This window comes from Zosterops lateralis, assembly GCF_965231275.1.
Source record: "Zosterops lateralis genome assembly, chromosome: 13".
NCBI classification, from domain to species: domain Eukaryota; kingdom Metazoa; phylum Chordata; class Aves; order Passeriformes; family Zosteropidae; genus Zosterops; species Zosterops lateralis.
The window spans coordinates 3,305,730-3,445,406 of NC_139773.1; the positions used below are offsets into that span (position 1 = coordinate 3,305,730).

The 139,677-nt window shown below is 53.3% G+C and overlaps 3 protein-coding genes and 1 long non-coding RNA gene across 4 annotated transcripts; 3 read left to right on the plus strand and 1 right to left on the minus strand.

Annotated features, from left to right (window-relative positions):
* The first annotated feature begins 200 nt into the window (after nt 1-200).
* On the plus strand, nt 201-64,248 carry ZNF609 (zinc finger protein 609). The gene is made up of 10 exons (XM_083871023.1): nt 201-254; nt 13,843-14,708; nt 49,546-49,771; nt 57,106-57,193; nt 57,557-59,912; nt 60,353-60,719; nt 60,881-61,056; nt 61,554-61,770; nt 61,891-61,969; nt 62,082-64,248. Exons 2-9 carry the CDS (start codon nt 13,962-13,964, stop codon nt 61,962-61,964), a joined length of 4,251 nt encoding a protein of 1,416 aa, XP_083727149.1. The 5' UTR covers nt 201-254; nt 13,843-13,961; the 3' UTR covers nt 61,965-61,969; nt 62,082-64,248.
* Nucleotides 64,249-65,701: 1,453 nt separating this feature from the next.
* On the minus strand, nt 65,702-78,230 carry OAZ2 (ornithine decarboxylase antizyme 2). Its single transcript, XM_083870569.1, is given in 6 exon segments — nt 65,702-66,458; nt 68,221-68,306; nt 70,103-70,278; nt 74,878-74,958; nt 74,960-75,032; nt 78,125-78,230. Coding segments are annotated over 6 exon segments (570 nt in total). The 5' UTR covers nt 78,145-78,230; the 3' UTR covers nt 65,702-66,324.
* A 25,991-nt stretch (nt 78,231-104,221) lies between these two features.
* RBPMS2 (RNA binding protein, mRNA processing factor 2) lies at nt 104,222-129,415 on the plus strand. Its single transcript, XM_083870923.1, has 8 exons — nt 104,222-104,771; nt 116,298-116,375; nt 117,017-117,055; nt 117,534-117,596; nt 118,367-118,517; nt 119,146-119,294; nt 127,846-127,915; nt 128,165-129,415. The coding sequence occupies exons 1-7, from the start codon at nt 104,712-104,714 to the stop codon at nt 127,906-127,908; spliced, it is 603 nt and encodes a 200-aa protein (XP_083727049.1). The 5' UTR covers nt 104,222-104,711; the 3' UTR covers nt 127,909-127,915; nt 128,165-129,415.
* LOC310914640 lies at nt 121,495-122,264 on the plus strand. The gene is made up of 2 exons (XR_014591067.1): nt 121,495-121,583; nt 121,983-122,264. It is a non-coding gene; the product is annotated as an uncharacterized lncRNA (long non-coding RNA).
* Nucleotides 129,416-139,677: the final 10,262 nt, after the last annotated feature.

The following is a 139,677-nucleotide window of genomic DNA, read 5'->3' on the forward strand; positions in this document are numbered from 1 at the left end:
CGGCCCCCGATCCTTCAGGCGGGGTCTCCGCTCCGCGTTTTGTCGCCGTCCGGGGACGCCGCTCCACGTTCCGCCCTCCGCGTTTTGCGCCGCGTCCGCCCCGCCCCGCCCGGCGGACCCGGCGCGGCCTGCGCGGCGCGGCCTCAGCGCGTGGCGGCCCCGGCCGGCCCGGCCCGGCCCCGGCCCCGGCCCGCAGCGCCGGCCCCGGCGCGACCCACATGGAGCGCACCTAGGGCGGATACCCCAGCGACCGGGTGAGTGCGCGCCCGGCCGGCCCCGCGCCCCGCCGCCGCGCCGCGGGCGGGGGGGGGTGGGGGGGGGCGGCGGTTGGGGCTCCCCTCGGGCCTGGGGCACCCCCCCACACCCGCCCCTTCCGCACGGCCCGGGCCCGGGCCGCCGCCGTGGGCCGTGACCGCCGGGACGGGGATATGCGCCCTCCCCCTTTCTTCCCTGTGACCCCCGGGAACGCGGCCGTGCCTCCCCCCGTGACCCTCGCGGCCGGGGCTCTGGGTACCCCTCCCCCGGGACCACCGGGAACGGCAGTTTCAATGCCCCCTCCCCCCCGTGACCCCCGGGATGGGGCTGTGCCCCCCCCCCCGTACCCCTGGGGAGTCTGTGTGCCCCCCCCAGCTCCACTCCTGCGACCACCGGGGACGAGGATACGTGCCTCCCCCTCCCTCATGTCTGGCCGTGGGGATGGAGCTCCGGGAGCCTCCCCCGGGGCCGCTGGGGACGGGGCTCTGTGTGCCCCTGCCCCCCCTCCCGTTAGCGCGGGGCCGGTGGCGGGTCCCTCCCGCGGCCGTTGGGAAGAGCCCCGCGGGTGTCGCGGCCGTTGGGGGTCGGGTCCCCCGGGCCGCGCTCACGGTGCCGGGGTCCCCACGCTGCGGGGAGGGGTGTCCCCTGCCTGGGGTCACCGCCGTGCCAGGTTTGTGGGCAGGATCGGGCTTGCGGGGAGTGCTGCAGGCGGGGACGGGGTTCCCGAGAGGATCGCGGTGTTCCTGGGCGGGGGCGGGGGTCACCCCTCCTGACCCCCCGTCTCAGTGCAGGGGAGGGTTTGGGGGGCGCAGGAGCAGAGGGGCAGCGCCAGCGGAGGGTCTCTGGAGCCCAGCTCTTTTGTAGTGCCGGTAGGGGGTTCTCGGCACAAATCCCGGAAGATAAAATGTTCCCCAATGCATTTAGCGAGTCCCTGTGAGTTTGGGGCGGGTCAGACCCCGAGAGCGGAGCCCCTCCGGGCATCACCCCCGGGGCCGGGCCATGTACTGGTGGCCGGGTACCGCAGGACGAGCCGCCTTCCTTCGAGTCTTTTGAGCCCCCGTTGGGCAGCGGGGCCGATCTGGAGGTGACCCCGCCGGTGACAACGTGGCCGGGTGTCCCGCGAGGGCTGGGGCGGCCGGCGGGGCGAGCGCTCCTGCCGTGCGCTCTCCCGCCCGTTGTGTACACGGGGAAGGTCACAGGTTCAGGTCTGGTCTGCGAGACTTGGCTCCCCTCCATCTCCCAGCAGCCTTCCTTTTGCCTTTCCTTTCCCCCCCCTTTCTGGGAAGGCCCTTTCCCTTGGAGGAGGCGTTAGACACTCATTTTCTAAAGTGTGCACCGAGGAGCCCCATGGGCTCTTCTCCCCTCCTCCGGAATATCCAAAGATGCCGGTGTGTTGGGGCTGTCTTTTGGGCTCCATCATGTGCAGGCAGTTCCTCGCCTGGACATCCTCAGGAAAACCTGTTTCCACGCTTTGTGCGATGACTCCAGCATCAGATTATGCCGCACATTTCTGGCTCTTTGTTGGCAGTATGCGACCGCACATGCACGGCACTCAGAGAATCCAGGCAGCTGATTTTATCGATTAGCTCTTGACCAAAAATAATTTATATTTTATTATTTTGAAGCCGTTTCAGTCACAAAACACAAATCCTTGCCCTTTTACTCCCTTGTTCATCCAGTAAGGTTTTCTCCTCTCCTTTGAGGAGGAGAAGGGAGATGTGCGCAGCACCAGGAACGTGGTGTCTGTGTGGAAAAGGACAAGGATTTAATGTTTCACCTGGACTAGCCTGTCATGCAGGGCAAGGGCTGCCTCTGGTTAGAGCCACTGGAGGAAATTAATTATCAAGCAAGTTGGAATGGGGGAGAGGATTTTTTTCTTTTCTCCAAGACTTGGTCTGTGTGTTTGGTGAGTCACCATTAGGCTGCTAGTTAGCCTCAGGGGCCAGTGTGTGTGTGCATGGATGTGTCTCTTAACCTACTTGTTATCTCTTTGCGTGCTGAAAGTGGTGTGATTTTTTGGGGGGGATCCATCTGTCTGTCTGGAGCCCTGTGCTGGGTGGTAAAAATAATCCCTCCCTTGCCTCAGTTGCAAAGTCCCTTCACACTTCCTTATACCTGGCTTGTCTTATGTCGGTGGTGATGGCCTCGCTACTTCTGCCTCAAAAGCTTTTTCCCTGTAAATTGAGCTGAAAAGGTGCATTTCTGGGAGAAAGGGCTTGCAGAGGTGGTTGAGGTGCTCTCACATGGTCTTGGATCTACCCAATAGCTTGTGCGTGTGTGCCTTTATTTTGAATTAACAAGAAGGAGAGACCAGAGTTCACTCTGTCTCTCTCGGAGAACAGGGCTGCCGTGAATCAAAAATTGCCTCCAGCTTATATTTACAGTGTATTCTTAATTGTGATTGCATACATTAAAGAAAACCAGGAGCTGCCTGGTCTTTCCAGCACTTCCATGTGGGCATCATTCCCCAGACAAAGTCGATGTCTGTGTGTTGTGTCTAGGCCACGACAGGTGGGAGACCCACATCTGGGATCTCACTTCTGGGCTCAGCTGATGGTGGTTGAGGACCAAAGTCATGTGTTGTGCCTGATTTAATGGGCATTTCCAGCATGTAGGAATCTTTCTCTGCATGCTTGTGGTGGGGAGAGGCAGAGTCTTGAGCTGGACCTTGGCTGGGCTGGGAGTGGGGATGCACCTCTGCCCTGTCCCACTCGGCCCCGCACAGCACAGCTCCGACTGGGATTAGGGCCTGTGGGCGCTGATGCAATACTAGTCCCAGATGTAATGCAATAAGCCTCTTTGTCCCCTTTATCCAGAGCATTATGTAAATAAGATGGTATTTATGGTCCCAGGTATGTTGTTCCAGGGCTGTGTGACATCCTGTGTATGCTGCAATGCCCTTTGAGTGTTGGCTCCATTGCCAGCGCTCCTGGCCAGAGGCAGGGACGTGCTGGGGGCAGGTAGTGAGTGTGCAGACGCTTCTGGGAGTGTGTTACATGCAGTCCCCCTCTGGAGAGGAGGTGAGGCTGTAGGTGACCTTGCTAGGGGCTGGTGACAGTTTAACCATGCTCAGTTGTGGTGAAGGCAGCGAGTGGATCAGTGCTGGGGTCTGTGGGTGGTTGCCCACTGAGGTGATGGAGAAGTCCATGGTTATCATAGCAGGCTTCCTGCAGGATATGGACTACTGGTTCCCCAGCCTTGGGAGTGGGAGAGTCGTGTGTCTGTTCCCAAACCTGTTTCATTGCAATTGATGGTGGTTTGTGGAGGTATTTTTTGGGAAGCACCAAAATCTCTGAAGCACGTGGAGATGACCTGGGCTGTTTGCAGTTCTTCCATCACACTTCTTCTGATGCTTCATGGGCTCTCTAGGCATGGGGAGAGCTTGTCATTTTCTCTTGGGTCTTGACTGCTTACTTGGGAAAATCCTAATTTGGGTGCTTGTGGCAGTGGGTAGAGGGATGAGGATGCCATTGCATGGAGGTGCTTGACTCCATCAGGGTTTGGGGCTGGGGTAGAGGTGTGTTGAGGAGCCCATGTGGATGTGAAGGACCTTTTTGAAGATCAGGGGTAGGTAGGTGAGCTGGCTTAGAGCATGCAGCTGTCCTGGGAGCTCATTGGTGGCCACATGTGGCTCCTGAACCAGAGCTTTGGCCACCCTGGCAGCAGCTGGTCTGCTCTATGTCCCCATGCTGGGTTGACTTGGATGAGGAAGGGTGTTGCTTTGTGTCGGGAAAGGGCAGGAAAAGAGATCCCACTGGGATATGGCTTATTTTGCCATGCAGATGCACTTTCCTGCTACTGAGGGTCAGTGCCTTGGGGTATGACATTGTGTCAGAGGAAGGAGTGAGGCTGAGCTTGAACAATCTTACAGTAAGAAAATAGGGCATGGCTGCCTGACCAGGAAACTTGCTCTGGGACTCCAGTTGCTCTTGCGATTGGTTTTTTTTTTCTTTAAAGGAAACCAATTCCCATCTGCATTTGGGTGAAAAATCAGTTTTTGTGACAAGCCCAAGAGATTGTTTTGTTTTCGCTGCAGCTGAGTGTCCTTCACATGCACAAAACCCACTGACGTAGCTGCTGAGCGTCAGCTCAGATGTGGTGTGAGGGGTATGAACGGATGCAAGTGCAGTTCTTTTGTGGATGAATGAGGATAATTTCAGGACAACTTTGATGTTTTGCATTGAAACATTAAATGCCCAACTTCCACAAATCATTGCCATGTTCATGGTTAAGAAAAGGAAAGATGATGTTGTTGCTTTATGCTCCTCTTTCCTCAAGCACAGAAAGGTTTTGTGGCATTGGATTTTTCCTCTAAGCTGTTCTTGGGCCCCTCATTCTTCCAATGGCTGGAATGATGAGATCTCTACAGTGCTTCATCATGTGTGATGGAGCTATGCTGATTTAATGATAAGAAAATTGATTTTAATGAATTTGCTGAGCTCATTTGTGGTTCAGATTAGCAGAGCATTGTTGGTTCAAGTGGGTCCAAAGATTTGACTTGGAGTTGTCCTGGTGCTTCTCCAAGGGGATGAAGGGTGGATCAGGAGGAGTGTGCTGTGCAGCTTTAAAGGAGTGAAAAGGAGGTGTGTAATGACTTCACTGACAGTAACCACAATAAATCCAATAGCAGAGGAAGAGTCTTGCTCATCTCTGGGGGAATTACTTGTCCTTTCCCAGAGGTTTAGTAGCCTTGTTGAAATTTCTTCTTGTCCTGGGCATTTCTTGTTTATCTTTGAGGGGTTTTCACATCTAATCTGCACCTTTCCTCTGCATCCGTTGCCACAAGGAATTCCAAGTGCACTAGGACTCTACAAATAAACCCAGCCCACTTTGATGCATGGTTTTCATTGGGTTTTATTGTATTCCTGTGTGCTGGCTAATTCACAAAATTCAGCAATTTGCAATGGGTCATTAGCACGAATTAGCAACTTTCTGATGGATATCAGAGCTCCGCAAATGTGCCGTATTAATCTGGGAGATATACCTATTTATTATCCCTCCCAGGTCAAAAAAAAAGGGATTTCTCGGCATGGTACTTGCTCTGCTTACATTTGTCCCTGTCTGCATCTGCCTTCCCTCCTCCTTTACTTCACAGTCTGGTTGTTTTTTTCCCAAAGTGTTCCCAGGCTGATGATGTGACAGGAAGAGGGATTACAGCCGCACGCACTGGCCTTGCTACAAAGGGAGCCTCAGCTTTGGGAGCCAAGGTGCCCTAATTGGTTATCGAATGAAGGGAATTAAAGGCATTAATAGGTGAAGTGGCAGCTCCTTTGGTTTTGGAGCAGTGGAGAGATGTTCATCGTCTTCTGAAGGCTGGGAAGCAGCCAAGGCTGGCTGCATGCTCTGCTCCTAAAAGGAAAGATAAAGGAAATAAAGCCCAGAAGCTGTCCGTTCCCTGGGAACAAGCAAACCAGTGGCTGTCTGTCTTCTCTAACCAGCCCTGCCGTGCCCCTCTCCTGTCAAGTCAGAACTGTGGGTGGGAGACACTGCTCAGTTGGGATCACTCCAGTGCTCTTCCTTTGGGTGAAGAAGATGGGAAAGAGATACTGACTTTGGTGCAGAGTGGCGGTGCAGCCAATGGTTTGTTGTTCCTGCTGTACCTCTGTGGAGGACAATCCTTGTTGGACACCTGCATCTCTGTGACCATGAGAACCCAGTTTGGGGTGAGGGGACAGCAGGGAGACCAGGAGCAAGGCGAGGAGCCATGCTGCCTCTGGAACCCTGTGAGGAAAGGGAGAAAATGGACGGTTCAGTAGTGCCCACCCTGCTCCCACCAACACCCTGAGCTCGGGTTGCTGCCAACTCCTGGGTGCCTTCCTGCATCCCTGCTGACAGCATTGGGTGAGCAGGGGGAAAGGGCAAGCTCCCTTTCCTGGCGCTTACTCCAGTGGTTATTTATGCCCATTGATTGTCTTTGGTCTTTGCCAGGTCTTCTGTCTTCCCATCTCCGTGACTGATGCTTCGAGGATCTTTCCTGGTCACATCCGTCTTGCTGCTTCCTCTCACTGCTGGCCATCTTCCAGCCTGCATGGAGTGCTGAAGTTTGGGAACCTCTTGGGTTATTTTTATGTGCCCTCTACCCCCTTCTAGGCTGTGCAAAAGAACAGGCTGCCAGTTCAGACACCTTTAGGCCTCTCATAAATCTGTTCACTTCTGTGTTGGGGTTAGCAAGGATGTAACTGCACTGGTTTTAAATCCACCCAGCTCTTCCACTTTCCCAGTTGAAACCAGCTCTGTTCAAGGGACAGTCATTCCCCAGGTTTATCACTATGGAAAGCATTGCAGTGCCAAGCAGATTGGCTCAGATGTCTCGTTTTGAGTGTTTGATGTTATTTTTGGCACCAGCCAGCAGCGACACGGCTGGCTGGGCTCAACAAGAATGGCCTTTGTGGTGGTAGAGGAACACCGGGGCCGTGTCTGGTGCTGCTGAAATGCACTGGCTTGTCTGGGGTAGACTCATCCAGAGGGCTTCTGTGTTAATCCTGGCTGGTTATTGCTCATGGTGTTGCTTTGCTTTTGCTGCTCAGTAGCTGCCAATGGTCTGCGTGTCAGCCTTCAACAGCCAAACCCTGTGGCGCCGCTGCTCTACTCCTCTGGCACTGCCAGTGCCTGCCGGGCACTGCTGGGTACCAACGATGCCATCACACCCACGGGGTGGCACATGAGGATCATGGGGCAAGCAGAGGATGCAAATTTTGGGTGAAGGTGGAGCTGTGTTTCTGGTTCTTGCTAAACCATTGCATGCAGGTCTGGGTATGGAAGTTACACACGGATGTCTTCCAGCATGCAGACACACCAGTGAGGGGTAAATCCTTGTTGGGCAGCCTTGATTCAGGGTAGATCTGAGAGCTGAGCTTGGAGGAAGGAAGCTGCTCTGTCATTTTACCTACCAAATACTTTTTCTCCCACGCATGTGGGTTTTTCAATTCCTCTTTCCCTGTACAGCAGAAAGTTTAGACACTGGGTACCAGTTTGCGCTTGTGGATTTGGGTAGGATTTGAGATCTCTTAGATCTTGGTAATATTCAGCTGCCTGAGGTTTTAGAGTCTGCAAGGTGATGCTTGCTGGAAGATGTCTATCTTGGCATTTTTGGGTGAGCAGGCTGTGATCCAGTGCCTGAGCCTTGCTACTCCCTGCTCATCTCCATGGCAAAGGCTTGGGAACGGGATGTGGCTCACACAGGACCCTGCTGTCAGAGCTGTAACAAAGTGCTGGCATGACTCTTGCCAGCTCATGCTGTGCTTGATGCTCCTCCAGTCCATGCCATCGTGTTATCCTAGCACCATGGCCTTTCCTGCAAACCCTGTTCCTGCCTGGCAGGAAGTCACTCAGCTCTTTGCAGGGGTGTGTGCAGGAACATTGCTGGACCTAAGGGCACCTGCAAGGAGCCATATGGAGAAGTCAAGGGGCAACAGGTAAAAAATGAACTGGGAGAGGTTTCATCTCAAGATAAGAAAAATTTTTTACAGCCATTCCCTGAAACATCCCCCTCCCGGACACTGTAAGAGTCTATGCTGGGGAAGGTTTTCAAGATGTGACAGGGTGGTAGGTAATCTCACCTGCTCTCCCTTTTTTTCAAAAGGTTGGAGCAGGTGACCTTTCAAGGTCCCTTCCACCCTGCTCTGCTCTACTGTTGTGTGACCTGAGTTGTGTAGACATGTACCTTCAGGCTTGTGGGTAACAATGGTACTTCCCACCAGAGAAGTGACACCAGCAGTGCATTTCAGCAGAGTGGGCAGGTGTTCCAGGAAGGTGCTGTTTGCCAGCCATCCTTCACAGGAATAGAAGGGAGGGTTTGGTGCCTTCGTGTGGGTCTGTAGATATCAATGTGCCTCTTGCTGGGCCTGAGGACCATGTGCTGAGGACCATGTGATGGTTCTCTTGCTGATAGGTTTCTTGAAATGTGAAGCTCTCAGAGTTCCTTGTGAGTTGGTGGAAGAAATGTGAGCTGTATTTTATACAGAAGTACATACAGAAATGGTACCTTGAAAAAATACACAACTTGAGAGACATCAAAATCAAATAATTGTAAATCTGCAGAACTGTTGTGTCTCAAGGCACAAATAGACAAAACATTTGGGCTTTGGTGATGACACTTGCAAAACTGATGGGTGGATTAAAGAGGTACTTGTTCCAATTTTCCCCATTTCATGATACAAAGGAAAGCCTGAAGCTCTTGGTCTCCTCTTTGTGTTCCCCCTTTCTGTGTGTCTTGTGTATCAGGGCTGTGTGTAGCCTGTTGGGAATTGAGGGAAGCGAGGGGTTCTCAAGAGGGTGTCTTTGCTACTCAGACAGGTTCAAGAACCCTTGTTTTTTCAGCCCTAGATTGAGTTGATCCTCATGGTATTGAGGTTACAGAAGTGTCAATAAGAAGCAAATGCTGGGGTTTAGCTATTTTGGTATTTTCTTCAAACACACTGGCAGTGTGTGTCTGTCTTTTGTATTGATGGCTTTGCTGGATGTTGTCATGTGCTGCAGTTATGTGGAGTTTTGCTAGAAAAGTCGTGTTTTAAGGTCATGAGTGGATGGGAGTGGGTGTGAGGCTGAATTTTGATCCCAGGAGGATCTTTTGCCTGATGATGAGTGTGAAGTTGAGGCCTGAGTGTGTATTTGGGAGCAGATGGATGTTGTGGCTGATAAGTCTCTGGGGCTTTGCTTCAGGTAGGGTGATTTTCTGGCCACCCTGCACCAAAGTGGTCTCTGCTCACCTCTCCACTTTCCTCCATCTCTAGCCTCTCCCAGTGACCTTGTATGTCCTGATTTTCTTATGCCTGGACTGAAGTATTTCAAGCTTTTCTCAAGAATGCCAGCAAATGACTCATCGCTCAAGTGCTGCCATGTCTCAGGTTCATCTCCAGTGTCAAGGCTCAGCCTTCAGAAACTTGGGAGTCCTGGCCTAAGTTTGTTGGTGTCTCTCTCAGCGCTCTGGCTGCAGTGCATGCTGGAAGATGTAGTCTTGATGGGGTGCACCTCCATATTAAAAAAAGAAAGGTGGCTCCATTTTATTCAAATTGGGTTCAGCCTTTTCCCTCCTGGCAGCTTGCTGACGCTGTCCCGCTCAGCCCTGAGAGCCACTGAAGTTCTCTGGGCGCCTTGTGTGAGCGCAGAGGCGGGAGCACAGCTCCTCCATTCAAAATCTTGCTTAATTCCACATTGAACAGCCTGTTTTGAAGCTCTGCGCCTTGGCGTGTTTTGCAACAGCTCGGACTCCCGCGGGGCGCAGGCGGTGGAGGGATCCTGCCCCCGTTGGGTGGCAGTTCTGGAGGGTGTCATGGCAAATCTCCTTTGTCTGCTACAGCTTGACTGATGTCTGGGGGAGAGTGAACCCTCCTCCCCTGCGTGATTTCTTGAGCTGAAAGCAGCAAGTGAGTGAGGAAGCTCCTTTGTGCAGATTTCTCCGTCTCCTCTTGTTCGTGCCAGCTGGCTCGCGTTCAACATTTCTCTTTTTTTCTCTCTCTCTTTTTTTTTTCCTCTTCTCTCTCCCCCAGCTCTAGAGAGAGGGGGCGGGGAGAAAGGGAACATCTTAAAAAGAAATCTGCAGAAAAGACATGGGAGTTACTTAACAAAAATCTAACCCAAACAAGCCCAGCTGGGGGATTACAGGCACGGTGGTAGGAGCTGAGTGGGGAGTGAGCGCAGCAGCGTGGGGAAGGCAGTGTGTCCCCCCCTCCACCGCCCCGAGTTTCTTTAGTCGTAAAAGGAAACAAAAAGGGATCTCATGCAGAGGCAGTGGATGGGGAGAGCAGCCGGCTGGCTGCCAGTGGCTGGAGGAAGGGCCTCAGGACTGCAGCCCCTCAGTGCTGCTGCCTCAGCTGGGGGCTTGTGAAGAGCCCTTTGGGGGTTTTGGCAAGCTGGAGAGGCAGCATCCCTTCCGTGCCACTGCCTTTGGCTCTTTCGGGAGGGAGCAGAGGGTTCTGCTCTCCAGGGTTGCTGCTGGCCAGAGCAACCATCTCACCAAACCTTCTGCTCCCTGCCTCGTGCCTGCTGGAGGAAATGCTGCATCCTGCAGATTTTCTCCCCCCTTCCCTGTCTTCTTTGCTGCTCCTTCTTGTGGGCATTCCTGAAAGTTAATCAGGGTGAAAATTGCAGTCAGTCATGTCTGGAAGCCACCAGAGGCTAATCCTGGAGCGCTGCAGGCTGGAGCACATGGCTATGAGACAGTCTCCCTATGTGTGGGCTGGCTGCTGCCAGGAGAAGCGCTTTCTCCTACATCTTGCTGCCCTTGGGCGGTCAGTCCTTCCCAGCTTTGGTCTCCTGGCCTCCGGTAACCAGCAGAGAAAGCTGGAGTGGTGCGGGTTCGGCGGGTTCTGAGCATCCTGCACTGGTTTTAGCACATAGAGGCAGGGACTGGCTCAGTTTCCTTGCTGCCTTTTGGAAGTGGAGCTGTTCTGGTGGAAGAGCTGTCTCTAGGTGTGTGTGCAGCCCTGAAAGTGAACTTTCAGGTTTGTCTCTGAATATGGCTTGGCTCTGTCCCAGCCCGTAGATGTGGATTATAGAGGTCTCAGCACCTAATGGAGCTGAATTATTCATGTCTGGTGCTGTGTGTGTGCAGCATTCCCAAGCAGAAAGCTGTCTCCTTGTAGGATCTGCGCTCCAGGACTGCTCTTAAAACGCTTTGTTGGCAGGTCTCCAGGCCAACAAGTGAGCACATGCTTTTCATGTTGTGCGGGGATCAATCCTGCGATGGCAGGAGGTAAGGGGAAGGACACGTTTACAGCTGAATCAATCTCCTCGCTCTGTTTTCTGAGATGCTGTGATTTGTGGCAGCCTTACTCCCCCGGCAAGAGAGTGGGAAGGATCTGGATACCACCCGGTGCTTCTCCAGCTTGGGCAAAGGAGGCAGGGGAAAGGCACCTCTTTCTCTGGGCTATGGGGTGTGGTGCCCAGGAGCTCCTATGCACCCAAAATAACGATGGTGTGTTAGTTTGGGATGTCTGCATGTCTGGCTTGAGAGAGGGACTCCAAATGCTCCTCTGGCGGGGGGGGCAGAGGCTGAGCCTGCAATAGTGGAGTAGAGAAATGGGGAACTGGGATGGGAGTTTGGGGAGGGAAAAAGCTGTTGAAAATGCTTTAGAGCCACATGCAATGGAGCATATTCAAGAGTTCCCCCCAGATCACATTCCAGGATCCCAGCCTTCAGCTCTGCTCTGGAAGGGCTGATCCCTGCCCCAGTCCCTCTTCCTGTGGTGGCATGTCTTGAGTTCTCTGCCTCACTCCCGTCACAACGTGCCTTTCCCCTGCTCTTGCCAATCCAGCATGTTCCTGTCCGTCCTGTTTGTGGTTCCCTTCTGTCTGCATTAGCAGAGCCTGGGCTCCCTCGGCACCTCCTCTGTAGGGTGAGGGTTTTTGCTCCTCTTGTTTTCTAACCCTTTGATTGTTCCTGGCTCTCTAATTGCCAGGGACCCAGCGGACTTCTGGGCTCCTTCTTCCTTTTGTTGTGGTAGGAATTGGCAAAAGCTGCTGCTGTTTGCAGAGTTTCAGATCCAAGTCCCGCTCATCTGGTCTCCTTACTCCACATGTATAAATAATACTTATGGAGATGTGTGTGCGTGTGTATGTGCACGTTTGGAGCAGCAAGGTGAATTCTGTGGTGGGAGTGGAGAGCTGCCCGAGCTGGCATCATGCAGGTGTTGCATGGAACAGGTGATGCTACACATGTTGCAGTACAATCCTGCAGATTGTCGTTTTCCTGTCACAGCAAGGTCAGATCCTTGTCTGCTTTCCCCTCTGACCTGAGCTTGCCGTGGCTCTTTGCCTGCTCCAGCTTTGGGTCAGCAACTCTTGGATTTGGAGACTGAACTTCATCCTCTGCTGTCAGCTCCTGTGGGTTGCTCCTGCGCATCAGTGGTCATCAGTGGTCCACCAGTTCACTGGGTTTGTTCCTGTATTCAATGCCGCAGCTTAGGGCTGGGAAGACACTGGTATCAGCCAAAAATCTGGTTCATCCAGCTCATTGCTGGCTTTGCCCACCCACACAAAGGAATTGCCGTGGATCCGTGACACGGAGAGTGCCATGCAGGGGTGAGGTGGTCACTGCCAATCGCTGGCCCCATCAGTGATTTGGAGAGAGGCTCTGCAGAGGCAGGTTGAGGGGGTTAGACACACCAGCTTGGAAGTGGGGAGCAGGTGCTGGGGCAGGAGTAGGAAGAGGAGGAGGAGGCAGCCATAGAAACACGCAGGTCAGCTTTGGGAAGCCGTTAGCGACTCCGGTGCACAAAGTGATCTCCTGATTCGGCACTTTCCCTGCTGCTGAAATGAGAGGTCAGTGCTTTTCATTTCCAGCTTGCACGCAAGCCCCCCAGCTCGTGGGGTTAAAAATCTCTGTAATGACCTGTCAGAGAGCGGATTATTAGCTGTACAGAGCCGAGGATGCTGTGGGGAGCAGATGGAAAATGGTCTGGCTGCGGCAGCCTGGCTGATGAAAGAATCCCTGGCATTTTTACAGTGTTTGCGTCTCTGGAAATGCACCGTGAAGCTGCTTTCCAGGCTCCTGCCTGCTGGGGTTTGAAGAAATTTGTGTGTGTGTGGTGCAGGGCTTTTTTTTTTTTGTTTGTTTGTGTTTTTACTTCTCATTTCTCTTTAAGTCACCTGTTTTTGAAGTGTCACTTGTAAATAGTACCAGGAGCAGGCAGGCCTGCAGCTTGTTGGGGAAGGGGAGGACAGTGCTGCTGGAGAGAAGCCTTATTCAAATGGGTGGTCAAGGATTTCTTAAGGATTCTGGAGAGCAGGTGGCCTTGCTGGGCGGTGCTGGGAAGAAGCTGTTACATGTGTTAATTATGTCTCGTCAGGGTAATTGCCATGACTCGGGTGCTGTGTCAGGTTGCGCGTGGGTGTCTTTTTTGTTTCCCTCCCGGGGGAGAGGCTGGGAAGCAGGGAGGAGATATTTTGGGCTCACCGGGGTCAGCTGTGGTGTGGGCAGGTAGGGCTGAGCCCCCTCTTCCCAGTTAAGACTATGTACTTCTACAATTGCATCTCCGTTTCCCGTTGGAAGTTTATCCTGGCCAGGGGGGATGGTGGTAAACCAAATCTGGGTACTGTGTTGCTCTGCCCAGAGGTGTGGGATGGGAGCCCGTATGCTTCCCACTGCGATTTGGCCTTTGGTGACTCCTCTGATATGTCCTAAGTGTCACGGGCACTCTGAAGCCGGGGATTTATTTCCCACCAAGGCACTTGACTTCCCTGGTGAGCAGCTCTTGTCCCTTGCAGCGAGGCTGGCGTGGAGAGGAGCCCTCCCTCTGGGTGGCATTGGCAGGAGAGGAATCAATCCTCCCTCCCAGGGGCAGCGCTCGATAATTCAGAGGGAAATGGTGAGCGGGGAAATGTGTGAGTAATGTCTTGTTGGAGCCGAGAGCCGTGACCTGCCAGGGCTGGTATTGATCGAGGACTGGTGCCAGATGGCCGCTGCTGCGGGGGCGGCTGTGGAGCAGCCCCAGCCCAGGGGGTGGCAGGAGGATGCTGCGAGGGGGATTTGGGAGGTTGGGGGTTTTGCACTGCCCAGATCTCTCCTGCCCGCAGGTGTGACTGTCAGTGATCTGTCTGCCTGTGGCTCTTCGTGTGTAACCTTGTTCTCTTTGCTCTCCCTTCCAGCAGCGATGCCGTCACCTGGGCAGACCCTGACCACTGAGAGCCCCCCAAGGACGTAGGTGGACCCCCAGGGCGTAGAGGCAGGGAAGAGCCTTGAACTGTGAGGGGCCGTTAACTCTAAGATGTCCTTGAGCAGCGGAGCTTCCGGAGGGAAAGGAATTGATGCGAACCCGGTTGAGACGTATGACAGTGGGGATGAGTGGGACATTGGTGTAGGGAATCTCATCATTGACCTGGACGCTGATTTGGAGAAGGATCAGCAGAAATTGGAAATGTCGGGCTCCAAGGAGGTGGGGCTCCCGGCACCCAACGCAGTGGCGACGCTACCGGATAACATCAAGTTTGTGAGCCCAGTGCCAGGCCCGCAAGGCAAGGAGGGCAAATCAAAGTCGAAAAGGAGCAAGACTGGCAAGGACAGTGGGAAGCCGACCCCAGGGTCCTCCCTGTTCACTCCCAGTGAGGGAGCTGGTGGCAAGAAGGAGGTTCAAGGACGCTCTGGGGATGGTGCAAACTCAGGGGGTTTGGTGCCCACCGTCACCCCGAAGAGCTCGGAGAAGTCAGCCAAGGCGTCTCGCAGTGTGGCTGGCTCCAAGAAGGAGAAGGAGGGCGGCTCATCCAAAAGCAAGAAGGAAAGGAGTGAGAGCGCGGGGGCTGCGGCAGAGAAGGAGCCCAGTGTGCTGCAGCCCCTGGCCCTGGCAGTGAGGGTGGGACAGTATGATGGGGGCCAGGGGACAGAGCCTGCTGCTGCTGAGCAGCTTGGGAGTATAGCTATTGACACGGGATCTGCGCTCAATCCCTTGGGAGTAAAGTCGGAGCTGGAAGATGGAGAAAGTGAGTGCCGGCAACTGAAAAAGGTGAAGTCAGAGAAGGTAAGAGAGCTGTTGGGGCATGAGTGCCATTGCTGCTGCTCACATGGCATTGCTGTGACATGGCATTGTGGGTGACAAGGGAGTGGGACTCTGTGTCTTGTACTGCTGGGGCCAGCACTGACATGTGGTTGGTGCCTCCTGGTTTTGGTGTGAGGGTAATCTGACCATGTGATGTGCTGGTGTCTGGACATGGCAATGGAATGACACTGGTCAAGCCTGGCTTCTGGGAACCATGTGTGAGCAAATCACTTGCAGACACTGTGCTCTGGGTACCATCCTGCTGTACCCTCTGAGATTTTGCTGGTTTTCTGCTGGTTTTCTCCAGCACTTTGGCTATGCTGAATGGGTCCAGGCGTCTCTGGCCTCTATCACTCTGAAGTCAAAGAGATGTCCTGATGCTTTTTCTGCTGCATCTCCCAAGGGGACACAAAGAGTCCGTGCTGTGCTTTGTGTCCTGCTGGCTTCACCTTGTGTGTCAAGGCTCCCTGCAGCTCCTGAAGGAATTTATTTCTCTCCAGTTGCATCATGTGCGGAGAAGGATCCCTTAACGTGTTAATGGATGTGGGATCTGCATGGGCATGTGGCTGAGCACAGGGAGCAGGGCTGACAGGAGTCCCTGCCTTGTTCCCAGGTCTGCTGGTGGCACACAGGCTCTGTCCCACTTGTGGTGGTGATCCAGGACTGGTCAGTGGCTGTGGGTGATGTTTGACCTGTCACTCCTCTGCTAACACGTGGCAGTGATGCTGAGCTGGCCAAGCTGCTCTTCCAGGTCACCAGGGGCATGAAAAGCCCTGCCAATGGCAGATTGCCAGCGGGGTGGGCAGCCGTCTGTCTGTCTGGGTGGTACTGGCCTCTGGGTGGCTGTGGTGCCGTGTCTGGATGTGGCCATTTTACCGGACTCTTCACTGGTTTCTGAGCAATCACAGTGTCTAATGTGATTTCTGGTTCAGATGTGGAAGACTTTGAGCATGTGGAGGTCTATGCTTTCCTCCAAGCCATCTGCACACATCTGCTGGTGTGTGCCCATGAAGCCATGTGTGTGTCATGCACAGGGTGAGCATCACAGGTGTGTGTGTTTGGGTCAGCTTGGCCCTATTGCCATCAACATGTGCCAGGGTGTCAGGAGAGTGGCTGGGGAGTATGAGAAGCAACGAGCACCATGTTTGCAGCCAGAGATTCCCTAAGATTTCTGCTTTGGCGTGGGGATCACAATGTGGGCACTGGGATGGGTGGGGAGGGCACAGTGCACTGGGAGAGGTGCTGAGACCAGAGATTTGTTGGGGAGCATATACAGAGAAAAGGGTGTTGGAGATGGTCAGCCACGGGATGGCTCTGGGACAAGGGCTGCTAAACAGGTCAGTGCTTCCTCCACTTAAGAGGAAGATTCCTGGGGCAGGTGACTGAAGCCTGTAAAATTCAGGAGAAATGTGGAGACATCTTGTTCCTTTGTCTGTTCTGGCAGTGGCACCAAAGTGAATGAAACCAGGAAGAGCAGCAGATGCTCTTTTGCATGATGGACTGGAATGCTGCTGCTAAAAGCTGTGGGTGCTGGAAGTCCACACCTTTGAGGCACCTGGGTGGATTTGTGGGGGAGAAATTCAGCAGGGGGTATACAGGGCAGCGTGTTTTGGCTTGGGAAAAGCATGAGGAGGACAGAAGCTTGGGAATTAGTTTTGGGAAATACCTCAACATGCTTGGCTGTTGTGTTCCCTTGTAGCCATCTGTGCTGGCTGCTGTGACAGCCAGCACTGGAGGTGGCTGGACCTTGGGTTGTACCCTGCATGATTTTGCTGTGTTTTTCCTATAAAAGATTTATTTCTTTCATTGATACAGCTGCAAAAACTCTCTGTAGTTGGCGATACCAACGTGACGTGTGGTGTTGGTGGACAAGAAGCTCCACACACCCCAGTTGTGTGTGCTGGAAACCTCTTTGTGTCCTGGGCTTGTGTGGGAAGCAGGGGAGATGGGGGGGATTTTGCCTCTTTGCCCCGCTCAGGTGAGACTGCACCTGCAGAGCTGCTTCCAGCCATGGGGTCCCAACTCAGAAGGACATGGAACTGATGGAGAATCCAGAGGCGGCCATGGAGATGCTCCAAGGGCTGGAACCCCTCTAGTCTGGAGCCAGGCTGGGAGAGCTCAGAGCCCCTCCCAGTGCCTAAAGGGCCTCCAGGAGAGCTGGAGAGGAACTTTGGACAAAGAGTGCCAGGACATGGGGGAATGGCTTCTCACTTGCAGAAGACAGGGTTAGATGGGATATTGGGAAGAAACACTTTCCTGTGAGGGTGGTGAGGCCCTGGCACAGGTTTCTCTGAGAAGCTGTGGCTGCCCCATCCCTAGAAGTGTTCCAGGCCAGGTTGGACAGGGCTTGAAGCAACCTGGTCTAGTGGCAGGTGTCGCTACCCGTGGCAGGAGGTGGAATAAGATGGGCATTAAGGTCACTTCTAACCCAAAAGATTCTACCTTCTCTGTGCTGACACTCGGTGAGGATGGTTCTGCCATTTTACTTGTCCAGATTCAAGCATTACCCCCTCGGTGAAAGCTTAGACTGGAGGGCTGATCCCTGTTTTGAGAAGGGATTTGATGTCTGGATCTGCAGGAACATGTGTCACTTAGGAGGAAGCTTTGTCTGTGTTTCATCAGCCTCCTGGGGGCAGCTGGATGGCTTCCTTTGGGTCGGGAAAGCCGTGGGTGAGGAGAAGAAAGGTGTCTGCATGGTAAGGGGTGGGAAAGCAGTTATATGTCTTGAAGAGACTGAGGCTGGGTGGATGCCTGGGGCAGGGTGGAGGAGCAATGGGATGCAATGCGGGATGTGGCATTGGGCTTGTCCTGTCTCCCGAAAGCTGCAGTGATACCCTAAAAACTGCGTGTGGAGTCCAAAGGACAAGACAAGAGCAGAGGTATGTGCTGGTATGTGCTGGGGAGGGAGGGCAGCTCCTCCAGGCAGTGCATCAAGAGCATTAAGGTGGCAGGTTCATTCTGGCCTGGGGACAAACCGTGCTTGGGAAGCGAGAAACTTGCTCAGACTGAAACAGGAACAGCAAGAGTCTGACTCAGCCCAACCTTTGGTCTCTGTCAGCTTGTCCTTTGCTTAACCCTGTACTGCACCCGCTTCCGTTTCAGGCTGGGGAGCTGGTCTCCATCTGTGGATGAAGAAAGGGAGACTGTCTGTCCCTCCACCGCTGAAGCCTGGGGTGGGTGAGCTCCCCGGCAGTTGGACAAAAGAGGTGTGTGCTGAGCCGGTAGCCACCAGCCAGGAGGCTCTGTTGTATCTCCATGGCTGGAATAACGAGCACTTGAGCAGGAAGTATTTTTACTTGATGAGGTGCTTCAGTGCCACAGCCAGCTCTTGGCCCAACCAGCTCACCCCACTTGTCTCTACTTCTGCTTTTGTGTTCTTCCAGTATCTTGCTGTAGGATTTGGCAGCCCTCGAGTCCTTGTTGGGTGTACGAAGGAGCTTTACTTTGGGTTTTGCCAAACACTTTTCCTTGTCAGCTGGTGCTCCATGTCTCTGTCCATAGGCAAGTTCACCCTTGCTCCCATGTCTGACACAGCAGTGATGGAGCCTGGGCCTTGGGCTCCATGGGATGTTTTACCAGGAGTCATACTGAGGTGAAGCCTCCGGAGCTGAATATCCCAAATATGCTTTTTCTTGTTGTGGATCTTGACTGTGTTCTGGCTTGTTACGTGCTCTCCTCAAACCTGGTGCTATCAGTGTGTTGGGGCACAGATGGTTACTTCTCCAGGGACAGGGCTGATCTTGATGAAATCCACTGGTGATAACCCTGCTGAAACTTTCCAGGGTCTCTGGGATGGGCTGAGCACCTCGAGAAGGTTTGCCTTTGGCTGTGGTCAGTGCCTGAGTAGGTCCTTGGAGCCCCAGAAAATATTTGGAGGGGCAGCAGTGGGCGCTTAAAATACTTGCAGCAGGGGGAGAAAAGAGCTTGTGCTGGTGGACCCATGAGCGTGGTGACCAGTGGCTGGGTCAGTCCCTGTGTCACTGGGGATGGCTGGAGCTGAGTTGGGCTTTAGTTTGCCTTTTTTTTCTTTGCAGGGACACTGGTGCTGGGAGGGAATGGCAGCTCTCAGTGAGCAGCCGAGCTCAGCAAAATGGCCGTGCACGGAGGAGCAGCGCTGATTTTGCCCCACCAGGCACCGCTGTGTGGCCGAGCTGCCCTTGGGGCTGGTGGCTGAGTCGGCCCCTTCCTCACCAGCCCTGCACCCACCACATGGCCACCCCGGGCCCCTGCACCCGCTCCCGGCACTCTGGGGCGTGCTGGCCCAGCCGGGGGATGTTAAGCATTAAACAAAAGAGCCTCCCAGCTCTTGGCTGCCGCTCCGGCTTTGTTTTGATTGAGAGGTTGTTCAGCAGGAGGAGGGAGGAGTTTTTTTTTTTTTTTTTCCCTTCTCTTCTGACGAGCGTCCAGATGTGATGCTGCTGCAGACAAGGGAAAGGCAAACAGAAGCCGCTGGAGACTCGGCTCTTCTGAAAAGCCTCTCGGGGTCACGTGTGCTGCGGTTTTGGGCAGCAGGAGGGTGGATTCATCTGTGTCCCTCTGCGGGAGAGGAGGTGGAAACCACCGGTGCATTTTTTTCTCCTGAATTTCTCCCTAGACTCAGTGTGGTGCTGCCCTGTGTGTGCTCAGAGCAGACATCCCTGCTGTGGGTGACCTGACAGAGAGGTGCTGTTGTAAGATGGGGGGTCACTGCAGTGTGTTCACACCAAAACTGGTGTGAAAATGCCCTTGCGGTTCTGTGGGAGGACAGTGTGGCAGCAGAGGGAGTGCTTGGAGTCAGGTGGCAGTGGAGACAGTGGGGTGACACCACACCAGTGGCAGCTGCCAAAAAAGAAACACACCCAAAAAATATATCTGTGCACTGTGTCCCTGCTGTTGCTGGCTTATCCAGCAGTTTGCAGGGTGGCTTTGGTGTCATCTTTGTGGATCTTCTTGCCCTAATCCAGGGATGAGACCTGCATGGTGCCTCCAGTGCTGGTCCTGCAGCCTCAGTGGGATGTGGGATGGACCCCCAAGTGCCAGGTGTCCTGCACCATTAATCCTTTGCCTGGAGTGTCATGGTTGCCTTTTTTTAGCCATTTTTCCATTGTTGGGGTAAGGGATGAAGTTTGGTTCTGCCTGCAGCAGCAAAGATTGGGGTGAGGGATTCCTGTGTGACTCCAGCTTGAAGAGGTGAGACCTCCCAGTCCCTCTGGTGGGTCCAAGCCCAACAGGAGATGGCCACAGACACTCTTAGGAACTATTTCTTGATGTGGGGAAGAACCAGGATGAGATGTTGGGGGTGGTCCCAGCCTCGTGCTTTGAAGGTGTGCTTGGGATTTTGACTGATGTGGGGTTCCTTGTCTTGGGACCAGAGTTTGGGTGGAGAGACTCCCAGTGGAGCTGTTTTGGTGAAAACAGTTGTTGCTTTACAGCCCCTCCACAGGTGGCTTTGGAGCTAGTTTTCACCCTGTGCTTCGTTTTCCACAGGGATTTTTTTGGGCACTGGGAAGCCCAGTGCTTGGGTAGGGGCGTATTCATGCCCAAAACCCTGGGGAGAAGTTGTTTCCCAGCCTTTGGTCTGCAGGGCTTGTTTCTCTCCGGGGAATGGCAGCCAGTGTGACATGGGCAGCTCAGGGAGGTGGCAGGGGCGTGCAGGCAGCTACCAGCTCTGGCCTGATCCTCTCGCCGTGGTTCTTTTTCTCCAGCCATGCTGGAATCGGCTGCCTCCAGAGCTGCTGACAGAGCTGTGTTGGGAGTCCTTGGGAATGACACCACTCGTTTCCTTATTGTTCCCAGCTCTGCCGCCCAGAGCCTTCTGCTCTAGGAACAAGGCAAGAAGAGGGCACGCAGCCAACATGTGTCAAGAGCTACAAAGGAGGAAATTGGCCTCGTTCACTTCAAACCATGGGGTTAGTGCTGGAGTTTTGGCTCCTGCTGAGAGGTTATTTATATGTGGGCTTTCTTTTATAACCACTGGATGTAGCAGGCTGGGAGTTCCAGCTGATCCCACCTCTGAAGGCTTTACAAAGGGAAAATCGCATCTCTCCCTGGTTGCTTTCCCAGATGGCAGTGTTAGGAAGGACTAAAAGGCTGAGTTAGCTTTGATGCCCCACCCATCAGCATTGCTGTATCCCAGTGAATTGGCCCTCATGCCGAAACATGGGCTAATCTCCACCAGAATGGACAGCAGGACATGTGGCTCCCCGTCAAGGACATGGTGGTAGGAAATGGAGCAGCGCTGGGAAAGAAGAGAAAAAAACCTCGTTCCTGAAGCGTGAGAGCGGAATGACACCGTGGTAATGAGGGGGCTGATAGAGGGGGGACAGAGGAGGAGCAGCCCCTTCTTGGCTTCCTTAGTGCCAGAGACCTGCAAATCTGCTCCCCCAGTGCTTTGATGAGAGATTTTGATGGGAAGGCCGGCGGGTGATTGATCCTGCTGACTCATGGACCTGATTCCTCCCTTGAGAGCAAGGGCAACTGCTGGAGATGGGTCAGATTTTGAGGCTAACGGGCTCTGGTAGACTCTGTAGTGTTTTTTTGCTTTGCTTCCAGGCTGGCGGTAGCTGCTCATTAGCCTAATGACCCCAGTTACCCAGCACCATTTATCTGCCGAGGGAGATTTCTTTAAAGGAAGATTTGCGCCTCTGGAGCGCCGTGCAGCCCCGAAGGCTTCAAAACCCAGTGAGCTGCTCCAGCAGCCCTGCCGGGGAGCTGATGCAGGGGGAGTGTGCCAGGAATAACCCGCTAATGAGCAAAGCTGCTTCTCCACCCGGCAGCCAGGGAGGCCACGGGAAAGGGCAGCAGAGCACAGGCTGCCTGCATTTCCCCTCCTATGCTTTTAAAGGCTGCTTGGTTGGGGATTCACTGCATTTCCCCTGTTTTCTGCAGGCACGACATCTTCTGTGCCACTGCTTTCACAGTGCTGCATTGCTCTGCTGCTACTCTTGAGGATGCTTTGGGCTGGAGCTGTAAAATCCATCTTCCCCATGAATCCTTGTGTGCAGGCATCCCTGGAGATGTGTTGGGCAAGAGGGCACTTAAATCCCCAGAGCTGAAGGGTGGGCAGGAGAAAAGGCAGTGGTGATTGCTGTGGACTTTCTGGGGTGGTTTTGTGACATTCCTACCTCTGGTGATCAGTGCCTGGAGCTTGAGTGCTCATTGGGTGCAAGAGGAGCCACCCCAGGGCTTGGAGCTGTTGAGCAGCAGCTGGGAGAGCAGCCCAGGGCTGGGAAGCAACTGCCAGGCTCCGGAATGATTTAAAGCCACCAGCAGCCTGACGATATGTTGTATTTGGTGACAACATCTGCTCAAGATATTCCTGTCCCTGTTACTCATTCCTGCCCACGGACCAGATCAGGGAACTGATCTGATGTAAATAAATGTGCTCAGGGTTTTCTGGGGTGAGCTCAGGTTGTGGGCTGGCATGGATGGGTGAGTTGGGATGGATGGTGCATGGGCAAGTGGTGATGGTGCTGGGGCTGGAAAGGAGGTGATGGTGGCACCTGGGGCTGGAGATGAGGACTTTGCTGGGGCCATGCTGTGGTGTAAAGGTTTTAGGGGCTCACTGGCCTCTCACAGGGCTCACAGCAGCTTTAGCAAGCTCTGCTCAACCCAGGAAAGCACATGGTGCATGTGCTTCCTATCCCTCCTCCTCCTGTGCCCCCAGCCTTGCCAGCTGAATGGTGCCAGTTCCATCCCAGTGTTCTGTGGGCAGGGTAAATCCCTTTGCAGAAAGATGCTACTATGGAGCTTTTGTATGGTTTGGTGATGGTACTCACATCTGCTGACTTTTCCCATTCTTGACACTGAAGTGGCTTTAAAACTTGGTATCTAGATTTACTTTAAAACGCTGTCTGGCCCTCATTCACTTAGGATGCCTTGGAATGTGTTGTGATGAATAGCATGGAGAACATGCCTGCTCTGCAGGCCTGAGCTGAAATTCTGGTTGGGATGTGGAGGTCACCATGTTTTGGCGAGGTGATGGGATGTGATAAAGCTCAAAAGTGGATTTTGTCTGGTATTGAGGCAGTAAGAGAGCCCCCTGGGCTCCCCTCTGTTAATGCAAGTGCTGGAGCCTGTGTGTCTCTCTCTTTCCCCTGTCTTTTGGATGGATTGGCTGCTCCTGTTAGGCTTGACCATGGGGTTTGCTGGAGAAAGCACCATTGCAGCTACAAATCCTGTGGTTGTGGCACTGTGTTTTTGTTTTTTTTTCCCAAGCCAGAAAGTAATTTTATTCCAGGAAGCTTGCTCACTCCCCCAATTAGCTGTGGAAATGCAGTGTTTTGATATTTTCCCCAGGTACTATGCAAACAAACACTGTTCCCAGACTCCCTCTGCTCTCTCCCCCACCCCTCTCTCCACTCGGGATGTAGGTACACTGCCTCCCACACTAGGAATGGCCCTCTCATCTGGTTAACAGATGGCTGTGGCATGTTCTGGAGTCAACTGCATGCCATGTGGCTGGTGGTCACCATCAGGATCTGCCCTCAGAAAAAGGCCCCTGGAGCTGGGTCTTGGTCCTGTGTTCAAGCTGGACTGGAGTAGGGAGAGTTGCACCCACCCAGTGGGTTGTGTGGTAATGGTGGCAAGTGGAGTATTGGGGTCTGTTGTCTGAAAGGGAAGGCCATCCCAAAAATCACTGGTACCACTGCAGCTGGGGGGCTCCGTCATTGTTGCAGTGCAGAGCAGAGGGTGTGGTGTCCGTGTGGTCCCACACCAGACATGGTGCACACCGAGAGCCATGGCTGCTGTGACTACACCAGCTCCAAGCATTGCCAGCTGGTGCTGCCCTGCCAGCTTGGGATCCTGATCTGCCTTCCCCAGTGGGACCCCAAGCCCCAGGTTTGCACTTCTGTGTCTCTCAAAACCACCATGGTGTAAAGAATGGTTTCCCCTTTGCAAAGAGAGGGGAACAAAGAAAGGGTTCACTGAGAGTGGTGAGGCATTGGAACAGGCTGCCTGAGGAAGTGGTGGAATCACCATCCCTGGAAATGTTTGAAAAATGTGTGGATGTGGCACTTGGGGTTTGGTGGTGAGCATGGTGGCCCTGGGTGAATGACTGGACTAGAGGTCCAGCCACTTGAGGTCTTCTTCAGTGTTTATGAATCTGTGAAAGCTGGAGCCAAGTTCCAGAAATCAAGTGGCTGAGAGAGGCTTGGAAAAACAGGAGAGCACTGGGTCTGGGCTCTATGTGGCCAGAGGCCAGGGGAAATTGCTTTTCCAAGGCTGAAAGGGGAGGATGGCTGGGCACCAGGCAGCTTTTTGTGGTGACAAAGTCATCAGGCAGAGCTGTCCCCTGCTGGCAAAGCCTCTCCTGCCTGGGCGGGACCAGTGAATCTGCAGGGTGCCTTGTAACAGAGCAAGGTTTCAGGGTTTCCAGGGCTGTTTACTGTTCTGTGGCTTGGAGGGGAGGAAGGTGACTGTGTCTATGTATTATGGACCTGGTTTGCTGACAGGAAAGTTTCTTTCTTTGCTCAGCATTAACATTTCAAGGTGCAGGAACTCTTTGGGCATTAGTGTTTTATGGTTGCTCAGGCTGGCTATTAATGCTCTGCTTTGTGGGTAGAGTGAGGGAGCTGGAGGGGCTGAATGGTGAATGGCCCTTTGAAGGAAACCAGCCTTTTGGTCAAACTCCTATGGCCATGAGCAGAGCTGCCTGGACCTTGGGGGAAGAGTCAAAGCCCCTTGGTAAAGAGCAGGTGGTTTAGCTCTTGGGCTGGGTCTGGATCTTGCATGCAAAAAGCCAAGGTTGCATGTGAAACCACGCCCAGATGTGACCAAATATGTCATGGCTTTGCCAGATCACTGCCTGACATGTGGAAGAGCCATGTCTCAGGAAAAGGCCCTGCTTTACAGGGGCTCACAGCCTGTGCAACCCCCTGGTGCTTCCTCCAGACCAAGAAAAGAGGAGCTGTTGGTGTTCCCTGTGATAGATCCCTCAATGGTAGCTTGGACCAGCGTGTGTCCTGTCCACGTGGTCTCTCAGTAGGGTCAGTGTCTTCCTGTTCCCCCAGGGACCATTAGGAGGTTCATGGCATTAAGAAGTGGAAGTGTTGGGATTTTCAGGCTGCGTACTCATCAGTAATGCCTTGGCTCTGGCAGGAGCAGCTCCCTGTGTGGGGCCCTGCAAAGGAGGAAGACACAGCAGAGAGGGCAGCAACACGTCTGCTTCTGGTTTTGTTTGTATGAACAGAGGGTGTTTTGGGATTCCCTTGCACCACCCCTGTACACAGTGTGCTTGAGCCCCAGGATCAAGTGCACCTTCCTTCCTACAGGGAAGGGGCTCTCCTCAGCTGCTCTTGGCTGGGAGGACAGAGCCATCTTTGTGGTGACCCAATGGCCTCCAGCCTTTGGCCACAGGAACAAGAGCAACTAGACTTGCAGGTGCCTGTTGTTTCTGGACAAGAAACCAGTGGTTTCATCCTCCAGGCCACCAAAGCAGACAGATTTTTCTGGGCAAAGAGGGGATCCAGTTTGGTGCAGATCTCAAGCTGGTAGCACAAGGAGCCTGTGATGAGAGGTTGCCATGTCTTCTGAAGCCACCATCATGAACCAGAACATGTCAAGTAGGGGTGAGAGACTGGAGTAAATTGGATGTTTTTGAGCATGGAGATGTTACAGTGTGGTGCTTTACTCCCTACCCACTGTTCCACTGTTGTGTGTTACCCAAAAGCCTTTGGGAACATTTTTTCCTGGTTGACCTGTTTCAAACGTGACACTGAAGCAGCACCCAGTGAGGTGCCTCAGCAGCCCCTGAGGCAGTTGGCTGAGCAATCCCAGCCTCCTGCCAGTGAGTGAGGCCATTAAAACCCAGTCTCCTATGGGAGCTGATGGTCTGATATGGGAGATGGAAGGAGCATTCCATGCTTTCAGTTTCCTATTGATCCTAATGAGCCGATGTGGGGAGACTCGGATGGCTTGGCTGTGTTGGGGGCTGTCAGCTCCAGCACTCAGAGCTGCTCTCAGGTCCGCTTTGCTTCTCAGTTCTAGGAAATGGAATAAAGAGAAAAGCACTTAGGAGGATTTTAATCAGAACTTGGCAGAGGAACTTAAGGAAACCCAAGAAATGTTCTGACAACCACGCTTCACACTGAGATTGCCAATGAATGGGAAGGGCAAAGACAGGGCCTTGGCTCGAGTGGGTTGGGTTTCTTCTGGCTCGTTTAATGGGATGCCATTAGCATTCCTGCCCTCCCTGGCTGGGAGGGGAGGGGGAAAATAAGCTTTCTTCAATATGCTGGAGACTTGTCAGCTGGAAATGAGGCTGAGTCCTCTGGGAGTAGATGATGAAAGTCATCCCAGACCTGCTGGAGATGGCCAGCATGGTTCAGGAGGAGGAAATGGTGTAATTTTTACTAATAGTGGCCTTGGAGTTCGAGAGAAACTTGTGGTATGGTTGGATTTCTTCAAGAGGTTGATCTTGGCAGGCTGGAGAGGTGGGTCTGTGTGAACCTCATGGAGTTCAGCAAGGCCAAGTACAAGGTCCTGCCCCTGGGCTGGGGCCATCCCTAGCACAAACACAGGCTGGGTGGAGAATAGATTGAGCACAGCCCTGGGGGGGAGGGCCTTGGGGATACTGATGGGTGATAAATTTAATGCCACCTGGCCATATCTGCTTGTAGCCCAGAAAGTCAACCTGGGCTGCATCCAGAGGAGTGGATCTGGCAAGTGGAGGGAGGGGGCTTTGCTCTGCTTAGGTGATACCCCACCTGCAAAGCTCCCTCCAGTCTGGAGGTCCAACATCAGAAGCTGCTGGAATGAGTACAGAAGATGCCATGGAGATGCTCTGATAGCTCCAGCCTGCTCTGGAGCCAGGCTGGGAGGACTGGGGGTGTTCACCTGGAGAAGAGAAGGCTCCAGGGAGACCTTAGATCCTCTTCAAGTGCCTAAAGGGGCTCCAAAAGAGCTGGAGAGGGACTTTGGACAAGGGCCTGGAGTGCGAGGACATGGGGGAATGGCTTCCCACTGCCAGAGGGCAGGGTTAGATGGGATATTGGGAAGAAATTGTTTCCTGTGAGGGTGAGGAGGCCCTGGCACAGGTTTCCTAGAGAAGATGTGGCTGCATTGTCCCTGGAAGTGTTCCAGGCCAGGTTGGATGGGGATTGGAGCAACCTGGGCTAGTGGAAGGTGTCTCTGCCCACGGCAGGGAATTGGAAAGAGACGAGTTTGAAGATCCTTTCCAACTCAAACTGGGCTGTGATTCAGTGATGCTGAGCTGTTGCTGGTGAGTGCTGTTGGGAGTGAGAAATGCTGCTATGAGGTTCAAAGCCCTTGTGAATGATGTCTGGTTTCGAACTAAGATGTGTGAGGAGTGGACAAACCTGTTGCTGTAATGGGAAATTTCATCAGCTCTCCAGATCCTCACTTAGAGTTGATGGTGAGTTTCCTGTAATATCTTCTTAGCCCAAGTTTCTTGGCTTGGCTGTAACTCCTTTTGTAAATTGTTATTTTTGAATATTTGATTAAAAATCCATGGAGTGGTATGAGTAACTTGACCATTTAGGGGCAGGAAATTAGCAAGAGCAGTTCTTGCATGTGTGTCCTGCAGCTGGGTAACCCAAACCAGCTTTTGTTTTCTGATTCCTGGGGAGGGGAGCATGTAGTTCTGGTTTATGAGTGTGGGTCTGGTATTGCTGAGCAGAAACCCCCCCAAATTGTGTTTATTTGTAGAGGTCTCTTCAAGACTGCGTTGTACCACAGCTTTTTGTTTTATTGATATTCCAGCATCTGGACTGTTTTCCTAAACGTGCTTTCATCCAAGGAGAGATTAAGGGAGTGAGAACTGTTCTGATAAAGCTGCCAAAAATAATCTTTGCTTGAGACTAAGTACCGCTCTTGGGACTTTGTCTTGTAAAACAATTTGTGGGTGAGCACGAAGAACCATCCTAGGGAGCCCTGAATGCTCCAGATTGTTGTTCCTGCTGGGGGGTTGCAGGACTATAAATTTTCCACAAGTGTTTGAATTTGTCACATGCTGCCTAAGGAGATCTAATAGCAGTCAGGGAAGTTTCGGGAGTTTGTGGCTGAGGTGACTGAATCTCTGAGAGGAGAGATCTGCATGCAGTGTGGTCAGATTGATGGGAACACTGCTGATGCACACATCCATCTTCTCACACCCCATAATGGATGGGTTGTCATCTCCTGTGACCAGCTGAGGTAATGAGGGTGATAGCTGCTGTAGCTTTCGGTGTTGAGGATGTGATGGTGGCAGTGTGATACAGATGATCTGTGAGGTTTTGTTTGGAGATCCATCTGAAAGTAGGTTGGTGCCGCATTGGAGTAGTTTGGCTCTCAGCACCTGGGAGGTGCCGAGCTCAGCAGAGCACAGCAGCCTTAACACTGCCCTCTTTGTCATTCTCCTTCTGGCAGTGTTTTTGCTGAAAATCACATGTCTCTATGCTGTGACTTTGTTTGACAACTCATGCAGTGACAGGGAGCTGAACTTCTTCCTTGATGAGATATGTAGGTATACACGGCATGTGTTCTCCAAACTTGCGTGGCCCTGAAGCAAAATATGGTTTGGATGCCATCTGCTTCCTAAGGGGCAGAGTCAGAGCTGCTGGAGGAAGCTTAGCGTGCTTCTGTGGGCTGAATGTTGCCCCATGCCTCTCCCAAAGGACCTGGGATTGGCTGCTCTGGTTCAGTTCGGTTAGTTCACACTTAACAAGGCACTGTTAAAAGCACACTCATAGGAGGACTTTTTTGAGGCACTTGGCTAATGGCTTCTGTATCCCACCTGGGAATCACACCATGGCCTGTGAGCAGATGATTGAAGTCACGACCCACTGAATATCCTGAGTTGGAAGTAAACCACAAGGAACATGAAGCCCAGCTCCTGGTAGGCTTGACTCCATAAACAGTTACGATATTAACTTGGAGGAGAGAGTGGTGGTGGGACACAGTGTTCCTACTCAGGGATTTCTCTTGGATCTAGAAAAAGGAACTCTGTAAAGCACCATCAGAAAGCATAATGAAAAACCACCTTGGTGTCTGTGCCTGCATCCCAGGATGCCTGAAGGCATCTGTGCTGGCTGGGAGCCCTTCTGGCTCCTGCCTGGGGTCATGGTGGTGCAGGGTGGGGGGCCTGGCTCTGGAGAGTCACTGAAGGGCTCCAGCTGGCTTGTGACCCAGTCAGGCTGAAAGTAGCCGCTCTTCCAGCTGGGCCAAGAATTTGTAGGGGTTTAATCACCCTGTCTGGGCATTGGGCTGGCACGCTCTTCCAGTGTCAGATTTACTGCTCTTGGCCCCTGAATGCCCAGTGCAGCTTGCTTTTATGGAACCCTGCTTGCTTTTATGGGACCAAAACTAACATCTCAGCATAGTTGGACTTTTTTAGTATTATTTGAATGTCCGACACTACAGGTCTTCAGTTTGTTTCTTATGGTGAGGTGATTGTACTCTGTGTGCTTTTGAGTGTGGCCAGTTTGGTGAGAGTTTTGGTCTTTTCTCTTACTCAGATCTTCTCTGCACAGGGTAAAGGAATCTTTTATCTGGGTATAATTTTTGTGGCCAAGGCTCCATGTTCCTTCCTGAGCCATGTGTAGCCTGGTGGTGTTTTAGTAGGAAGAAACTTCTGGCTGAAGCAGCTGCCTGGCCTTCACCTTGCAGAGGAGATGGTTTAGGGGGAGTGGGGATGGAGAGAAGTACTGCCTTGGGCTTGAGGCTTGATCCAAAGTTTCATCCCTGAATCACTGCAGGATATGGGATGTTGGCATATGGATGTGAGTTACCTGGAGAAGTGGGTAGATATCCCTGTACTTGGCAGGGGTTTGGGACTAGATGAGTTTTAAGGTCCCCTCCAACCCCAACTTTTTTGTGGTTCTGTAAGCTAAGTTTGGCTCTGGCAGGTGACCATTTCAGATCAGTGACGTCCTTCTCTGTAGATTTTTGCCCCAACATTGCCTGTCTTCATGTTGCTGACAGCTTCAGTGTCTCTGCCGTTCTCTTCCATTGTCCTGGTGCGAGAAGCAAGAAAGCTGGAGTCAGGTTTGGTTCCATCTTAGTGTTTCATAGATTCACAGGCTAGTTTGGGCTGGAAGGGTCTTTTAAACTCACCTCATTCCACCCTGTGCCACGGGCTGAGACACCTTCCACTAGACCAGATTGCTCCAAGCCCTGTCCAGCCTGACCTCAAAAGGGGCAGACACTTCTTTGGGCACTCTTCACCTGGGCAAAAGGTGTTTTCCTCCACCTGTGTCTTTTGAGAGTCTGTCTCTCCTGGATGGCAGGCTGGGATGTGAGGTCCTGCTGTCCAGAAGACGACAGCCATGGTCTTCTGCTTAATGCCTCCTGCCTGGAGAAGGGAGCAGAATATGTGGTGATGGGAGACAGAACTGGGGGATTGTTCTGCTGTGGGACCTCTTGTCTTGCCATTGTCCTGAACCACTTTCAGCCCAGCCAGGTTTCAGGACCAAGCTCTCTGGACACGGCTGGTATTTGGTGATGATCTCTTGGAAGATGGGAGATCTCAGGGGGGGGGAGCTTCCTCACAGGTTTGTGTTCAGCCTAAACGTGGGTACAGGAACCTTTCTGCCTCCTTGTGTTGGAACACCCAGGAGGTGTCCTGCCTGCTCCTGACCACCCCTTCCCACATTGATGCTCAAGGGTTTGTGCAACCATGTGGGGAATTGGGTCAGGGATGTGATCCAATTAAAAGCTGTGCTGGGAGACATTGAAAGCAGGTTTTAACCAGGCAGTTTCCTGACAGTCCACAAATGCCTGTGTTAGGAAAAGAGGGCTTTGGACCATAGCAGGAATAAACAGCCATGGGTAGATTGTGGTGGGTTGGTTTCTTCTGGTAGTGGTGCTGTTCCATGAAGGCTTGGTGTGTTGTTAGGCAACTGTAGGGACAACAAACCTGACTCCCACTTGGATTCTGGCTGGTGAGTCTTTGTTTTCTTCTCAGGGAGCCCAGTCTCACTCCCTTGTGTCTGTTTCATGGCTTCCATTGCTCATGGAGAGCCTCTCCTCAGGTGTTTCTCAGGCTCCTTCTCTTCAGGGGTGCAGCCAAGGGCTGTGGTCACAGGGGAAGGCTGGAATTGCACTGCACCCATGCCCATCCTCACTGCCTGGGGCGAGGGGGGGTTGCCTTCAGTAATCCTGACTAATCCTTTAATCTGTATCAACACTGATAGGTATTAAAGCAGCAGATAAGGTTCAGACCATGGCTTGGAGCTCAGCGATATCCCCACCCTCTTCCAGCTAAATCTGGGCTGATTGTGCTTTCTCTTAAGGGGACCCTGCTTGTTTGCAGAGCAGCTGCACTGGGTTGAGAGGGTGGATTAGCTGTTCCCAGCTGGAACATGCCTTTGTTACTGGGCTCCAGCTTGCCAGACAAGTCCATTGATCTGTCTGTGTGTGTTCCTGGTAACCAGCATCCCTTGCTTTCTGGAGCAAACCTCTCCAGGTTTGTGTTCCTTTGCCAGTCGGCAGCAGATCTGTAGCCTCCTGCTTTTTATCTGTGTAATTCACCTGGATATAAACCTGATTCAGTTGTAGACACTTCATGGAGTTCTTAAGCAACAACACAAAGCTTTCCTGCAGCAACCAGTGCTTCAGATCTGCGGTTCCTTGCTGCCTGCTGCTCCCAGCAGGATTTCCCTCCTCCCGCACCTCCAGAGCAGGATTCCCACCACCATGTCCTTCCTCTCCAGGCCTTCTGCACTTTCTTTTTTTTGGGTGTCTTTCCTCATGGCTGAGGTTTGCAGGGTCCTCACTTCTTGGCACCTCCAGTGATCCAGTACTGTGAAGTCAGGACTCCAGAGCTCGCTGTCTTGTGTTCGGTGGGCACCAAACCAAGGTTGGTAATGCCGGGAAGAGCTGCTCCTGGTTGAGTTCACTGTGCAAAACAAACTGTCCCTGTTGTTTTTGCTGTTGTAGGCTCATCCGCCCTTTCCCTGTCCTCTTCCAGCTTCTCCCCATGCTCATGGGTTTGCTCTGAGTTTGCCACCAGTTCCCTCATCAGCAAAGCCATGGTTAATCCTTCCCATAAATCCTTTAAGCTGTCAGCAAACAACCCCCTTCTTAAAATTGTAGCACGCAAGCTCGGCTGGGATGGAGGCTGCTCACAGTCCCAAGGTTTCATTTTTGTTCCCAGATTATCACCTTCAGTCCTTCTTGGTCCCAGTTTTGGATGGCACTGCAGGCTTCTTGCCGTAGCTGTGGAGCAGTGGATGGCTCATGCACGTGTGTGGCCTTCCGTGATATATCTGAGGTGTAAAAAACATTCAGGTCCTGGGTTGCCTAATGAGGGATTCCAGGTGTGTCAGTTGGTTTGAAGTCACAGGTGGGAATATGTTCCTTAGATTCCATGTGGATGAAGTCTCACCTCTCTGAGGAACTACCTGTCCTGTGGGACAGAGAGTGTTGGCCCTGTTTCTTGTCTACATGAGCTTGACACGCAGCTGATGGGGCCAAAATGTGCTAAAAAACAAGACTGAAGCTTTTTTTGTGGTCATGCTCACCTGTCTTCACCCAAACTCTCACATCTTTGCTGTTTTTCTCTCAGACATGACTGTTTGGCTCTTTCAGTTTTTTTTATTCCTGTGAAAACACAAGGCTGGGTCACTGTTTTGGGCTGCGTTTTCATTGGTGGTTAGCTTAGGAGGTTCAAGTGTTGTACATATTCTTTTGGAGGATCTCTGAATATCCCTTCCTTTGAAAGTTGACATCCTCCAAGGCATTTGGCAGAATTCTAGAAAGCAAAAAATTGGTTTCTCAAAGTCTCAACACACATCTTGAGTTCCTCTCCTGTGAAATTTGGTTTCTCCCTTAAAATTCCTGATGAAATACAGTTCAGAATTTATGGGATTCTCATTACAGGACTGTCATACAAGAACCACAAGCCTTTTTCCACTGTTGATCCCAGAGGGAGGAAAGGCTCTGAGACTCCTTGAGGAATATTGAATGGCATCTTGCTGCTGAGTGGCTGCATCTGGGGATTACTCAGTAAAACAGAAGGAAGGGGAAAAAAAGGTTAATGCAGTGTTGGCAGCCGCCAGCTCCAGAAGCTCGTGTCCTTCAGGCTGCCGTGATTCAGCTCGGTGACTTGAGTGCAGGTGGTTCTTAGCTTATCCCTCAGGTCTGCCAGAGGAAAAGGGATTTGGAGGAAATACCATATTAAATCTAAATTTCTGAAAAATTGATTTCTTTAAATTGATTTTTTTTTTCATAAAAAGTGCCTTTGTCAGTAGGGGCTAATTGTAAAAAGGCACGTGGCTTGTGCACGCGGCCCTGTGAGCACCCTCTTTGCACAGGCTTTTTTCCTGCTTCCTTAGCTCTGCACCAGTGTCAGGATTCATGGAGCAACCAGCTCTATCCTGATGGCTGTAACACTGCAAAAACCCCAGGGCTGAGTCTGGGGTGAGTCGAGGTGGGAGAACACCCACGGGCAGATTCCAGGCAGCTGCAGAGCTGCTCCCATGAGCCCTGCTCCTGCTGCCAGCTGCCATTGTGCTTTCCAGGAGCTCCTGTGAGGGTCAGCCTGCAGGCATTACATGCTTTCTTGCAGGCTGCTGTGCTTGATCACCTACCACCGGCAAGCACGGGCTTGAGCAAAAGCCGGTCACCTGGATCTACAGGGTTTGTTTTTTTTTGGTTTTTTTTTTGGTTTTTTTTTTTTTTTTTTGCAAACAAGCTGGGTGATCTGCACTTGGTTGTTGGCACTGCATCCTGCAGCATATGACAGATAATCGGCCTGGCTGCTGGCCCATGGAGGAGGTGAGGCTCCTGTCGATGTGTGACCTGGGAAGGCACGTCAGCTCCATAAATCACTGCCTGTGCTGTCCGTGCCTTGCGCCTCTCTTCAGCTTCTTGGCAGATCCAATATCTGCAGTGGAGCTCTGGATGGCTCCTCGCTGCTGGGTGAGCTTCGATCAGCGTCTGTGTGGGGCAAGGAGGCAGGGCAGGCTTCTGTCCAGTCCCCTTGCCCCCTTTAATGTCATTCCTCAGACAGACAAAATGACTCGGATAAACTGCTGTCTTGCTGTGTTCCTTCTGCTGGTTTCATTATGGACACCAGGACTCCTGCCCAATCCTACTGATAATGGCCTGAGTCTTTAAAAGCCAAGGATTGGTGGTAAAGGGTGGGTTTTCTGGGTTTTGAGTGCTGGTGCTCAGTCATGGGGTGTATCAGGTTGCTACTTCATAGGCATTAAACTTACCCAGGTCTCCACTGCTCTGCTGTGCTCATTCCCAAACTGTCCTGGGAGCAGCTACATGCTGGAAACGGGGTCTGTGCTGCTGACCCTTTTTCTAGAAGCAGTGAAATCACCCTTTAAGGGTGCCAAATGGCCCATTCCTGGAGGTATCCTCAGAGGGAAGTCACTGCTGCCAGCACCCTGCTCCAGCCAGCAGCTTTCTGCAATGGAGTGCCTCATACCTCTCCTCTGTGCACACCTGAATTCACCAGTCCAGCTCCTTGGATTTTTGGTGTTTACTCATGAACAGCAGGCGGACTTGGAATCTGGCCAAGGGCTTTGTTGGAGCCATGCTTGGGATTCCTGGTACTGAGTTTTGGGGTGCTTGAGAATGTAGGTAGCAGGAGGAATGAATCCCTTAATCTTGATACAGGTTTGTTAATAATCCAAAAGCTATTTTCCATTGTGGGTGAAGTGCCCAGGGTGTGCTCGGAGGGAACACATTGAGTTCCTGAGCCTTTTGAGTGCTGGCAGGCCTGGCACTCACTAAACAGAGAAAAAAATTGCCATAGTGCATTATTCCTACAGCAGGAGGAGAGGTGAGCAGAGCTGAGAGGGGAGGCTGCCTTTGCCTGCCTTTACCATCCCAGAGCAGGCTGGAACAAAGAGCAGGGTTGGGTGAGACTGCTGCAAACCATTGGTGGACTACTCCCATAGCTGCTTTCCTTATTTGTCTGCTTTCCTTTCAGAGCTGAGTTTTCCAGCTGAGGATCAGGCTGGAAATCTCCTTGATTTCCCCTTTCTGGAATGATTTTATCCTGCTTTTGGTGCTCCTGTGTTCAGGCTTTTTCTTAAGCTCTGCTTCCCTTGGCTAAAGATTCAGCAAAGGTGGTCACGGATCCTGGCACTTAGTTTACTGCTTTTTGACAACAAAGCTTTTCTGGCATCTCAGCACCTCACCTTTTCCAGGTTGTGTTTGAGGAGCTACAGTCTCTAGGATCAAGCCATGGAGGCCTTGCAGGATGACATTTCCCAGGAACAGGTGTCTCTCTCCTGCTGTGGTCATTGGGATGGGCACAGGTAGTGATGGGGCTCTGCTTTGGATGGTAGTGACAGTGCTGTTTGCCGACCAGAGCTCCAGGATGGTAGTGGGAGGCTCTATCATCCAGTCCCCATTTGCTGTTGGCATGGGCACTTGCCTGGCTTCTGACTCTTGGGAAACATGTGGAAAGGTTTGTGGGTGTGGAGGCATTGGAGATCTCTGGGGCTGAGATAACTGGTTAAGGGACTTCAGGGTTTAAAACACGAAACAAGGCATGGTAGTGATCCGGATACAGGAGTGGGATGCAGCTGGTGAGGCCACTGCAGTTGCAGAATAGTGCCCTTCTGCTTAGGGAAGGAGTAAATGGTTCCCTTTGCTTGCTTGCTGCACCCCTTTTTCTATCCTAGTGCTCTGTTCCTGCTCCTCTTCCTCTCTGCCATTAATTGCTTAGGGGTTGCTGATGCAATTAAAACCAGTTGGGTCTGCAGCTGTGGCACTTGCCTCCGTCCTCCAAGGTATTCCTTGCCTGCCTGCAAGAGCTGCTGGCTCAGGAAAGGGCAGGTTTCCATGTTGGCTGGCTCATGCCCATAGCAGTGGTCCCCAGAGAAGGGAAGTGGCTAAGCCAGGGCTGACTCCCAGCACTCCCAAGGATCGAACAGGCTGGAGCAGGGACTGTCTGGCTTCCTGCAGCTGATGTGTAGCGGTGAGAGCTGCCAGGCTGAGGTGGCAATGACTGATGGGCAGGACATCTTGCTGGGCTGGGGGTCATTTGTGCAGCAGCTATAGCCAGCTGAGCGATGAATTACGGTCTGTGGGCTTTCAAGGGAAGAGAATGACAGTCATGGACCATGGGAGATGCCCAGCTAAAGGAACAAGACTCGGCTCAGCAATGTCTGAGGATGGCAGCTGTGGAGACTGCCAGCACAGAGGGCAGAGAGGGCACTTGCTCCACTCTGGGTGGGAAGGGAAGTTGCTGATGTGATGGAGAAAGGCTTTCTCCCTCTGCCAGGCTGCCTCCCACGTCTCTCCCTGCCTGCATAGCACTGCCCAAGGCAGTGTCCTCAGCATGACTTCAGCGGCGTGCCAGCTCTGTCTCTTCACTTGCTCTTCTGGGATGTCAGTACTTCTCCACCAGCACTGACCCTTGGCTTTGCGTCCCCTTGGCTTTTCCCATGCTTATTTGTTACTTACTTGCCTAGCTATTGTTACCATATCCAGGAATGTTCTTCAGGTCCCCTTCTTTGTCCTGTCCCATGGCGTCCCTCCTTGTGAAGGGAGTGATTTCCAGGCTTTTTATTCAACTCTTTAATCCTGTTGAGCCCCTCCCAGCCCCAGGTCCTTTCCTAGTGCCCATGCAGCTTTTCTCAGGCTTTCATCCCTGCAGCCATCAACTTCCTTCTCTGAGATACTGCCCTTCAAATGCCAGTGTTTGGTTTTTAGTCTCATGGCCAAGAAGCATCTCTGGGATCTGCCATATCAGCTGTGCCCCTCTTTAACAGCAGCCTCTTGGAGGCCCTTGAGAAGCTCTTTGGTTGTCCCCACATGAGCTATGTGATGTTGCCATGGTCTCTGCTGTAGAGACCTGGGTGGTGTTCAGACAGGCACCTGCTCTGGCTTGGTAAAATCCAGCATCAGGTCAGATGTTGGCAGAGATCCCAAATTATGCGAAAGGTGAGCAAGGAGGAGTTCTGCTGCCAACACCACTTTGAGTATCCATCCATCCATCCATCCATCCATCCATCCATCCATCCATCCATCCAATCTTGCCTTCATACACACTTTCCTGCCTGCTCCCAGGTGTTGTAGAGCTGCACAAAACCCTGGTTCTCCCTGGCCAGTGCCTGTTTTCTTAGCCCCACCCTGCAGACCAGTAGCTCATTAGCATGTCCTGGCCATCCCAGAGCTGCTGGTTGGCACAATGGGAAACTTCTCCCTCTGTCCAAACAACATCTTGTGTGATTATTACCAATAAAAAGCTGTTGCTCATTTTTGTCATGTATCAGCAGGTGTAGAGGATGTGTGTGGACATGCTACTTCTGTGTTTTCACTAGAGATGGTGTGATTAAAGGTCAGATGGGTTTATTAGAGACAGAAATGCATTTGGCTGCTTCAGCATTTTGATAGAGGTATCAAAAGCTGTTGCACAGCCATTGTGGGGCTCCTGGAACTTCCACAGTCGGCTCTGGAAGACTGTCCCACTGGTAATGAGGAATTGTCTCTTACAGGGTTCCATTAGATCATGACACTTTCTCTAGTGGCATTCCTGGGAGGGACTCTGGTATTCTGCTTGTCTGCTTGCCTTGACTTTGTATTTTGGTCGTTCTTTTTTTCTTTTAACTCTCCAAGATCCTGGACTACAAAAAAGAGATATATCACTAAATAAGAATTAAATGCCAAGAAACATTGTGGGACCATCTTCCCAAACAACCTGGAAATGCAGAGCTGTGGGGTGGTGGCTTCCCCTGTGCTAAGGACATCCTTTTTATGGAAGTGACCCCAAACCCTCAGCATTTCATGGTCAAAATGACTTTTTTATTGTCCCTTGAAGCCAACTGTTGGGCATGGAAAGCTCTGGAGAGGAGATGTGGAGCTCCCTGATCCCTTCCCGCCTCTCACCAGGGCAGGAGGGGAGGTGGAGGAGATGGAAACACACAGCCAGCAGGTTGTTGAACCCAGTGCTGGCTCCTTGTTGATTTTTCCTGCCTCGGAAGAGCTCTTTGCAGCCAGGACCCTCCACCTGCAGGCATGGGGGTGTTTAACAACCACTGCAGGCAAAATCCCTTGCTGAGCTCATGGCTGCTTTCCCAGGCCAGATGGGATGCCTGGGATGCAGCATTGGTGCTCCTCATTCCTGCCCTCTATTTTAGCCCCCCTTGCTGGGCATAAAGACCTTCCAGGCTCTCATTTATGACTCGGTTTTGTCTTTCCAAACAGGACTTGTGTTATCCTCCATGGACTGCCTGTTTGAGCTGAGAGCACCGTGCTCCCTCTGGCCCTCAGGGGAAAGGTTGAATTTTAATGATGTGTGGCCAGGTTCAGGTCTGCCGTGGCCAGGAAACCACAATACTCGAGCATGGCACCTTGGGGCAAAACCTCCCTTATTTATTATTCCTCTTATTTACTCTTCCTTGTGCCATTAGGATTTCTCTGCCATAGCTGGCTGGTAATTTAAAGAAGCAAATTTTTGCAGGGCAAGAAATGAAATTTATGAAGATCTGGGCTTGCTTATGGTGGGTCTAACCCCAGCAGTATCTTTGCCTTATTTTAGGGATGCCAGCTAAAAATCCAGTGTTGGTTGAATATAAGCTTGGCCCTGCTACTCCCTGATCTGTCTGCCCACCAGCCACAGGCATCTCATTTTTACATTGTGCTGTGTAAGGTGCTGCTGGGTGGAAGGAGGCGTAGCGACTGCTGGCATCGGATGGTGGATTTTCAGTGGTGACTGTTTTCTCTCTTGTTTTGTGGCAAAGGGGAACAATTTCTCATTAGCTGGAATTCAGTGACCCATGGGTATCCCTGCATGTAGCCTGAGAAACGTGAGGTTAGAGGCTAAAAACCTTCCTGGAGCTTAATTGGACTAGCAGAAAGCTTCAGCCGTGGGTGGTGTCAGCATCCATCCCCGTTTGCTGGAGGCTGATTTGGATTTCAGATGCAAGCTCTTCCCCTTGGTATGGTCTGGAGGAGCTGATGAAGCAGCTACTTGAAGCTATTTTTCTATTTTTACATGGAGTACTCTCAAGGAGCAGCACGGCTGCGGGTGGCAGAGTCCTGTGATGCGAATCACGAAGCTCCCTCTGCTCCCTGAGATGTGCTGAAAGCCCCACAGTGGCTCCACTGCTCCTTGGCTGTAGGTGGCCTGCAGGTGATGAGTTACAGTCTGGCTTGGCTCTGGCTCAGCTCCTCTTCTCAGCTTCCCTGCAGGGAGTGATCCATCCTCCCCAGCCTTGCTGTTCGACTGCTGGTGGCTGCTGGTTGTTGAGCACAAAACCTGCCAGGTGAGACCTTCAGGCGTCAGAGTCCAGCTGTGTCCAGCAGCCAGGAATTGGCTCCCACAGGAGCATTGGCTCTGCCTCCTCCTGGCAAATGTCCCTGCCCGCAGTGGGGGCTCGGATCTAGATGAGCTTTAAGATCTTTTCCAACCCAAACCAGTCTGTGATTTTGTGATCAGAGCAGAGGCACCAAGAGGCATTTGAGTGAAAGACAGGAAAACTGCTTTTGATCCCCGATGCTGGAATTAAAGTCTGGAGTGAGAGTAGGAGATGGGAGCCTGTGGATTCATGTGGAAAGCTCGTTCCTGCTCCTCTTGCAGCTCATCTAGAGATTTCATGGCAATATGAACACATGGTGTGCTGCTTTGGGGTCAGTGCCTGGGCACTGCTCTCCTCAGGGATAGTGAGGCAGCATCTTGATTTCAGTAATTAATAAAACCTTGGGAATTGGCTTGAAAAACTTCTGTGGAATTTGCTGTGTCCCGCAGGCACTGATTCCTGTATGTTCATGATGGGAGCAAATGGACATGGGTACAAACTGTTGCTTGTAGGGTTGAGTTGAACCCAGCATTTCTGCCATTTTAAAATATAGCACGATTGAAAGAATTTGCTGGAAAACTGGGGTTTGGGGAGTGGGGGGTGGTGCAGTCATGGGACACAGCACATTTTTCATTCCCTTGTTATTAGCATGAGGTTTCCATCTTGTGTGCTGAGAGACAGAGGCACATTCCAGACACCCGTCCCCTCTCTTTGGCCACTGGTATGAGAGACATGTGGTGACACCATCTTCCTCACCCACATCCTCATGTATCATGTGATTGGGCTCATTTCTTGCTCTCACTTCTCTTGTAACCTCCCCATCAGGCCATGGAACAGAGCTGGCTTTGTGTCTGGAAAGCACCAGGATCTCTCCTGGCAACTGGAGCAAAACCTACAAAGAAGAGGAGATGAGAGCCAAGTGGGCGGCTTCCTAAACGTGCAGTCTGCGGGGGCTGGGACGTGCACATCATACCGAAGCAGGTTTTTAATATTAAATAGATGGAAGGAAGATGTCTCCTTTTGCCTGAGGGATAAATAGATCTGAAACTCATCCTAGACTTTGCTGCTTGTTGCATCTGAAATATGTGTGTCTCGCCCTGGAATCGAGCCTATCCAGGAGCTGCCAATACCTGGCTACAACCCATGTGTAAAAATGCTCTGGTGTTCATGGTGTATGTGGGATGTGAGGGAAAGTCTCTGGGAGAAGCATCCAATGAATGGATTTGCCTCTTTTTCCCCCAGTGCATTGCTGTGTGCACCCCGTGGTCTGGACATGATGCTTCTTACGGTGCCACCAAAGCAAGTGTCACAGCTGTGGTCCTCTGGTGCCCTCCCAGTGCTAGACCTCCTCCAGGAGCTGTGTGGGTGCCTCAGGAGGTGCACCTTGCTTTGCAGGGACTGAGTGTTGTCTCCTTCCCTCCCATCCCTTCCCCAAACAAATTTTACAGGCATGAACCCTGAGCACCTGGCTTGGCTTCTCGTCCACGATCCACAGGACCTTCAGGACCAAATACTGTTTGTAGCCATGGGGAGACAGCTTATTGTGCAGGAGAACTGCTCAGAAAACTCTCCATCTTGCCACTGCCATTTGTTGGGAGATGGATGGGATAAGAGGATTATCTGCTTGGTCATGAACCTCCTGATCCAGCTATGGAGGTGGACCATAGAGCTGAAGCTGCTCTCTTATCACAGACAGATGCTTGTTATCATGGTTGCAGTGTGGAAGAACATCAAGAATAGATAGCTCTGCCAAAATTTAAGTAAAACCCTGCCAAAACCTGGTAAATCCGATCTGAACTTGGGCAGTGCCAAAGCTGACTTTGGATGATTGGCTCTCTAAAAGGAGAAGGACTGCTGCTGTGTCTTGGGAAAAACTTGAATGTGACTTGTTGGTGATTCAGAGCCTGGCATGGGGTGGATCTGGGGTGTCAGCAGCACAGTGCTGTGGGGAGTCATGTATGGTGTATGATATTAATGGAGGCTTTTAGGAAAGAAGGAGGGAAGGATGAAGGATTTTCTCACTTGGAAAATACTGGTGTACTTAGGAACAATTTCCCTGCCAGAAAGCTGTGGCCAATGTCTGTCTTAAACATTCCTCTCATTGATTCATCCAATTTCCTCCTTGCTCCTCTGCATCATCCTCTGCGTAATTCCTCTCTCTCCTTTGATGTTTTCATCCCCCATGTGTTTGTAGATTATGGCTGTGTCCCCACATAGCTGTCACTGAACCAAGCTATCCATATTTAGCTCTTCTAATCTTCTCTTCCAAACCAATCCCCTCAGCCTTGTTATTTTTGTGCCTCTTCTCTGAACTTCCTTCAATGTGTCTCTTGTGTCCTTTTCTGTCATGAATGGACTAGTGAAAGGTATCCTTGCCCGTGGCAGGGGGATGGAATGAGATAAGCTTTAAGGTTCCTTCCAAGCCAGACCGTTCTGGAATATTAAGGTAGCATATTGGAGATGATCCCCTCTAGGTCACTGAAGGGATCACTGTGGGGTGGTGCTTCACCGTTTTATGTATTTCTGTAACTCCATAGTCCTTCAGTTTTCTTGCACAGTGACTGAATGTGAGTAACACTTGTTTTTGGCCCTCCTTGAGGCCTTGGGTGCACAACCCAGTGCCATAGCTTTGGCTGTTGTGGAAGGTCCAGCTGTCCCCACACCACATTCACAGCTTTGTTGATTGAAACACCCCCAAACAAAGCCCATCTTTTACTCCATACTCCGTCTCTTCTTTCTCAGCTCTGCTCTGAAAACACCAGGGCCTTTTACCACATCCCCTCTTGTGCTTTATGAGTGTAAAAGTTGGTTTCTTAGTGGTGTAATTAAAACGCCTCCATGCACATGGTTCCGTTATCTGCCATGGGTCCATAGTGACAGAGTGGTTGTGGTGGTGTTGTCCATTCTCACCTGGAAGTGGGCACTGGATATTGGGATAGATGTGAACAAAGCTGGTCCATGGACTGTGCACCGAGCAAGCAGAGGAACCCATGAGATGAGGCAGGTCTGAGCCCAGCTCATTTTTACTTCAAGGCCTGGATCCATCTTTTCCCTTCTACATTTACAAGAATCCAATTTTGTACTGAAATGATTTGTAAATCCTGAGCTGTGTCCCCTCTGATTGGCTCCTATGTACTGCAGCTTTTCGAAGGTATGGACTTTGTGCTTGAATAAGCATTAATTAAAAGTGATGGAATTATTAATGCTCTGAGTTTGCATGTAGGGATGTGGGGGTGTGTGCAGGTGTGGCCATGCCCTGGCATGAATTGCTGGAGGCCTAGGAACCACAGTGTCCATGTTTTAGGGGTTTAGATTTGTGAGACTGAGGTAGAGGAAAAAATGGGTGAAAAAACTGAAGGAAAGGTTGAGGCAGGCAGATGTAGCCATGCTATTCCCTAATAGAGAGCCAGGCTGCTCTGCCAGCTTCTTGTGCTCAGCCCTGACCTACCAAGTGTCAGCTTTGGCTTGCAGTCCTTGGTTTATGATCCTGGCCAAGGTTTGTTGGTAACTTTTGTGTTCTTACTGCCTCCAGGAGCCTGCTTTTTCAGCCTCTTTCAGACTCATCTCTTGATCTGTTCAAATGGAAGTGCCAGGCAACATGTTCTTCATCACTTGAGCCACTTGGGTGGTGGGGCCTGTGCTTGGTGTTCAGGATGCTGGCCAGGCCCTGTAGGCAGGTTAAAGCCACTTGGCATGAAACTCCTGCTTTTTCATGTGATTTCTCTTGGCTGCTTTGCAGATTCAGGTTTTAGGGATGTCTCTAGTTTGGTTGTTTCAACCTCTGTTTTATTGGCGTGTCATTTGGCCAGGTTTGTGGAGCTGGTGGTTATCAGATAACCTTTAACAGTGACTGGAGCTGCCAGTGCTTTGTGAAAGGTCTCATAGATTTGTATCCTCCTTCTGGGAGATTGATGCACTGAGGCACTTGTGAAACCTTTTATGTTCTCCTTTGCCTGCTTAAATGTGCTGGTCAGCAAGTGCTGTTATTGGCAGCTGTTGAGCACTGCTCGGATCCTTGGGTACAGCTGTCTGGTTATTGTGGTGGAAAGAAAATAAGCAAAAGCAAGACTTTGTCTCACAGTGGTTCTTCCATGTAGAAACCTGACTTGCCGGGGATGTGGCTGATGTCAGCAGTGCAGGGGATGCTGGAGGATGGGGATGCAAGAAGCAGCAATATGAGATGGCTGGCTGTGTTCACAGAAGGGTGGGTGCAGGTTGTGGAGTGTAATGGGAGACCTGGGCTCCCAGTGGGAAGTCACTTGCTGTCATCAGAGCTCTCGTGCTCAGGGAGCACTGCCAGAGCTGAGCACTGGTGACCATGGCAGCAGCAGTGCTGAAGACGGGGCTGGAGGCTGGGTTGGTCATTGGGAAGGATGCTTGTAGCCCCTGTGGTCAGGCTCTATGTTTCTGATCGTCTCTGCTCTCCCATGATCTAGATGCATCTCCAGTGCTTTTCCACATGGGATCTTTCCCTTTTTCTCCACTAACTGAGCTGCTTCATATTTTAATTCAATATATGAGGAGACCTGTGGCCCATCTGTGAGATATCAGTGGTTGATGATGGCTGAACAGAGACCCAGTGACGTGTGGTGGGACCGATGCACAGAGGTCCCAGTTTGGATTTCTTTCCCATGTCTCTCACTTATGTCACCTGTCCCCTTTCATCACTGCTCTTCACTACCTCTCTCCTGCTGGAGACACCTTTTTTTCCCTTCCAGGAGCAGATCTGATAGTCTTGTAAGTGGTTGGAGCAGGTGACTTGGTGCCAGCACGTCTGCCTTGGATACTATTCCTGGCTTTATTGAAGACACAGTAATATGCAAGACTATGCCTCTGTGGTGTCTGCCTCCTCTTGATCTCAAAACGCTGCAAGCACTGAGATAAGACCGGCTGTGTTCAAGCAATGATTTTATTCCCCTCTCCTCTGCAGAGAGAAAGCAGCTCGTCGTAAGTCATGCTGGGCTGTATTTGCATTTCTCCAGCAGCGTGGCTGAGGTTGATTGCATCCGGCTGTCTGCATCAGCTGGGTATTTGGATGAGTCCCCCATCACTGGCATGGTGGGGGTTGTACCTGCAGCATCACTGGGTGGGATGTCTCACCCCAATATTCCCATTAATTGTGACCAGGTCTGGTTTTGGTGGTGCTGGTGGTGGGGCTATGAGCTTTATGCAGATATCCTCTTCCAGGCTTTGGTTCTTGTGGCTCACTCACCTGCCGCCAGAACAGACTTCCTCAGCCATGCCTGCCCCAAAGTGCCCAGATAAAAAGGAGTCTGAGCTGAGAATATGCTGCCAGCCCCGGCGCTGTGCTGCACTGTGCTATCCTTTTGGCCACCATCTGCTCTGGCCATTTTGCAGGGACTTGCTGGCCAGGGAAGGTGTTTGCATGGATGGAGGCAAACCCCCTCCTGGATCTCAGAACTGGAGCACAGGTGTTTGGCATGGCCAGGAAAGGACATGGAGGCACCTTTTGTATGTAGAGCATTCCCATTATGCCTTGGCATCAACAGCCCCACAGTTAGGAGAGTCCATGAATCCCAAGTCTGACGAGTGGGAGCAGATGATGAGGAGCACCAGGAAGAAGCTGTGAAGGAGAGTGGTGGGGAATTGGCCTCTCTTGGCTTATTTTTAGGGGATGTTAAGAGCCCTGGGGCTGGGAAACTGGGACCTCTGCTCCTTAAAACTCCTTACTTCCCATCTGAATTGCCTGGCTCTTTGGTGGTGCTGGTCAGGAGGTTCCACCTTGCTTGTCTTCTCTGGGGGGCAAACTCAGGGAGTGCAATGCTGAGCCTACTCCATTCTGCACACATGGAAGCATTAATCCTTCCTTGTGGCATTTACTGCTTCTTGTAAGTGGGGGGCTGTCACAAATGTCAGTGCTTTTTTCCTGGAGCAGCTGCCCTGTAGGTTCAGATTTGCCAGCTAAGGAACCCAGTCTATTCCCCAAGTGTTCCCGTGGTCTGTAGAAATAACTGGCTTTGTTTATTTGAACTTGTGTTTATCCAGGGAAGGGAGACTTTTGTCTAGAACAGAATCCTTTTTTCACATCTTGATGTCAGCAACCTCAACTTCCTGCTACAGCAAGAGGGAAGAGCAGTGGGCAAGAGCATTGGGATCAGTGCCCCGACCACACTCCTGGCTCCTTTTTTGGACCTGATGCTTGTGCCACCATTATTTCCCTGCATGTGGGTGTTTGTTGGAAGCTCTTGTTGGCTGCTTTCTTGCTGGAGAAATCCAGCCAGCAAACAGTCAGTGTTGAGTGGCACCTGGACTGTTTGGGAAGGGGATCTTCTGGAGCCTGTTGCACATGGCCTGGGGTTAAGTACCTCCAGTGTGTTGGGATGATGTTGCTGGGGAATGTCACTGGGAGCTCTGCTTGCAGTTGGGTTTAAGATTGAATCATAGACATGGTGGGCATCAGAGCCAACAAAGGGATTCTGTCTTCAGGTTCTGCATACCCAGCTTTGGGGTCAGACTGGAGAAGACCCTTTGAAATTCCTACCAAGGTCAGTGGAGGGGAAGGGGCACTATGTTGCTGTGGTTTTGGGGTTTAGAGATGCCTACCAAAGATGCTTGTTACCTGGATAGATATGCTCCCTGGGTATCTCTCCCCAAGGAGGGGGAAGCTAACGTTCCCAGCTCCTACTCTGAAAAAGCAAAGCTGTGGGGCGTGTAGTGACAGACCAGGGCAGGAATGAGAACACCAACGCTCCCAGAGGTTGAGCTGAACTGGTCAGTGACATGGGACGTGTTGACTGCAAGCCTCAAGCAATGTTCCTGTGATGGAGCACCTTTGGTCCATGTTCTGTCCCCTGACACACACAGTCATGAGTTTGTGACAAGTAACAAGGCCCCCTCTTGACTTTTCTTGTCTCTGTGTCTGCAGGAGTGGAAGGACCTTGTAGGTGAGAAAAATGGTCCCTGTGCTGCATAGCCTCTTCATGTGGGGAAACACTGGAGCCTAGACCCATCTCAGGTGCTTTACTGGTCTCACCCTGAGTCCTGACTGACAGATGGGGTGTGGGTCTGGGGGTGCCCTACACTCTGCTCTTGGAGATGCACCACAGATATCTCTGCTGGTTGCTCTTCTCAGGGGTTTTGGCATTGCTTTTGGCTTTTATTGCTCCAAAATGCTTTTTTCTTGCCTGACTTTGATTACTGGGGATGAACGAAAATTTTCATAAATAGGAGTGGGTGGTCTTCATGGTCCAGAAAGTGGCATTAAAATCAGTGGGATGTTTTTATTTCTGGTTTGCCTTCTTCTCACCCTCTCATTAATAATTGCTGCTGTGATGTCCCCTTGAGGGCAGCTGATGCTAAGGAACCAGTGCTGCTAAGATGGCAGGAACCGCTCTGCGTGCATCTCCCCATGCCAGCACCCACTGCCGTGCTTCCCTTCACGTGGGAGGGTGCCTGTCCCACCTTCCCGGAGGGCTTTAACCGGGGGTAGGTTTTAATTATCCGCCAGAGCCCGGCATCCCACGGCGCCATTGGCATCACCCTGGCCTCTCAGTGGATTTGCTTTTCCCCCATTGAGCAGAGCCTGTGTTGGCCGCTGCCGCCCAGGCTTGGCTCCGTTCCACTTCTGTCCTCGGCGGTGGTGAAAGCACGTTCCTTGTGATGGGAAAGCCTCCGCCAGAAACACAAAGGGCTTTCATTAGGGGAGGCAGCGGCGGGCGGACACGGACGGCCAGCGCTGGCATGCGGAAGCTTCACCCCGTCTAACTCCCACAGGGGTGGCTGCAGACACACCAGGTTCCTCCAGCAGTGAGAGTGTAGCCAGTATTTAATCTTAGAGCCTGCCCAGCATGGAAAGAGAAATAAATTTTATTTCTTCAAGGGGGATTTAGGGCTCAGAAGTGGTATGGGGGGGTGGTCAGAAGGTACAAAGCTCGTTTTTGGGGCCAGGGATCTCGGCTAGCACAGCCCTGGAGGTTATGTGAAACCTACTGCTGTGGGGTGTGAGTGCTGCCCCCCAGGCCAGCATCACCCCGGGTTCCCTCTCTCCCTCCAAGGGGAAGAGTGGCCAAAGGAGCTGCCCTATGGTACGTAAGGACTCTCCCAGCCATCCTGCATCTCCTGACCTTGCTCAGAAAGCAGAGGGGTGAAAAGATTGTGGCAACAGGAGATAAGACGTGCATAGAGGGGGAGCTGAATTTCATGGATTGATCCCTATGTCTTTTCCTCCAGCATGGCTTTCAGCTTTTTTTGGTTGTGTCCCAGTGGGGAACCTCTGCTCCTGCCCTCACCCTTGAAGAACCATTGTGAACCTTTTTATTTTGCTGTGGAGCTTCAGGCAAGGGAGCAGGAGAGCCGCCTTGTCTCCCCACGGCTGCTGAAAGAGGCTGTTTGTTACAGAGCAGGGTGAGATATGAAATCCCATCAAGCCGCCTTGCTTATTAGAGATCTCAGTGAGCTGCTTATTATGCACCATGGCATAATGCAGATTACGAATGTGACCGGGCGATAATTAGCAGAGCTGGAACTGTAATTAAACGCTCCTGTGCTGCGCTGTGGTTTCTGTTGCAGAGTGGAGGGAAGCTGAACGGTCTCAGCAGGTCCCCAACGCACACACACAGCCACTGCTCCCCGGGCAATGGGGGCGAGTGATCCCTGCCACTCCCTGGGCTGTTCCTGCTGCCCACCCAAGCCCGGCAGCCCTGCCTGGTTCCTCCCTGGCTCTTCCTTTGCTGGAGACTGACTTGTGGTTTGCAGAATGTGGCATTGAGGAGCCCCTTCAAAGGAGCCTCACATTTCCTTGGAGCATCTTGCCCTGGATCTGCTGAAGAGGTTGCTGTGTTTGGGGGGTGATTTTCCTGTGGGAGTCTTCTGGAAGCTGCTCTCGCAGCCTTCTGGGATGAGTTTATGCCAAAACCACCCTTTTTGAATCCCATGGAGTGCAGTTGGTCCACTGGCTGTAGGGCAGCCTTTGAGATGGGTGGTCTGGAGGTGGGCTCCTGGGGGAGAGCTGATTCTGTGGGTGGGAGATTGGAGATGGTTGTGGATAACCAGCTGTGCTGCTGGGGAGGAGACTCTAGGGTCCAACCACTGCTTTTCAAGACCTCCAGGCCATCTTTAGTGCCAAGTGGGCTGCATGTTTTTCTGATGAACTATGTAGAGAGAGGATGGATGTAGGACAAGGAGAGGGCTGCAGACAGAAAGAGCTTTGTGTTCTGCTGGAAGAGAAAATCCACTTGCCCTATCAGAGCCAGGATTGATATCCTCTTTTCTGCTCCTGTGCCTAGAGATTTGTGTCACCAGGGATGTGGAGAGAATCTGTGGGTCAGAAGTTGGTGGGGAGTGGGATGCTCCAGGCACTTGCTGTGGTTTGTGGGCACCCTATTGGGTGGAGCAGGCTAGGTTGGATGTGCAAGGTTCTGCCAGAGTTGTTTCCCTTGCTTAAAGGATGGAGATGTGTGAGCAAGAGAGGGAGCAGGCAAATTTGGCATCTGGTCAAGACCAGGATGGGAGTCAGCAGCAAGGCTGGAAGGGATCATGGGCTGGTGCCTGTGCCCACACTTGGTAATCACAAACAAGGGCTCTCCAGGTCTGTTGTTTTCCCTCACCAGTTTCAGGGGGTCTGGGAGTAGAACTGGGTGCTCTAGAGGAATCTTCTCCTGCTTGAAACTGGAACCCAGGTCAGTACTTGCAGCTGATGTGATGAGTTTCCTCAGTCTGCTTCTCTTCTGAGGTAACCCAGTGTCATTAGATCACAAATGGTGAAGAGAGGAGGTCTAAGCTGAAGAGGAGCTGCTTGCTCCAGAGCTGCTACAGGTCCTTGCAAGCCAAGGTGTGGGGGTGGCTGGCTGTGTCTGGCTTGGCTGATGAACCCCAGAGGATGGGAAGGTCTCCACCCTGCCCTTGCCTTGGCCAGCCACAGAATCAAACCATCAGCCATCCTCCTCCTGACACTGCTGTAATCTGCTTGCGTGGCACAGCGGCCAAGGACCTTGGCTTCTCAGCAGCAGGGTGGCTTGGCTGGGCTTCCACTTGGCATATTGGCTTGTTGGCTTTCCAAGCCCGGCTCTGGCTGTGGAATCTGGTTTCTATGTGCAAAGAGAACACAATGGCTGGATCAGGCTCTGAAGCAGATACTTGCATAGGGAAGAGGGATATGATCCAAGTGCTTGTGTCTGCAGGTGGTCACAGGGTAGTTCTGGAAGGAGAAGGATGTTGGTTTTCATGGGTGCTGGAGGGTATCTGCTACTCGTTTGTCCTGTCCTGCTGGTTGAGCAGAAGCTCTTCTAGTGAGCCCTTGGGTCCGAAGTCATTGACTGCATTAACATCTGAGCCATAGCCAAGAGGCATCCTCACCGGGGATGATTACAGAAGCCATCGGGGAAAAAACTTGCCACAAGCTCTTTCAAGCAGGAGCACAGATATCTCCTGCACAAGGACTTTGGGTGTGATCTCTGTGACTACAGAGCTCCCCAGGGCAATGTGGGTATGGGCACACCAGGGCAGGAGAGCCCTGCAAGATCCTTGTCCTCTCATGGGGCTTGGGACGTGGACTGAAGGTGGCTGTCCTGAGCTTGAGGTTCTCCAGGAATGTCAATGTCTGTTGATACTTGCCCTCCCTTCTGTGTTCCCGACAGTATTCCCGATGGTGACCACATATCTCTTTTTCCCCACAGATGGAATCTCCAGTCTCTACACCCGCAGTGTTGCCCTTGCACCTCCTTGTCCCCGTTGTCAACAATGACATCTCGTCGCCGTGTGAGCAGATCATGGTACGCACGCGCTCGGTGGGGGTGAACACCTGCGACGTGGCCCTGGCCACCGAGCCTGAGTGCCTGGGCCCCTGCGAGCCCGGGACCAGCGTCAACCTGGAGGGCATCGTCTGGCAGGAGACGGAGGACGGTGAGTGTCACAGACCTTCTTGCTCTCTGACAGCGTCATGGGGGTGTTACGATGGTCCCTTCCTTCCCATGTCCCTGCTGTGTCATTCTTTGGTGTGTCCTGGGCTTTCCTGCCACCAGCTGGGTGGTCAGGACAGAGGAGCTGTGTGAGAGCAGTCCGTAATCCGTCCAGCAAAGGGAGTAATGGGCCAATACTTGCATCAGCCCCGTGTGTTGCGTTATCCCTTTGCCCAGACAGCAGGCAAAAATCTAAGCTGCCATTTCTCTGCCCTTCGACAAGAGCTGACTTGTTCCAGAGGTGCCAGGGGAAAGGCTGTGCCAGCCGGCACGGGAATTCGACAGAGTTGACTTCATTTTTGCTTGGCAACCCACAGGTCTGTCACAAAAACTCTCAAACCCTGGGAGGCGGCAGAAATCTCCTGCTGGATTAAAAAACCCCAACGGAGCTCTCAAAATCGACTCAGTGGGAGATCAGCCTCTCAGCTCTCTTGCCAAGCCAATCCAATCTTTTTTTTTCCGCTGGAGCTCATCTCATCCGTGCAGAGCTTGGTTTGCTTTCCCAGGTCCTTTGATGGGTTTTCGTTGCTCTTGGGGCTCTGCCAAGGAACGCAGGGATGAATAGGTGGCTCAGTGGCCCATGGGAAGTGCTGGAACTTGGCCTTCCCCGTAGCCTCAGTGGGATGCTGGAGGTTTCTGCCTTGGGAGGCACGGATTGAGCTCCTTATGTTTGTGTTTGGAAGCAGAAACTGTCCAGAAGCACAAAGGTGAGAGAGAGCAGTGGTGGTGGAGGCTGGTTTATGGGTCATCTCAGTGTGCCTCTCTTGGATATTAGCTCCCACTCTTCCATTGCTGTTCTGTGCAGAGAATGAAGCTGTTGGCCTTTATCCCAGCCACTCCTCACTGAAACTCTTTATTATCTGCGATGGAAGCTGAGCTGAAATCTCCATTCCCATAAGCTGCTTCCAGTGAGATTCTCTTCTTGTCCCATGCTTTGGGAAGGTGGGAGTGGGCCTAGTTTGCCTTTTCTCTCTTCCTGCTGGGAAGCTGGTTTTGAAACCATGGTTAGTGCAGGACCAAGTGCTGCAGTGGCTGCCAATGTGAGCACTGAAGTTGTTTCCCTTGGAAAAAGCATATTGAGAAATAGCACCTGAGCTGTTTGGGAAGAGAGCAGTGGATGGGACTATGCCAGGGAAAACTGGGATGTTTAACTTGAGATGGGGACCTCCACACTCCTCTGCTTTACCGTCCATTCCGTACAGAAAAAAAAATTCACCCTGATTGAGGCAGCTAGGAGCTGTGTGTTTTTTCTGCTGCTCCAAGGCAGAAGGGTGTCACATGTAAAGTCTGTGAGAAGAGACACAAAGAAGGAGACTTCAGGAGCCCTGCTCTGTGCATCTCAGGGTCAGGGGATCTGCAGGGTGGATCTGCTCTAAAGAAATTCTGTGGAAGATCTGCACTGATATACCACCTCCCCATCACTGGTGTCTCCCAGAGCCTGGTCACTTTGTAGGATACAACACCTTCTGATGGGGAAACTGAGGCACAACTGGGCTGGGTTTTGGGACACACAGCAGCACAGAGGAGCATTGGCACCTTCCACTTGTGGGACTCCCCCATCTCCTCAACCCCATCAGCCTGCTGTCCTGGTGTAACTTCTCTCAACCCAAAAACCCTGGAGCTGCAGAGTTCCCTGAAAATCCCAGAGCTGCTGGAGAGCCCCATGGGCAGTGACAGAGCTGATGAGAGCTTGGGCCTTGTATGGTGTCTTTGGGTGGAAATCAGGAGAGGGTCATGGTGGCAGTGCCAGGATGGATGAACTGAGCATCCCTGAGGCAGGGAGCACAAAAACATCCCTCCCTGCCAATTCCTGGTTGAGAGGCCTTGCTATGGGAGCGGTTGCTGTTCTTTTCTCTTGCGCCTGACCCCACCGTGGAGCTCCTTGCCTGTCTGCCTGTCTGTCCTCATTACCCCTCGCTTCCGCAGCCACCAATTTGGAGCATGCCTTGGAGGTGTCCTGTGATTTCCCACAGCCCGGATATTTTTAGTCTGTGGTAATTGAGTGAACTCACACAAAGATCCTTCTCTGCCTGCTGCCGATGGTTGCCACTGTCGGGTGCAAGGATTTCACATCCAGCCCTGCATAAAGGAGAGCCCTGATGGCCTTTGGTCTCCTTGGGTCTGCTGGTGCCTTGGCTCCGGTCACACAGCGTCTTGTCCTTGAGTGAAAAGGCAGGGGGGAGCCATCCCTGGTTTTTGCCTGGAATCTCTCTCCTGCCTTCCCATCTCTGTCAAAGATGGAGTTAAGGGCGGTGCTGGATCTGGCTGTTGGAAGCTGGAGTTTGTGAAATGTCGCCTTGCCCAAAGGATTTAGAGGAGAAAGCTACACCACGGGCATGTCTGCAAAGCCAGATGAGGTGCTTCCAGCATCTGGAGACTCTCCTCAGTACCTCCAGAGGGATCCATCTCTCCCCTTGCTCCTTGGGATGTAGCAGCCTTGTTGGACTGCCTAGAAGGATCCCAGAGCAGTGGAGCAATTCTTGGCTTGCATCAAGTTTAGAATCACAGAACTGAGGAATGGTTTGGTTTAAAACGGACCTTAAAGCCCAGTTGGAAAGGACTCTAAGGTCTCCCTGAAGCCAGCCTTCTCCTCTTCATGTGGGGCTGCAAAACCATGGAGAAAAGCTTCTAAAACCAAAGCCTGGCAATGCTTGGAGAAGGCTAAGTTGGACAAGGAAGGACAAGTCCATCTGAGACAGGAGCATGAAGCTTCAATGAACCTGATGATGTCCTTCCTGCCCTGAACCAACTTTGTCCTTATCTACCACTAGAAAATCTGCCATGAGTCCATGAGCCCTGCTGAAGGCATCCCAGAGGGCTCCCACCACCAACCGTCTGGCTCTGGGCTTTTGGTCCACCTTCTCCTCCACCATTCCGGGTTGGTGTTGGCCCAAGGTCAGGTCTAGCTGGTAGTGAGAACTGTTGTTCATGCTGTCCTGCAGCCATGCTGGTGACACTGTTCCTTTGCTGAGCCTGGCTGCACAGGGGTGTGTTTTATCAGGACACTTTCAGTGAGGAGCAGCTGTCTTGGGAGCTCCCCTAGTGCTGCTATGTGTAATTCTTCTGATACTCAAAAACTATTAACTGGTCTGATCACACCAGGAAGCATTGCTCTCTTTGCTGCCTCAGGAGCTGCCGGGTCTCCTCCATCCCCCTTAGTGAAGCTGGTGTCACCTGGCTTGGACCATGTCACCTTTTCACCTCCCTGTGGTGCCACACCAGTGCTGATCGCAGCAAAAAAAACCCACAAAACCCCTGAGCTATGAGGATCATGGTGTGGCAGCACCTGGAAAATGTCAGCACACTGTACATCCTTTCCTCCAGCTCCTTGCTGGGACCTTAGTGGCAGGTTACCCTTGGCTCAGATTTCTGTACTCCAGACATTTTGATTGTCCTTTTGCAGATTTCGCATGAGGGTATGATGGAGCACAGGCGTGCCCAGAGTTGGCACATGCCAGTGTGGACATGTCCTTGCTTGGAGCAGGAGGGAAATGCAATAGATGGGGATAGAATGGAGAAGATGGAAGGGTGAGAGCCAAGACTTCTCAAATATGTATGACTCAAATGGGTATGACTTAGATGCTTCCTCTGCCAGTTCCCATGGGAACCATGAATGCATCTCATCAGGTCTCATGGACTTAGACACCTTGAACTTCTCTTACAGGTGTCTCTTCCTTCTCCCAGACCCTGTCTTTGCCTCCTCCATCTCAGGTGGTGTGGCTGGAGCACTTGCTGGTGAAGATCAAGGCAGACAAGTCATTGAGCCCATCAGCTGTGGGCTACCCTGACTGCAGGTTTCCTTTGTGTGTTTGAGTTTCTCCAAGAACTCCTTGTTGATTCATCAGGCCTTCTGGCATTTCCCCCTGACCTCTCTTTGTTGGGATGCATTGCTCCTGAATTCAGGGATGATCCTTGGATGTCAACCAGCTTCCTTGGGTCCCACTTCCCTCCAGCTCTCTATCCCATGGCACTCTGTCAAATGGGCCTCTGAAGAGGCCAAAGTCTTCTCTCCCGAAGTCCAGAGCAGTGATCTTTCTGTGTGCTGTAGTCCCTGGAAAGCAGTTGGATGGCCAGGGACAGTCATGCACCATCTGAGCATCCATCCTTGCATGGTATGATGGGATGATCCTGTCTCCCTCTGGCCCTGCCAGGGAAACAGTGTTCATGTTGCCTGCCGAGGTTTGATAGAGGGGACTTCTCTGTGAGAAGACATCAGAAACTTCCCCCATGTTGGACAAGGTCAGCTAAGGCTGAGCCTATCAGCAATGAGGGCAGTGCTTCTAGGATAATGTATTTAGGAAGGGGAGAAAAAGCAGCCCCCATTCCCCCTCCCTCATCTGTTTGGGGGCAGAGATGTAGAAATCAGGAGTAAAGTTGAGCCTAAGGAAGAAGCCAGTAGAAAGTGTTTTAAGGTTTGGTTTTATTTCTCATTATCTTATTCTGATTTGATCTGCAATAAATTAAATTAGTTTCCCCAGGGTGAGTCTCTTTTGCCTGTGATGGTAACTGGTGAGTGATCTCTCCTCACTGGGTGAGGTGACAATTGTGCTGGACAGCCCCGTGGTGTCCCCTGTCTCCTGGCAGGAGCATGATGGCCATGAACAGCTTTGGGTTCCCAAAGCCTGGGCACTACAGGTCAGGTGGGATCTCTGCACATGGGCAGGGCTTATGGAGAAGCTGGAACATCCTGAAAGTGGTGCAGCTGGAGGGGAAATGACGAAGATCATTTCGAAGATGATGCAGCTAGGGAAGAAAGTCATGGAAGAAGGGGCATCCCAAAGCCAGGGCATCCTGGAAGTGATGCAGGTGGAGGAGGAATTCATGGAGATGTTCTTGGTTGGGCTTGGGGGATTTATCTTGGAAAAGGAAATGTGCCCCAATACAATGGCTCCTGGTGCCCACAGCAGCCTTGTCCTCCATTTCTCATACTCTGCCTTCCTGAATGGCAACTTTGCACCATCATCAGCTCTTACATTTTTCCAGGATGCAACTCTGATGTGAGCACTTGGTGAGCAGGATGCTGAGTGGTTTGCACCCAGATTTGGGTGGTATCAGTTCCTTAAGAGCTTCAAAGATGTCACCTTCCAATGAAATCAGGTGGGCTGGGAGTTACCCAAGTGGGATTCCTTCTGTTCAAGAGCATCTGCCTTCTTGAAGAGGCAAAAGCATTGCTTCCTCACTGCTGCCCTTGTCATGCCTGTGCCTGCTCATCATCCTGCCGTGGGAGGGGGACACAGTGGGTGAAAAAAGCTGCTTAGGATCTATCCTGGGGTTTAAATTGTCCTGGGTTATTGTTGGAGGATTAGGAGGGGATTTGGTATGATTGGTTGCAGTGGGTTAAATATAGGCTGGTGTGTGTTGGAAGTCTGGTGTTCCAACAGAGAAGGAGAGACGGTGCCTGGCTCGTTTTGCCCCTTCCTCTTTCATTTCTCTCTTGTGGCTGTGGTGGTTGGGAGGAAAAATGCCAGCACCTCCTTTCTAATATCACACACTGGCCCTGGGATGCACATGAGACTCCAGTGGTTTGCCATGCAATTAACTTCCAGCAGCTCACGTGGTCTTCTCTGCCTTCAGGGGGATTGAACTGGTGGGGAGAGCAGAGGGACTGGGAAGGATGAGGCCTTGGGTTAGTGCTGCTTGTTCCTCAGTGGCTCCCAGGTCCTTGGGCAGTTCCTGGGAGGATCCCACAGCAGCTCCCCAGAGGTGTCTTGGGAATGGTGGGGGTGGGTTGGGGTGCGGGATGCAGCCAGGAACTTCTTTGGGTTTTAAGGAAAGGGGGACAAGCTCCTGCCTGCCAAAACCTGCTGCATTAGGAAGAACAGAAAACCACATTTCATGCGCCCTCTTTTGGAACCATCATCCCACTGTTCCCATTGATCTTTCCATGCGTGGGGCTGTGGGTTCCCAGCAGTTGGTTTCTCCCTCCGGTTGTCTCCATCATCACATCCTGGCCATGCCTTTGTTAAGGCAGGTCCCCAGCACCTTCCTCTGAAGGCAGAACCCAATGTCTCTTGCTCACTGGGATGAGCCGCTTGTGGCTCTTTGGCCATGTGCTGGGACCATGTCTTCTCATGATCCGCTTGCAACATTTTCCAGGAGGAAAAAGAGAAAGAGAAGGTCTGCATTTCATTTCTCTTTCTGAAGGAGCCCCACGTGTCAGGCCTTGGCTCCATGTATTATCCATGCCGAAGCCTGCAGCTGGCTGCTGGCATAGCACAGCGGGGGATGTGGGCTGAGATTTATAAACATGCTTCAGGCACAGCTGCTCCGGGCTCCCTCAGCTCCATCCATCTCCCGGGGCCGTATATCTTGCTGCGCTCATCAACCCTTGGAAACGCGTTCCCGAGTTTTACCTTGCTTGGATAAATGTGCCTGGCACAACAGACTCTGCTCCAGTTGTGTGGAAATCAGAGTGATCTGTGGCAAGGAGGAGACCCCGCAATTTTGAGGGATGCTATGGAAGACCTTTCTGCCTCCCACCAGAGGTGCTGAGGGGCCTTGGCATGGGTATGAGCCAGGCAGTTCTTCTTCTGAATTAGTGTGGAAAAGCTGAACCTCCAAGGTTTTCTGAATGCCCAGTGACTTTGCTCCATGATGTGGCCCCTTGGATGGTTCTCCAGATGGAAATACAGGGGCAGAGAGATGCCCCTGGAGGTGCTGAAGCAAAGTGGCCCGGAGCAATGGAGGGTTATTCTGCCAGATTGGGTTTTCCTGCCAGGGACAGTCCCCTGAGCAGGAATGCTGGGCTCAGCTTGCCATCTAGTGGCAGTAGCAGCCTTTTCCAGAGGGTCATGAAGTTCATGGCTGTGCTAGGTCAGCACTCTGCTGGAGGGTCTGCAGCTCCACTTTGGACTCCACAGCCTTTTTATGGGCTTTCTGCATTTCCCCCAGGGCTTCGCAGCTCTTTCTCCCTGGAGATCACATTCCCTACCATACCTGAGCACACAAGGAGCCAATGTGGATCTTCAGGTCCCTCTTGAAATCCCACAACCCTTTGAGGGGTCACTGGATTTTAACATCTCATGAAAGTAGGGAACAGGAAATGCAGATAGGTGAGACATGCCAAGAGAAGGGAAGAGCTTGGACTCTCTGACTCCCATCTTGCTGCTCCTCCAGCCCTGAGCCCAATGTCTCACCTCTTCTGAGAGCCCATGACCCCTTGTCCACCCTCCTTCAACCCTAGAGCTTAGCTCTTCCTCCTGCCTCTCTCAAGGGACAGGTTCCTGGCACTGTGGGATCATACCTGGCCCCATCTGACCCTTTCCCCTTGCCTTGCAGGGATGCTGGTGGTCAACGTCACCTGGAGGAACAAGACGTATGTGGGGACGCTGCTGGACTGCACGCAGCACGACTGGGCACCTCCCCGGTAAGTGGGTGGGGGGCTTGGGTGGGCTCCTAGCGCTGAGGGCAAATCTGGCCCTGTATGGCCCCCACAGCACCCAGAACACTCTGCCCTGTGCCCATGGGGCTTCCACAGGGGTTGGCATCTCCTCCTTGCCCAACCCAACTGCTCCCATGACTCTTTGCCCCTGTGGTCACACGTCCCTTGTCCTGGGACTGGAGATGGTTTAGCACATCCCAGAGGACCTCTCTGGTTCCTCTTTATTGGACAGTGGGGGGAGAAGTCTGGGATTGGTAGTGAGGCGAGTAAGGGGATCCCCACTGTGCCTTGGGGACAGCACAGCCCAGCACAGCCATCTCTGTTAAAACCTCTGTGTCCTCCCTGCAGGTTCTGTGACTCTCCCACCAGTGACCTGGAGATGCGCAATGGCCGGGGCAGGGGCAAGCGCATGCGCCCCAACAGCAACACGCCGGTCAACGAGACAGCCGCAGCCTCGGACAGCAAAGGGACCAGCAACAGCAGCAAGACCCGGGCGGGAGCCAACAGCAAGGGCCGCCGAGGCAGCCAGAACTCCTCAGACCACCGCACCCCACCTGGGGGCACCACCGAGGATGTGAAGGCCAGTCCCTCCTCCGTCACCAAGCGGAAGAGCAAACCCCTCTCTGACATGGATCTGAACTCCAGCTCGGAGGACTCCAAGGGCAGCAAGCGCATCCGCACAAACTCGATGGGCTCGGCCACGGTGCCACCTGCCGCAGTGAAGGTGGAGCCAGCTATCCTGGAGCGTAACTGCCCTTCTCCCATCCTCATCGACTGTCCCCACCCCAACTGTAACAAGAAGTACAAGCATATCAATGGGCTGAAGTACCACCAGGCCCACGCACACACGGATGACGACAGCAAGCTAGAGGCGGATGTGGACAGTGAGTATGGCGAGGAGCCATCCCTGCACGCTGATGTTGGGAGCTGCAATGGGGCTGCCGGGACACAGAAGGGCTCCCTCTCACCTGCTCGCTCAGCCACCCCCAAGGTGCGTTTGATGGAGCCCCACAGCCCCTCCCCATCCAGCAAGTTCAGCACCAAGGTCCCCTGCAAGAAGAAGGTGGGTGGGGAAGGGGACACAGACCTGGGTGCTCTGTCCAATGATGGCTCTGAAGATGGTCCTTCGGTGGCCGATGAGACAAGTAACGATGACTTTGACTCTCTGGAGAAACGATGCATTGATAAGGACAAGTCAAAGAAGGCTTCTGGTGCTAAACAGGAGAAGATTCCTTCCAAAAGCTTGAAGTCTGCCAGACCCATTGCACCAGCCATCCCCCCGCAGCCAATTTACACCTTCCAGACTGCCACGCTCACCACAGCCAGCCCCGGCTCCTCCGCTGGCCTCGCCACAACTGTGGTCCAGACCATGCCCAACAGCCCCCAGCTCAAACCTATCCAGCCCAAGCCAACGGTGATGGGAGAGCCCTTCGCTGTCAACCCTGCCCTCACTCCTTCCAAGGAGAAGAAGAAGAAAGACAAGAAGAAGAAAGACCCCAAAGAGGTGGAAAACCCTTTGACTCCTGGCAAAGCCTGCAGAGCAGAGGAAGGTAAGAGCCCTTTCCGGGGGGAATCCAGCGAGCTGGGGATGAAAGGCGAGGGGCTGCTGAACGGTTCATCTGACTCCCACCAGAGCCGGCTCGCCAGCATCAAGGCTGAGGCAGATAAAATCTACAGCTTCACTGACAATGCACCCAGTCCCTCCATCGGTGGGGCCAGCAGGCTGGAGAACACCAACCCAGCCCAGCCCCTGACCCCGCTGCATGTTGTCACCCAGAATGGGGCAGAGGCCAGCTCAGTGAAGACCAACAGCCCGGCCTACTCAGACATCTCTGACGCTGGGGAGGATGGAGAGGGAAAATTGGAGAGTGTGAAGGCAAAGGATCCAGAGCAGCTGGTCAAGGAAGGCGCCAAAAAAGCTCTTTTCCCACCACAACCGCAGAGCAAAGAGTCTCCGTTCTACCAAGGCTTTGAAACCTACTATTCCCCTGGCTATCCCCAGGCTAGCCCAGGACCCCTGAACCCCGGCGGGCAGTCTGCAGCCGACACACAGACCTTGAAGCTGAAGAAGGATGAGAAGCAGGAGAATCCGGAGGTGAAGGTGAAGAGTGAAGGCTGTGACGAGAAGAAGGCAGAGCTCGGCAGTGGCTCCAGCCAGCAGCCCTCAGTCATCCAGCAGCGCCCCAACATGTATATGCAGTCCCTTTACTACAACCAGTATGCCTACGTGCCACCCTACGGCTACAGCGAGCAGGGCTACCACGCTCATCTGCTGAGCACCAACCCTGCCTATCGCCAGCAGTACGAGGAACAGCAGAAGCAGAGGCAGAGCCTGGAGCAGCAGCAGCAGCGAGGGCTGGAGAAGAAGGCGGAGCTGGGCTTGAAAGAGAGGGAGGCGGCACTCAAAGAGGAATGGAAGCAGAAGCCACCCATGCCCCCAACGCTGACCAAAGCCCCGAGCCTCACGGACCTCGTCAAGTCAGGGCTGAGCAAGCCCAAGGAGCAGGGAGGTCCTGATATGGCCAAATCTGTCATCATCCCCAAGCTGGAGGACTCATCCAAGCTGTCCAGCAGCCAGGTTGCCGAGGGCCTCAAGGTGAAGCTGAGTGAGGCTGGTCACCTAGGGAAGGAGACGGCTGAGACGAAGGCTGGCTCTGAGTGTGGCCGGCAAGCAGAGGTGGACCCTGTTCTCTGGTACAGACAGGTAATGCTATGCCCTGTCTGCCAACCCAGCCTTGGGTTTGCTCCTGGAGGAAGCCGCTCACTGGGCTTTGCTGGGGCCATCACCTCAGAGAGCACATGTTGTCCTCTGCTTGTGGTGAGACTCCATGAGATTCCCTTGGGGCCAGAAAAAAGGTGGGGCTGTGAGGCCGTGGATGAGTTAGGGAGAGCCCGGGGAAGGGGAGTGGGGTTTGTTGGTCTCCTCCAAATCCAAATGCAGCCTGGATTTGGGACAGGTGGGGCTGTGGGGAGGCAGCTGCTCTGATGGTTGGCTGTTTTTGTGGGAAGCAAAGGCCATGGATGGGCCATGGAGAGCCCAGGGAAGGGGAGTGGAGTTTTCCAGTCTCCTTCAAACGCAGCTTGGTTTTGGAACAGGTGGGACCAGGGGGAGGCAGCTGTTTTGATGGCTGGCTGTTCTTGCAGGAAGCTGAATCCCGGATGTGGCCCTATGTGTACCCGGCAAAGTACTCGGACATCAAGACAGAGGATGAGCGGTGGAAAGAGGAGAGGGACCGAAAGTTGAAGGAAGAAAGAAATCGAAGCAAAGAAGCGTCATCCAAGGAGGATGGGAAGGAGAGCACCAGCTCCGAGTGCAAGCTGACCCCCACCGAGGAGGCTCGCATGGTGGGGAAGGACCCCAGGCCCAGTGTCCACGTCCCCGTGTCCTCCCCCCTCACGCAGCATCAGTCCTACATCCCGTACATGCACGGCTACTCCTACAGCCAGTCGTATGACCCCAACCACCCCAGCTACCGTGCCATGCCCACCGTCATGATGCAGAACTACCCAGGTAGGGAGCCAGGGGCTTCAAGGGGTGTCTGTTCTCAGCTGTGTCCCTGCTCTCAGGGTGGGAGATGGCTGTGGGACATCTTCTCGCACACATACAGAGCCACATGCTCCCACTGTGCTGCCCAAATGCTCCTGGTGCCCTGACTGCTCTTCTCCCCCCAGGATCATACCTACCCTCCAGCTATTCATTCTCTCCGTATGGGAGCAAGGCGTCCAGCAGTGATGACAGTGACAAGTCCCGAGCCAGCCCCAGTGTGAGCTGTAAATCCAGCTCGGAGTCCAAGGCCCTGGACATCCTGCAGCAGCATGCCAGCCACTACAAGAGCAAATCACCCACGGTGAGGGTCAGCAGGGCACTGGTGTTGCCTAGCTCTGTGGGATAGTCCTTGGATCCTATAATGAGGTGGGAACAGCTCTGCTTGCCATATGGTTTTGTTATTTCTGCTGCTGTGGGAGACCTGCAGCCATGGATTCCAACATTAGAAATCCTTTGGGATGGACCAGTCAAACCTGTGCCCCAGTGCTGGGGCTTCTCCAGGCCCTGCAGCAGCCAGGTGACGCTTGTCCTCAACCCTGGAGCTGGCACATGGGATGTGGGGGCTGTCTCCATCCCATGGCTCCTCCTGGGCTGAGCTGGGAGAGAGAGCTTGGACCCAGTGAGGAAAGAATTGTCCTCAAACAGGCCCTATGTCCTCCACATGGCTTTTGGCCATCCCACCCCACTTACCATCAGCATCATGGGAACCTTTTGGGCAAAGGCAGAGAGAACATCCTGGTATGTATCCCAGGGTTGCTGATCATGTCCCTCAGCATGTGTCTGCTTTCTCCTCTCCAGATAAGTGAGAAGACATCTCAGGAGCGGGATCGCAGTGGCTGTGGGGTGGTGGGGGGCGGCGGGAGCTGCAGCAGCGTTGGGGGAGCAGGGGCAGGGGAGAGGAGCGGTGACCGGCCCCGCACGTCGCCCTCGCAGCGCCTGCTCTCCACGCATCACCACCACCACCACCTCGGGTACTCTCTGCTGCCAGCACAGTACAACCTGCCCTATGCAACAGGTGAGACAGGGGCTGGGCTGGGGGGGAGCTGCACCTGCCCTTGGGCCACAGGACCTCACACTGTCCCTGAGGTGACTGGTCCTGTCTACTAGTTCCTGACACTTCTTCTTCCCCCCCCAGGTCTCTCCTCTACAGCCATCGTTGCCAGCCAGCAAGGCTCTGCTCCCTCCCTATACCCACCTCCCCGGAGGTGAGAACGGTAAGGCTCTTCTCTGCTCCTGCCTGGGCGCTCACGGGATGCCCTCGAGGGTTTAGGGTTTGCCCATGGCCTTGGGGCTCACGGGAGCTGATTTGCCCTTGGGTCGTGGCAGGATATGACGCACCGGGATGCCTGGGCTGTACAAGACGTGTGACTGGCTCACATGGAGAAGCGCTGGAGACTCCTTTAGACATCAGTTGAATGGTGTTAATTGTACTGCTTGACGTTCCTGCCGTGATCTGAGGCAGACTCTGTCTTCTCCCCTTGTCGGACACACACTGACTCCTCACCCCACCCCTTTGGTGAGTGGGTGAGCTGGTACCTGCGGATGTATTTATTCTACTGAGCACCAGCACTCGGGGTGGAGGCGACTCACCTGCCTGGTGCATATGAAGAGGAAACAGAAGCACTGAGGTTTCTCGATGAATTTGGGACCCTGCCGTGTCTCTGTGAGGTGCTGCTTCACGACAGGACTGGGGGCAGGTGGGGACTTGGAACACGAGGCCGAGCCTGCTGTGTGGCCACAGTCTCAGGAAAGGAAGGAAGGACTGGCTCACAGAGCCTTGGCAGGTGTCTGGGGGCTGGTGTGAGCCAGGCAGGTGGGTGGCAGCCTGGCTGGAGGCAGCTGTGGGGCTCTCCCAGTCCCTCATCTGGTCCTGCACTCCGCAGCACCCACAACTCTGTGCCTGTGGGCAGGAGCTGCCAGCATGTGGCCAGTGACCAGAGTGGGGCTGGGGAAGCTCTTGGCCCCAGCAAAGCAGCCCCTGCCCTTGGGGGCTGATGCTCTATGGGGCTGGGGGCAGCAGGATACAGAGCTGGGGGCTCTGTCACCCCACAGGCTGCCAGGGCCCCCAGGCCATGCAGGTCCAGACCTGCCTGAAGCTCCTGCCTGTGGCTTTTGCTTTGGTTTCTGAGCTGCAACTCTGCAAATCCCAGCCTTTCCTCTGCCCCACTACCATGGCAAGTGCTCCCCAAACCCTGGGGCAGCACATCCTGCTGTGGGGGGCTGTTGCTCCCCTTTTCATCCACCTTTTGCTTTTAGGGCGGCTTCCCCAGGCCGCAGGCAGGGCGCAGCAAGAAACAAGCACACTTAGGTTCTGCCAGAGGCACGTGGGGCCACGCTGGTCCCCGCTCCAGCCTCATGCCAGGGCTGGGGGCACCAGGTCCTGGAGGAAGATGGTCCCCACTCCTGGCTGCTCCCCAGCTCTGAGGACAGGGGCTTTCTGGTCCTCTGCCCCCAGCCCCAGAGTGGCTGTCCCCAGGCCGACACTCTACCTCGGCCCCGCAGCGGCCGGGCCGCCCCTGCTCTCCCCCCTCTCCCTGCTGGGGGACACGGGGGCCATCGGTCTCAGTTGTGTGTGTCCGTGTTGCACCCGGCCCCGAGGGCTGCTGTAAGGGGATGCTCTGCCTGCTGGGCTCTGTACATACTGTAAAAAGCAATTGTTTGAAAGCTGTTGTTTTGGGTTTTGTTTTCTTTCCCTGTTTCTTCCCCTTCCCGCTGTACCCAGTTGGAAAGGAGGCACTGGCTGCTCTCAGCAGCACAGTGGCCCCAGCCTGCTCTTGTTGTTTGACTCATTTTTCTTCCACTCTTTGTTGTGTTTGGAAGGAGTCGGGGCCACGTGGTGCAGCACACTCCACAAGGACAGGGTGGGTTGATGGACCCCCCCCACACCCATCACAGAGCCACATGAAGTCACGGGAGTGGGGACTGGCGGGGTCAGGGTGCTTTGGAGAGCCCCACATCCCACCCGTGGAGGAGTGAGTGTCCCGCTGGCTGCTCCTACCTCCAGCCCCGGCCGGCCCGGCACAGCTGGGCTCCCAGCACGGCCGGGGCCCACAGCGGCTCCAGCGGCGCAGAGGAAGTGCCTGGGGGTGTCGGGGGTGCCACAGGCTTCGCTGGCAGTCACAGGGGGTCGGGGGGCTGCTCCCCACCTTCCCAGTTGGGTCCCAGTTGAGTCTCCCTTTAGGTGTTAAATGAAACAACAGTTTATGCAGAATAGGTTTGAGGTTTGACGTTTCCCGGGTTCTCTGGGCCAGCTGTTGCCCACGGGGCCACCCCCAGCCCCGGTGTCAGACCGTTGGTGTTTATAGCTCGTTTCCATTGGCGTTGCTGTGTTGGGTTTCATTTCAGTCTTCCTGACTCTGCCCTTCTGTAAAGTGTACATTATTACCGAGTTCCTTGTTTTTTTATATATATATATATATAAATATATATATATACAAACTGTACTCTTCTTGCCTTTGTACATTTAGGCAAGGAGGGAGAATAAATCTTTTTAAGAGACAATCACAAACCTGTGAGGGTGGCTTTTTCTTCCTGTTCCCCCAGGTCTGGTCCTTTATCCCCAAAAACTGTGGCCAGTTATTTTTGGGGGTGGGAGAGGAGGTTTCCCCATCTTGGGCATCTGAGAAGGCTCCTGGTGCTCAGTGACTCAAGGCTTCTGCCCTGTGCCCCTGATTTGTCTCTGCCCCAGCAGTCATGGCTCTGGTACCCATCAGCTGAACTCAGATCTGGTAATTGGAGGCAGAACCCCCCAGGCTTGAACCCCTGGGCACCAAGGCTCTGCCCTACACCATGGCCCCAGGGTAGAGGAGGTACTGGATGCATAGGGTGATCACAAGGCAAGGCTTGGCTCTTCCAGATTTTTCAGAGGGTATTTTGGACGGCAGTTGGTGATCTGAGAAATCCACATTTGCCCTCCTTTACCTGAGGGGAGGGCAGGAGAGGATTTGAAATTGTCAGAGGAGCACGTGCAGTGGCAGAGCCTCATATCTCCAGCACAATAAAGAGCTCAGATCAGCCTCACTCCACCTCCTGCAACCAGAATCCTACACCTTACCTGTCAATTTTACCAGTAAGAAGGAGCAAAGTGGTTCCCATCCCATCAGCTGGGATGTGCCAGCCTGGGGCACCATGGGGGTGGCAGCTGGCTGCTGGCACATGCAGGGACACCCAAGGCCAGAGTCGGGCAGCTCTGGGAAGGGATAGAACTGCACCTTCTCAAGCCAGAAGCAGCACTCAGCAGTTTTAGCCAGGGAACACCCATTCCCCAGGGCTTCTCTTGCAGGGGACAGCCCATTTGATTTTAAACTGATAGAGTCTAATGCTCTGCAGGGGGGAGTGGAGCTCCTTTCCCTCATGGCTTCATGGAGGTGAAGGAGGGCAAAGGAGACCCAAATTTACAATGATTTATTCACACGGCTTATATCCCAGCCCCACCTCTCCCAAACCAAACACTCACCATGGTGGATATGGAATGACTTGGGTCCAGCTTCCAACAGAATCATCCATCGAAGGGCAAGAGTACAACAGGAACAATCCCACAATGAGCCAGGCCAGGAAGAGCTGAGGGCATGGCCCTGGGGCACATCCCCCTTCCCTGGGGCCTGTCAGACAGAGCCAGCCAGGATACAGTGCCATGGGACAGGGCTGGGCTGAGCCATGACCTACTGCCAGCACCATGGCCCCTTCCTGGAAAAGCCCCTGGATAGGGAGAGCATCCCACCACCTGCCCCCACACAACCCTTTGTTTGGATACAGCCTTTGGTGGCATCTCAAGCCTTGAGCTTATCCCTGTGGGATGGTGAGCAGGAGCAGAGGTGCAGGCTTGGGGTTGCTCCGGACCCATCCTGGGGCAGAGGGGAAAGGCAGGAGCTTTTCTTGGCTCCTGCCAAGAAAATCACGGTGCAGGTCAGGACATTGCTCCTCCCAAATAAGCAGCCCCAGGTGTGTGAAGTTCATCTGAATGCCCCTTTTATTGAATGCCATGATAGTGTAGTGGGAACATGGAACAGGGTTAAGACTGCGTAAAACAAAAGCTGGAAGAGCAAGAAGTTTCAAAAAAAGGGGGAAAAAAAAAAGGTTAGACCAGTTAAACCAGCATTGAAGTGGAGATGCATGGGGGATTTAATGTAGTGTTAAAGGATAAACTTGAGCGTCTCCTGCACGTGCCCCACACCAAGCCAGGCTGTTTTTAAGGTCTTGAGTGGGAAATGAATGGGTCGTGTCCCAGCTGAGCCCACACTGGGCGGGCAGGAGGCTCCAATGGGGGTTCAGAGGAGTCCCGAAGGTGGTACCGACCCCGGGGCTCCCACACCACGCAGCTGCATGGGAAGAGCTCCTATGCCAGTTCATAAACATCTTCCTTTTCCTAGTGATGATTACATGTGTGATAGATAGTTCTCTAGGCAACATGTTTCAATGAGAGTCAACTCTGGGGATACACAGCCCAATCTAACAATGAGAAATGCGCCTGCAGTCCAACAGAAGCTCTGCTTCCCTCTCCTCAGGAAAGGAGGTGGTCCTCTCTCCCCTCCACAGCACGTTAGGGTCCCACTGGAGTTCCCCTGTGCAGCTATTCTTCATCGGAGGAAGAGCTCTGATCCAGGGGATACACCATGAACATCACGTCCGGCCGTGACGGGACCGCAGGATGGCCAGGCCGCACGATCTCAAAGCCCAGGAAGCTGAATGTCTTCAGGAGTGGAGCTACCAAAGAGAAGGAGATCTGTTACCAGCAGGAATAATCCCCTTTACCTCTGTCTTGAGCCATAAATATTAAAGTGCATGGGACACCCTCTGTGAGTGAATCCAGAGCTTCCTAAGCAGAGAGAAGCACAGCCCTCTCCAGCAGGGGTTCTTGTCTCCTGTGCTCATTGCAGCTGCTCCTAAGTGTGAAGGGATTTTAGCTGTGCAGCTGAGCAGCTTTGTCCTGTTTCTCCTGCAATGTTTCTTCTATCCCGTGAGAAACAGCAGTGGTTGGTTGTGTGCCTGCAGCAGCTGCACATCCCTGCTTTCCCAGGATCCCAGAGGTTTTGTCCTGCCCCAGCACTCCCAGAGCACCAAGAGAGGACAGACAGCAGGAAAGAGGAATCTGCCTCGGGACAAGGCAGACATTTGCTGTCTCCACAAGGAGGTGCTGGAACTCAGTGGAAACTCCAGACAGCTCTGCACAGGTCGGGGTGGGACCCGGGAAATGCACTTTGAGTTACATGTGGGAATTCAGAGTGAGGCCAGCCCAGAGAGATGTGGTTCTGTGGCACCGTGCCCGTGTCACTGAAGCCATGGCTGCCCTGTGACACTCCCATGGCTGACCCTGCTGCAGCATCCCATCCCTATGGCACCCTCGGGCCATCAGCTCCAGGACACTGAGTGACCACGCAGAGGAGCTGCTGAAGATATTTTCTGGCAGCACTGAATTTCAGCTGCACAGACAAGGACCCAGAACCTGGACCACTCCTGAACTCCTATAAAGAACCCCTGGTATTGGCTGTGCCCTGTCCCCAGCCTCTGTGGGGGCCACCTATGCAACCAGTGCCAGTGGTGACATAACAGCCAGGACTTGATTTGGAAGTTATTCCTGGCATGGTAATGAGGGATGATGACATCCTCCTGGGCTCAGCTCAGCTTTACTAAGGCCCTCCGTTTCGGAGAAGTCGGGACAGCTCATGAAGCTGCAGAGTAAAATTAGAACTGGGGTTGGAATTACTCGCTAGGATACAGCCTGACTGGGGGGGATTTACAGTGACACGTTCCCAGCCTGGTACATCCCCCAGCCCCGGGCTGTAATCCCTCACCCAGCATGTCTATCTTTAGATCCTAATGCAGCCCCCAAAGCCATAAGCATCTCCAGCCAGGGCCAGGATTACCTGTAAGCCTGGAAAGGACAGATCTTTAAAAAGGAAATCTTTAAAAAGCTGATGAATTTCAGGGCAACAGACTCTAAGTGCTTGTTTTCCATCTAGTAACTCCTCCCTGGTTTCACCTTCTATGTCACAGCAGCCTGGTGCCAAAAAGAGACTTCACTGCTCACCAAAAGGGGAATATTAACTGACACTGGATGAGAAAATCACCCCAAATCATTCAGGAGCAGCTTTTTGCACCAGAGTATTTAATGGCAGGGCAGCAAAGCAGATGGATGGAATCCCAGATTGGTTTGAGCTGGAAAGGACCTTAAAGCCCATTGAATTTCACCCCACTGCCATGGGCTGGGACAATTTCCTCTAGACTAGGTTGCTCCAAGCCCTATCCAGCAGGTCTGCTGGAGAAACCACAACACTCCCTCACCCTTACCCTCCAAAAAGGGTTTATTTCCTCCACACAGAACTATTCCCATAAGAATTATGCACATAACAATCCCTGCACTACGAGGGTCCCGTGAGTCTTGCCCTGGGATGACCAAGTTCCTTTACAGCCTCAGCAGCACCGTGTGGGATGTCAGGAGCAAACCCAAGCGCAGGCCAGCCCTCACCTCGATCTTCTCTGCTTTTTCTGAAGCAGATGAAGACATAGTTGACTTTCATTTTTTCTTCAGCAAACTCCAGCAGTGCTGACAACCTGCCAAGGAGGGGGAAGACAAAAGGACATCAGCTCTGGGAAGTCCTGTCCTGAGGAAGCCTCTGAGCATTATCAAACTATCAACTGTTTGGATGTTTTCGGACACAAAGATTGTTTACAGCTCCCTTCCAGCTTACAATGGGTGCTGAAACAATGGGCTTCCTGCCCTGCAGATTCAAGAGCTGTGCTTGCTCCGAGCCCCGATAAGTTCCTGTCCCCACAGCCACAAACACCTCCCCACCCGCAGCGCTTTGGGACCGAAGCCTTCGTAGGCAGGAAGCGGAATATCGCAGCTGCTCCCAGGCCAGGCTGCATTCCCTGGCAATGCACATGGGGGATCTGGAGTTCTGTGCTTTTTGGGAAGGAAAACTGCCCAGAACCGAGCTCATGGCGGGCAGAAAAGGAGAACAAACCATCCCCAGAGAACGTGTGCACAGGCAAAGCCATTTCCTGAGCGCATCGGCTGGATGGCACAGCTGGTGCCCCCTGAATCCTCGCTTCCTGCCTTTCCAGCTGGATTCTTTCTGCCACCTCTTGATGGAAGCAGTGCTGCAGGAACCCCTCTGCCAGCCTCCAGGGTGGCACATGGATCAACTGCTGTCACTTGCAACCGCTGGCGCTGCCAGAGCAGTGACAAACAGGCCTTCACTCCACATCTCAGTAACCAGCTGTCAGTGCAGCGCAGGAGATTAAATTTGCAAGGGTTCTGTTAATATGTTAATGAACTACTTTAATTATGGCCTCTGGCCTCTCCTCAGATGTTTCACCCAGCTAAAAATAACCTGACAAAATTGCACTTTAAGTCACAATGACACTGGCAAATAAATCCCCTCCCAGAAGGACCCATTCCAGGGAGAGCCCAGAGATTTATGGGCCAACTGGAGAAACTACACAAACATTTATCTGGACCCAGAGTCAAATGAGACAAGTGTGAGACAGCAACAACACTGCCACTTCCTGAAGGTGCCCAGCAATGTGTTTTTCCTTAATTAGCTCGTGTCACTGAGGGATGAAGCCTGCTTGGAGATTTAGGAGCTGATTGCTCCACAGAGGAATCCAGCAAAGCCACATCTACACTGCAGTGGAGACCTCTGGCACAGCACTTGGCAGGAAGGAGCTGCTCTGGAAGCTGCGTTTACACAAACTTCCCATAGCAGAGCTGTCTGGACAAAACATGACCGGATTCTGCCAAGAGAAAAATCAGAGCTCCTGGCAGAGCCCGGCGCCAGCGCGGCAGCGCTCCAAGAGCAGATCCACCTACTGACGAGGAGAACATCAATAGGATGGAGGGGTTTTTATTTCCCTGAAAGAGAGGAAAATCTGCCAAGATGGGCTTGCCAAGTGGCCAGTGGAAAAATAAAATGAAAAAAATAATAAAATATCAGAGAAAGTCTTGTTGGCTTTGCATACCAAAGTGTACAAAGATTCGCTCTGCTCATTTATTGCTTGTTTTTCATTAGTGTTGGGACTCGAAAAATGGTAACTCATCTGGAATATCACTGGGGGGAAAATATTCCTGTAGCGGACTCTGCAGACAAGGGAATAGAATGTGCACAAACCACAAACAGAGCTGCCATTGCACAGCATGGAATCCCAGGATGGTTTGGGATTAAACTTAAAACTCATCTCATTCCAACTCTTGCCATGGGCACTTTGCACTAGACTACGTTGCTCCAAGCCCCATTCAACCTGGCCTGGAACACTTCCAGGGATGGGGCGTCCATCCACAATCACCCATGTAAGCAAAGTCCTGCCCCCCAGGAGCCATGGCTGCACTTCTGGGATCCAGAACTTACCCTTCTTTGCTTCCATCAGCTAATAATCCATCAGGGATTTCCACAAAGAGGCTCTGGTTTGAGAGCACTGCATCCCAGGAGGAGGTCTTCACCTCTGTGACCTTGTACTGGAAGTGGACAATGTGAGGCTTCCCTTCATGCACTGGGACATCTTGGCTAACAGTGATCTTCTCATCCTGGAAAAATGAAAAATGCTAAGTCCTGAACAGCCAGGGGACAACTGGAGAGAGCAAATGCAAAGAAATGGTCTTAGGGTTTTACTGAGAAGAGGATTATGCTTTTCCCTTCCCCTTTTGCTGGCTCTGGAACACATCACACAGTTCTCAGCCCTCAGTGATTTCTAGCCATGCTTTCCAGTTAAGGGAATGCAGTTTTACACATTGACATATATTAAATTTCTGAGTAGAAGACTCCACTCCCTCACTGCAGGCTCCAGCCACATCTGGTGGTGCTTCATGAGCTGCCTTTCCAAGAACTGGACCCAACACCCAACACAAAACTTCTGCTGCCACAGCCCAACCAGTTTCGGTGCCTCCCCAATCCGCAGTACAGCCTTTCTGTTCCAGGAGTGACCACAAATTGCTTTCCCATATTTTATAACCCATGGTTTGCCTCCTGGTGTAAGGGAGGAAAACACAAGAGTGCAGGGAAATTCCAGAGCACATCTGAAGCTTGTGGGGAGGTCTCCTCCAGAGACCACAAACACACACGTCCCTCCCCAGTCCTGCCCCATGAGGATGCCAAGCATGCAAACTACTTGGGATCAGCTCAGCAGTTCCTAGAAAACAATTCAGTGGTTAAAGCTCCATTCCTTCAGACAATTCCTGCAGGCACTTGGCTTGCCCAGTAATGATTTCCATGTTTCAGTGCAAAGAGCCCCAGCAAAAGCAGCAGAGCCCTGAGTTAACGCTGCAGTGAAGCTGAACTGTCCTCTGTGCTTGGTGACAGCTCGTGTGTCCCTGTCCCTCACATTCACAGGCACCTGCACAGCTTTGAAGTAAAGCAGATACCCAAAGTCATGAGAGCACCTGGAGAGCCATGTGTCCCTCCCTCCTCAGCAGGTGGGTGGGCAGTGGTTCACTCCACTGGATCATTGGGTGAGCAGCTGTCCAGCCTCCAAATACTTTATTTTAACAGGGCAATTAATTCAGCAGCTCCTTACAAGCCCTTACAGGCTCCTCAAGCCACTGTCCCAGTGCTTTAACTCCTATTAGCTCCTGTCTTAAAACAGATGTCCCTTGGTTTAACTACTGTATGACAGAGAAGCCTCTGAGGACATTCACATTCCTCACAAAGTAACACCATGTGCAAACTGGGAGTTGCTTGGCCTCCAAAGCCAAGCAGAGGAAGCTGCCTTTCATTGAAAGCCCACAAAGCTGAGCTGAAAAACAAGTTTACACTTCACCAGAATAAATATCCTGTAGGAAACAAGTTTATTCATTGAGTTTGAAGGAAGTCTGAGTGGCTGAGTGCACCAAGAAATGCACTGAGAGCTGCTCCAGTGAGGTCAAGCTATGGCTGTGATGGAGCTGGCAGAGAGAGGCAGGGCTGAATACAGAGGTTCTCAATAAAAACAAATCCAAGGGGTTAATGTGCATATCCTTCAGAGGTGACTTTACTGGACCCTTTACAGTTGTTGTTTCAGTGCAGAAAGTGTTTCTGTTCCAGAAACATCCTTCTCTCCAGAAAAGCTGAGAGATCATGCTTTTCCTGTGCTCACAAAACTAAATCTGGGTGAGGAAGGTGAGAAAAGCAGGCTGGGATTGACACATGGGAGGTGTGCCTTTGAGTGGGAAGCCTGGCACTGCCATAGGAAGGGAAAGGCATTCTGAGCCATTTGGTTCAGAACTTCCTGGTCACCAGAAGTTACATCCAGTGCTTTAAACCCAGTGAAGTTGTTCCACTGAAACCCCCCTGTGCCAGCCCAGGAGCCAAAGGCAGCAGAACACAGGGATTAGCAGAACCAGTTCCCTCCCTTCAGTGGGAATTAGGTTTACACAGCCTGGCTGGGGCAGCTGACACTTTATTTCTAGGCATCCAGAGATGCTGGGGAAGAGAAAGGCTCTGTGGGCTGCTCCTGTGAAGCAGCAACAGCAGCCCAAAATTCTTTGGAAGCTGCTCAAAGCAAAATCCTATTTACACAAAAAGCACTCGTTTTAGTTCACCCTGGAAAAATCTCCACATAAACTCCCCCCGTCATGTTCCTGTGGACAAAATCCCTTGCCACCAGACTGAGTTGCCCAAACCCTGGCTCCCCAGCCCTCCAGTGCAAAGCCACAAGGACCAACTTGGTTCCAACTCATTGAGCACAAGATTTTCCAGCCCTACTCTGCTCTCAGATGTCCTGGGAAGGATGAGGGGAGGCCCTGGTGTGTTGGCAGGGTCAGAAGGAAGGATGTTATGATCCACCCTGGCCAAGTGGCTGGAGAAAGCTGTGGAAGCACCCACTGCTGGCATGTGCTACACCTGCAGCCTCCTGCCAAGTCTGCCAGCCAGGGCACATCTCAGTTGCACAGCACCCACACCAGCATTCCTAGCTCCAGCAAAGCTCCCTGGATGGAGGGCTGAGCTTTAAGTCTCCTTTAACACTTACAGGGAGCCCTGATTTATGTTTCCGAGTGCTGCATGAGCTGGCAGAGGCAGGTGTGTTCAGAAAGGTCATCCTTTGGACTGGAACAGCTGATACAGCTGGAAAAAGGACTTAAGCTTCTGGATCCAGATGCCTTTCCAGGTCATGCTGGTGGCTGCTGGCTGAAAAACTCAGCTGCTGTAACTACAGCACTGCCAGACTGAGCAGGTGACCAAGGGGGCTGACACAGCCCCGTAACCACCCCGAGGTCTGACACACCTCAAAACCTGGGGTCAGTCCTGGGCCCCTCGTTCCAGGACAGACATGGAGGGGCTGGAGCAGGTCCAGAGAAGGGAACAGAGCTGGGGAAGGGGCTGGAGCACAAGTCTGATGAGGAGCAGCAGGGCGGGGGGCTCAGCCTGGAGAAAAGAAGGTTCACAGGGGACCTTCTTGCTCTCTACAACTCCTTGACAGGAGGGTGCAGCCAGGGGGGAGTCATGCTCTGCTCCAGGGAACAAGGGATGGGATGGGATGAAAGGAAATTACCTCAACCATTTCCAGGCCAGAGGAAGTTGGATATTAGGGAAAATGTTTTCACTGAAAGGACTGTCCAGCCCCGGCAGAGGCTGCCCAGAGAAGTGGAGTCACCATCACTGGAGGGGTTTAAAAGCCCTGTGGATTTGGCACCTGGGGACACGGGTTTGTGGTGAACATGAGCAGTGCTGCCAGAACAGCTAGACTCAATGACCTTAGAGGGTGTTTCCAACCCAAACTATTCCACGATTCTGTGTTACAGAAGAGGCTGATTTTCTGACAGATTCTGCTAGTTTTGTCAAGCAATAAATCCAGGAGGAATTCCAGCCATATTTCTGGGATGCAGCTGTCTGGATGACATCCCCCCTGCCTACACACCATGGCCAAAATCTGTGCAAATTCAGGGCTGTACTGGAATCAAACACTCCAAAGTCTCCAAATCATGATTCCTTCCACCTTCCTCCTCCATGCTGAGCCCATTTTCTGCCTCAGGGCCTTGCCTGGTACACACAACAAGGCTTGGCAAAGCTGGCTGGCAGGATTTCTGGCTGCAGGGTCCATTTCCCACCCAGAGGGGATTCATTACTTGTCCTGAGCCCTCTTGAAGCTATTTTTTGTACCTTCTTTCCATGAAAGGAAGCCCATTGTGCTGCTTCTCTGGAGTTTGTACCCCCCAAACATCTGTGAAAATTCACCTTGAGCATTAAACTGATAGGACCTTGTCACTGGAGGCTCAGAGGTTGACATTTTGCAAGGGAAGCAGGTGAGGAAAGTGCTGAAAACTCACCAAAGGAAACTCTGAAAGCACCTACAAAGTCTGTGATTCTCTCAGGAACTCCAGGAGGAGACTGGGAGCTGTGGCCCAAAAGGGTCTGTATCTTTCCATCAGGTAATGTCTGTGTGCCACCCACAGGTTAATTAAAAATCAGGTCTAACACCTATGACAACATCCCTGGCTCGACAGCCAAATGTGCAAGGTGAGCATAAATTCAGTCTGCCTCATCTAAATGGAAGAGCAGTCCTTGTCCCAGAAAGGAGACAGATGTGAGCCAAGTCACACAAATGCCAATTCCTCTACAGGAAGGACCAGCCAGGTCTCCTCACTCGAAAGGAAAGGTCCCACAGAATGAAGAGGACCACAAACTGAGACAGTTGCAGACACAAACCCTTCCTGATCTTGCCCTGCTGTGCTCATGTTCTAGAAGCAGCCCTGTCTGGGAGCTGGATGGCTGCCTCTGCCATCTGCACCTGGGTTCAGGCAGCTCCCAGGCCCTGACAGCTTCACCTTCCGGGCTGGGGTGCAGGAAGGAGCTTATCAACCCCCCCTCCCCCGTGCTGCATTTCACCTTTCTGCTCCTCGCTTCCTCTCCCTGCCAGACATTTCAGAAGCCCTTTCACGTTTTGATAATGCAGGCTCTGCGTACAATAGCTGCAGCAGGCCCCTGGGGACAGGCTACTGAATGATCTGCTGCACAATGGTCTCTCATTTCTTAATAAACAGGTGATATTTAAGCAGGAGAGACCTGTCTGCAGCTCAGTCCCTGAAAAATTACCTGTTCTCCCACTTACTATCTTGGAGTCCTTTGCATTTATTCCCATCAGACTGTGAAAGGAACTGAACAGAGCTGTAACACAGGTACAGGTCAGTGTTTAGGTGTTAAATCTTTCTCACCTTGTATATCAGAGCTGAAAGAGAAGGATCCCTGCCACCCCCTCGCCCACCGGGGATCTTCGACAGTGGGTGAGGGGCATCAGGAGCACCACAGAGGCCCTGGAACGATGTGCCTGCAGCACTGCAGCTGGGGACAGTTACTCAAAGGTAAAATACTACTGCAAGAAAAAGAGAGACAACACCAGGTTACATTAGCAGGGATCCTGATTCGGAGGCTCCAGCTTCTCAAACCCCCAAATCACTCGTACCCTTGCTCCTCCCCAGCAGGCAGATGTCAACAGCAAAGCCACCCACTGCCCCAGTGGCACCAGAACCCGGCGTGTTTTGTTAGGAATGGAGGAGGGGCTGGAGCCAGGAACCCAGAGAGTGCTGAGCAACCTCATGCTAATAAGGGAGGCCTGGACGGCTGCCAGGAGCAGATGGCTGGGAACACATGACCAGATGAGCACACATTTTCTAGAGACAAATATCTACAAATAGATCAACAGGGCCCAGGAGGAGAAGGTTTAAGTTTCACATTTTCAAACCTGGGAGAAGTGAAAGGGTTGGTTCTTTAATATGCTCCACAATGTCCAGGGCAACACTTTCACACGCACATGAAGCGCCACCCCAACCCTAATAATTCACCCCACAGAGCTACTTTGAACAGCAGGAAAACATATTTCCCTTGCAGTTTCCAAATTTGTTTGGAAGTCCTACACACAGTCTTCCAGAATCACTTTGGACACGGGCTTTAATACCTGCTCCAGCTTTTAGGAAGCTCATCAAAGCAAATTATTTATTTTACTTCTGGAGCCCTGGTTCCTCTCTCAGCACCACAAAAGCTGAGGCCCAGCAATGTTCCTCTAGCACAGCCTGGAGAGGCCATGGAGGGAAACCAGCCCTTTCCCAGTGCTCCCATTATGAAACACACCAGCACAAGCTGTGGAAGCACCACCACAACAACGGGGTGAGCACAGAGCGAGGAATGAGCCTAATGTGGATAAACTGTGCAGCTGTTCTGACAACCACTGTCTGTCCTGAAACTTCTCACTTGAAGTTGTTCCCAGTGCAGTGTTTTTCCACAATAATCCCTCCCCACGAGGCACACAGGCTTAAGTATCCAAACACCAAGTACAGAACTGCACTGTCAGAACCACCTGCACTGTCAGAACCACCACCTAGAAACACAGAATCAGACTGGTCTGGGCTGGGAGGGACCTTAAAGCCCATCCAGTTCCACCCCTGCCATAGGCAGGGACACCTTCTACTACACCAGGTTGCTCCAAGCCCCATCCAACCCGGCCTTGTAACTTGCCAGTTGCAAACAAACTACTAAAATTTGGCATTTCTGAGTGCCAAAAACGTAACTCATGAATGCACAAGGCAGAATTCACCACGGATCTCTGCTTACCACCTACTATCAAACCCATCTTTCTATAGGAAACACTAATATTCCTCCTCCACATATTTATTCCCTCCCCCAGGTTCGCTAGACAGGGCACTGGGACAGCATTCCCGTGTGCCAGAGCAGGGAGAAAAGGCAGTTTAAACACACCAGGAGACGTCTGGGGGCAAAGCAGGGTGCTCTGTGCTCCCCGGTGTGCCCGGGGCTATCAATGGGCCAGTGTGTGTTCAGTAGTAGTGGACGTCGAGAGGATGACAAAGCACTTTGTGCCGTCCCCACCCCCGAAAGCTGTTGGCAGCTTTGTTATTCCCTTCCCTCCTCCCTCTCCCCTCCAGCCAACAATGTACTATTGATAGCTCTTTTCCAACTTGCGGCCAAGGCATGGAGAAACTGGATAATGAAGTGGAGTTGTGGGAAAAAAAAAAAAAATTAAAACAGAGAGGCAGTTTTCACGCAAAGCAGCCAAAGACACTTCCCGGTTTCACTTCCTCTGGCACATGCAGAAGTCAAAACATCAGCCCCCTTCAGCTGCTGCCTGCACATCCCTGGCCCAGATCTGCACACCTCTGCTATCCCCCCCAAAATCAGGCTCCCTGCACACCACCACTGTCCCCCAGGGTTCTGAGAGCAGCAGCCTCAGGGAAGAGAGTTCGTGTGGGGCACAGATTAAAAGGGCTTTTGCTTTCTCCAGCTGTGCTTCAGCTCCCTGGGAAGAAATTCATGCAAACACCCAACAACGTCTGATCCCTTCATCCATCCTTGCAACTCTCCCTGAGGCCTGTTTATAGCTTAGAAGTTGGGCTTGTGCTCCCTCCCGACGTCTGTGCTCCTTGGAGAAGCGGCTTTCCTGCAGCTTGGCTGAAATTAAGATGCATTTAGATCACCTTTCCGTGGAGAAACTCCTCGGTACGAGCCGCTGGTCCGTGCCCAGCCCGAAAGGGGAGCTGGAAGTCGATGTTCCGCTCTCATCCCGAGGGTGTAATTTTAACTCACTAAGCTCCCAGCGATCCCAGCCCCGTGCCCTGGCCCTGGGAAGTGCAAAGGGCAGCAACTTCAGCCCCCCACTGGCGCTGCTCCTGGGCTGCCCTGGCACACAGAGCCGGGCTGAGACCACCGCCAGCACATCAGGGGCTGGAACAGACACACTTCCTCGTGTGTTGGGGGTTCTATTTGTTTTGAACACTCAGACCAGAGGGAAGGACCCACAGCGCTCCCCTGACGTTGGAGAAATTACTGTTTCGTTTGTTTTTCTTTCCGCCCCTTCCCGGAACAGGCTCTGGAGATGCAGCTGCACTTGAATGATTAATATTAATAATTATTGTTATTATTGCTGCTAGACAGATATCCAGGAGCCCGATTCGAGAAGTAGATTGTAAATAACCATCTGATGAGCACAACACAGCTCGAGCATCTCCCGGCACAGGCAACAGACAAGAACCGAGGCTGCTTCATACAGGGAATGACACTCTGGGGACTCCAAACAAGCAACAGACACACAAGATACATCGGTCAGCCGAGAAGAACACACATATCCTGCAGGTTCGGTCCTGCTGACCCCCAGCCTGCCGGGAACAGGCACCTTCCTCCGGGCACAGGGAGGCGCGGGGGGCGCGGGCCGGGAGCGCTCGGGCCCCGCCACAGCCAGAGGTGCTCGGGCCCTGCCGAGCGCAGGCCCACCCCCGGGGGTTCCTCCAGGGGGAAACGACGCCTCGATGGGGATTTTAACCGGGGAAAGACGGAGCGGCCTCCCCACGCCCCGCGGCCTCCCCGCCGCCTCAGCGCCCGCCCGCGCCCCGGGCCCGCCCGCCGCCGCCGCCGCCGCGCTGAGGAGCGAGGGAGGGCGGGGAGCGCGCTGCACACCTGTCCTGGGTGTTTATCATGGTGCACTCGCTCCGGTGCGGCTGCGGTCGCTACTGGCGCTGGTGCCCGGCTGTGCCCCTCCTCCGCTCCGCTCCGCTCGGCGCCGCGCTCCGACTGACCCCGCGGGCCCGAGCGCCGGCACGCCCCCCGCGCCGCGCGCCCGGCCCCGCCCCCGGCCCGGCCTGGCCCCGCCCCCCCGCGCGGGCAGCCTGGGAACCGGCGCTCCAAACAAAGGCGCGCGCCCGGCCGCGCCCCCGCCTGGCACCGCCCACCGCCCGTGACGTCACCGGACCGCGCGGGCGCGCGCCTTTGCGCCTCTGAAGGGGGTGAGGGGAGCGCGCGCGAGGGTCTTGGTTTTCCCCTGGTTATCCGCAGGGTCCCGGTTATCCACAGGGTCCCGGTTCTCCCCTGGTTATCCGCAGGGTCCTGGTTATCCCTGCACGCTCCCCCAGCTCCTCGTCGTCTGGTTTCTCCTCAGGGCCCCACTTTTCCCCTCAGGCTCCCGGTTCTCCTCGGGCTCCCGTTTATCTCCCGGGTCCCGGTTCTCCCCACGGGTTCCCGGCCCTCCCTTCAGGCTCCCAGTTCTTCTCGGGCTGCCAGTTCTCTCCCCACAGCCCTGTGGGGCAGGGCTCGGGTAGCCCCAGGTCTGCAGCCTGGACTGTAGGAAGTGACAAGGCCCAGGCCGGAACAGAGGTGGTGGGAGAAGAGATTGGGGAACAGGGCCGAGGAATGAGCAGCTGAGAACTGGTGGAGCCACATAGAAGAAACCACCAGTGCAGAGGTGGAGGTTGGGAAGAGATTTCTCCCTGTGAGGGTGGTGAGGCCCTGGCACAGGTTGCCCAGAGAAGCTGTGGCTTCCCCATCTATTGAAGTGTCCAAGGTCAGGTTGGACAGGGTTTGGAGCAACCTGGGATAGTGGAATGTGTCCCAGCCCATGGCAGAGGGGTTGCAACTAGATGGGATTTAAGGTCCCTTCCAACCCAAACCATCCCCTGCCTGACACGATGATTCTATATCCTGCTTAAAGTATGTTGCTGGTGCACAAATGTGGCCTGGAATACAATAGCTCATAACCCAGATAAGTAGGAACCAGAGTAAAGAATGAACACATGGATAACAGAATGTGGAGCTGCCCATGACAGGGCTCTGCAGGGGCTTTCGGTGAGCAGTGTATCCATAAGAGAAAAAAATAGTCACACAGCCTAAGATGAAGCCCCTGGAGAACCAGACAGATGAAAGAACTTGTGGGCTTCGGTCCTGCAAGAGAGCTTAGTGTGTGCTGAGCCCTCACATGGGGTCAGGGACTGAGCAGCCCTCTGGAAGAGAAGCCCTGGAGTCCCTGTTGATGCCAGCCCCCAGGGCTGGATCCTGCAGAATCTCACACTGACCCACCCTGTCTCACAGCTGGCCATGGCAGAGGCACCTCCTGAGTGCCAGGGCAGGTGCCTGGGTGACACGTGCAGCACTCTGAGGTGGATCCCTCAGCAGGCTCAGGGGCTCTGGGTTCTGACAAGCAGCCCTGGACTGGCCCTTCCCAGTTCCCAGTGCAGTGGCGCTGCCCCTCGCTCGGCAGGAAGGGACCAGATGTTCTGCAGAAAGCTGGACATCAGCCAGGGCCCAAGTTCAAACAGAGCCCATTAAATGGCCTTTTCCCCCTTCCTTCGCATTTCCAGCCCTGCTTGTAGCCCTGATTCTATTTATAATGCCCAGGAAAAGCAAACTGAGACTTTCCCACAGTTCTGACTTCTCAGGCGATTGTTGCTTGGGAAGCTGGAATGTACATAGTCTTATTTTTGCATCTCCCTGGGAAGGGTTTTTTATTTTTTATTGCGTGTCACTCCATGTCCCCATCTGTGCTGAGGAGGAGAGTGTGTGAAGCACAAGGTGTCTGGTGCTGCCTACAGCTCTCCAATGCTTTGCCACTGCTGGTTGAGGGGTGTGTGCCCAGGACCCCCTTTTGGGGAGGGTGCTGGGTGCACTCAGAGGTGTCCTGACAAGCCATGAGGATGGAGGCCGAAGAGGGGCGTTGCCCTCAAGACATAGCCCCTGTTTCAGTGCCAACCCCTGGGAACACGCATCATATCTCTTGCTCTGTGCCTCAGTGTCCCCTGAGTGCAGAGGAGAGAACACCAAGAACCCTGCTGAGAGCAATGGCCTCATCATTCCTGCTCTGCCTGGGGTTTGGCATGGAGATGTGCCCTTGCACCACAGTTTTGGGGGTGGCAGAGCTGCCACGTGAGGCCTGACAGCCAGGCTGTGGGGTCACTGTGTGGTGCTGGTGCCAGCAGAGGCCAGCAGGTTCTTTATTTGCCATTCTTGGCCATGTGAGGCTGTTTCCTGCACGGAGCTGCTGTGGGATGTTCTGGGCACAGCTGGAGCTTCTCCTGAGCTCTCATGCCCCTGGGAAGGCAGATATTTCACAGAGCAAAAAACACCTTGCTTGGACTCCTGCCTGTCCTCTCCCTTGTCATTGTCACCTGGCCACGCTGCCCACAATGCTCCTCTTTCCCTGCCCTGCAAGACCCTGCACAGCTTCATTCCCTCTGTCCCTCAGGGCCTTCCTGCTCTCCCTGGGTTTTATCACCCTGCCCAGGATTTTGGCACTGAGAAATGCTATTGCACCATATTTTTTGACAGTTTCTTTTTGCCACAGCCAGTCTGATGAAAGACAGACACCTCCAAATGGCTTTACTGTATCATGCTGGGTTCTGGGGTTGACTGTCCCAAATTCTAGATTCAAAACAGATGCAATCTGCAACCTCTCTGTTTTAGAAGCTTGCAAACACTAATTGAGTATCTCCTTAATTATTGTGATTAAATGTGGACTGTGTAGCTCTTAAAAATACTTTCCATGGGGTCAAACTATGGAAAGAAGTGATCCATTTTTCCCCACCTAGGGGAATGGAGACTCAGAGCCCCTCTGTGCCTGGAGCTAGTGACACTCGTGGGCTGGGGCTGGGCAGGTAGCTCTAGCCCTCAGAGCTGCCAGGATGGAAGTTCCTGGATGGGAGAGAGGCAAGGCCAAGGTGAGATCGCTCAGTCACAGCCTTCTTGTGCACAGGGCTGACAGCAGAGACATGTTGGGGGCCATGGAGGCAAGTGGGGTTCCTGCAGGACAGGCTGTCCCTCCAACATTTGCTCCATGCTCTTCCTTGGCTGCAATCCTGGCCCTGCCTGTGTGTGAGAAAGAGCCAGGAGCGAGTTCAGTGGCTCTGTGGCCATGCAGTCACAGCAGCTCTTGCTGACTGCCATTCAGCTAAGGGAGACAGCCCTGCTGCAGAGGGGATTGTACCAGGGGAGCAGTGGGATGCAGCCTTTCCCTGTGTCTGTTCCCCCAGGCAGTACTGCCCGTGTGTCCCCCTGCTGCATCCCTCCCGTGCAGCTTAGTGCAGGCAGCACTGGGGTGTGCAATGGGTGTCACATCACACAGATGTGACACCCATTGCACTACCTGCAGAAGTGCTGCAGAGCTGGCTGTGCTTAAAAGTGTTGCTTAATGGAAAACACCTCCAAAGGTTTCCAGTCAGAGAGGGAAAAGGGTGATTTTAGTGTAATTAATACCCTGTAGTTATTTAAAAATATTGTTAGAAATGTGTCATTCAGAACTTTCTAGGGCTGGACACATATCTGGGGATGTAATTAAGTTTTCAACAGTGACTTTTCATCCCCTTTCTATGACTGCCTTTTTTTTTTTTTTTTTTTTTTTTTTTTTTTTTTTTTTTTTTTTTAAACATGAGGATCTTGTTTTCCTAAGGAAAAAAACAAAAGTGAACCCTGCCAGAGAATTTTGTTTTCATACCTCAGTCCCAGCCCTTCTGCCAGTTTGGTCTTCCTGTGCTGACATGTCTGTGTCTATTACAACCCAAACAGCACCAGGAGCCTTCCTGGGATTTTGGCTCCCTGTGTTTTGAGGTGAACTCTGCATAAATTCCCTAAAGCTGGCCCATCAGTGCATCTGGCATTGTGTTGAGTGCTCATCTGCAAGGTGGGTTTTAATTGTTTGAACCATCAAATTGGTTGGTGTCACTCACCTGTGTCATGGATCTGCTTCACATTTGTAACAACAAATGAGGTTCCTTCCAAACCGTGCCGATATTTTCCTGCTCTCCCTTTATATTTCCAGCAGGATGACTTGATTTCTTGGCAGACCTGCCTGGAGCTGAGGGTCAGATTTAAGGCATGTTGCTGACATCAGTGGCTTTCTTTTTTAATGAGCTTTGTCAGAATTCGTTCTTTAGCCATTAAGCGGTGCCAGCGCAGAGTTCATGCATGAGCTGAGCTGAAACCTGCTCGGTGTGAATTAGTGATGAGGGAAAAGGAGGTCAGGGAATGGCTTGTTTCAGGGAATGGCAAGAACTGGTGTGTCCAAGGCCTGGAATTAGGGAATGGGCAGAAGAAAACTTAGAAATCATGACAAGGGATGAATTCCCACTGCTGTGCTCTGAGGAGGCCTTGTCCCTCCTCGTGCCAGTGGGATGTGCATCAGCACTAAAGCAAAGGTGTTCCTGTGCAGCCTGAATTTGGGTGGTATTGGGGTGGGTTGAGGAGCTGGATGGTGTCAGGGGGATGAGCTGGTGATATGACATGATGGCCCACCATGAGAGGGGTCTGTCACAAACGTGTGTCATTGATCAGCCCTGTGCTCCAGAGGGATGCTGTGGGCCAGCATCAGTGCCTTTGGAGAGGGCTCTGCTGGTATGATGAGATGGCCATGCAAAAGACATGCCAGAGCAAGTCCCTGACTGTTCCTCCAAGCACTGAGTGTCGGGGTGGGTTGCCCTGAAGAGGTAGAGGGGTTTTACTGGCAAACTCTGGGGAAAAAAAAGGCAGTTCCTCCACCTGTGGTGATCTGACGCAACGGAACCTCGAAATGGGGTATGATGGAGAAAGTAATCCATGGAGTCCAGAGCCTCCAGCACGCCAGGAACGTGTAAATGAGAGGTTCAGGCATGCAGCTCCCAGCTCTGGACTGCGTCAGCCGAGCTGGCAGGGAGGCACATCTGTGGGAGCTGGGGTTTGCTCCGGAGGTCACTTCTTCCTTGGCCAAAATAAATACTTCTGTGATTCCTTGTCCCTGTTTCCACTGCCTGTAGCTTCTCTGCATCATCCCTGCTGCTCTGTGCCTGAAGTTCTTTTCCTTGGCTGCTTGTGGAGTACGACACACTCCAGGATACTCAGTGCAGGGTCTGGTGGGTGGCACAAAGAGACAAAAAAGGGATAAAATCAAGGACAAATTAATAAAAAGGAGCATACAGGAAAGCCCTTGGGTAATGAGGAGGTGCCTTGCTGCTGGCATTTGCAGATCTGAATCCAGCCAGGGCTTTGTATTGATTCCTTTAAAAGCTCTTTCAATTATTTTTACTATGAGCTCATCTTTCCTGGCACATCCTTGCTCCCTGTACATTCCATACTGGCATGGCAGGTGTTGTTCACCTCTCTGTAGTCATCCACATGTAATCTGGGAACAGCAGCTCTGCTGTTTGTCCCTGGAGAAAAAAAGGTCTTGGCTGCTTGTAGGCACTGTGTGAAGGTGGGATGGGTGGAGCTGGAGGTGTTTCTGATGGAGCTGCCTTTAGCCAAAACAAGGCCTGTGTGCTGCCTCTGAGCAGTGGGACTTGCACAAAAGCTGGTTTTCTGTGGTCAATACTTTAGGAAACGTTCCCGTGAGCAGAGGTGGAGTTGTTGAAAAGACTGGGTGGTGTGTTGGTAGATGGTGATGAACCATTGCTACTCCAGCCAAAAATCCAAAAGGCCTCTTAGAGTTGCATTTTGAAGACCACAAGCTGACTGCATACTGCAAAGACAGCAAAAAAATTCAAGTCTTGTGTTTGCCCATGACATTCACAATACCTGAGTGAGGCTTCTTAGAATCTATTTCCCATGGCAGGAACCCAGAACTGTGTCTTGAGGGAGTTTTGTATCATTCATCTTAACCTATGGCTGTATCATAAAATAGAAAATCTTGGAAATCCCAAATCTGGAAATCTGGAGTCCCTGCAGATCTGAAATCCTTAAAGTGCTGCCCCAAAGCTCCCTGAGCAGAGGGTGTTCCCTGGTGAGGTGACAGCAACAGCCCCCTAAGCCTTGCTCTCCCCACGTGTTCGATTTAAGCCAACTGAGCCAAGGACTGGGTCCTGTGGATCCAACACAGGGGGCCGGTTCCATCCTCCAGAGGGACTCGTGTCAAGTCTTGGGGATGCTGTAAGGCAGCACCATTGTTTCAGGGCTGAGGATTCCCTCCTGGCTGCAGAGCTCCTGTCTGCTGACACCTCCTGTGCTGGTGGTGAAGCCGTTGGAAACAAAGAGCCAAGAAGAAGCTCAAGGACCTGTCCAGGCAAAACACCTCCTTTTGCTTTAATAATTTTGTTTTTCTCAATTCTACACCCCCATAATAATGTGTCCAGGCCTGTTTCACTGTACTGCTTCACTCAGAGGATTCATTCTGAGATCCAGATATTTCTAGAGCATGATCATGCCTCTGTCTCATCCTCTGGAAAAAAGGTGTTGTTTCTCTCTTTCCATGTCATATTTGCAAACATGGATTTTGCCAGCTGGGTTTGGGGATGCACTCCCTGCAGACATCCAAATCTATGTGGTTTCTTTCCATGCTTCTGTGTGTGTGAGATGTCTGCTGGGCACATTTCTGTTCCAGTGCAGTCAGATCCATAAAGCTCCTGTTTTTGCAGCCCCACAGGAATTTGCAGGCTCAGTGAAATCGCTGGGGGCTCCCTGCAGAAGCTGGCTGGTGTTAGCCCTCTGCATCATTTGCAAGCAGGGGCAAAGGGCTGATGGAATAAAATTTTTCTGCAAAGTTGCCTGCCCTGCTCCAGCTTCTGGCTCCTGTCAGCAGCTGCAGTGTGTTAACCACAAGCCAGGGTGCTGCTATTTCTCAGGTTGCTCATTTTACGGAGATGAACTCCTTTATAATATCCAAATTCTGTTAAAATTGTCCTCTGGATAGTTTTATTATGAATATATGGGTATGTAGGTGCTTGTCTCCTTGCATTTTGTGCTTTTTAGTCTAATGGGTATTTTTCCAAGTGGTGCAGCTCATTTATTTACAATATGCTAAATTTCTTCATCTCATATAAACTTAGAATCCTTTCCTGTTTCAAACCCAGCAAATATGCCTTTCCCTTGTGATTCAAAGTTACAGTGGTTCTGGATTTTTTAAGATTAAATTAATTTACTCCTTTAAAATTACATCCTTTATTTGAATCTCTCCAAGAAACCACTGCTTGGGCAGACAGAGGGAGAGAAGAAGCTTGGATTTTAGAGGAGCTGAAAGTTTAATTCAGGAAGGGCACTTTGGGAGAAGAATGAGCAAAATGCCATGAGCTCTTATGCAGACAAAGAGCTACACTACAAAAGTCTACACTACCATCATAAAAGACTCAAAAGCTCAAAACTCCCATCACCTGGAACTCAGGGGGCAAACTGACACAAAGAAAGTAAAATCAGTGTTTCTCGTGCAGTTTCCTGCTATGATAGATGATGAATGACTTGGTTTTTTATCTTGCAGAGATGACTGCAAATCTTTTGGGGGTTGTTGGCACATATCCACAGCAAGCTGAGAGTGTGTGTGTCTGCCTGGCAGCAGGGAACACAGCTGGGAAGGTTTTGTGCCACCATGAGGTAGGAGAGGAGGATCTTTTGTTCTCAGAGCTCCTGTGAGTGTTTGTGGGTGCCTGCAGTGATATTCTCTGCTCCTCTGCCTGTTGGGCAGCCCTGTCCTCTGCAGCTGCTTGGGCCTTGGGGCTCCTGGCAGGGGTGTGTTCTGAGTGTAGTTTTCCAGTATTGTTCTAACTGCAGTGGAAAACAGGGTGAGGGTTTGTCAGCTCAGAAAGTGGCCAGATGCCAAACCTTTTCATCCCGATTACCTTGCAGTTCTCCTTGTTCCAGGGAAGTGTTATTTGAACACAGCTTTGCTCAAAGAATGAAGAGGAAAGAAACAAGAGTGAGACAGGAAAAAGGGCCTCCCAGGCTGTGCATGGCTGTGCCTGTGATTTGGGACAGGAACACCTTTGAGTTTCAGGTGACTCTAGCTGGATTCATCCTGGTCAGTTGACCATGAGGAGGAGTCCCTGAGAAATCAAAAATTTGTCCTCAAGAGCCCACAGCTAAACAGATTTCCAGAGACCTCTCTCCTTCAGGAGACCAAAACCAGGTGCAGGCTGGGCTGTAACTGTTGTCACCTTGTGCAGGGGCAGCCTGCTGTCCTGGAGCTCCAGTTCTAACCTCCAAGTGATCCTAAGCTCCAGAAAATCTAAATGTTTTGCAAGAATAAACTCGAGAGGATGCCCATCAAACAGCTGAATCAGGGATTCATGAGCTGCCATCTGTAGTGCTCTGGAACACTGATAAAAAGCTTCCCAAGACACGTACATGGAGAGCATCCCCAAATTCAGTTTTTGGATAGCTTTGCCCTGCCATGTGTGTGATGGGTCAGTGTGGAACATACCTAAGAGAGATGCCTCTATCATCTCTGGTGCCCAGTCTGAGCAGAGAAGCACTGCTGCTCCCTGCCTTCTCCTGCACATCTCTGGAGGAAGGGATGGGAACCACTGCAAGGCTGGGAGCACCTGCCCCCTTTCAGCCAGCCCTTCCAAAGCAAGGGGAAGTGGCTGTGGGCTGGAGCCAACCCTGGGCATTTTACAAACTCATGTAATGGCTCTGCTTGGTGTTATAAATGTATATTGTAAAGTTGGCTTTTCACAAGATGTGTGCTATATGATTAATAACATTGTGGTAAGGATATAGGATGTAAGTTTTTTATTCCTGCTTTTAAAAAATTAAGCATAGTGGTAGTAGTTGATGTAGTATGCTTATACTGTCTGTTTGGTCAGAATAACATCCAGTGAATGTGTAAAGAAGACTCTGCTATTAATATACCAACTATCAGCATCTACCATCTGAAAAAGGCATAGAGCAAAGCCCAAGCTAGAAGCAGTAATGAAGACACAGCCACAAAACACGCATACTCTAAAAAGGCGGACCCAAAGAAGGACCATGCAAAACAGTTCCTAAAATATGGAAACTAGTTTATGGAAAAATATGAATATTCATAAACTGATGCAATAGAAAGGGTATTTAACAAATGTCCCTAATATAGCAAGGTGTGGACTTGACTAAGTGCCAAGTCACCCAGCCAGCCATACTTTGCTTTTTTATCTCCTAATTGTCTTAATTTTTTATTAAATCTATGTCTTCAAATTTACCGAAAAAGTAAACCTCGTTTTTCACATTGGGGTAGAGCCTTGTGCTGGACACGGAGCAGAAATCACTGAGGACCGAGTTTCCCAAGCCCTGCTCTCCCAGGGCACCCACAGACCCGCTGGGGGCAGGCAGAGCGGTTCCTGGCCACCAGCAGATCCCACCCTGGGTGTCACGGCCGTGGGGAACGCCACATGGAGGCTGTTCCCAGGCTGAGGCCAGCCCTTGGCCTCTCCTTCCACCCAAAGCACAGCGCTTCCGCCACCACGTCCCGGAGCCATCCAGCACCGCCAGGCGCAGGAAGTGCAGCAGGTCGTGGGAACTGGCCTGAGCATGAATGGCTGAGCCAAGAGCAGCACCCGGCACTCTGCCTCCACTCCCCGGGCGAGGAGGAACCCTGGAATGCCATGGGGAGCTGGGGTGCATGGGGTACACACACCCCTCCAGCTGGGGCACACGGCCCCTCACTGCCCAGCCTCGTGTCCCCATCATTGCACCCCATGTGCTCCATCATTGTACCCCATGTGCTCCTCACCAGAGTGCCCAGCACGCCCTGTTCTCTCCTCAGCCAGCCCTTCCCTTTGTGAGTGGGTACTGGGTGCTGCATGGAGCTGGGCAGGTTGTTATGGGCCAGCTGAAATGCCTCATTGTGCCTTTTAGTGTTTTCCTTCTTTTTATTAAGTGAGGAGTCACCTCTGAACACTAAAACCTCTGAGTGCGTGGGAATTATTAAAGTGTCATTTTTAGCCCTGATGGCATTTTTTTGTGAAAGCATTTTAAAAACTATTTGCCAAGTTTTCCTTTCAACTGATCAAAAAGGGTTGTGTTTCAGAGTTCCTTGTCCTCCAGAACTCTCCCAGGACTTGCTGGGGCCATTATCCTGCAGGAAGTGCCTCGGAAATATGAGTGCAGCAGTGCCCTGCCCCAAGCACAGCCTTGCCAAGCCTGCTTCCACCAATAGCCCTGTGGAGCTTTCATGGAATATTCAGCTCAGCTGTTTTCTCCATGCATTTCCAGGTCACTCTCTTGCAGCGGGGTTGGATCCACGTGAGGAAGGTGGTTTATTTGGGACAGGAATGTGGGATTGCTTGGAAGCCAAAGGGAACAACAACAGAGCAGGGAAGCAATGGCAAGATGCAGAGCTTTTCCTGTAGAAATTTCTGTTTGTGGCTGTGTAAAAATTCTGACCCAAAGCTGTGGTTGCCCTCTTCATTGGTCCTTGGGACATGGGACAATGATCACAGCCTCTGGGAGGTGGATGGATTTTTCAGGCAGCTGTTGAGTTATATTCTCCAGCATTCCCAGGCTGGTCCAAATTTCCCTGGTTTGTGTCAGTTGCTGAGGGTGTCCTAGGCTGATGGAGTGAATCCAGGTGCGAGAGTGATGCTGAGGGGACTGCCTTGCAGCTGGAGGGGAGCACTGTGGGGTGAGGGATCCTTGGGACCAAACCCAGGCTTCATCTTTACCCCGCAGCCACCCTGTTCCTGCTGCACCACATCTCCAGGCAGCCCCTGTCAGTGTCACTTGTCACCTCATCCATCACCTGCTCTTTCGTCCCTCCCTTGGTCCTCTGTCCCCTACATTCCCACTTAATGACTGTATTCTTTTTGGGGTTCATGTCAACTGCTGTGACTCTGTAGGGGCACCTGGCTGGTGTGGGCCAGGAGAGTTCCTGGTCCCAGGAGGTGACACCAGGAACAGTGCTGTGTCTCAGTGTTGCTGGCAGTGAAAATGAGAGAGCTCATTGCATTTAAATCCCACCTGAATTTTTGGGACTCAAATATATTTTTCAATGTTTTAAAGCCAAACCAGGTTTTCACCATCCTGCTTTACCCTCCCTGCAGCAAACTCCTACTGGAGAAGGACAGGGAGCCGAGTCCCCTGCGAGACCCTGTAATTTCTGTTCCTGTCTTGTGTCTCCCCTCAGTGGTTTCAGGCTTTGCCCCAGAGATTTCAGCTCTCGCTGTCTGGCGTCACACAGCTGAGCGGCAGCAGAGGCTCCCAGCAGCTGAGCTTTCCAGCCGTGGTTTCCTTCCATCAGGACAGTTGGGGTCACTCTTTCACAATGAGCGTTTTCCTCCTGAACTCCAGTTGCGCTTTCCAATAGGATGAGCTCTGAGCACTGCATCCTGTGCTGGCTGGGATTTCAAGCTCCCAGGACTCCTCACTGGACAAACGCAGGGTCAGCAATATCTCTGATTTTAATACTGCTGCCATGCAGGAATAAGCTTTTTCCATGGTCTTGGAAGCTTGATGAATTAGTGTTCAAGCTCCCTGGGCTTCTCTGGGATCCAGCAAGGGAGCTGGAGTCTTCTCCTTGTCTGGCCATTCCTTGCTGTCATTGGTGGGGAGGGAGTGATGTGGCTTTAGCTCATGGTGTCACCCTCAGGTCTGGCATGTGAGCACATGCCATGGTGTTCATTGCAGCCTCCTTAGCACCCCAAACCCTCCATGTTTCCATGAGGTGATGTCAGGACCCTGATGGGCTTCTTGTGAGGAGGTTTTACCCCATGTTTGGTTTTCCCCTCTTCTTGTGTGAGCAGGGCACTGACCCACCGAAGCCATGCCTGGTGTGCCAGCACACACCCTGTGACACCCTGCCCAGCCAGGGAGAGGAGCAGATGCCATGGTGGTGCATCAGGCTGGCTTGTGGGGGGCACAGCAAGGTCCCCCCTGGTGCTAGGCTGCAGGCTCTTCCCTGATAGCAAGGCTGGAGCATCCTCGGGGGATCCAGCCCCACTGCTGTCCCGTGTGAATGTGGCTGCTCCCAGCCCAGCCAGCTCATGCACAACCATGTGGGAACGTCCTGCCCTGGGGGAGGAGGTGCGGGGGTGGGAGTGAAGTTCCCGGTGATGGGAACTGATTGTACCATGGAGGGGGTCTTCAGGGATAAATTTAGTGGTGGTGAAAGAGCCTAACTGGCTCTGCCTGATATGTGATGAGCCAAGTGTGCCAGGGGCATCTGTGCTTCCTGCTGTCATTGGGTGGCAAAGCCCTGGACACCCAATGGGGACAGGAAGATGGAGTGGGAAGGGGGTAGCAGTGACCCAAAGCAGCAACCCCAGCCAGCCCCTTTCCTGATCCTTCTTGGTGGCTCCATTGTCACTTGAGGAAGAGGAGCTTGGAGAAGATATGCCAGGGCTGATTTGAGGAACAGGTCACCCAAGTGCAGGGTACTTTGCAATTCCAGGATAGTGGCTTTGTGGTGTCACACCAGGGTCTGGCCATGCTGCTCCTTCAGAAGGATGTACCCAGTACTGGGAGCCAGCCCCAGCCTGGCACACCAAGGGGGCTGAGGGGATCATTTGCTGGTTAACAGTGAGGTGGGGGTCCCATCTGCTAAGCACAGGGAACATCTGGGCCTGGTGACACCCTGCTGCCACCTCACAGCAGACATGGTGATAGCAATGTCCCAGGCCTCACTGAGTGGCCTGTCTGTTGTGTGGCAGGGAGGTGTAAAGGACCATATTTGCATGGGCAAAAATATTTCCTTCTCTGAGCTTGATCCAAGGTCAGGCTGGAAGGAGTTTGGAGTGCCCTGGTCTGCTGTAAAGGGCCCCAGGCAACAGCAGGGGGATGGAACGAGATGATCTTGAAGATCCCTTCCAAGCCAAACTGAATCTATGGTCCTGGTAAACAGGACCAGCCCTGCATGGTGCTCCCCTGGGAAATGGTGCTGGCAGGGAGCCTTTCTCGCTGCTTTTATGTTTCCCTGTGCTCCCTCTTGTGTCAATCCTGGAAATCCCATGCCCTGGCTTTTCCTTTGGCACTCACCTCCCTGGTCCACATTAGGTGATGTCTCACATGCTGCTGCAGTGTTTATCCCATCTCCTTTCCCATCATCCTGTCCTTACATTTCACTTTTTATGAATATGTTCACAAGGACACCCAAACATCTTCCAGAGACAGCCAGGCTCACATGTCAAGCCATGGCACCCTCATACCCATCCCTGTAAGCATTTAAGGCCAGGTTGGACAGGGCTCTAAGCAACCTGGTCTAGTGGAAGCTGTCCCTGCCTGTGGCAGGGCATTGGAAGGAGGTGGGTTTTAATGTCCCTCCCATCCTAAGCCAGTCTGTGATTCTCCTTACATCCAGCATGTTGGATTGGCTGTGGCAAACCAGCCTCTTTCAACAGAGCTCGACATCTCTCCTTCCCACTGCCTGTAGTTTTCATAGGTGACTTTCCACTAGCCCCTTTGTACCAAGCAGAATCATTTTGTGCTTCTTTCCTGTGTCGGGCCACAGTTGCTGTGTTATTAATTAACCCAGTTACTCACATAACCATAGTACTGGACTCAGTGTTGTTTAAACCGGTGAACCTGAGCCTCAATTCACTCCCTTCTCTCTGCTCCGAGGTACTGCAGCTCTAAGGAGAGGGAATTTTGCTCTGTCAGCTGCCCTTGGGAGAGCTGAAATGCAGAGGGCAGGAGAGGAAGGAACCCTTTGCCTGGTGCAGGCTCTTCAGGGCTGCAGGGCTGTTCCCAAAGCCTGGACTTGGTTTGGGTCTGTGGGGCTGTGCCTTTGATGCTGCATGTGCCAGCAGTGCCACTGTTCCTTCCACCTCACTGAACAGCAGCCAGCCCAAGCAGGGCCTGTTTAATTCAGCAAGTCATAAATTCATAATGCTTATTTACCACACAGTGCCATCAATATTTGATAGCGGCCACTGGCCTGCTGCAGCACGGCCTGCAGGGGAAGGGGATGGGGCTGGCACGGGGCTGTGGGGGGCTGGCAATGGGGCTGCCATGCACTGGGGCTGCCCAGGTCAGTGTGGTGGTGATGAGATGGGGCTGGAGACATGTGGGTTCCTCCTCCACCCCTGCAAATCTGCCGGTGGTGGGATGAAGCCGCAAAGGCTCTGCAGAGGGATGTGGGGGGGCTGGGCCGGCAGCTGGAGGCTGTCAGGTTGAGGGAGGAACGAAGCAGGCAGCTGAGTGCAGGGGGAACCCGGCAGTTGGTGGTTAGGAGGGGAATTTGCAGACCTCGGGACACACACACACACACACAATCTGGTTGTCCCCAGAGTGTCCCAGGACAACCATGGGGACTGCCCTGTACGTGCCACTTGGTGCTGGCGTCACTCGGCAGCGGTTTGGAGACAGGCACCGTGAACTCGGGAAGCCCCTTGACCCCCGACCCCAGCTCACTAATTGACTGTGAGGAGGAACCCGGCCCTTTGTGGAGGGGTGAGCAGGAAGAAACCTTCTCCCCGAGAGCTGCCGAGGCCTCAAGAAGGCACAAGCGGGGGAGTTTAGCAGTGCAAAGACAATATTTTGCAGTTCACTCCAAAAGAGCCTCTTCCTGCTTATGGATCTTGAGTGTTTTGCTCATCGTAAGCAAAAGTTGCTGCAGCTGGTGGCTTCCCCCCAGCTCCTGCTGGATACGCTCTGCACTGGGAATGCTGAGGGTCTCGTTTCTTACTCCTTTGGAGGGGGTTCCTCTCTCCTGCCTTCCCTTTGTCTGAGCTCCCTCTCCCTTGTGTGCAGAGGGTGATGGAGGGAACCAAGCATGGCTGTACCCCTGAAAACCCTGGGCTCACCAACTTCCCACTGAAGGGCTGCAGTGACACGGGCACCGTGTGTGGACCAGGTGGCCAGCACAGTTTGATGGCAGACAGAGCTGAGGCTGCTCAGAGGTGCCTGGTGAGTTGGTGCCTTCCCTGGCATCCCTCAGCAATCTCTGAGCACCCAGGCTGTGACATGCAGCTGATAAGGTGGCTCTCAGCCCCTGGAGCTGCAGTGGCACCCGCTTGCTGAGTGGTGCTCCACTCTCCCTGCTGTGCTGAGACAAGCCAGGCCAGCCTGAGTGACAGGTCTCCCCTTTTACGGTAGCTTTTATCTGTCCCTGGGGAATGTGGCCCCAGTGCTGGCTGAGTCTGTGGCAGCAGTGCCGACAGCCATGCTGCCTTCCCTCCTGCTATCCCAAAGTTTCCCACCAGCCAGCCACATCCCTGCTCTTCTGGCTCCTGGACCTGCTGCTGCCATTCCTGGAGGATGTAGCAGGAGTTAAAACCCCTTCCCAGCACACTGGAGCCCTGCCCTGTGCTGACTCTGCTGGGAGCAAAGAGGGCATGTGTCTGTTGGCAGCTTTCAGCTCCATGCTGGGTAGGGATAGCGGGGTGCCAGCACATCCTCTGGCAGTGCATCCCAAATCCCACAGCCTTTACTCTACCCCAGAAGCTCTCCTGGCTCAGACCTGAACTTCTCACCCAGGACGTGACTCCTCACACTCCCCTGGTCATTGCAAAACCAGCGCTGGGGGGCTGCTCTCCGGGCTGTGGCTTTGGGGATTTGGGAGAGTGGCAGATATGGGCAGCTCTGCTTTAATTTACAGTGACAAGTGTTTATGGGCCTTATGTACAGCCCACACTTCACTGTCCATGTAGTCAGATCCTTCCTCGTGCAGCCTGGAATGGACCAGATTGTGTGGACTGGGGTTAGGAGAGGGATTTCTCATGAAGGAATGAATGTCCTCTGTACCAGCCACTGTCACCTTCCCGCTACAGCAGACCCAGCATGGGGGGTGATGGTGTGGGAGCACAGTGACCACACTGCTTGGAGGGGATGAGTGAGATGGGGGGAGCTGGGAGGAACTGGGAAGATGGGGTCTGCCTTGGCACTTGCCAGGAAGCCACTCTGCAGTGACCTGGGATACCTAATGGCTATGTGCATGGGAACAAACCCTCACTGCTGTTGCATCCCTGGGAGCAGAGCAGGAAGACATGGTACACCTCCAGAAGAAGTATCCTCCTTGGCAATGCTCCAATAGGCTGCTCTGAGTCGATCCCCAGCACCATCCCTGGCAGACCACACCATGGCTGCTGTGGTGACTGGGTGGCTGTTTGCTGCAATGCTCAGTTGGCTCCCAGCCCTCTTTTTTGGGTACCCATTCCTCTGAAATATTCACCCTTGCTCCGTGAGAGACACTGAATTGCTTTAAACCTCTCTGAATATTTCATCCCCCACCCTGCAAAGGGATCTGCTGGGGTTGGTGATGTCCAGCCTCAAGTCCATCTGAGACAAGTTCCAAAAAAAGTCAGGTTAGGGTCCCACAAGCCTGCCTGTTAACTGGGGCCGTGACACCAGCCTGCCCCACCATGTAGCTCCTTGTCCTCCTTGTCACCATGTCCATAACACCTCCCAAACACAATGTTTTTCACCCATGCTGGTCCCACATGCCACTGTTGGTGTTCAAGGATCTGGCAGGTGGATCCAGTGGGTACACTGGGAGCAGACATCATGGCTCTTTGGGGTGCAGAGATCAGAGAGGTTCAGGGATGGGCAAGGTTGACAGGGTTAGGAATTAGAAAATGATGCATGTGCTAACAGTGGGTGCAGAACTTCGGAGTGCAGGATGGGCAGGAGGAACAGGAGTTATGCGGGATATAGGCATTAGCAGCAATGCAGGGAAAGGCCTAGCAAGGACTGCCAGGTTTGGTATAATAGTTTAGCCTTTCAGCAGTCGATCCTTGCTGCTGAGTGTGTTGAGGCACCCGAGTTACTCATTATTCTGATTAATTCCTCAGCAGTTTTGACCAAATAAGTCAAGAAAGTGGAAAAACATCTGAAGAGCTTCATGCCCCTTGCCATCCTGCCTGTGGTGGGGCTGGGAACTCTCTCTGTGGTGTCAAGGCCAATTGCTGGCCCTTCAGCTGGTTTTACTGGCCTTGAGGATGGAGGGAAACTGAGGTTACTCACCCTAGGGACAGAGTGAAACTTGTCTGGCCCCATCCCACTCCCTCACCCAACTTCTTGTGGGGCTCTTTCTCCACCCCCTGCTCGAGGAGTTAAAACCTTCCCTCCAGCCTGGCGTTGCTCATGGAAAGTTTATATATAGCCTTTTGTTTTTGCCAGCATCCCCCTTGAGTTTAAATAGCTTTTCCCCGTCCCTGGTGTTGACCCCGGATGTATTTATAGAGAGCAATCAGATCTGTGCTCAGCACTGAGCAAACCAAGCTCATGTCGGTCCCCGGGGGGAGACCCTTCCAGCAGTGTGGCCTCACACTGAGCCTTGCCCTGAGGAGGAGCCCTCGAGGGCTGGCAGAGGCTGCCCAGAGGGGTCAGGGGCTGTGCCAGTCTGGGCATGGCCTCCTTTGGGATGGTTGTGCCAATTCTGGCCATGGAGCAGCTTTTTGGATTGCCATCACTCGGGTTCAGAGTGTTGTGAGACCAGTGCTGTTTCTCCTCTAAAACTGTTTCATGTTGTGGAGGTGACCCATGTCCCCGGTTCCACTCAAAGCCAGGGCTGAGAGGATGGTTTAACTCCCCAGGGTTAAACCTGAGGCTTCTGCCACCCCTCCCAGAGCCAGCTCCCCCCGCGGGTGCCAGCTCTGCTCCCATCCCGGAGGTCCATGCTGCTGGGCGGCTTCCCCTCCAACCTCAGCTCTTGACTATTTAAGGCAAATCTCCTTGCCGGACTTTTAAACAAAACCCGGGCTCCTCTCACTCTCCTCGTTTTAAATAACTTGCCTGGCGTAAACAGAATGAAGCATAACACTATAAATCAGGCATTCCCGGGATCTGCCTGGCAGGCTGCAGGCAGGGGCTCACCAGGCCCCTGAGCTTCCCTGCGAGCTCCTTTCAAGGCCCTGGGGGAGTGATAAGAGGGCAAGAGGGGCTCTGGTGGGGCAGGCTTTCCCAAGGAGATTAATGCAAGATTACAGGCTGCCAGCCTTTGGGGTAAAATAATTAAGGTTGCAAAATAGTTTCCATCACAGCCCCTTGCTGGTCCTTCCCCCTGAGGCTGGAATTTTCCAAACTGTATTCCTTGCGTGAAAATGAATTTTTCCAGGGAAGTTTGGGCTGGTGATGGTCAGTGATGCAATGGGTGTTTCATAGGGATCAGGGGGGGAAATGCCTAGACTGCAGAGGAGACCTCAGTGTGTTCCTTGCAGGAACATGAACACTTTGCACCACAGCTCGTCCCATCAGCCAAAGGGATCCGCTCTGGAAAATCGTCCCTTGTGCTGTCAGTCCTCGGTGTTTATGCCCTGTGGTTGAAGCAGGACAGAAATAATTACAGCTTATCTCAAGGATCAGTGGTTCCCATGATAAAACTCTTTGTTTTCCCTGGTTTTAGGGCTCTGCCAAACTTTCATCATGAGCTGAATCTTTCAGGCTGGGTGTCCAACATACACCAAGTCATCTAAACAACCCAGTTTAAACAAGTCTGGCCTTGCTGGGATTGAAAACTGGAAAGATGTATTGTGTTGGTTTGCTGCCAAGGCTGGAAACTGCAAGAGGTGAGACTTGGGGTGCCCTGGGGATGGGAACGGGCCACTCACTGTGCCTGTTGGGAACTCCAGGCTGTGGCCAAGCTGAGGAGTGTGTGAAAACCCCGAGGTGCTGCAGGAGCCTTGGCTGTGGTGCATCCCCATGTGGGAACAGCACTGGGAAGGGTGCTGCTGTGGCACATTCTTTCATTGTACCCCCAGCTCCAGGAGGGCAGAAGGGACAGAGGAGCCATGGCCTGCCCCAGTGCTGCCCTCCACTTTCCCTTCTCTGCCCAAAGACAAGCAGGATGGATGGTGCAGCCTCTTGCAAAGCGATGCTTCATTTAGCTCTCATCCTCCCAACTTGTTAATACCTCTCATTATTCACATGACTGAGGAACAGCCTTCAGAGTCCTGGCAGCAGCTTTTACACAGCAGTTTGCACCCTTGGATGGGCAGTGTCATCTCCAGGAGGGGAGCATGGGTCCTGGAGGGCCAGAGGAGATGGGAGGCTGGAGTCAGCAGGAAGTCTCCTCTGTGCTACATCCATGCTGGGATGGATCTCCCCCGTGCTGGGCAGTATCACACAGGGTGTCTAACAGTGGAGGTGTCCCTGGCTGTCCTCTGCAGTGCCCAACACCAGGAGAACAGCAGGAAGGAGGAAGGAAGTTTCAGGGAGACTTCTTTCCTACCCTGGAGGGCACCCATGGACACATACCCCAGGGTGGATGTGCAGAGGGCTGCCTGAGGGGAACCCATGGGAGCTGGGAGTATCCTGGGGAAGGACATGGTAAGTGAGCTGATAAAGAGCTTTTCCTAGCTTGCAGCTGCCACAGAGAAAGTGCCACATCCAGGCTGGAGCGATGCTCATCCCACACATCCCCTCTTGCTCTCTGGCATGCTCCAGCAGGCTTTGGGACTCCTGGTGCATCCCAGGCTGGCCCCAGTGGCTGGGGAGCTGAGCCATGCCATGTGTGGTGGGATCATTCACTTGGGTTTTTGACAATCTGTTTTCTACGTTGGAAGGTCATGTGTATGTTGGTCGAGTTGCCAAGGATTCCTCCACAACAAGTCCTTTTGTTTTGTTTGACAAGGTCTCCAGTGTGCAGAGGGGCTGGGCATTAACAGCCTTGGTTAAAATGGGATGCCTTCCTCCTGGGGAGTTTGGGTTGGTGTGTTCTGCTGTGACCAGGGGATGTATCACATGGCAGAGCTCAAATCTGCCCATCTCCTCCCTTACAGAGGTGGCCCTCTTTGACTGTCCAGATACTTAATGGCAAGCTTTGGGAGCATTTCTGCCCTCCATATGATCCATAATGTGTTAATTAGGGACGAAGATGATGTAGCAGAGGATGAGGCCTGCAGAGCCCTGTTGATGGTCAGAGGTGGCTCTGGAGAGGATGGGACATGGTACTCTACTTGGCTGAGGGATCCAAAGCTGGATCTGCTGACACCCTGAGGGGCCTGGGCCAGACCCTGGGAGTAAGACCACACGAGGGCTCGGGGCACCAATAACACTGATTGTCTCTCAGTGCTCTGGGTCAAGCCACATCCTGTCCCAGCTGCTCCACATCCCTGTTGGCACTGAAGCTGATGTTCTCATTGAGCACTTGATCAAAACCTCACTCAAACAACTTCAGAGCAGGGAAGGAGCAGGATCTGGCCTGGCAGGACTTGCCAGAGGTGCAGTGACCCTCTCTGCTGCTGGGACAGGTCTGGTGACTACTGGAGCCACTTCGTTAATGCCGAGTGCCAGGAGTAGAGCTGTGGCTGCTGACAGGGGCAGTGATAGCGGGGCTGGGGAGCCTTGACCCTGTCCCTCTGCCACTGGGGCAGCTCCTGACATGGTTCCAGTGAGGAAGGACAGACTCAACTGCAGAAATCCCTCCTTTACAGCTGGCATGAGACCACAGCAACCTGGGCAGCTCCCATCTCCTCTGTGGATGAGGCAATGGAATGATCCTGTCGTTGGTGAGTCCAGCTGCACTCTGAGAATTTTAGCCCACAGGAGCACCATGGTGGTGGCTTCAGCTGCTCTCATGGCTGAACAATGGTGGAAGGAGCTGCAGGGGATGGACACAGAGGGAGAGCCCTGATGCTCCAACATGTCCACCAGGTCTGGGCACAACCGGACCTGGAGCTGAGACAGCCTGCACCCCTCACTTCAAAAAGTTCTTGTTAAAAATCAGTCATGGATGCCCCTAGGGTGTCAGTTCAGTGCAGGAGTGCTACAATCAGGTATGTGGCCATCCCATGTACATGAACTGCTTTGGGGCCTTCAGTTAAAAAATTCTCCATAAAAGATTCCCCCTCCTTAAGTCCCTCATAATTAATATGCCTGGCAGTGCAAATGACAAATTAATTATGAAACAAAAGGATAACAGTGCACTGTTTCAGTGCTGCACAAGCAAGGAGGAGCATTGTCTTCTTTCTTCTCTGTATTTCATCTTCTAGGCAAAAATAGTATAAGTTTTGGGGCAGACGAAAGTCCTGTCTTAATTTCCTAGGTGGCTGAGTGACAAATCCCTCCACGAAGCCGTGCTTTTTCCACCATATCTCCAGCCATGCTGCATCTGCAACCCATCAGAGAAAGCGTTTGGGTTTATTGTTCCCACTCCTGGCTCCAAACAGGCTTTTCTGCTTGGTGCTATCTTTTTTATTCAAACTGTGTAAACACCAGCTCTCCTCACTCGTTTTTGGTGGGAAGCCCACTTGGTGCGTTCACGTCACGGGGCACTGCAGCGTCCGCGGAGCCCGGCTTGGGTGGTGCTGCCAGGAGCTGCTCTGAAATGCCCATAAAAGCAGCTTTGCAGCGTCTGAGCAAACGTTTGCACACACCTCCAAGCCCTTGTCTCTCTCGGTTAGCTTCAGCCTGTCCTCCTGGGGGAAGGCGGAGCTGGGGAGGATGAGCGGTGACGTACGGAAAGGAATTAAAGTTTGAAAGATCTCGCTGCTGTCCTCAGAGCAGCTACTCCAGGCGTGTGATGCTGGATGAAACTCCACAATTCCACTGCTGCTTGTCTCTGCCCTGCACCCACCGGGCCACCCAAAGCCCTGCACAGCTCCCAGGATGGGGCTAACTGCATCCTGTGATTTGGTACCCAAATATCAGTGGTCTCTGGCACTAATTCTTCTGCCACACCTTTTATCCTCTACTCTTTGTGGTGCTTAGGGCTGTTGTAGCCACATGGCATTTGGTCCAATGGAAGGACCAAAGACATGGAAGGGGTTGGGAGCTCCTCTTCAGCTTGGCCTTGACCAAGTGCCATCCCTGCTGTTTGGACACAGCTAGCCCAAAAGGAGGCTGCAGGGTGGGAGGAATGGCTGGGTTGGCTCTGTGTCAGGCAGAGATGCAGACTGGGAGAGGGAGAAGCACAGAAGGAGCTGGTGAGGGGTCAGCAAGGAACTGGGCTGAGTTAGTCTGGCCAAAAGAGGTTGAACAGGGGTCTATTTGCAGTTTACACCTCCCTCGAGACGTAGTTACAAAGATGGTGGAGTTACACTTTCCTTGATAGTGGCAGCAGATGACGTAACACGAGGCAGCAGCCACACATGGTGGTTTGAGAGTCAGGATAGGTGTTAGGGAAGACTTCTTCCCTGCTGGATGATCCAGCCTTGGGATGGACACCTGGAGAGGTGGGGTTGGTCTGTCCTTAGGGGTTTTCAAGGCAGAACCAACCTGACCCAGTGCTAGTGACAGTCCTGCAGGATGTTGGATGGGTGAGTTCTGAGGTCCCTTCCCACCTTCACTAAAACAAGTCTCCAGATGTTTGGATGCTGATCCATACCAAAAGCAGCCCTGAAGCCTTCACCTGCCTGGGGCCAGAAAGTTCTCTGAGAACTCATCTGAGGCCCTGGGAAGAGTCTTTGGTGACACCAGCATTTAGCTTGCATGTGCCCAGCACTGGTCTGAGCAGTGACAGGGTGTTGTCTGGTCTCACTGCTTGCTTGGAAATCAGTGTTCCTCCATGTCCCATGCTTGGTGGCCTCTTTCAAGCCAGCATAGCAAATCCCAACCTGAAATAATTAACTGGAAAGACTAAGAGCAGAGGCAAGAGCAGCTGGAATGGGCAGAGGATGGAGGAAGGCAGCAGAACAGTCTGGAGAGATGTGGGATCTTCTGGACAAGGACAGGAGGAGGAGAAATTGGTGCCAGTGGCAAGCAGAGGAAATCCTCCCTTCTCTGTACCTCAGAAATGTTGGAAGTGGCATGGGAGCATCCTCTCTGCCCTGGGACAAGTGCCAAGGCTCAGTTGTTGTCCCAGATAAGCAGTGAGAAACAGCAAAAACAATCCAGCACCTCAGCCAAAGTGTGGCACTGCCTGTGATGGGCTCAGCAGAAACAGGGGCCTAAAGTGGCCCCTATGACAACCATGATGCCCAAAACAAAATCCATTGCCTTTCTACAGGTGGGTGAAGGAGGTCTGGGAATCACAGAATGAGTGGGCAGGATGCAGGAGCCCAGCTGCAGAGAGACATCCCTCATTATCACCTTAACCTGTATCCTGAGCTGGTCACTTGCTTGTTCAAGAATGAGAAAGAGCCCCTGGATAATGCAAAGCTGAGAAATTTTGTGTAAACATAAGACTGTCCACAGCTGGCTGTAGTTTCAAGTCTCATCTTGATTTCTCAGCAGAATTCAACCTGTTCCTGTCTCAAGTATTTTGTTAACCCCCTTTCTAGGACCTGCTAGACCAACCTTGTTGGTTGTGAGTACCTCACAGCTTTTAGTCCTTTTCCCTGGTGAGGCTCTGCCATTCCCATTGTTTGCAGGCAGGACAGCATGGTTGGAGCTGCTTGTGTGGGACATCCTCACAGGGTTCACTGTCAACTTGTCCACCCTGATGAGGAATAGATGTGGGAGAGGTAAGTGAGTGCTGGATGGGTTACAGCATCACCTCTGCTCTTCTAACCATCACATCTTAGTGGACATGGTGTGGCAAGGACAAAGCTCTGGTGCAGCCCTTGGCCAGACTGCAGAGCCAGATGCTGTTGAGTGGAAGACATTTTAGGAGGAAAAGTGTTGGTGTAAAAATACACCACTGTAAGACATGGGTAAGCAAAGCCCAAACCCAAGTGTCGCCTGCTCCTGCACTGGTTCAGCTGGTGTGACCTTGGATCACGTACTTAAAGCTGAGCATCTCCAGGTGGAAGTGGAATCCTCAGCCAAGATCTCTGCAGAGACTTCACCATTTTTAGGTGGACTGGCTCACCTGCACAAGCTGGTAGCAATGAGGGCTTCATTTGTCCCACCTTCTGACCTTTAAGTTCCTGTGGGGAGAAAACATTCCCTCTATGTGCAGCTGGTTGGACCACCAAGGGCTCCATGTGTTGAAGAACATGCTACAGTACTTTGGGAGGGCAGAACCTGCCTGGGTGTGATGTTTATGAAGATATCAGAGGGACTATGAGCCACAAGATACTGGGATGCAGTAGGGATGCTGCCCCCACATACAGCTCTGAGGGGTGGGTGTGCAAGGAGGATACTTATCTCCAGCCCAGTGCCATGGATTTGCCTACAAAATAAACCAGAGGTTGTGGCCATCAGTATGGTAGTGGCGTGGTGGACCCACCGTTACTGGCCCAGTGTGATGGATGCAGAAATTCTTCTGCTCATGGCCAGGGTTTTCCTGCTCTGGAAGAGGCAGAATGTCTCCTCTGAATGTGTGTGTAGCATGGGGGCCCTTGGGGGTCTGATGAAAACTGCTGCTGCTCCTGACTTCCACCCTTTTGTGCCTTCCTCCCCTTGCCTCAGGCTCTGCACCCAAAGTCTGTAGAAAGTGAAACACCAAACCTAAACACAGAGAAAGCACTGTGGGGTTATGCTGGTTTTTGCTCAAATTAGCACAAAGGAAGCAAATATTCCTGGTCTTTGTCAGGGTAGGCTCTCTTAGAGTCTTTGAGGAATGGTAGGCAACACTCTTCCTGGGAGTTGTTCCTGCACAGTCTTATGGGACTGTCGCTCACTCCTGAGGACAAAGTTATGGTGAAGGGTGGTGTCCCTGGAGACTGGAGAAAGTCCTTGCTCTGGTCTGGATCTGTCCATGCTGAACTCCATGGGTGGCTTGGGGGAGCTCTGTCCTGCTCAGAGCTGGCACGTGCTCCAAAACCCTTCTGTAGGACAGCATTTTAAATAAATAATTTGGGGGGGTTTAGTCAAAAAAGTAGGAGTTTTCTCCCCTTCTGCAGGACCTGGCAGGGATCAGGCTCTCTGGCTTAGCAGCTCATTACAAAGCCTTGGAAAAACAAGTGGTCAGTTTGCCACTGTGTGAGGACTCCCTACACAAACCCTCTGTCCCTCATGCAAACAGCTGCTGCTGCTAAAAGCCATAACCCAGAAAGCAGGGAAACATGAAGCTGATGCTTCCAGGAGGATGTTTCACCCCCTCCAACACACGTCCTGTGAAGGAATTACTTGGCCCCACGTGCACTTGGCTGTGGGCACCACCTTGTCCATGGTGTGTCCTGTAGTGCCTTTCTGGTGCCAGACTTGGAGTGCCGTGGGTTGTGCTGGACGATGCCCGTGCATGGGGATGGCTGAGTTTAGGGTTACATTTGCCTCTCTGTAGCCAGGTGGCAAATGGAGTCAGAGGCTGGGGCTTGAACAGGGCAGTGGACCCAGCAGGTGGGAACCTACCCCCAGCCAGGCTCCCACCTCTTCACAACATGCACATGAGCAAAGTGATATACACCCCTAAGCTCAGGCTGGAATGAAATGGTCACTCAGAGACTCAGAGTGTGGACTCAGTTTGATTTTGAGGTGACATTCAGTGCCATGGGGACAGCACAGGTGTGTCCAGCCAGGCCAAAGGAGGACAGGGAACACACTTGGCTTTTGCAGTGCAGAGGGACCCCCAGGGCAGGGCTGATGTTTCCCCTCTTTCACCCAGCTGGGCACGAGCAATGCTGGTTAAGATAACAGGGCTCACATCCCTGGACATCTCTCACTCGGCAGGTTGACCCAAACTCTTGGGGTTTTACACTTATCCTTCACAGGAGGACAAAGCTGGGGGATGCTGTGTGGAGGAAGAGGCCATGTATTTCATTTTCTGCCCATGTTATCCAGCACAGGCTGTGCTTTAGCATGTGGCCAGTTGGGCACCATGTGGGCAAGGAGAAAGGACACAAGATGGATAATGAGGCTAGTGAGGCCTTGGACCAGGTTGCCCAGAAAAGTTGTGACTGCCCCATCCCTGGAAATGTCAGGGCAACCTGGTTGTAGCAACCTGGTCTAGTGGAAGGTGTCCCTGCCCATGGCAGGGGGGTTGAATGAAACGGAATTTAAAGTCCCTTCTCACCCACACCATGCACGGATTCTGTGCCTCAACCCCGCTCCTCCTCCCAGGCCCAAGAGCAGGGCTTTGCAGGGGACACACATCACTGTCCGTGAGGATGGCTGTGGGGCTCCCCTGCAGGAGGAACAGGCTGCTGTCCCCAGAGGACCGGGGATGCTGTCGGGGCAGATCTGGGGCTGCTCTCCTGGGGCTCAGGGCCGCTATCCCGGAGTTGCAGGGTCCCCGTCCTGAGCTCTCAGGACTGCTGTTTTGGGGCTCGGGGCTCTCCTCGGGGGTCACAGAGGTGCCGTCGGGGGCTCTCGGTCCCCGCGGGGCTGAGCCACGTCCCCCCATCCCGGGGATGCGCGGAGGGAGCGGCCCGGCCCCGCCGCCAGAGCAGAGCCCGGCGGGCCCTTTAAGAAAGTCGAAACCCGAAAGTTCATCAAAGTTGACAAAGTTTTTCGTAGAAAGGAGGAGAAAAAAAATAATTAAAATAACTCGATCCCAACAAGAAGAAAAACCTCCCCGCGGTCCCGGGAGGCCGGGCCGGGCCGGGATTGGCGGCGGCGGCGGCGGGGGCGGCCCCGGGCGGGGCGGGCGGGGGCGGGCGGGTCCGGGCCCGGCGCTCGGTGCGCGGTGCGCGGTGGCGGCACCGGGAGCGGCGCCTGGGGCTGGGGCTGGGGCGCGTCGGCCCCGCAGCTGCGGCTCGTTGCGCTCCGCTCGGCCCGGCCCGGCCCTTAACAGCGGCGCCGTCCCGGGACGCCGCATGTGAGCCGGGAGGGCAGCGCCCCGCACCGCCCGCACCGCCCCCCGCACCGGCACCGGCCCCGCACCGGCCCCGCGGAGCTCCGGAGCAGCCCGCACCACCCCTCACCTCAGCACCCCACCATGAGCAACCTCAACAAAGACACCGAGCACACCAACAGTGGCGGCACCGTCGAGGAGGAGGTGGGAGCCGGGATGGGAGATGGAGATGGGGCGGCGGGGAACTGGGACATCGAGGTGGCTGGGGATCGGGGACGGGGCTGGGTCGCGGTGGAGAGCGGGGAACAGCGGCGGGAGCAGGGACGGGGCGGCGGGGATGGAGCGTCGGGGAACAGCGGCTGGAGCGCAGCGTCGTCGGGGAAGCGGGGCTGGGTGTCGGGCAGGGAGCAGAGCGGGACCGCGGACCGCGGAGGCGGCACCGGGGCGTCGGGGAAGCCGAGAAGGAGCGCAGCGCCTCTTTTGGGGAATAGAGGACTCGGTGTCAGGGCTGGAGCCCCGGGTCGTCGGGGAACCGGAGCCCAGATGCTGCTGCGGGCTGGGGAGCCGGGACCGGGCTGTGCGGGCAGAGGGCGGAGGTGTTGGGGAGCTGGTGCCACAGTCCCTGAGCCGTCCCGAGGAGGGGCTGGGGCCCGGCAGGGCGAGTCCCCTGCTCAGCCCAGTGTGTCTGTAGCCCTGTGGGGCAGAGGGCTGGCAGGTCCCTGCTCCATCCAGCACAGCCGGTGCCCGTGGGCAGGGTGTTCTGTTGTCAAGTCCCTGTAGCTGCAGGGATCCTGGATCCAGCACCGTTCTGCCCGTATGGGCTGCAAGGGAGACACTTGGACAATAGTGGAGGAGCCCCTGCCCTGCTCTGTGTGTGCTGGCAGCCCGGCTGGAGGAATGTGAGCTGACCTGCCGGCAGCCCCTTCCCCCAGATGCCACTGCAAGCCAGAGCCTGGATGTCACTGGATTCAGGGCTGGGAAGGCTAGTAAAGGGCTGGTTGTCTGTAGCCACATGGCAGAGGTTGCAGCCCTCCACATCTGAACTTTGGCTGTTGGGGCCATTGGCTGCTGTCACCACCGCACCCCTGGAGCAGGTATTGGCACAGTGGGTGGCTAGCTGCCCTCCATCTTGGAGAGGGCTCTGGAAAACGTCTGGCTTTGGAAACGTTTTGCTGCAGTCCTCGGTGCCTGGCCCTCAGGACTGGGGAGGTGCTCAGTCCCCTCCCCTCGCTGTCCTCCGTGCGCTCGCGCCGCCGCAACATGGCGCCCGGCTTCCTCCACCACCCACCGGGGCTGCGGGCCCTGAGTGCCAGATGACTCGAGGCTGCCGTGTCCCCTGGGCCCAGCCCCGGCCACGGGGACCCGAGCAATGGGCTGGAAGGGATTGGCAGGTGGTGGATGTAGCGGATCTGTCTGTGGCGTGGAGCGGGGCATGGGTGATGCGATGACGCAATGGGATGGGGATGCTGCTGGTGGGATGTCCCAGTGTCACTGGGTGGGACTGGGGTGGGTGGGCCAGAGCACCTGGGGCCCTGTGCAGGTGCTGGTGGAGGGAGGTTTGGTACCTGGGGGTTTCACAGGGTGTGCGTGCGCAGAGATTCAATGCGGCTCCTTGATCCGATTATTCACCGGCCTGCAAAGCTCCCCAAGGCTGATGCCGCTTGGGGCATCCCATCCCAGTGGTGTTGCTCCAGCTGGGCTGGTGTCTCACAGGTGGTGGTTGGGTGAGCTCCTGGTGCCGGGGCAGAGCTGGTGTGTTCCCCACTGCTGGGTGGTGGCAAAGCTGGCGCTGTAGCGTTTCAGGAGCCTGGAAATCCTCACCCTCTAGAGTGGCTGGTCCTCCCAGGAGTGGAGCTTGATGGCTGGAAAACTGAGTTGAAGATGGCATCTCTGGGGTGTGGGCAGGGGTTGGACAGAAGGGGCTCCTGCTCTCCATTGTGCAGCCTCCAGGAGTGTGCGGGGAGGGGCAAGATCTGTCCACCCTGTTGGATGGTCGGTGGCCTCGCTGGGTGTGTCTGTCACCCTGCACCCAGGGCTGCAGCAAAACACCCACCACCTTGGTTAGGCTGGGACTGGTGGGGCCTTAATGTGGGATTGCTGTTGGAAAAGTCCTCCACCAGAATCCACCAGAAATAATGCTGTGGTTGGTGAGCATGGTTTAGGCTCCATGGTGGCTACCCTGAGCCTACTCTGAGTGCTTGTTTTTCCAGGCTGACCAGGAGCTGTTCCTCACTGCAGAGCCTAATGGAGGCATAAGGAGTGACCTTGTATTCAGGATCCCAGCATGGTCTGGGGGCCCAAATTCCTGCCCAGAAGCTCCCCTTGATACAGAGTGATAAATAACAGTCAGTGCAAAGTGGAATCCTTCAGTCCCAACATATGCATGAGGGTGTGCTGGAATATTTTCCCACACTGCATGGATAACACTGCCGGATCCCGGCGCTGCGGACACTCCTCCATCCCCCCACCGTGCTCCTCCTTCACTGCCTCCCCAGGCGTTGGCAGAAGGGCGCCATGTGCCCCAGATACAGCGGGGCGAAGCTCCCAAATTCAGCCTTCCCCTTTATCTTATCTGCGAGCCCCTGGATCTCGCAGCCGCTTCCTGGCTGGTGACATGCGGAGGACAGGAATGCCTCTCGCTCCTCTCGAGGTCGTTAACGGGAATGTTAAACAAACAGGGCCTAATGTCAGTCCCTGCTGTTCCTCACCAGACACCTCCCCAAACGGGATCCCTCCCCACTTGCTGCTATCTTGTGTTTAATTTTCCAGGCAGCCGCCGATCTGCGTGGCCGCATCTCTCCCGGCAGTCCCCAGGGGTGGTGTGGGACAGGCGGCTGCCCAGGTGCTACACTCCCACCCCTGCGGCCGGCAGGGCTTTTTCCGGCAGCTGGAGGAGCTCTCCTGCTTCCCGAGGACACTGTGTGATGTGTCCATGGCTGCAGAGCAATAAAACCCTCCATGTTCACCCTGCTCTCTGGAGTCCCTCATGCAGACATGTTGGTCCCACTCTAGAAATTCTTGCTCTCCTGGGAAGTCACTGGGAAGTTGTAAGTCTGCTGGGAGTGGGAGAAATCTGGAGCTGGCTGTGTAGATGCCCAAACCAGCAGTTGAAGTCTGTGGTTGTACTGTGTATCCTCTTGCTGGTCTGAAGGGCCTGTTTGCAGCTCTGTGGGTGGTGGTTGATGCTCTTGAGGTAGAGCTTGGGGTGAGGTAGAGACAGGTGAGGACTTGGCTAAACTCTGCCAGAGAGGATCATCTTGGGAAGAAATACTTCCATGTGATAGGGTGAAGTCCTGGCACAGGTTGCACGGAGAAGCTGTGGCTGCCCCATCCCTGGAAGTGTTCAAGACCAGGTTGGATGGGGCTTGCAGCAACCTGGTCTAGTGGGAGGCATCCCTGCCCATGCAGGGGGTGGAATGAGATGCTCTTTAAGGTCCCTTTTAAACCTGTAATTCTGTGATCTCCCCTGTTGGTCCATGGAAGGCTGTGGGTTAGAAAACTCTGCCGGAGTGGCAGAAGGCTCTTGGCTTCCGGACAACTTCCTCAGTAGCAAGTCCTACATCCCTTTTTCCTTAGCTGCTACACTCCAGGGCTGCTGGAACTGCCTGGGAATGCTGCTGGTGAGTGGACTGTGTTATGTGCTGGATGTCTGTAGCACTTCATGGACTGGTGCCAGGCATCTCTTGACTTCTGTAATCTCTGCTTGAGTGGACCTAGATACCTCGTGCATGTGTGGATTCCAGCTCTCCAGCTGCAAACAAATAAGGTTAGTGTAAGTTCTGGAGTCAAATGACTGCTCTGATGCTGCTCTTGATCCTCACTATGAGGATCATGAAGCTGCAGTAGTTACAGTCACCACTCACTAATTCTCTTTGCACTTGGCCTGGCTGAAGCAGGATGGTGCCTCAGAGCTGTTTTCATGCATCCTAAAAGTTCCCTAAGTGTTAGATGCAGCTTTCTGTCAGTGACAGATTGTTGGCTGAGCAGACACCCTGGAGTCACCATGCACACTGGGGTTCTGGGAACTGATGTGTTCCCAGACATCCTCTTGGTCTTGAGTTGAGCACTGAGTTGCTCTGACAGGAGGAGGGATGTGGGAATCTCCTCTTTATCTCCTTGTGTCCTGGTGTCTGTGAATACTCTCTGAAGGAGCTCCCTTCTCGTTTCTCACTTTCAAATCTAAGTTTCTTAGACACAAGTCTGACCATCAACATACCGACTCAATTACTCCCTGTGATGGGATAACTTCTTTCTCCTGCCATCTGGGCTATTAAATGAGACCCAGCTTCAGAAATGAGTCTTCCTCTTTGGCTAATATGAGGAGCTGCTGAGCAGGACTTTCCCTCCTTAGCCTCAGAATTAATGGATTCTGGGTGGTGCCTGTGGAAGTTAGGAAGGGCCAAACTCAATGTCTCCCTTGCCAAGTCTCTGCTTTCCTCTCACCGGAGTAGGAAGGATGCCCTTTGAGATGTCTCAAAGGTAGCTAAGAGTAGTTCAGGCTTTGTTGTCCTTCCTCACAGCTCTGCTTGAGGGTCTGGCACTGTAGGAATTCAAGATTGACTCTTGCTGTAACTAATGTGGAAGGTTGTGGAGTGAAGGATCCTTTGAGTTTGCTGGTCTTGGCCATGCTAAATCATGGAGGCTTTGCTGCTTGGATCACAGAGCCATGAGCATTGCTGCTGTCTGTACTGGAGATCTGCCTGAAATAAAGGCTTCAGCTTGAAGCTTCACTGCAGCATGACTGTAGAAGCGAGGGGCTGCACCATGTGGGATAGTGGAAACGAAGTTCCTCCTGTGTGCCTGGCCCTGTGAAGGGACCTGATGAGGGGCAGGGCAGTGGGGGGCAGCTCCAGTACTAGAGCTGCTGAACCTGGCCCATACTGAGGTGTGACCCTGAGCCAGCCCAGCACATCTGATGAGGAGGGAGTGGTGGCACCAGGTGACCCTGCCCTTGACACAGCACAAGTGGGTGCTGAAAGCTTGGCAGGGATGCTCTGGCCACTGCCCCACAGGGTCATGGTGTGCTGGGGCAGATGGAAACCTGAAGCTGAAGGCCCAGTGGGTGGAGAGCCTTGTGGAGGTTCTCCAGCCCTGCTGCACAGCCCAGGAGAAGCTGTGGAAATGTTTGACCTCCCAGTCTGGGATGATGCCTTCCCTCCTCTGCTGCAGGTGGTGACAGGTTCTTGCATTGCTGTGGGGTCAGTTTTGGTGTGTGTCTGTGGGTCAGAAGCTGTTGGCCTGGGGATGTGCGTCCTTCCCATCTACTTCCAAGGACAGGAAGCCTGTGTCTCTCTCAATGTGTAACTGCCCTGGGTCGCCTGTAGCAGTGGCCTGAAGTGCAGCGTGAGCCATGGATTGGGAGAGAGCAGCCAGAGGGCACGTTGTGGGTCTGGGTTGGCACTTTTGGTCCATGTTTTGGTAGCCCTTCCCTGCTGTCTAGTGATGCTGTCTTGTTGAGAGCTGGACTGATGCAGTGTTGGCCTAGTCCTGTGAGTGGCTGTCATCCTCCCAGTGTCCCCAAAGGTCTCTCTGTGTTGGGGGTTGACACTCCAATCAATAACTGCTGTCCACAGTGAAGAGCTGCTGTGAGCTTTCAGCTCTCCATCCCCTGGGTTTTATGGAATATTTGCGTGTTGGCCCATGGAGGTACCTGATATGGTGCTGGGGCATGGCCACTGGTGTGCTGCCTCAAATTGGGTTGATTTGATGAGAGATTCCTCTCTCTCTGGATGTGTCCTGGGAGGCACAGGACTGAAAAGTGCCCAGAAATCATCATCGTGTGGTGGGGTGAAGCAGATACAGATGTAATCACTGAAAGATCTGAGGTAAGAATGTTTCTTCTGAGGGTCCTGCTTCCAGACCAATGTCTCCTGCCAGCTTCTATCCTGTTTCACCACTGTCTCCTGCCAGGAGAATAGGTGCCTGGGTATGGGCAGGAAAAGCTGGTCCATAGCAGGTAAGGTCCAGCTGATGATGGCAGGCATCTGCAGGTCCCCAACACCAGAGAGTGGCAGGTGAGGGTGTCTGGAGCCCAGGGCTTAGTGTGGTGGCTGGGTAGGGCCAGCATGGATGTGAGCGTCCTTCAGCACGTTGGCTGTGGCACTTGTGCCTGTCCCCTCTGGCTTTGTGGACCTCTTGACAAGGTGAAAGGTGATGAAGGCAATCTGAGGGTGCTCAGCCAGCACCTCCCTGTGCTGGGGAGCTTCCCTGTTGGACAGTAATCTCTTGGGAATTCTGAGGCTTTGAGCCTCTGTGGTGGTCCAAACCCATCTGGGGGCTGTCCTTTCACGAATTCATGAGATGCTGCAGAGGCACAAGTGACGGGACTTGATAGCAGGAGGAAGCATCCATGGCAAAGCCACACCAGCAGAGCTTCCTCTGCCGGGGCCAAGGTCTATTCTTGGGTGCTGCCCTGGACTTATCAGCTCCCATGTGCTTCCTGCTCTCCCAGAGTGGGGCTGGTGCCTCTCCCTGCTTCCCCCTTGTTGGAGTGTTTTCCTCCCCTGACCGTAGGGTGGTTGAGCCCTGCTGACATCCCCTGCCTGATGTGGGGGAAGAGCAGTTCTGGGGAAGGGCTGCTCTGGCTATGAGCAGTGTGAACACCACAGCCTTGGGGACAAAATGCTGGTGCACTTGGGCTGGCTTGTGGTCAGCCTTCTTCCCTCTGGGCTCGGGGGGATGTTGATCCTTGTGTGCCTTTTGTGCAAAAGTCTGGTTTTGGAGGGAAATGCCTGAACCCTGCCTTGTTTCAGGTGCTGGGGGATGTTCAAGGCCCTCTTTCCCATCCTGGGATGGGAGAACATCTTTCCAGTGGGTGGGAAGCTCTGTGCCTGCGTGGGGCTTCCTGCCTGAGGACACCGGAGCTCTGTTGGGCTGGAATGGCAGCAGAGCCCGGCTCTTGCCACCTCTCTTCTGATTGCTGGAGGGGAAACTGAGGCATGGAGTGGTGAAGTAGCCAGTTGCAAGCCTGTTCTCTCGGGATTCTTGCCCCGCGATGTGGAGGCTGCCCTACTTGCCTGCCGAGCTGTCCCTCGTACAGACCCCACATCTCTTTCTCCCAGTTTTCTCCTCCCTTGCGGCTCCTGGGACTTTGTGCTGAGGACCAAAGCCAGCCCCGGGTTGCAGTGGCAGGACTCTGCAGCCCCACGGCCCTTGTAAGACGCCGAGAGGAGGATCCTGTCCCATTTTCCAGCCCTGCCGCCGGACTCGGTGCGCTCCCCTCCCCGCAGCCCTGTTGTGCAAGCTCGCCGTCCCATCCCTCTCCCGTGCCTTATAAGTCCCGGCTCCGGGGGCAGCCGCGGCCCCGCCGCATTCCAGCGGTCTCACGTCAAGTGGCCCCGGCTGCATGGCCGTGGCCAGGACCGGGGCTCTGTGCCCCCCTCTGGCCTCGGCGGTGACCCCGGAATGCCAGGGAGGCACCCCACGGAGATGCTCCCCAATGGGAAAAGCTGTGCTCCGCAATCCCTGAGCTCCTGGCACCGCAGGGTGGCTGCCAGGAGTGGGGAGTGCCTTTGGGATGCTGTGGCAGAGCTTGTCCCTGTCCTCAGCAGGATGGCGTGGGGCTGGTGGTGTAGGAAGGAGGCTCAGTGGACACATCGGTGTGACCCAGTGGGAAATGGCTCTTTTCTAGGAAAAGCTGGCATGTGGCTGGGGTGGCTTCCTGGAGAGGGGGAATGTCCAACAGCACAATGTGCGAGAGACATCAGCACACATTCCTGCTGTACCTGTCCTCGGGTGCCTCTGAACCACAGCTGGTAAAGGCTTGTATGCTGCAGGTGCTGGAAGTTTGGATCCAGGACCAGACCAGTTTTGGGGGGCTGGAGTAGCCCGAGCTGTGCTGTGGGTGATGTAGTTAAAGGGCTGATCTCTCCAAAGGGGAGGGTCGGCATTGCTGGCTCCGGGAGGGGGATTTGGAGCAGTCTTCTAACAAAAAACCCCAATTACTGCAGCCTCAGGGCAGGGATACTTGTGCCCTTGCATTGGACACTTCTGATGTGACCCTTTTCTGAGCAGGGCAGCTCAGAACTCCCTTTAGAGGGTTCTTACTCCAGAGCAGCTGTGGGAGCTGTGCTGGTCTCCTGGCAGCACTGGGGCTGTGGTAGCACAAGGCAGGGCTGGTGCTTGTCTCTCCTGCAGCCTTGGTGTAAAGCTCCTGGCTGTGCTGGCCCAAGGTGTGTGTGTGTATTTGGGGAAATGCAGCTGTGTAAGGACTGACACTGAGAACTTGAGGGCTAAATGGTTTGTCCGTGTCCCTCCCTCCCTCCCCCTGCGTGGGAAGCTATGCTGGAATCCTCCCTCTCTAAGAGATGGCCTAGATGGTCTTGTCCCTCCTGGCATGGATGCTGTTTTCCATGGCTCTCCTCCATCTCTGTCAGGTGTTGGGGCTGGGGACATCCCCAGAGGGGCAGGGATGGGGAAGGGGGAATATTTTCTGCAGGCCCTGCAGCAGTGTGACTCTACTGGGCTGTCCTAGGTGAGAGCTGTTCCCTGCCCTGCTTCCCCCCCATGCCCATGTGTCCAGTTCAGATCAGTCCTGGGTGGGATGTGGCTGCTCTCACCTGGCATCTCTTTTTGAGTGGCTGGCAGCAGGACCTAAGAATGAGCAGAAAAATATGGTAGATCTGCTCCTGCTGGGTGTCTGGACAAGTAGTTTGGCCCAGGCAGTTCCTGATCCAGCCATGGATGAATATTTTTGATGATGTTTTTGTTTGTTTTGGTTTGGTGTTTTTTATCCTGTGCCTTTTCCAGATGCACTATGGGGGGGCTGAATTTGGTGTTTGGTGGCAGGGACTTGAAGTAGGGCATATTTTAGTAGAAGCTGTCCTGTCATGGCATGTTGAGTGTAACTGGATTTGTCAGCCCTGGGTGGTACTACTGGATTCTCCAAGCCTGCAGGACTTGGGCTGACTGCAGAGTCCCAGTTTGGTTAATCCACTGGAAGATGCTTGTCTAGACCCTGTTTCCCTCATCTACAGTTTCCTGTCTTTGGGAGCAGGGGAGGAGGCTGGACCAGGTTGTCCACAGTGCACAAGAGGCTCAGAGTGGTGAGCTGCCTCCTGCTTTTCTCCAGTGGGGTAACCTAAATCTCCTTTGCTTTATGCCTGGTGTTGGAAGTGAGCTCCCTCTGGCTTGGCTCACTCTGTCCTTTGAAAATATTGCTCAGGTCTCTCATCAGCCTCACCCTCCCTTCACTGAATAACTTGGTCTCCCTCCTTCCTTTACCCTTCTCTAGATCACTTATGGATGTGTTGAATTGCAGAGATCTTGTAAAACCAACTGCTTGTTCTTGTCGCTTCCAACAAGCTTTTTCTGAGCAGGGACTTCCTTAGTTCATTTTGAGACCCTCTTTGGAGAGGTTGGCTGGTGGCATTTGGAATTGCCCAGGCTTTGGGGCAATGATAGCCCTTGATGGCTGTGGCTTGGCCTTCTGATGCCTTTTTAATGCCATGGATGGTGACAAACAGGATTTGGAGGCCAAGGGAAACTTGTGGCCAGCAAGAGAAGATTCCTTGCTCCTTTCCTTGGCAGCAACATATGGGGCTGGCACTGGGAGCCTGTTACCTCTGACAAAAGAGCTTTTCTGGGCGCCTGCCTTGCTCTGTTCAGGCTGATGTGAGGGCTCCAGCTCTGGCTCCCCCTTCCCTGAGCCACCACGCAGCTCCATCCTGTCACGCCTGTCGCAAGGACTTACCAAGTGATGCATCACGGGGCCACTTAGAGACCCAACAGGGATGTGGATTTCTGTCTGCTCGGAAGAGAAATCCATTCTGGGGGCTGAACACACTTGGATCCTGAAATATTGAAAAGGGACGGTGCTTTCACATGGCTGAGGCACATGTGTGGCACCACACTCTGCAGTCCTCCCCTGCAAGAGATGGCTGTGGGCCTTCTGGGAATGCACTGCAGGCGCTCTGTGGAGCTCATGCTGAAGTGCAAGTGCTGAGATCTTTGAGGCAGCCAGCAAGCCAAGAAACAGTGGCATTGTCCCCTCTGTCCAAACATGGGGTGGCCTTGGAGTGGTGCCTTAAAGCATCAGATATGGGGTGGGATGGTTGGGGAGCCTGTGAGACTGAGCCTGGGCTTGGAAAGTGTTCCTGGAGTGCTCCACATGGCATCCTGCTTCCCAAGGCAGGGCAAAGCAAGAGTGTGTGGTAGAGCCATCCATATTGAAGGATCAGGGCAGGGGATGGGAAGGATGCTGTGGTTTTGCTCCTGAGATGTGCTGGGCCAGAGAAGGGCTCCTCACACTAGTCTGGTGGGGGACAGTGGCAGCCCTTAGTGTCAGCATGCACAAGAGAGCAGGAGCTCCCCAAGCCTTTCACAATCACTGTCTGTCCTAGGGGGCTTTACCCTGAGAAGGGCGTTTGTCTGCCTTGGCAGGACTGTCCTGGGCACAGGAGCTCAAGGAGGTGAGTTTTCATTTGTAAGTAAGAGAAACTTCCCTGTGTGGAGGAGTCTCTATCTGGCTGCCCCAAAACATCAGAGGCAGGGGCTCTTGTGTTTCCAGGTCTGTCTCCAGCCCAGGAGCAGGGCAAGCATATGCTGCTTAGTTTGGTGGTAAAAGTGGTTTTGGATACAGCCCACTCTGTCTGGGGAAGGGGAAATGGCTGAGCAAAACAAAAAAATGTGGGAGCAGAGCCCTTCTGCCCTGCAAATGCAATGGGGTCACTGTGTTGGAAGCAGGCCAGGAGATGAGTTCTGGCTTGGGGCTTCTGCTCCTTGTTAATAATGACAAGTGTCTTCATGACCTCAGCTGTGCATAACTTCCCTTTCCAGCTCTGTGCTGATTTACAAGAAGTCTGCAGCTTCATCATGCTGCCTCCTATGGAAATAGTCTGCCAGCCAGTGTGCAGGGAGAAGGTGCCCATGATGAGTCTGACTGTTGAGCAGAGTTCTCCCAGGCCCTGAGCCTTCAGCACTTTCTTCTTCCTGGTTATTCAAGTGAACTATTATCTATAATTTTAATGGATTATCTATTGAAATCCTCCCTTGGCACCGTATTTTTTGCTTTGACATGAGTGTGTTTGGACTTGGTCCATGACTTGAACAGCCTGGGAAGAGCAGACAGGGGTTTGTCCCAGCACAGCTGCTTTTGGCTGGGCACAACAGAATAACTGCTCTGAGAGTGGGTTTGGGAGCAACTTCTGAAGGGTCTGAGGTGTGCTGGGGAAGGAGCTGGGATGGACCCAAAAATCTTCCTGCAATGATGTTCTGGGGCTGTTGCTGAAGTCAAAAGCTATGAGTGGGGCAGTGAGGTGTTTCTCAAAATTGAGGGCAGTCTTTGAATTGGTGATGGAATTAAAGTGCCAGGGTAGGTTGAGGAGAGGAGATCTGATAATGTGTTCTGTAGAAACATCTGGAGAGAACTGGGGTTTGTACTGGCTCCTTCTGGACCTTTGGGATGCATCAAATTAAGTTCTTGTGGCAGTGTGTGGTCTTTTCCAGTTTAGCCATCAAGGTCCTGTCAGGCTGTGGGGCTGGTGTCCATGCCTTGATCAAGCCAGGCCATGATGCCAGGGACTGAATTTTTGTAAAGGCCTGAATCCTTTGGGGTGGGGACTAAAGGGCTGCGTGTGTTTTATCCTGGACAACACTCCTGCAATGCAGGGAAGGGTTAGTGGGCCTTTGGTTCAAGGCATCCTGTTCTTACTGCACTTCATCTTGTGAGCTGTGCTCTTGCTTTGGCACCAGACATCTCCTTTCGGTCCAGCTGATTGTTCTCTCCCCTAGGTACGGACGCTGTTTGTCAGTGGCCTTCCTGTGGATATCAAACCCAGAGAGCTCTACCTTCTCTTCCGACCATTCAAGGTAAGGAGGTCTTCAGATCTGGTTTTTGGAGGGAAAGATGCTGTTTTGTGCATGGTCTGGCAGAAAAGGTCTGTCAGGGGAAGTAGGGATGACGTGGGAACCTGAGGCCAGTGTGGGATCCCATGACTTGTGCTCAACTGGGAATTTCCAGTTGGAGGTTGCTGTTGGAATTGTGCTGTGTCTAAGCTTGATGAAACCTCCTTGGTCAGCCCTGCTGCTCAGCTGGGCTAGCCCTTCCTTGAGGATGTCCTCATCTCCCAAACTCTCCATCCTTCTCTAATAGCCTCCTAGGCTGTCTCTGGGGAGGTGGGGTTCCCTTGTCTGCACTCCTGTAGCACAGGGAGGGTGCTCTGCTTTCTCTAGGCACTAGCCAGGGTGGGGTGCTCACTTTTGTAGCTGGATGAAGAGCTAGAAAATGGGATTCCTTCCCAAAAGGCCAGGATGGAAAAACTCAAATACCTGCTCTGCCCCCAGCGTTCTCTACGGGTGGAAAAGAAGTCTTATTGTCCCTGTTTCTGCTGTGGCCCCTGCCCTGTGGAGGGCTTGGTCTTCAGGAACTCCTGGGGCTGTCATGTTGTGTCTTGGTTGTAGCGTGGCCTCTTCAGGAGCTTGACACTAACTTGCTTTCCTCTCTCCTGCAGGGTTATGAGGGGTCACTGATCAAGCTGACTTCAAAGCAGGTACCTCCTTCCAGCCTATGTATTTTTTGGCTTTTGCTGACAAACTGGACATGCCAGGAGGGGAAAGGGGAAAAATCCCATTTCACTGTGTAAAGCACTGGCTGGGCCAGCACCAGTGACACGGCAGGGTTCTACTGGCCCAGCAGGTTCTGAATGTCTCAGTGTCTTCTCTGAGTGAGATCTGAGGCTTCAGCCTTAAACCTTGCACTGCCATCAGCCTTCCTCTGATGAAGGCAGGGGTACCCATGCTGGGGGCTTATCAGGGTGAGCAGTGTCCCCACACATTAGAATCCCAAAGCATTTGTGGTGGGAGCAAATGCAGAGCAGGAATCTTGGGCTGATGACCCAGGCTCTGCTTGAAGCCTCTGTGCAGCTTAGGATGGTCTCTGCTGCTGGTTGTCTGGGGCAGATGGAGTGGCAAGGCAGCCTGAGGAGCTGGAAGAATCTTCCCAACTGAAATTGGTGTTGTTTCTTTTAGCCAGTGGGTTTTGTGACCTTTGACAGCCGGGCTGGCGCTGAAGCAGCAAAGAACGCCTTGAATGTGAGTACCCAAAGGGCTGGGGGGCTGGAGGGGCTGGGGGCCACAGGCCTTGCTGGGGGCAGAGGAAGGGCAGGGTCTACCAGCTGTACCCTGGACCCTGGAAGTGAAATGGTCCTGTAGCATCCCAACAGGAAATCAGGAGAGCTGTTGAAGGCTGACAAATGGATGCAAGCTGTCTCCATGTAGTTTTTGATCACTGGAAAGATAGCTCTGAGTCCCCACGCCTCTGAGGGTGTGGGGACCTGCTGTGACTCAAGAAAATATCTTGAGGATGGTCAACATGGAAAGGACACCCAAAAGGACCTCCATCCTGCAGGAGTGGTGGTGGGATCTGGTCAGCAGACATGGTTCTGCTGTGCTGTAGACCTTGCCTTGGGCTTTGTGACACCTGCTAATGCCTCTGCTCAAGCTGGCAGGAGGTGTAGTGGTACCACAGATGGGAGGTCCCACACAGATGGGGGTTATTCCAGCTCCAGTATAGACTCAGCTTCAGCAGATGAACCTTTCCTGACCTGTGTTGGTAGGCATCCCTGCCACAGTGGTTGGTGAACTGCACATAAGGAGCAGAACTGTGGTCCTGGGCCAGCTAAACATAAAAATAAAAGCACGTGGGAACTTGAGTGTTGCAGTGAGGTGACAAAAATCTGGGCATATGACTGCAGTGTGGTGGCCTTGGTTCCTGAGTTGGGCTTTGCTCCATGAATAACCACAGCCTGTGCTTGGACTGGAGCTTCACCTCTGAGAAACTCCTGTGCTCTCTCCTGTGACAGGGCATCCGCTTCGACCCTGAGAACCCCCAGACCCTGCGGTTAGAATTTGCTAAAGCAAACACAAAGATGGCCAAGAGCAAGCTGATGGCCACACCGAACCCCACCAACATCCACCCTGCCCTGGGAGCACATTTCATTGCACGGGACCCCTGTGAGTATGCTGGGGGGGGGGCTTGGAGGTCATGGCTCCAACCTGAGAGATGCCCAACTCTGTGAATGCTGCCACAGTGGAAAGGAAGCCAGACCCACCTCTTCTCTGCCTGAAATCTGCCTGGAGCAGGGAGGCCAGCAGGATGTTGGAGCCATGGGAGAATGACAGGCATCTGGCCAGCACAGAGCTGTTGAGACGTGAAAGTTGGATTTGGTAGTTCAAGTGATACCATAAACCTTTTAAAGCATCCCTAATTGTAAAGCATAAGGGATGAGTCCTGTGCATCAACCCTGTATGTAGCCTGGTGGGCTGAGTAGCCCCACTGAGGCTTCTGGGGTGACCTGTAATGTGGCTCTGAGCCCCCTGTCCTGCCTCCTGTGGCACCAGCCCTCTGCTGCCTGTGTGGACCAGTCTGCCCAAAGCCCACATGGGGCTGTAATGCAGCACATTCCTGTCTTCCCCCGGCTGTGAGGCCAGAGGAGCAGCTGTGCACGAAGGTTTTATACCTCATCAAGATGGCAGTGCAAAGCTTTATTAACCTGGGGTGGGGAACCCGGAGCCTGTCCCCAAAGCAGGCTGTTGGGGGCAGCTACCGGGACGCCTGTCCCCTTGTCTCCTCCTCCTGTAGATGACCTGACCGGAGCGGCTCTGATCCCCGCGTCCCCAGAAGCGTGGGCTCCCTACCCCCTGTACACCACGGAGCTGACCCCTGCCATCCCCCACGCCGCCTTCACGTACCCGGCGGCTGCTGCTGCGGCCGCTGCTCTTCACGCTCAGGTGAGTCCCCGAGTCCCTCCCCTCCTCCCGAGCCGGGGCCGGGCCCTCCTGTCCCCCAGCACGGGGCTCTCCTTCCCTCGGTCTCCGCTTGGCCGGGTCCGCCCTGCCCTCTGCTCCTTGGCTCCTGGGCACAGCCTGCTCCTGCCTGCGGGGCAGGGGGCCCAGCCCGGAGCCAGCCCAGGGAAGGGTCTGTGTGGCCAAGGACAGGCAGAGCTGGGGGGTGATTTCTGACCCTGCTTTCCTGCAAGGGGCAGGCGGGTGGGAGGCAGTCAGGGCTCGATTTCTGGCTGGTCCTGTTACTCCCCGTGGCTAGAGAACTACACTGAGGGACTGCAGGGAGGAAACACTTCCAGCCAGCAAGTAACATAGCTGTGAAATGTCATCCCAAGTCACAGTGAAAGCAATGGGCCTAACTGTGCTAAACTGAGGGGCTCAGCTGGAACCCGTGGGCCAAATGACTCGAACACTTCCCAAGCTGGAGGAGGGTGTCCTGCAGGAGATGAGTGACTAGAGCCTTGCCAGAGTGAGGAACTGTGATGGAACAGGGTGTTAGCCACCCTCAGTACAGGCTGGTGAGGAGAGTCATTCCATGCATGAGCCTCTGGAGCTGCAGGTGGTGGTGCAACCAGCTGCCTGGTGTCCCAAGGTTTGCAGCTGAGCCTGTACTGGTCTGACATGGATGCTTTAACGTACAGAGACCACACATCAACCTTGAAATCATGAACATGCAAAGGGGAAGTCAAAACAGAGTAGTAGTGTCCTACTTCCAAGTTAAGGAGCTTGGTTTGAAGCACTTGTCCAGGAGAAGCTGGAGCCCCTGTCCCTGCCCTGCTCAATGTGACCAGCCAGCTGTGCTCTGCCTGCTTCTGTCTCTGCTCCCATAGTGGTGCCATGGGAGACTGGGGCAGTGGGACTGAGTGTTGGGGCTTGACCTCTGCTCTCTGCCCTGCCAGGCAGGGTGTTGACTCCTACTCTTCCCTGCTTAAATGGAGAGGAAGAGGAGCTGTGTACTCTCACCTTGCCATCCTGGCTGGCAGTGAGCTATCCTTGGGCATCCTGTTGCTTCCTGCAAGCTTTGTGATGGTAACTGCCCAGCTTCAAGCCAAGCTTGCTTCCCAAATGCCATGTGTGGTGGATGCAGACTCCTGTCCTCTGTCCTGCCCCTCTCACACCTGCAGGCCTCTCCTGCTTGTGCCCTTCTACAGGTGGGCTGTTGTTGGGCTGAAGCTCCTGGGGGGTAGGGAGAAGTACATTGGGGTTCAGGACAGGACCAGGAAGAACAACTGGAATTTTCTCTCAAGGATCTCCAGAGCCAGGCTGGTTCTTCACTGGGAAGGTTGTGCTTGCTGGTATTTTCCAAAAGTTGGTGGTGGTGCCCACAACTAGAGGGCTGTGCTGTGCTCCTCAGTGGCCCAGGAGAGAGGTGTCTTCCTGCCCCTTGTGTGTGTAGGGTGCTGGTCAAGGTTGAATTGTCCCTGGAAGGGAGGACCAGGAAAAATCAACCCCTCTGGCCTGTCTGAGGTGGTTGAGGGAGGTGAAACTTCTACTTCAGTTTCTTCCAGGATGGTCATTGGTGACTGTATAGGGACCCTGAGTGTGAAGGTTAGACACCAAAACTTTATGGTGTAAAGTGGGGGAGAAAACTCTGCTCTTGCAGAGTGGAGGGTATTAATGAGGCCTCCAGCTACATCTTTTCCCTCTGGGATCTTAGTTCCTGCCCTCCAGCTGGTGAGCTACTGGTTTCCAAAGAGGTTTTCTGGCCTCACTGTAAGACCCTGAGGAGCTCCCTGAGTAGGTAGAGCTTCCTGCCCAAGGGGGTCCATGGGTGGTGAGGGGCCTCTAAGCATTGGGGAGCCAGTGCAGTCCCTCCAGGCTGTGGCTGGACCCAGCTCTTTTCCAAAGAGGCTGCCAGGCAGTCCCAGCTGCTCCTGCAGTGCTGACCCTGCAGGGGCACGTCCTGGCACAGGATATGTTACCAATAAAATTTAGTGGGGTTAAACATTACTCCTGCTGGCAGCTCTGGGCTGGAGCCCTGTCCCTTGCAGAGCTGAGGGTGGAGCACGACAGGGAGATGACTTTTGCTCACGAACTGGGTTAAAAGCTGTGCCCTTAGTCCCCATGTGCTGAGCCCTCTGCCCTCACTGGGAGGGGCTGGCTCACTCATGTGGTGGGCCTATGGGTTATTCCCCAGAACAGTCACAGCTCTTCCTCCTGGTGGGCTGGTGTTTGCTGGAGGGCATCCATGGGGGTGGCCAGAGCTGTAGCTGCTCCATAGTGATCAGCCTTGAGGTAGGCAAGAAGTTGGAGGGTGTAGCTAAACCAAGGTCTTGTCACAAGAGATTTAAACCTGAAGGGCTCCTCTTACAGTGCTGAGTTCAGCAAGGGGGAGAGGAGGTGGCCTGGCCTGGCCACCTGAAGAGCTGCCCAGAGGGCTGGCAGGAGGGATGAGGGGCAGGAGGTGCTGAGAGGCTGGCCTGGCCTCGGGAACCCTTGGTAAGCCACTCCCAGCCCATGGCTGCTGCTCCTGGCACGTCCATGCCTTGGTGATGCTCTGGGCAGGCACCAGGCTGCTGTAGTCGTGACTGTAGCCTGACCCTGCCCCACTGGGGACTCTGCTGACTTTAAGATTGTCCCATCTGCCTTCCCTCCCTCCCACCCTCTCTCAAATCCCTCCTTTGATGTCCCTAGTGAACTCCAGCCATGATGCCAGCGCAGGCTAGCCCCGAAGCTCAGAGCTGTCCCTGGAGATGGGACACCCTAGTGATGCCTTATTGCAGCTAGTGGAGTGGCTGTACTACAGCTCCATTCCTAGAAGTGTTAAGCATGATGGCAGCCACGTCTGGAAAGACTGGTAAGGTAACCATCTCTCCTCCAAGGTGCACTGTGGGATTTGCAAGCTTCTGCCCATCTCTGTAGCCCGTATCTCCTTGGCAACCCAGTGCATGGGCCTCACGCTACCCACCCACCAGAGCCTGGGGAATGAGATGCCAGGCCTTCTTTCTAACCCACATCTCCAACTTGGCAGCACATGACATGGCGCACACAGCATGGCACCATCTTACATCAGCTCCTCCCAGCTGGGCCAGGCCCTGCCCGTGGGAGGGGAGCAGCCCGGTTGAGCTGGGGCAGAGACCACCCTGCCACTCGGCCTGAAAGAAACCTGGTTTCTCCCCAACCTTGACCCTTCCAGGGCAACCAGAAATACACCTTGACCTCACTCCTGGCACACGGTGGGGGAGGTGAGTGACGTGGTAGTGATAGCACACGACTAAATTTTAGTGGGCACCTTAGACAACAGCACTTGCCGGTCACTTTGTTCCAGAATCGCATTCCGGGACAGACCCTGCCCTCCATCGTGGGTCTAATCTCACCTCTTTCCTCTCTAGTAATGGAAACCAAGCCAGTTCCTACCTGGAGCTTGGCTTCTCTCTTGCAACCTGAAATCACAGGCAGGACACAGGTCGTGTGAGCCATAATGGAGGGAATCAGGAGCCTTGGGAGAGAGGGGTGTGGTGTAGGAGACTGGGAGCTTGGGAAGAGGGAAGGGCCTGGGACTGGTTGGAAGGGGGATGGTTGATGTTTGACTGAAGGAAATGAGCCCTGGTTCAGTTCTCCCTGCAGTGGTTCTGAGGAGGTTTTTTCCTCTCTCTGTGGAAATGATGATAAGAAAAGAAGCCACCAAAGATGGGGGCCCAGGTCTGCCTTTGCCCTTAGAAAACTGTGAGGGGCAAAGATGTGCAGAGCTCACCTCATGGGAAGAGCTGGACACAGGCATAGAGACCATGATACACCTTGTCTTGTTCTGCTTGGTCCTGGTAGACAGGCCCATCCATTGCTGGTGGGATGGAGTTGGGCTGCATTGTGTCTCTGAGGTGAAACCACTGGTTTTGAGGTGCCTCTAAACCAGGCTGTGAGTGGGCAGCAGGGGATGCCGGGGCTATCCACACTTCTAGAGCTCTTTTGCAGAGATGCTTCCAGCTGTGACAGCACCCATGAGGGCAGGACTCTGCTCTTGGCAGGACTTGCTGTGGGAAGCAGAGGCTGGATGCAGGATTGGGTCCTAAAAATATGGCCACATGATGCTGCTGGAGACACAGCTGATGTGTTGGGTTCCTGGAGTCCTGGAGACCCTGGTAGGTGTTTCCAAGGCAGTCAGCCAGGTCAAGGCCTGAGGGCATAGAGATGCCAGTCTTTTTGGGAGTGGGCTGCCCAAGGTTCCCTTGAAGGGAACTTGAAGGTCATCCACTGGAGACCTTGAGGAGATGGCAGAGGTGGGTGTCTGGTTCTGGGGCCTGTCCAAGTGAGTGGTGGGTGCCGGGAGCTGTCCTGGATCATGGCTGTGTGGTTGTGCAAGAGTCTGGAAGGACCTTGGGACTTCCTAGCACTGGGTTGAGGCTGATCCCATTGATGAAAGCAGAGGTCAGTACTCCAAACCCCCTTTCCCTTGCAGCCAAGCTGGCAGACCCACTCTAGACTGGAGACAGTGATGAATTTTCTGTCCCTAATAATTTGTTGCCTCTTGGTGCTGTTGTGTAGGGACTTCCCAGGATTATTTCTCTCTGGGCAAGCTCCATGCTTCCCAGAGATGTGAAGCCTCTTGTTCAAGATGTTTGTGATTGGGGTAACTTTCTGAACTCCAGTGATGTCGTGGTGGCATAACTTGCCAAGCAGCCCCAAACCAGCAGTTCCCCCTTAGCCAGGGAAAAGCAGGCAGGAGATGCTCTGAGCATCCTCCAAGCAGAGGATGATGCTCCTGAGAAGCTGTCCTTGCTAAGTGGTAGGTGAAAGGGACTGATACACCATCAGAAGTGACTTGTGGCCAACAGTGGCTCTCCCTGGCTGGCTCAATCCAAAATAAAGCAACACAACTTGCTGTAAAAGGAGAAATGCTTGTTTGCTGCAGTCTGAGAGAGGGGTGTGTCTCCCTGAGCCACGGGGGTACAGGGCATTGGGTTGATGGATGGATGCATGCCTGTTAAAATGTTCCTAACAGGAGGATGGATCAGTGCCTGTCTTGTCCCTCATCCTGGTGTGGGATGATGAGCTGATCCTCCAGCTCTCCCCTGCCAGAGCTATGTGGGGAGATGCATGTCCTTGATCCCACTGCACCTGGTTTTCCTGGTGGTGGGCTGAGCTGTTCTGGTCCCCCACCTCATCGTGCCCCCCACCAGCCCCCTGAGGGGCCCTTGAGCAGGTGGCCTGGGTGCAGTGGCTGCTGCTGGGGCAGGTGTGTGCCCAGCACACACCAGTGGGTGAGGTGGTGCCTGGCCTTCCCTCCCTGGGTCACATTCCCGTGGGTTGCATTTCCAGGTGGAGCAGAGCAGCTCTTCCAGCTACCAGTGGGGACTGCCCAGGGCTCACACCCTGAGGTGCTCGTGGCTTGCCAGGCTGAGGATCTGAGCAGCACCAGTGAAGATGCTGCTCTGCACTTTGGCAGCAAGATGCAGCTCTTGGATGTGTTAGTTGGATCCTACCAGCTCCCAGGAGCACAAGGAGTGCTTTGTCCCTGCCTGCTTTGGGAGCCTTTCTGGTCCCTGGGGATCATTCCAGCTGTAGAGATAGATCAGAGCTCCAAGAGTTGCTGGGGTTGGCTGCAGACCTAGAGGTAACTAAAGAGGAAAGGCAGGTCCTCCAAGCCAAAGGTGGTCTGAGGAGGGACCTGTGTACTTGGCCCTCACTTCCCCTCTTTCCTTCTGAAGGACTTGCTCTCCATGAGGAGGTGGACAATTGGATACTTAAATACTGAGGGCAATTGGGAAAGACAAAGGAGGTTTTGACAAGGAGTGAAGCTCTGATGGGCTGTTTCTCTGCCCCATTTATAAATTCATTGTGATTTTTAGGCAGCTGCTGGTGTTGTGCTGCAGAAAGGGAGAGGTTCCTGGCCCCTGGGAGGTGATAGGCAGAGGCACACTTCTTCTCTCCAGCTGTTTTCTGGGACAGATGCTGAAGGCAGCAGCACAAGGCTGCTGCAGTTGGCCAGCAGTGGCTGCCTCATCTCTATGAGCAGGAGATGTTTCAGTGGTGTGACCAGGCTCCTTTCCAGCTGTGAGCTAATGCCTCTCCAGAAACAACTGTGTCTCTTCCACTAAAAGCCTCTCTTGCTCTCCTCACCCAGTAGTGAACATCTCCATTAGTTCTCAGCTTCTTCCTTGACAGATGAAGTATTTTGAGGGGTGTTAAGAGAAAACTGCCTTGGCAGGTGCCTAGAGAGTGTCCTCTTGGCTATCTCCTGCCTCTGATCCACTGCTTCCTGTGCTTTCTGCTGGCTTTGGGAACATCCCTCCTACTGAGTTCCTGCCTCATCCCATCAAGCCCTTAATCTTTCTGTAGGCTGAGAGGCCTGGCAGGTCATTCCATCACCCTGCCAGCATGTCAGAGCCCTGGACTGTACCCAGGATTGTCACATCTGTAGCAGCTCCTGTGGGGCTCCAGGCTGAACCCCTCTGAATGCAGGGCTGGGCTGGTGGTCTGTGGGGCTACGGTGGGTCAGGCTGGGTGGGTTTGGTGTGTCAGCATTGTTTACCTGCAGGAGGAAGGCAAGGAGGGGTGATCCATTGCAGTGATGGTTTATTAGCACCAGAGCTATGAACAGGGAATGTTTGAAGAGAAAACCAAGACTTCTGTTGAAAGTGGAGGTGCTGAGGCTCTGCAGGTGGGCCAGAAGGTGACTCTGAGGACAGGATGGAGGGGCCACCAGGCTGTACTGGCTCATGTATGGCCTGGCTATGCTGCTTGGCTGAGCCTGCGTGGGGTGGAGGCAGCTCCCTCTCAGGGTTAAGCACTTACAGCCTTGTGAATGAGGGGGGAGTTTCCTGTTACTGCTGGGCAGGAGGAAACTGCTTCCAGCTGTCGAGGGAGGGGTGTGGGGTGGGAGACACTGGCCAGGGAGGATGGCTGCAGAGGAGATGTGACTCTGCTGAGCAAGCACCTCCTGGTGACAGGGTTTGGGGGGAGGAAGAAACCCCTGTCCTTGCTCTGGCAGCTGCTGTGGTGGTCCTGCAAGTTGTCAGTGATGCTGCTGCCCATTCCAAGCCTTCCTGGGTGAGGTCTGTGCACACTGTGGTGGCCCTGACTGGGCAGCCAAGGTCCCTCTCCTAGACTAAAGGAGAAGTAACAATACACACTGTGTGGCACTTTGGTGCTGGCACTAGATGGGACCCCTCACTGGGGAAGAGGGTCTTGGTAGTGTCCATGCCCTTGATTCCCATGGCTGGACTGACTGGGATGCTGTGCCATGAAGTGAGGTATGGGGCCAGCTGGGAGCTGATTTAGTGGCACCCACTTGCCTTGTGAAGGTGTCTGGCAAGAGTCCAGCAGATTATGGAACAGTGGAATGGTTCAAGTTGGAAGGGACCTTAAACCAATCTCATTCCACCCTCATGTCCAGGGACATCTTCCACTAGACCAGGTTGTTCCAAGTCTTGTCCAAATGGGCCTTGTTCTGAGCTGAGAGGCTCCTGTGAGGACAGAGCTTCTGCTGACTGGCAGGGCTCATTTAGGAGCAATTTCCTGGGGACAGACTCAAGGCCCATAGCTCAGGTGGCTGCAGTTCCTGGCATTGCAGCCCCTCATGCCTGTGAGGGGAGAACTTGGCCACTGCAGGCAGCAAGGCTGAGGCTGTGGCAGTTTGCTGCATGCCTCTGCACATCCTTAGGAGAGGAGTATCTAGCCAGGCTTGTTTGGGTGAGGGGACAGTTGTGTCAGGATGAATGTAACAAGGGGAATTGCTCACATGGGGCTTCAGGGGATTTTCTGCCACTTTTCTCCCTATCTTAAAGCCAAGTCCATCACTGTGCTGGTTCCCAGAGCCCTAAATGTGCTGAGGCTGTGCTTCTCTCCTGGCAGCTGGAGAGGGAGGAGCAGGGGGTGGTTCCTGTGCTCCAGCATCAGAACCAAGCTTCAGTTGCTGCTCCAGCTGCTGGGTCTGTGCTCAGTCAAGTGGCACAGGCTTGTCTCCTGCTGATGCAGCCCAGCCGGACACACGGGCCCTGCTGACCAGATGGGATCATCTGGATGTCTGAGATATGGGGCTGGACCTTGCCAGCTCACTGTGTCTCCTAAGGGACTGGAAAGTGTCTGTTCAATTACTGTCCCTTGTTTGCTTGTCCCAATCCAGCCCTTTCTTTGGTGAGGAGCAGGTCTGAGAAATAGATGTGGCAGCAAGCACCTGCCAGGGGAGCCTCCAAGTCTTGCTGGTTTGAAGCTTTGCCAAGTTCTTCCCATGGTGTGGTTTGCCTGGAGCCACTCCTGGTAGCAGGGTTGGGGCTTGGAAACTCCATGGGGATCTGCTGTAGTGGATGAGCCACTTCTTCCCCCATACATGTCCTGTAGAGGTTGTCTGGTTTTAATGTGTGGTCTTGAGCTGCCTCCTTCAGCTGGCTGAGGGTGGAGCTATTCAGGTGGTATTTGGAGCTCACCCTGGAGCCTCCTTTCCCAGGCTGGAGACATCTTTGCTCCATGGACCTTGCACGTGGCTTGAAGGAGCTGCAGGTTTGTACTCTGGCTGAGCTAATCCTGGATCATGGACCTCTGCCGTGGCTTTCTTTTCCAGATGCGCTGGTATCCTCCCTCTGAAGCTACCCAGCAAGGATGGAAGTCTCGTCAGTTTTGTTAGTTCGTTAGTAAGTAATTAATTACTCTTGGAGTCAGGTCTTTGTCTTGCTCTTCCTTGGGCTTCTTGGACTCTTGGGGGGAGGAAGGATGGGAGCTTGGGCTCAGCCCCACACACCCACCCAGGGATGTGGTTGGGTTTCCTGGATGGATGATGGGAGCAGAGAGACACCCCCAAGCCCTGGGCTGGGGAGGGGGCTGTGGGACACCCCCAGGACACAGGTCCAGCTGGCCTGGCTCACCGTGCTCCTCTCCCACAGTGTCTCTTCTGGGCTTGTGTTCCTCCTCCCTGCCTCTCTGCAGAGGGATATGCCAGGGACGATGGCTCTGACTCCTCTGGATTTGGTATGTGGCCAGCAGACAACACCTGGCCCCACCATGCTGCCCCCGGGGCTGCCAGCACCCCTTCTCCTGGACTGTGAAGCCACGGTGGCCCCAGCTGTGGGCTGTGCGCTGCCTCCATCCTTCTCTCCATCCCTTCCTCCAGTAATCCCCAGGACCTCCTCCCTGACTGAGCTTTGCCATCCGGCTGCACTGAAACCCAGCCCGGGGCAAGGTCCTGGGCTTCCCCGGCTCGCCCTGCCCCAGGGGCAGCTCGGCTGAAGGAATCGAAAGGCAAAATGGGTTTTGCATGTTTTCTGGCATGAATTAAAACACTTAACTTGTGTCTGTGTGAGTGTAAGTTTGTTTGTTCTAGCGTTTGTGTAGCCGTTAGCAACAGGTCTTGGCCCAACGGATTGATCCATTAAGGTTTTCCTCTTGCTTCGGTGAAGACTTGGCTTTGAGAAATACTAACTGTCCTTGTCTCACCCTTCTCCCACCTTCCCCTCTCCAGGATGACCAGAAAAATTTGAAAAATGTTTTTTTCCCCCCCCCTTTTTTTTTTTTTTTTTTTAAGTACGATGCACTGGGTTTTTGTTTTCATCCATACTGCTCATTTTAAAGTCAGGGTTGTTATGTTATTTTTTTCCTTCTTCAGACTTCTATATATAGAACAGCTGTAAAATATCTAACCTTTTTTTTTTCCCCACATTCTTCTGATTGGAGAGCATCCAGTCTTGCCAAATAATCAGCCATCCTTATGGGAATACCGAACAAAAAAAAAAGTACGAGTATTTTTGTACCATGTGTAATAAGGAAATATTTATGCATCATAAAGAATTTCTTGTGTGTTTGTGTGCAATTAATTATTATTATTATTATTAAAGAGAAATTGTAATCCTGTAAGATAAGTTAATGTTTAGTTAAAAGCTTGAAAAAGAAGGGTTGTCTTCTGTACCAATGATTCAGTCAGGCATATAGTAAACAAGAAATTGTGCAATTTTTGTTTTAGCATCTTATTGCTTGGTATTGAAGTGCTTTAAGTATTATCTGACCATGGCTGTCTCGCTTGTATTAAAAGATTTGAGAATAAGTTCTATAATTGCTGATCCTATGAGAATGTGAAACTGGATAATATATGAAATGCAACCAAAAAAAAAAAAATATACCCAGAGGCTGCTGTGACTTTTTCTGTGGTCTTGGGTGTTTTCTTGTGGGAATGGTGTGGGATGGTGTAGGCCCCTCCCTGGTCTCAGTTCCCAGGCTGGAAGGATACGGGCTGCTGGGGGATGCAGCTGAGGACCAGGAGATGGATCTTCCCCCCTCTGTTGGGACAAGGGCAAGTCTTTGCCTGTAGTGGGCCTTGGTGCTGTGGAGTTCTGCTGGCGGCCCTGAGCTTTTCTTGGGTGTTTTTGTTCCCCCTTGGCAGCGTCTGTGGAGCTGAGGGCGTCTCCTCCATGCCAGCAGTGCAGGAGGAGATCTCCATAGAAGGCAAACGTTCTCCATGGCTGGAGCCTTCGCCTTGCGCCTGCCCGGCTCCTGCTCTGCTGCCTCCTCTGTGGTGCCCAACCCTTCCCCTGGCCTCATCTGTAGCCGCTGAAGCAGCGGTGGGAATGGCAGTCCCGGGGCAGGGGTGGGTGTCCCGGTGGGAATCTCCATGCAGGGCCAGGGGCTCTCCCTGCTGTGCCTCAGAATTCCCCATGGCCTCCCTCGCTGACCCCTGCGCTGGGACACTCCGGAGCCCTCCCACGCAGCTTCCCGCCCCGGGGATCAGTGTTTTCCTCCCTCCCCAGGCCTTCCAGGGCAGCGCTGAACGAAAGCAAAGAAAAAAAAAAATCAGTAAAATAAAAAGGCAGCTCTAAAAATAGCCTTTCTGGCCCCCGTGCCTGGGAATGGAGTGGAGCGAGCGCTGCTGCTCCGGGAAGTGACTCGCTGCGGGCTGCCCGCACCAGAGTGGGGCTGCCAGCCCCTTCCCATGGGATTCCCCACCCGCTGCCTCCCAGGCTCTCTCTTGCATCCCGGCCCCCGCCCCAATCCCAGCTCCAGCGGGCCGGCTTTTCCCTGCTCTTCCCTCCGTCCGCATCTCTCAGCTCTGCTCACCTGAGCGGAAACACTCCGGAGAGCAGCGGGAGCGTGCGGGGCTTTAAATTATAGAGCAGACTTTTTCCTCTTCGTTTTTTTTTGGTGATTTTTTTAAAAAGCCTTTAGCACATGCATTAACATGGCCAGGCCATGAATAATTTACGCCCGGCTCTACTAAGCTTTTACACTGGGACCCGCTCGCCTCGGAGCTAAAGTAGGTCACGGCTGCTGCGGGGGTCCCCGGGCGGGGCGAGGCGTGTGGACACACGTGTGTGCCCCGTGTGCGCCCCGTGTGTGCTCCGTGTGCGCCCCATGTGTGCCCCGTGTGTGCCCCGTGTGTGCCCCATGTGTGCCCCATGTGTGCCCCGTGTGTGCCCCGTGTGTGCTCCGTGTGTGCTCCGTGTGTGCCCCGTGTGCGCCCCGTGTGTGCTCCGTGTGCGCCCCGTGTGTGCCCCATGTGTGCCCCGTGTGCGCCCCGTGTGTGCCCCGTGTGTGCCCCGTGTGTGCCCCGTGTGTGCTCCGTGTGTGCCCCGTGTGCGCTGCCCCCGCCCGCCCCGCCTGCTCCCGCTGGGGTCCTGCTCAAAGGGATGCTCTGCGAGGTGATTTGGGGACAGGGAGCATCCCCAAAATATCCGCATCACCAGAGAGGATGGAGCTGTAGGTGCAGGAAGGCTCTGGGTGGAGCCCGAGCTGTTGGCATCACCAGGTACAGGTCCATGGTGCCTTTGGCCAATAGCCAAAGGACAAACCTACCAGGGAATAGAGAAGATGACACTGAGGCTGGAAAAAAAACAATAGGGGGAAAAAAGGCTGCTTTTGTCATGCTTGTGTTTTACTGGAAACCCCTCCTCTTTTCCTTGTTTTGAAGGTGGGACAAAAGATAAATCTTGGAGCTTTTGGATTGTTTTCTCTTGAGCATGCAGTGCTCTGCCACAGTGTGTGGTCTGGGCACTGAGGCAAGGAACACTTTGGGAATAGAAAATCCAGCTGCTGTGAGCCAAAAGCGGCTCTCAGTGTGGCTATGCTGGATAAGCTGCTCCTGTTGCAGGTGATTAGACACACTCACAGCCAGCCAGGAGGGGCAGAGCCAAAACTGTCCCTGCTGCAACCAGAGAGGTAGGAGAGGATTTAGGTAGTCTCACACCAGCATCCATCCAGTGATGTGCTGGTCACAGGAGCTCCTGTCTGAGTCAGGGGTGTCCCACAGTGCTGATGTCCCCTCATGTCCCTTTGCTAACGGTTAAGGGTCCCCAGATGCAGCTCAGTCATGTAGGTGATGATCACTGCCTTTCACTCCTCTGGGAAATGTGATGAAGAGCAATTCAAAGGCTTTTGCAAAGGATCAAACCCCAGCAATTCCCATCTGCTGGTCTGTGCCAGCACTGCTGCCACTGTCCCCTCTCCTGTCTTCTCTCAGGCTGAAGCCTGTCATGGCTAGAGATCATTTTGAACATCACTGATGACCTGCCCCTTGTTTGTCCATCAGGCAGAGTTCAATGGCCACAGCTGTGAGGAAATGTCTCAGAGAGCCCCAGCTCCATCCTGCAGCACGATTTAGCAGCTGCTGCTCCCTGCTGATTTCTACAAACCATAGAATCACAGAATTTTTAAAGCTGGAAAAGTCCTTTAAGACCATCGAGTGCATCCATTCCCCAGCTAAACCAACATTCCCAAGCACCACATCTTTGAACAGTTCCAGGGATGGTGACTCCACTATTGCCCTGGGCAGCCCCTTACAATGCTTGATCAACCCTTCAGAGAACAAATTTTCCCCAACACTCAACTTTAACCACCTCTGGCACAACTTTGGGCTGTTTTCTCTCATCTTGTCCCTTTCCCCTGGAAGCAGAGCCCAGCTTTCCCACCTGGCTGTCCCTTCCTGTCGGGGAGTTGTGCAGAGCCAGAAGATCCTCCCTGAACCTCCTTTTCTCCAGGCTGAGCCCCCCAACTGCCTCAGTTGCTCCTGATGCCCCTTCCCAGCTCCATTCCCTTCCCTGGACACCCTCCAGCCCCTCAGTGTCATGAGGGGAACAAAACTGAACACAAGATTTGAGCTGTGGCAAGAAGCTGCATCTCATGCAATGTTGCTGGGATTCCCCAGGCAAATATGTGTTGTCACCCCTGTGAGGGTGAGGAGCAGGTCTCCTGTGGTCAGGGATCATCACACATCTATGGGGGCCCAGATAAGTGACTGGCCAAGATGTATAATGATGGATGAACTCGTCAGCACCTCTGGAAGAGGCAGGTTGGGCTGGCAGGTGTACAAGCAGGCTCAGACAGGCCTGAAAGTTCACCAGGAGGGCAGGAAGAGGCAGGGAATGATGGACACCACGCAGGGAGGAGACAACGTTCTGGCTGCCTCCCGATTCCTTATTGCACAGTGCCCCCTCTCAGGAGCTTTGCTTGGATATCACCACACCCTCACAGCTCCAAAAATACCTCTGCTCTCCCCTGCCAAACACCTACTTGCTGAATTATTCCCCAACCCAGCAGCAAGTCTGTAGAGACTTGGAATTGGCATCCCAATCCCCTGTGAAAAAACACAGGTGATAAACAACGGATTCCACAGAGATCATGTAACAAAATACACCCCAAAGATAACTGTTAGGGAAATGTGAGGGAGGACAGGTCCCCAGAGTGATGGATGACATCCCAGAGAGGCCTTGGGACTCAAGGTGTCGCTGTGATGGGATCCTGAGGGTTATTAATTACAGGAGGTAACTCCATCGCGATACAAAAAATACACGGTGTCGGGTCAGTTCCGCAAAAAACAAAAACTGCTCTGAGCCAGTCGGGCTTCAGCGGCGTTGTTATTTGGGATAGTGCGATGAGAAATGCGCTCCAGGTCCGCGCTGTCAAGGCAGGAACAGTTTCTCAGGAAAGCCAGGAGGTGGCATCCGAGACCTGAGCACGGCAAAGCACACCGCTCCTCCTGCAGGAGCTCGGCAGCGGTTCCCAGCTCGGACAGTGGAGGAAACATGCAGCATTCTGTCATGCACCTTCTTTCCTTGGGATGGGGAGAGCGGAGATATTTTAGGCAAAGAAGCTCTATATTAAGTTAATAGAGGAAAATATTTTATTTTTTTTTCCTGGTCAGCTACAGCGTTGTTATCAAAAATACACTGAATTTGAGCTGGAATGGGATAGGATGAGGGGGGTGCTGCCTCATAGTCCGGACGGGCTGAAGTGGGATTATCACCGCTCAGGCCGGTCCTGGCTTGTTCCAGCTGAGCCTGGGAATCCCCTGAGGCTGGAGCTGTCCCTCTTCAGGGGCCTCTCCCATGCATAGCTCCTGCTATTACTCATTTTGCTCCAAAAGAAGTGTGATGCTTTCTGTGATGACACAGCCATGACACACTCGGCTCTCTATCCATACGGGGAGCGGGGGCCTCCCCCGCGGGGCACGGGGCAACCTGTGCAGCCCCTTTGGCCAGTGAGCCTGGGACGGGCAGGAGCAGCGCTGTCACCTCCCGGTGCGCTGGGACAGACGGCAGTGGCACCGGGAGAGCAGCTGGGACACGCTGGGACGCCTGAAGGGAGGAGAGGCCACGGCTGCACTTGCAGGTCTCAGCCCAGCACAGGCAGGAGACCAAGAAGAACAAGCTGCAGCAGCCCCTGGGACAGGGGAATACCAGCTCTCGATGGAAACCTGGAAGGATCTCCAAATATGCCCAAAATATCCTGCTCTCTTGCTCTGGAGTGTCAGATCAGGAGAAATCCCAGCTTTTTCCCTGGGGTGCAGATGGGTTGCAGAATGGTCCACAATGGGTCCAGAATGGTCTTTCCCTCAAGAAAGACCATTCTGGAGGCTTTTGGACATCTTTTTTGTCTGTGAAGGCCCCTTCAAATGAAGGGTCTCCCTCGACGGAATTCTTAAAATGGCACATAAAGAGGTTCCTCTCAAGAGAAGCCCTTGTAAACCAGCGACAGCAGTGTTTGCCCTCAACTTGAACCCTAAGATGATGAAAATGGGGTGTTTTCCCTCCATTCAAACCCATGGAACAGCACCATAAAAGGGATTCTCCTTCCATTTAAACAGGAAAATAATGGAAACCAGTGATTGCCCATCAGATGAGACACCCAAAATTATGAAAAAGGTGTTTTCCTTCAGTTGAGACCTTTCAAATCGTATGTGAAGGGGGATCTGCCCCAGTTAAAACACAATTATGGACAAATTCTCCCCCCTCAATTTAAATCCCTTTTCTCCTCATAACCCCCATTTTTTTGGGGGAAGGGGGCACTGGGAAGGAACTGGGAGCACTATTCCCTCCCAGGGGGCCCAAGGGCCCAGAGAGGGGGGCCTGGGGAGGGGACTGGAGGGGAATAGTCCCCCCTCCTCCGGAGGGAGCCCCCCCACCCTAAGGAGGGGCCTCCCTAACCCAGCCCCAGCCCCTCGGGGATACCCCGGTGTGGTGCGGGGAAAGCCGGAGCCCCGGCGGTGTCGGGCCGTGTTTTGACCTGCAGGGGACACCGGCCCCGTGTGGGGCTTCCAGGGAGGGCGGGGGGCGCCGGCCCCCGGGGCTTTATTCTCCGGCTGCGGGAGAAAGAGGGAGAGGGGAGGATGGGAATAGGGGGGCAGATGGGGTGGGTGAGCCGAGGACAGAGGGCAGGGGGGGAATGGGGGGTTCAGGGCAGCGGGGAGAGGGGGTGCGGGGAAGGAAGGGTGGAAGGAGGAACGGGAGGATAGAGGGGGAGGGGAGGGTTGTGTAGAAGGAGAGGAGGATGGAGAGGCATAGAGGAAGAGAAGTACGGAAGAAAAGAGGTATAAAGGAAAAGAAGTATAGAAGAAAAGAGGTACAGAGAAAGAGGGATACAGAGCCCGGCCCGGCCGCAGCATCCCGCTCTTAGCGCCGAGGGGCAAATGGCTCTATGGGGCACTCCCCGCGGTTTAAATCCCCTCGGCCCCGCCCGTCACACCTGAGCCGGCCCCGCCCCGCCCCGCCCCGCATCCCGGCGGGTCCGCTCCGCTCCCTGCGGGGGATGCTCGTCCCGGGATCGGCGGGACCGGGGCCGCTCCCGGCGCCGCTGAGGCGGGGCCGGAACCGGGATCTGGGCCCGAGGATTCGGGTCCCGGTCCTGCTGCGGGTACCGGGCAGAGTCGCTTTTCCCTCGGCGGGCGGGTGTGGGTCCCGGAGGATCGAGCGGGATCGGGACTAGGACAGAGCCGCTCTACGATGGGCCCTGGCCGAGCCGGGCGCTGCCGCTCCTACTCCGGCTGCACCGGCCTGGGGATGGGTCCTGGGCTCCGCGGGGAGCCGGGGCTGTGCCGGTGCCGGTGCCGGTTCCGGGCCCGCCAGGGGGGCGGCGTTCCCCGGGAGCAGCCGCTGGACCGGGGCTGGAGCGGGCGGGGCCCGGGAACCGCCACCGCTCCCGCCCGCGGGGCGCCCCCTGGCGGACACCGAGCGGCGATACCGCCCGCGGCCCCCGGTGCGCGCTCCCGGCCCGGCCCCGCCCCCGGTGCGCGCTCTCGGCCCGGCCCGGCCCCGCCCCACCCCGCCCCCGGTGCGCGCTCCCGGCCCGGCCCCGCCCCGCCCCGCCCCCGGTGCGCGCTCCCGGCCCGGCCCCGCCCCGCCCGCAGCCGCCGGTGCGCGCTCCCGGCCCGGCCCCGCCCCGCCCCGCCCCCGGTGCGCGCTCCCGACCCGGCCCCGCCCCGCCCCACCCTCAGCCCCCGGCCCCCCGTTAAAAATGTATATTATAAAATTGTTTTTTCGCAAGATGTGTGCTATACGATTAATAACTTTGTAGTAAAGATATAAGTTTTTATTTCTGCTATTAGTAAAGAAAATTAGGCATAGTAGTAGTAGTTGATATAATACACTTAAACTGTCTGTTTGGCCAAGATAACATCCAGTGAACATGCAAAGAAAACCCTGCTATTGATATACCAACTGTCAGCATCTACCATTTAACAAAAGTATAAACCAAAGCCCAAGCTAAAAGTAATAATAAAAACACAGCCAAGAAACACACATGCTCCAAAAAAACAAACCCAAGGAGGGACCATGCAAAACAGTTCCTAGAATATAGAAACTAGTTTATAAGAAAATATGGCTTATGCAATAAAAAACGTATTTAAAGAGGCCTCTGAAATAACAAGTTGTAGACTTGGCTAAATGCCAAGTCACTCGGCCAGCTGAGATCAGTGCCAGCTGAGATCTGGTGCTCTCCTTCTTCTCCCCCACTTTTTCTGCAGCTCGCACTCTCCAATGGACAAACCTCCAGATTTAAAAAGCCAGTGAAAACTGTTTATTCTTTATTTCCAGAGCACAGGAGATTGGCAGTTGTAAAGAGCCAAGAGGATCGTCAAGTCAAACAATGAGAAGTGACTGGTCCAGCTGGGCACTGAACACAGAACCTTGGCCTCCTCAGCCCCCTGCTCCAAGCACCTGAACCAGTCTCAGGGTCATGAAGAAGGTCCTGCTTGGGATGGGAATAGCTGCTGCCAGCAAGGGAACTCCTGTCCAAATGCAGCTCCTTCTCTTCTGCTGATGCTCCTTTACACACCAGCCCCTGCAATGGCTGTAGGGCACAACTGGCTGGCACCTCCCATGACAGCACCAAACTCTTCCCATGGCCCTGATTTTCCTGCCCTTTCCAGGACTTTACCCAACAGCTGTAAATTTACCCATGCAAGGTCCCTTTGCAGGGAGAAATGAGCAAGGCAGCTCCTGAGGGTTCCCTTGCTCCATGGCCAAAGTTCTTCTGGAGAGTGGCAGGGGGCATCTCCTGCAGGTGAGTGTTGCCAAAATGATGGCAGCTGCCGAGGCCAGGGCTGCTTTTCTGGCCCAAAAACCTCAGTGTCTCCTGCTCACTGCCAGCAATGTTCCTTGGTGTTTCTGTGTGTCCCAGCTGGCTGGGAGCACGGGCTGGGAGGAGGCCAGAAGCCCCAGAGAAAGGCAACCAGCCCTTCTTGTCCTTGATCTTGTCCTTGATCTGCAGGGCAGGAGCTGTGCCTGCAGTGCCTGTGGCACACAGCGTGCCAAACACGTGTCCCAGAGATGGGCACTGGGGTGCTCACACAGTGCTGGCACAGGCACAGCTAAAGGGCTGCCTGCAGCCCCTCTGCCAGGGGCTGCTCTCACCAGGCATGTGGAAATGCTGCAGCCCAGAGGCCACCAACAGCCCAAAAGCACCTCAAGGAACAGCTGGCATTGCCTGGGAGTGGCAGCTTGGGCCATTTGCAGAGGGCTCAGACAGCAGTTCCCAGTTCTGACCTCCCAGAGCTCCCACACAGTTGCCAGGTGTGTCCTGGCCACCCCAAATGCCCTCTCTTCCAGCCTGAGGACATCATCCATCAGTAGCATTAAAGCCAAGGCAATCTTCCCTCACTGAAATTAAATCCCAAGCAATAGCCCTTGGAGATGCCTTAAAATCAAAGGTTCAAGTGGGATGAAGTTTTGTTTGGATGAAGTTTGGAGTTTTTCAGGGAGCCAGCTGGAAGTGCAGAAGTGATGGAAAGCTTTTGCAGGTGGGTCCCACTGGAGGTGTGCTGAAGGCAGGGATGTGCTTCCATTTCTTGAAGGAAAAGAACTTGCAGAGGCCACTGCTGAGGCTCTGAAAGGAGCTGATTAATTTTTTGCACAAAACAAACAAATAATAAAAAATTATGCCATACCCTATAAAATGCCTTCTTCATTTTGAACTTTGTGTCCTAGAACTCAAACTATTAAAAACAGAAAACACACATGAGGTGAAGAAAAGCACCAGATATTGGACAAACCTTCTAATTGGCATTGTGCTGGAAAATGATTTCTCCAAGTCTTTTTGCCTTATCCCAAGCCCTTCTTCATCCTTAGAGTTCACTTCAAGGTACTTAGCAGGAAAAAGGAGCAAGTGGAGACTTTGTGGCTTCCCTGGGATCTCTTCTTGGACCACCCTGGGCAGTGATTGGGTGTTCTGCCAATTGATGGTGGCAATAGAATGGACACAGACACCAATAGGAAGAATGGTCTTATTTTACCATTAATGCTGAGGCAAAATAGAGGTAAAAGGATACATCTGGTAAAACAATAAGCTTATCACTCTCTTGGCTTTAGCAACAAGTCAAAATAAGCAAGGGAATGCACCTAATCATTACTGTAGGAGCAGGAGAGAGAGAATAGTGATTAAGATCCATCACCAATTGCCTGAATATTCCACCATCAGCCAGAGCCCACAGGCACTGGGGAGCCCCATTCCAAGCCCTAGTGAGGACCTGGAGAACCCTTCCCAGCAACTGGGGAAATCCTACACAATGTGTTCACTCACAGGTGAGGTCTCCAGTTCATCCAAAAATTCATCCAGCTTTAGAGGCCCAAATTGAAAAGTCCAAATGACTTGTTTAGCTTTTTGTGCAGAAAACATCAGGTTCTGATGGCCTGCTTCCCAACCAGCTGGGGCCAGGTCTTGGCCAGAGCCCCAGCCACAGCAAGGAGAGTTTTGCCTAAGCCATTCTACTGACAAGTCTCTAGGGATAACTGTAGTGAGGATTTCTTGATACAACCCTACACAAAGTGATACAAACAACTCTACAATGGGCAGTTTGGCTTTAAGAACAACTAATTCTAAAGTTTTGATCATCTATTTTTAACTAAAGTGTCTCAATGGTATTAATAGCATCATGCTTAAGTTCATCTTGTAAGTCAGTTTAGGCTTAGGCTGCTGTTCAGGCCTTAGCATATTAGACATGAACGGTGGCCCTTTTCCATGGGAGACTAAACTCACCCCCCCAGGTTCCTGATGTCAGTTTGTAGGAGGCATTTGGCACTCCAAGGGCAGCCAGAGTTCCAACTGGTGGCAGTTTGCACCCGGGAGAAATCCTACTCCGTTCCTCTCTTGGCATTTCACAGTTAAAAATGATTATTTTTCATTTCTGATTGAGAGGGCCTGCATCTGGGGAGCAACTTCGTTGGGAAATGAGAGGAATTCCAGCTGGATACAAAGGGAAAAATTTACATTGAGAGTGGCAGAGTGACTGGACAGGGTATGGAGCAGTGGTGAGGGGGTCTCTTCATCCTTGGAGACCTCCAGAATTGCCTTCAACTCAAACTTTCCCAGTTTCTTGCAATTTAGGGGACATTGCATGGGAGAGAGGTAACTGGCTAAACTGGTCTCTCAGGCCACAGCTGTTAGTCATTTATCACTCAATAAATCAGGAGCACCAGATATTTTTGCTTAAAAAATAGTTTCTAGCTAGAATGAAAAATGTCTATTGTTTTAGGGATTAAATATATGACACTGAATGCAGACAACATTTTCCAGAAGGTTTAAACCTTTCTAGACTGTTCGAGCACTTTGGTGTTCTCTTCTCTTCATGTCTGCCCTTAACAACTACTTTTTAATCTGTTTATATTCTTGCAAAAGATTATTATAAACAGACACACAAATCCTA

Bases quoted from the DNA above. Each gene is read 5' to 3' on its own strand.
- RBPMS2 (XM_083870923.1), top strand. From the start codon at position 104,712: ATGAGCAACCTCAACAAAGACACCGAGCACACCAACAGTGGCGGCACC. The intron at 116,376-117,016 runs GTAAGGAGGTCT...TCTCTCCTGCAG, and splicing joins TTCTCTTCCGACCATTCAAG to GGTTATGAGGGGTCACTGAT. The intron at 117,056-117,533 runs GTACCTCCTTCC...TGTTTCTTTTAG, and splicing joins TCAAGCTGACTTCAAAGCAG to CCAGTGGGTTTTGTGACCTT.
- ZNF609 (XM_083871023.1), top strand. From the start codon at position 13,962: ATGTCCTTGAGCAGCGGAGCTTCCGGAGGGAAAGGAATTGATGCGAAC. The intron at 60,720-60,880 runs GTAGGGAGCCAG...TTCTCCCCCCAG, and splicing joins CATGATGCAGAACTACCCAG to GATCATACCTACCCTCCAGC. The intron at 61,771-61,890 runs GTGAGACAGGGG...TTCCCCCCCCAG, and splicing joins CAACCTGCCCTATGCAACAG to GTCTCTCCTCTACAGCCATC.